The sequence below is a fragment of the Dermacentor variabilis genome, chromosome 1, assembly GCF_050947875.1.
Source record: "Dermacentor variabilis isolate Ectoservices chromosome 1, ASM5094787v1, whole genome shotgun sequence".
NCBI lineage: Eukaryota > Metazoa > Arthropoda > Arachnida > Ixodida > Ixodidae > Dermacentor > Dermacentor variabilis.
The window spans coordinates 9,230,914-9,369,905 of record NC_134568.1 but is presented as its reverse complement, the minus strand read 5'-3'; the positions used below and the strand labels follow the sequence as shown (position 1 = coordinate 9,369,905).

Sequence of the window (138,992 nt, the reverse complement as noted above, 5' to 3'; positions counted from 1 at the left end):
TCGATCATCCGTTTTGCACGAGGCGTTACACGCCAGTCAATCATAACAGCATCTCCGGCAGGGAGGAAGATCCCGACGCGTAGGGGCTAGCAGCCACTGGGTGAGGGATCGGCGTTTCAGCAGCAGAATTTACCTCCGGGGTAACGAACCCTTGGTTCGTAGCTTGCAGATTCCTGGGAGTCGTTCATCAGTCCTCGTGGCGCTCTTCTACACCTTTTCTCCCTGGTCCGGTGCGGTGAAATTGATCTTGCAAGTAGGTCTCGCAACTTTTCTTCTCCTGCGTGGGCAAGCAATCACTCCAGAACAGTGCCGGACCCACAACCACAAAGCAAGCGAGCACAAGGCCACCCTCCCCCCAAGACACACCAGGCTTTAAAAAAAACAAACCCGCCACTGCTTTCCCATCCCTTTCGCCCCGTCCTTTCCCCCCTAAAAACTAAAAACAGCCACTTCTTGAAAGTGTTAAGACGTGGTTACCAAATCAGCTAACAATCAACTACAACTTCGCGAAAATAAAAAAATACGTATGAAAAAAAAAGACAGCAACGTAAAAATGACACGGAAATCAGAATGAGCAAGAGGCTTTCGCTACTCTAGGGGCAACGACTCAGACCGTCGACACTGCCGTTAAGTTTACCATTCTTATAGCGAATATCGAAGGTGTACTGTTGAAGAGCCAAGCTCCAGCGCAAAATACGGAAGTTTTTTTGTAGACATGGACTGCAGCCATGTGAGGGGACAGTGGTCAGTCTCTATGGTGAACCTTGAACCAGCGATATAGCAAGCTAACTTCTGCGCCGCCCATACCACGCAGGCGCATTCCTTTTCTGATGCACTGTATGCTTCCTCACGAACTGGAAGCTTTCTACTGGCGTGCAGTACAGGGTGTTCATTTTCGTCACCTCTCTTTTGACAAAGCACCACTCCCATACCCCAGTCGCTGGCATCAACACTGAAGAATGAATGGCCTAGAGTAGTCGGGCGTGTTCCACACTGGCTGACTCGTTAGTTATTTCTTCAGCATACTAAAAGCTTTTTTTTCTTTTGTGTCATCCCACTTTACCGTTTGCGGTTCTGTTTTTATGAGAGCATCTGTTAAAGAACTTGCAATCTCGGAATAACGCGGGGATATATCTTTGGTACTAACCTGCCAAACCAAGGAATGACCTGAGGGCCCGCTTGGTGCGCGGTTGCGGCCAGTTTATTCTATATTATTCTATTTATTCAACCAGTTTAGCCTATTGCCGACGATGGCCTTGCCCTATTACACGACCTAGATAAGCTACCTCCGCGCGCCCCAATTGGCATTTGGGAGCCTTGACATTTGGCCTCTCGTAAACGACACAACGCGGTTCGCAAGTGTTGCATATGGTCCGCCCATGATGAAGAAAAGATTGCTATGTCATCGAGATACGGAAATGCAAAGTCCTCCATTCCCCGTAGCACCTGGTTCATAAGTCTAGAGAAACAATAGGGAGCATTTTTCAATCGAAAGCTCAGGACTTTCGGCCGACAGGTTCCCATCGGGGAAATAAACGCCGCAAGCCTGCTTGCCCTCTCGGTAAACAGAACCTACCAGTACCCTCTGACTAAATCTAGCATAGAAATGAAATTAGCACTGCGCACTCTCTCAAGTCTTTCCTAATATGCGGTATTGGGTAGGTCTGGTCCTTCGTGATTAAGTTGAACCTGCGGTAGTCGATACACGGTCGCGGCTCCTTTCCTGGGACTTCTACCAAGATAACAGGGGAGGTATAATCAATCTCTCCTGGCTCGATTACACCTAGCTCTAACATACTGTTTATTTCAGTGGTCATCACTTCAGGTTGATGAGGCGAAACGCGACAAGATTTCGAACGAACCGGGTCCGATGAGGTTAACTCGATATCGTGAACGATCGCAGCTGTTGGTCCTGCCTGGTGTGTCCGAAAATATGTATTTAAATTCAAACACGAGTTCCCTCAGTTCGGCCCTTCGATTGAGATTCAATTCCGCCGGCTCTAATAGCTTGCCAATGGTCTCGTGAATGTCTTTTGCCCCCGTTATTGATATTAACTCTGGGAAGTCGACAGGCATGTCCTCAAGTTGGTTAAGTGACATGTTCACAATGGCCTCCCTCTGCCGGTAGGGTTTAAGTAGATCGCTGTGGTACACTTGTGGTGTCCTTCGTTTTCCCGGTACCGTGATTACGTAGTTTGTGTAAGCTAATTTCTGAATTATGTCAACTGGTCCTTCCCATTGAACCTGTAGTTTGTTTTTCAATGAGGGTTTCAGAATCATTACGTTTTCCCCAACTTCAAAGCGTCGCCTTCGAGCCGTCCTGCCATAGTAATGCTTAGCATTGCTTTGGGCCTTGCGCATTTCCTGCCCTGCTAACTCTTCAGATGTGTGCAGTCGGTCTAGCAGCTCTAGTACGTATGCCCCAACCGAAGGGTCGTCCGCCCGGCCTTCCCAGGCTTCTCGAACAATGCGAAGAGGGGACCGAAGGCAGCGACCGTAAACGAGCTCTGAAGGTGAAAAAACAGTTGACTCGTGCGGTGAAGTTAGAAGCACGAACATTGCTGCAGGCAAGCAGGCAGGCAAACAAAGGGCTCACAAAAGCTGTTTCATGACTGAGTGGACTTTCTCTACCGCGTTTGACTGCGGTGGTACACTGAGCTATGAATAATTTTAATACCGCACGTTCCCAGAAACGTCGAGGTCAGTGCGCTCGTAAACACGGATCCTTGATCTGACTGGATCTGACTGGAGACAGACAAAAGCGCGTTGACTATCTCCAACGAGCTTAGTTCTTTGAGGGGCACCGCCTCTGGGAATTGTTGCGTACTCCAGGGGAGCGTACCGCACTGCTGCCGAGAAGTAGCGGCGCCTGCCTAACGAAGCTCGACCGACATTACTTATTGGGTAGCGTGGCGTTGTCGGCGGGCTGCAGGCATCCGGTAGATCATGGCGACCAAGCAGGGGCGAGACGATTTGCTAGTGCGAAACTTGCACGGTTTATTCAAAGGTAGTTGAAAGAAAATAAGAAAAGCATGAAGTATCAAGTAACAAGTAAGAAGTATATCAAAGTACATTTCGGAGCCCCTTAAATAGCTCTCTACAAGTGTGGGCGGGATCTTGCTTCCATCGATGACACGTGACAGGCACGGAGAGAGGGCCCCTCCTCCTGCAATACCAAACACGGAAAGGAGAGGTCGATCCTCTCAGCGACAAATCCGGTCGGGTGAACGACCCCTCGTGTGCCCGTGGGCTCCGTTGCAGGAAGGTCGGGTGAATGACCCCTCCGGTGCACGTGGGCTCCGGTGCAGGTAAGGTCGGGTGAATGACCCCTCCGGTGCACGTGGGCTCTTGTTCAGAGAAGGTCGGGTGAATGACTCCTCCGGTGCACGTGGGCTCCGGTTCAGGAAGGTCGGGTGAATGACCTGTCGCCACGTGGTGTCAGACGCCAACCCTAACAGAATTTTGTTGCGGGACATAGTACAGTGAGAATAAGCCGATAGCCAGACTGCGTTGCAGGAAGTGGTCCCACTGTGTCTATTATGAGCCTGCGAAACGGCTCCGTGATAATGGGAACAAGTTTCATTGGCGCTTTAGCCTTAATTATCTCCGGTCTTGCCTATGCGTTGACATGTTTCGCAGCTTCTCACGAATGCTTCCACTTCCCGAAAGCAGCCGAGCCAGTAAAATTCCTGCAGTAAGCGGTCCTTTGTTTTCCGAATGGCCAGATGCCCTGTCCAAAAGCCCCCGTGGACCAGATGCAGGAGCTGCTCACGATAGGGATGCGGCACCACGAGTTGGTCGAATTGCACTCCTTTCCGACTGGCGTACTTTCTATAGAGGACGCTTGCCCTCTTGAGGAACTTTACGTTCTGCTTGGCCACACCTTCTTTCGCGTCTGGCCTTAGGTTCCGCAGGGTGGAATTTTTTTCCTGTTCAGCAATCAATGTGGCAGGGCTTATATTCAATAACTTTCTTCTGCATTCTGCCTCTCGAGACATTTCAGGCTCCGGCGCTTTCCTGACCTCTTCATTAGCTAGTGCACTTTCCGCAGTATCCCCTATAGGGCTGTTCTGTTTGGTGCTGGTTTACGAATACTCCGTCAAACCTGCTTCCTCCACCACTGGACATTCATTCGTACACTGCCTTGGCCGCGAGCTCCCTTGTCTTGGAACGAGTTAGGGACTGTACTATTCCCTCACTAAACCCGATTCCCCTGGGTCGCAGCAAATCCTTGGATTTTTTAGAAAACAAGTAAGGATACTGCGGCGGGAGATGTGCCGAGACGGCGGCTTCAGTGTCCCGTACTCAAAAAGGCCTTCGATGCGAATCTTTGCGACAGGGAGACACACACTGGAAGCCTCTACGGCTTGCCTTATCCAAGCACATTCTCCCGTGAACTGGCCTTCCTCCACGTAAGACGAGTGCACCACGTCCATTGTGGCTGCCGAGTCGCGAAGCACCCGACACAGTTTGCCGTTTACAATGAGGTCTCGAATGTACGGTTCTAGCAGTTTCAGATTTTCCTCGTTACTATACTTAGTGACATCAACACTAGTTTGGGATCCTTGCACCCCACGGAGATATGCGCCGTTTGCTGGCAGTTGTAGCAAACTATCGGTTTCTTTGCCTCGAAAGCTTTTTTCTTTTGCCTTTCTGCCTCTGTTCGGGTGACTCCTCCTTTCCCTTGCTGTTCGCATCACTGTTTTTCACAGAATCTGACCTTTCGTTTGATTTATACTGACTCAACTTTGACCATCACTTGGCTTGTCGGGTCTGTATTTATTCATCTCCTTCTTAGGAGCTTCTTTGCTTTCGAACGCACGGCGAGTTACGTACTCCGCAGCAAGATCGACCGCTCTCGTGATAGTGTCCACGCCTTGCCTATCCTGAACCCAATACTTGATGTTTTCTGGCAGCTGGCGGTGGAACTGCTCTAAAGCAACGCACTACATTGTCTTTTCGGCGTCGCCGAGTGCACCTTCTTCTCTGAGCCATTCTTTCAGGTTTACCTCCAAGGTGTATGCAAAATCTGAGTATGACTCACTTTTGGTCTTCTCGACCTCCCTAAATTTTCGCCTGAATGCTTCTGCTGATAATCTATACTTTTTAAACAGACTCGCTTTGACTTTATCGAAGTCCTCTGCTTCTTCGTTCCCCATGCGTTCCCATGCGTTCCCTTCGTTCCCCATGGGCAATGTTATCAGCTAGCTCATGTGGCAGCAACGTAAGCAAGCGTTGCGGCCATGTGTTTCTCGCGAATTTTGCCTTCTCACACGAGCGCTCAAACTGCACCAGAAAAAGACCTATGTCCCCTCCTACTGCGTATACGATCCCATCAAGTCTGTCATTCTGTGCTCGCTTCCTCGTGCTTCTGTGCTAGCTCTTTCAGTAGTTTGAGCCTTGAGAAACTCAATATCTAGGCGCCTCATTTCGAGGTCGCGCTCTTCTTTGGCCTCGTCTGCTACCCGCTCGTGCTCTTCTCTTTCTTCTAGGCGCTTACGCTCTCCCTCCTTATGCGCAATGCTCTCTAGGCATTCCTTCAGTTCATCGTCTGCCCCGATCGCTTCGATCGCCTCAATGATCTCCGGCTTTCTCTTCGATTCGGCAATTCTACATACTCTAAATTTTCCCCGTATTACTCACCCCCTGAATTAATGCAGATTAACGGTGTCCAATGTCTTAAACCACGAAGAAAAAATTTACGTTTGCAATTTATTTTTTTGCTTTGGAATCAAGATCTAGCTATTAACCCTTCTCCATATCTGTCGCTTTCAACGTCGAGGCATACACGCCGTCATCATCCTAATTCCCTGACGCCTATTTTGCGCGAACAGATTTATTCACCAATGAGATGCGACGAGCGCGTCCACCGATACCATATATGGACACAAAGCGCTGCATTAGAGGAGGTGTGTCTTCGATGGGTGCTGTGAATCGCACCCAGGCGCTGCCTCTCGCGATCTCGCATTAGCGAGGCAGTCGCGCCACACTTCGCTCCATTTGCAGTGTGCCGCATGCGACACATTGGCCGCGCCAGCCAATATCGCGAAATGAAAACACGTATAGAGCTGTGCTCCAATTTCACATTAGGGAGTACCGTAATCATCGGTGAATTTTTTATTTCTAAAACGAACGATTCTATCAAACTTCGGCAGGCACCAGCCTATCGGCCAGTCAGTCTAGCAAACATAGCTTACAAAACAGTAATGAAAATAATGGCCAGAAGGTTGCAGAGCATATTCAAAGAAAAAAATTGACTCGCCATCCTGGCCCTGAGAAAGTGGATGTCCAGCGACTCAGCTGTTGAAAACCACCACTACAATTGCTGAGGGGGTATGCAATGATTTATTGCTTTGGAGTAATCGTAGTAATTGTAATTTAGAATAATGGTAGTAATGGGGGTAATGGTAATTATGACAGCACGCCGCCGCACATAGAGGTGCTGCCACAACATTGAAATCAGTTGCTAGGCTGGTTCTTTTATATACCAAAGGCTAGGGACGACACTCCCCACGTCGCAAGCGGCCGTCGGCGTGGCAGCTTGTGCAACAGTAATCTTTATCTGGGAACGTATGCGGGGAAGGCTACATGTTTCGCATTGTTATCAGGACCGCCTTATCATCAATTATGTGGTTCGGATAATTGTTTTGTGCTCGTTCTTTATTGAAACGTACGCTGTTCTCTATGTTGTATGGCGTGATTCCAAAGAATGTATGCACTGTTCGCTTCACTTTGCTGACTGCGTGATGCTTCTGCTTTACGGTGGTACGGGCCCCTGCTCCGGGCCCTGCACTGCTGCCGGGATCGGCCCACATTTTTGCTGACGGACGCGGACACGAAAAATGCCGACCGACTAGAGACTAACAACTTCGTTGTCATAGTGGACCCGCATCAAACATGCGGAATAAATGGCAGAAACATCTTTGACAACATTCACAAGGCGAGGTGTGTATTAGAGTGTTGCGATGCCATGAAGGGTGCAGTCGCGATGCTCCAGATTGATTCCGAGAAAGCCTTTGACCACGTTTCGCATGACTTGCTTACGAACAGGCTTTAGAACAGGCGAATATTGGTGCAGTCATGACTCATAACAGAAGTAGTTTTTATGGCATACGGCAGTTGGCTGATTGTTAACAAAGAGGTGGGAATCTTATCCAAGTGCGGCGCTCAGCTCACCGAGGATTTCATATTTCTTCTCTCCTTTTTCGCATGCTTATTGAAACCTTCTGCCTAAGTATTATAAAACTCAATATAATGCGTGGCGTCAGGCTTCATACATGTGAAGTACGCGTTCTGGACAATGCAGATAATGCAGCTGCTTTTGTTCAAATCGCGAAGGTATTGCGCAGGTTACTGACATAGTAAAACGCTTTTGTGAAGTAAGCGGTAGTGCAGTCACTTGGGGAAAATGTCTTAGTTTTTGGCATGGGGATTGAAATCTCACGCCACAGTGTTTTTCATTTATATGTTGTGGGTAACAACACCATTGAGTATTTAAGCGTACCCCTATAACATTGCACCGACAGTGATCCTTACTGACAGAAACAGACGGAAGAAATCATAGAAGAGACCGAAGCATAGTGGGGCAAATATTTATATATTTTTGCTCGCGCTGCAATTTGCAATTTGTTCTTTATTAGTGAACTGTGGTACGTGTTGCAAGTGCTCTACTGTTCCCGAACATATGGGCAAAGACTTTATCGGGTTCCTGCCGTGTTTATGTGGGGATCGACATGGGAACGAACAAGCCGGGCGAACCTTTTTTGGCGTTGCAGCGATGGGCGGCTTGAGTTTATCGCATTTATTTCTGAAACGGGTTGTAAAGCGTTTTATGCACTTTCGAGATGTTCAGGATCGTTTCCTGCAGCGAACAGTTTGCCAAGTACGTATAGCCACTGCTTTGCCCCAGTTTGTCGTCTCTGAATTCCAATAAAAGAGAAGGTCGACTACAGGGTTACCTTAAAGAGGTTGTTGGGTCGTATACATGTCACTTCCTGGCCGCACAATTTTCGTTTGAATATTTGATCGCAGTGCCCCGTAAAAAACTTATAAGGATTTATGCGATGTTTTTTTTCCAATTCCATTGCAATGGACTCAGTTTTCTGGGTGAACGTAGCGATAAGTGCTGAAACATGTAAAAAGCACGCCTGTGCTTCCGGGAGTGAAAACTTTCTTTTTTAAACTACATGCTGACATTTTGGGAAAACACGGGGATGGCGGGAGATGGAAATTCAAGACGATGAGCAAAACGAGAACAAGGTGAAAGTGGGAGTCAACGTTTCGACAAGTGGACTTGCCTTTTTCAAGGCGACATATGCTTTCCTCGGCACAGTACACGTATACTTATACATATATACAGTATCCATATACATACTTTCCTCGGCACAGTAGGTGGGGTTCTTCTAAAGGGAAGAGGGGAACCCCTCTCCCCTTTAGAAGAACCCCACTTATGTATACTGTGCCGAGGGAAGCATATATCGCCTTGAAAAAGACAAGTCCACTTGTCGAAATGTTGACTCCCGCTTTCACCTCGTTCTCGTTTTGCACAAGCTGGCATTTTGCCAGTTGAGACATGGCTGTCTGAAATGGGATTCTTCGATCCGTGGAGTTACCACCGTTACTTGTGACGCAAACCAGAAGCGATTGAGAATCTGTTCAGAAAGCACTATAAAAGAATTAAGTGTAACGAGCGGGCGGAGGGAGGTAATGAAATGCGAAGAAACAAAAGAAACGATCGTTTCCAGGAGGGATAAAAAATGTAACCTTTCTGTAATCAGTCGAACCGAATGCACTTCCAGATAGAGCCCGGTGTGGGAGCCCGAACGGAATTCCCGGTTGACAATTAAAAATTAGATTATGGGGTTTTACGTGCCATAATTTACATGCAGTTAATGATCTCAAATAACCTTCATACACTAGAAACCCGCAGAAATATTAATAGATTGATATTCTTGTTTAATAGTTTAACATAAAAAAATTAGCTCAAGCTTCCAGAGTGCATTAAGCGTCCTCTAGTGAGAAGGACTCGGAGCGTTCATGAGCATTCACTTGCTCCCCTTTTCGCCGAAACTAACAGTTTTAAATACAGTTTTTTCCCTAGAACCATGCAATATTGGAATTCATTACCGGCATGTGTTTTTTCCTCACAAAATTTTGCTGATGCGTTACATCGTCTACTTACCTGATAATATGCATGTTTCGTATCCGTATGCTGCTAATTGCATAATTTTATTCTTTTGGTTTATTCTTTTGGTATCCGTGTGCTGCTAATATTGTATAATATTGTATAATTTTATTCTTTTGTTTTATTCTTTTGATATCCGTGTGCTGCTAATATTGTATAAATTTTATTCTCTTGGTTATGTAACAATGTAAATTCATTCCTGATTGGGCCAAGCAATGGCCTGCAGTATTCTGAAATAAAAATACATAAATAAAATAAAAACCACGATCTGATGATGAGGTACGCCGTAGTGGGGAACTCCGGACGAATTTTGACCACCTGTCCTTCTTTAACGTGCATCTAAATCTAAGTACACGGGTGTTTTTGCATTTTCCCCCCCTCTAAATGCGGTCACCGTGGCCGGGATTTGATCCCACGACCTCTTGCTTAGCAGCGAAACACCAAAGCCATATAAGCAACCACGGCGGGCCCAGTTAGCACTCCCCCGAAGTATTGTGCTTGCTCATTAAAAGCGTCATCATCGCACCCTCCTCCCCCTTTTATCCTTTGCGTTTGAGTTTTGACCTTTTCACTTGCTGTTTCCGGACACTGTATATGCATTATCAGGGGCAAACACTGACTCATTTACTGTGCCTGCGCACAATATCTCGATAGGTATTTGGGATCCGTCAACACGCTCTAGATAACAGTCCTGCGCGTCTTGATGCTGCGGTTGAAAACTATCGCTTTGGATGAAAGGTGATGGCCGGGGGTGGTGGTGCTTAACGTTGTCCACGTACTTTACTGAAATGTGGTTTGTTGGCCTTCGCCCGTTATACGTCACTACCATCACTACTCTAAGTGCACGCAGGTCTTTTGTTATCTAGGCAGCGTTGGATCCTTGGGTAGTACTGCATTTTCTTTTTCAAGGACAATGTCTTTCTTAACGAGTTCCGTAATTTTTTCATATAGACTATGTGTGTTTCTAGCCATGGGCCCATTCAAGAGGTAATGCAGCCTACAAAATTACGGCGGAACCCATCTCAAGATGACTGTCCGCGGCAATACGATTAGCATTCAAGGAATGCAGCGACACAGCGTATTGCTGAAGTCACGTTTATTCAAAATCTGTAGCTGTCACTCTGAGACTTTCGTTGCTTCGGCTAAATGCGACATACACTATCACCGGCATCGGCCGACCTTGGTATGACACTCGCTTGAAAAGGTAGCCCATGATGAGCATGACGGCATGACGAAGACGCAGTGACAAAGATGGAATGACGTCGATGGGACAACAAATTCTGTATGACGACGATGACATGACGACATTGAGAAGACGATTCTGAAATGATGGCGATGGTATCACGACGACATTGGGACGACGGCATAAGGACAACGATGGTGTGACGGCGTGACGGCAACTGGATCACGACGACGGCGTGATGACGATGGCCTGACGACGACGGCGTGACGAGAGTTCGATGACGAAACTGAAGTGACGACGATAGAACAACCACGATGGCATCACGACGATGGTATGACAATGAATGCCTCGCAATGACAATGGCGGCCACGACGGCATGACGACGTTATGACAATGGATGCATGACAGCGGCTTTCTCACGACGACGCAGGCTGACGATGGCGTGGCAATGGGTGACGATCATGGTTTAATGAGGGCAGCATGATTACGCTAGCATGACGGAAAAAGAATGAAGTCGATGGAACGACGAAGGTAGCATGACGACGATGGCATGACGACACTGGGGTGCAGTTTCCGTAGTGATGACGATGGTAAAACTAAAGACTGACAGAGACGGCACTGATATGACGTTGACTGTGGGACGACGACGGCATGACGAGAGTGGGATGACGAATTTAAAATGACTATGAAACCACCACGACGACATCACGACGACTGTATGACGACGAAACAATAAAAGTACATTTGGATGATGAGTGTATGACGACGATATCGCGATCACAATGGCGTGACGATTATGGTGAAGTTTAAAAATTATGGGGTTTTCTGATTATGAAACAGGCCGTAGTGGGAAACTCGGGAAATTTGGACCACCTGGGGTTCTTTAACGTGCACCTAAATCGAAGTACACGGGTGTTTGCACGGTTCGCCCCCATCGAAATGCGGCCGCCGTGGCCGAGATTCGATCCCGTGACCTCGTGCTTAGCAGCCACAGCCACTAAGCAATCACGGCGGGTATTATGGTGAAGTGAGATGACGAAGCTGGAGCGACGGCGATGGAACGGTTATGACGGCATTATGAAGACGGTATGACGAGTGCCTGACGAGAGTAGGACGACAATATGTGATGACGACGGCATGACGATGGTCAGATGACAAGGTTGAAATGACAATGAAACGACCACGACGGCGTAACCACCTTGAACAGATGCCCAGTGACATAAGCTAGTAGACAACATGGGCCACTGGTTCGGCGTAAGAGAATAGATAGATAGATAGATAGATAGATAGATAGATAGATAGATAGATAGATAGATAGATAGATAGATAGATAGATAGATAGATAGATAGATAGATAGATAGATAGATAAAGTCCACTTGTCAAAGTCGAAACGTTGGCTCCCGCTTTTACCTTGTTCTCGTTTTGCTCACAAACTATATTGAGGGTGTTGCGTTTCGCCTGCGACACGTGGTTTTGCCGGCGCGACTGCGGCGGGGCGGCAGACATTTTGGCCCGATCGTCGTCGCCGCAACGCTCCCCGCCAGGTGTTTCCAGGCGCGGCTGCGGCGATGCGACCGCATAGGGATCATCCTCTCATTACAGTCATTGTGCTCGACCGGCAGCGCTACAACAGGGTGCTACGAGATCGTGCTCGACATGGTGCTACGGCAGCGCTACGACAGTGTGCGTCACCATTAGCCCATTGTACATTCACGTGCTCGTCTTTTGAGGGGTTCCTTCTTGCCCTCAACTGCGAGAGTATAAAAACAGCTGCCCCCCGACGCCAAAAGGAGGGCTCCGATTTCTTCTGTTGAGTAAAGTGCTCTCCCGTCTCTCTACTTCGGTCAACCTGACCGCCAACTCTTTGCGATGTTAAAATAAACAAGTTGTTTTGTTGTTACCAGTCGACTCATGCTTTGCCGGGACCTTCGGATGCTTCCAGTTGTACCCCAGGCCGCCAGGCCAACGCTACCCTTGGGGCTTGCGACCCAGGTACAACCACGGGCGTCAGCGCCGAGTTCCCAACAGATCGTACCAGCGGTGCGATCCAAACAAGGGTGTCGTCGATCTCTGCAACCGTGTAAGCTGAACTATGACCGAGGAAGATTAGATTAAGTAGATCCTCAAGGGCATTGAAGATGACGCTTTGCAGATGCTCCTGGCCAAGAATCCTACCACCGTCGCACCTGCAGTGACACCTATACTGCCGCAACTTTGACGAATTACGGAGGCAACGAGCGCTCTCCCGCCAAACTGTTCTTCCAGTGGCATCCTTTTCGAGCCTGGCGGAAGCTCGGACGCGACTTTACAATTGTGGGATACAAGTTAAGTCTGCAGTGAAGCCCCGCCCATGCCCTCATAACCGCCAGCCACTGTTCCTTCACGACGCTGCAAATAGTTCGTACTTCAAACTTCTGATGTTACCCAAATAAGGCGGTAACTGCAAAAATAAAATTATTAGCGCGTAATTTTATACGTTTTCCCTTGTCTATTATAGTGGAATGGTGAAAGCCTAATTCTTTATTGAACTGAAATAAAATGCTTGCTTCGTTGCAATTATTTATTGTCAAGTTTCACTTCAGTTGGCAGTGAAGTTTCATGAGTAAAACGCGCTCAGCAGTGAAATGAACTGTACCGCAGACTTTTTGAAGAGTGAAATGCTTAGACTCCATACACTTTGTCCATGTCAATTGCATACCTCAGTGTTTCCGCCGATGAAAAGACTTTGCAAGAACAGCAGGCGCTCTGGAGGTATCAAATACGACGCCATTTTGAAAAAATCGCATGACGACGATTTTGTTAGCTTCACTGATTGGCTGGCGGACTAACACAACCCCGCGCGGTTCGTGTGCCTCGGTTGCCAACTGCTGTTTGTTTTAGTTGTATTCTACTATAGTAAGTACAGCGGGGCGTGGTACTTGCGGAGGCGCCAGACGCTTGTGCGCAAGCGCGAGTCAGAGCGGATGGGAAAGAGAAAATGTGGGGGCTTTTGCTCCTGGAATATACGACTCTGCCTCGGCACTACGGAGAAGTTTTCTAGCGCGTGTTGCATGCGTTTGTCCCTTGGCGTGCCGGGATTGCGGAGTGGAGTCGAGTTTGTCTACGCTCGTACGCTGGCTGCCGGCGCGCTGAAATAGGTGAAGCAGCGGGCACTGACGCCCTATTTGGCGACCGCTGTGTCGGACAGACTGTCTCGCACCTGCGGCGCTCGTGCTAAGTCAGTCATGCCGGATAATAGCTTTCTCGCGCCTTAAGGCGATGTACCTTGAAAATAACATCACAGATGTTTTCGTGGGAGCAGTAGGGACCGTAGTAGAGGCCGGGGCGCATAGATTGAAAATGTAGAAGGCTGAGCGCCTTAGCAACCCCGACTGAACGCGAGTGGCTGAAAGGCCGCCGGTTAACGCTCGATGCCCTTGCAACCGCGATGAGAATACGTCGTGCTACCCTAACGCCTTCTGCGCTAACCTAACGTAACATAACCTAACGTTAACCTAACCTAACGTGGCCGAGACGCAAAGGCAAAAAGCCGCACGGCGTAACCGCTGTGAGAGTACGACGAGCCACCTTAAGTCATTTTGCGCTAACCTATAGGATTATTGGATTTGCGTCTCGCCCACATTAGGTTAGATTACCTTAGGTTTAGGTTAGCCTAGGTTAGGTTAGGTTATAACCTAACCTAAGGTAACCTAAACCTAAGCTAGGGAGTGCAAAAAAATTTGTGAATCGCACGAAGCTAAGCTGGAATCCCTGGTTAACGAGGTGGACGATCTCGAGAACCGGAACACAAGGAGCAACTTGCTTTTCTATAGGGTCCAAGATAACGACGAGCATGGAAAGTATCAAGTTTCTGAAAAACACGTTTTGGAAATCTGTCGGTTCACATTAGAATGTGGCGCTGTAAACACTGAAAGAGCCCACCGCCTTGGAAGGTTCCAGTCGGGAAAAAACCGACCGATAATCATCAAATTTACGACCTTCAAAGACAAGCAGGCTGTACTGGCAAATGCAAAAAAAGTTGAAGGCCACAGAAAATCCGAAGACTTTTCGGAGGGTGTGCGGAAAGAAAGGAAACAGCTATGGGAGTACGCGAAGGAGCACCGAAAAGAACGCGATAAGGTAAACCTAAAATACGACACACTATACTTAAACAAGACGAAGTATGTATATGATGAGTCGCTCAAACAGGTTGTACGACCTGCTTGACAGGAACGGCCACAATACTCCGCTTTCACAATACTCGTAGTAAACTGCAGAAGTATTCGCAACAAAACCGACGACTTTTTCAGTCTTCTGGAAATTACGAAGCCAACTGCAGGAATTGGAACTGAGTCGTAGCTGGACGGCGATATAGGTGATAACGAAGTATTACCCGAGGGCTACGTCTGTTATAGGAAGGATCGCAGTCGTTGTGGAGGAGGCGTTATTATTTTAATTCATGAAACAGTCGACTCCCGGAAGGTTGAAGTTGGTGTTGGTCAAAGTGAGTCAGTATGGGTTCAACTTAGGTTACAGAATGGGAAATCCCTTGCAATGTGTTCGTTTTATCGCCCACCTGGAAGCCCGGTTAAAGTGCTGAGTGACCTGTCTGATATCATGGAGACAATAGACGCCGATATCTTATTCGTAGGTGGTGACTTTAACTTACCTGAAATTGATTGGTCCCGACCAAGCATTACAGGTAACTTAGGAAATGCGTCAAGTAATGACAAGGATATGCCACTCCTTCGCATTATCTCAACTGGTGCTAGAACCCACTCGAGGAAATAATATATTAGATATGCTGTTCAGTAACCTTCCCATGGTAGTGCACTCTAAATGATAGTACCTGGAATAGGGGATCATAACGCTGTTGTTTGTAACATGAACCTCAAATATACGCTGAAATTTTTCATTGCGGCCAGCGACGCATATATGCTTACAAAAAAGCCCGTACACTTGTCATATGTCGAGCACTAGAAGCATATTACGATGTTTTTGAAACCTTATCAGAATCTAACGATGTGCATGAACTGTGGCGCATATTTAAAAGCAAAATCTTTGAATTGTGGGAACGATACGTTCCATCATGGTTGATGACGTCACTGCGTGGGAAAAGTAAGCCATGGTATACGAAGGAAGTACGCAAAATCCCCAAACGAAAGCAGTATGCTTACGCTAGCTACAGAATGAACCGGTCGGCCACAAGAAAAGATAAATTGCATCAACTTACAAAAGAAATGAAAACTGCAGTGAAACAGGCTAAGGAAAAATTTTTCGGCTCCTTCCCCTCGCGAATTAAAAACCAGCCTAAACTATCCTGGAAGCTTATCAAAATGAATAGAAAGGACGACTTATCCATTTCTGGCAGCATTGTTCATGAAAATCTGGTCAAAGCAAAATGCCTCAACTCATTCTTTGCTTCGGTGTTCTCTGCACGTGGAAACAGCAGAAAAATGAATACGAATTTTGGCAAAATGGGCGGTGAACGACTGGAAGACATTATAATTGATCAGAGAGGAATTGAACTGATACTAAAGTGGCTGTATGTTGGTAAGGCTTGCGGACCTGATGGCTTACCTGTTGCATTACTATGATCGTGTGCTCTCTCAGTTTCGAAATATCATCGCGTTATTTTTGATAAGTCATTACAAGAAAGTGCCTTACCTGATGATTGCAACACTGCAAATGTTGTCCCTGTGCACAAGTCGGGATCCCGTAACAGTGTATTCAATTATCAACCCATTGCTTTGACATGTATTGTTTGCAAAGTGTTTGAATTGTTGTGAAGGGGAATGCCCGGCGCTGCAGCCACATCGCCAGTCGTCCGGGAGTCGCGAGCTCGAGGTTGCCTGAGCTTCTCTGGTTGAGACACTCTGTCTGCTGCTCTCTTGTACTGTATTCATATTAGATTCTGGTGGAGGTGCTGCGGTTTTCCCCCAACCTGGAACTACGCACCCGAACTCTGCCATCCGTCATGCCTGACGACCCCAGCCCGACATCCCCACCGGTTACTCCAGCCATCGTATGTGCCGGTGCCCAGCGTCAGCGGGATCCTAACATCTTCAGCGGCACCGATGAGAAAGACGTTGAAGATTGGCTGGAACCACAGCTTGGTTTAAGCTTTTCAATTATAAATATCCTTTCTCTAGGAGCCTCCTCTCTTGGAAAGTGCCACAGGGATATTTGCTCAACCGTGGAGGAATTTATAATTGCTACAAAGAGATTGTCTCGAATTCTTAAACATATTATTTTTGTTCATTTCCTCCAGTTAGCTTTACCAATTTTAGTATTTAATAAAGATTGCCTAATTTCATCCAAATCTTGGCCAATCCCCAACACCAACAAATGAACAATGAAACGCAAACCAACAATGAAAGAACGGCAACGCGATCTTCTATTTATCGGGCGTCGCCTAGCCGTGGTTCAAAAACCACGAAGCCGATCTCCGCACGTGGGCTAGCTTCAAAACCAGCATCACAGAAGTTTTCGGTCGCCCTGGCGTGCGCATACTTCGCGCTGAACAACGCCTCCGAAGCCGATCCCAGCAAAGTACTGAAACGTTCACCAGCTACATAGAGGACATCGTCGACCTCTGCCGGAGTGTCAACCAGATGGTGGCGGAGGCGGACAAGGTGTACGTCACATCATGAAGGGCATTTCCGACTATGCCTTTCATATGCTACTGTCCAAAAACCCAGGCACTGTTTCTCAGGTCATTGAGCTTTGCCCGAGTTTCGACGAGCTCTGCAGACAGCGTCTTCTCACGCGGCGCCCCCCTGCGTCCGACGAAACCCTCGCGAGCATGACCGCGGCTCCTGAGATGGACTCCCTGCTTTGCCAGATAAAAGAGTTCGTCCGTGCTGAGGTCGCTCGTCAGCTTTCGCTGCTGTCCTCAGCCACGCCACCACCTTCGCCTGTGCCGGCCAACCTTCGCCAGGTCATTCACGAGCAAGTTTGCGCAGCTCTTCCTTCTGCCCGCGAGACTCCGCCGGTGCCAACTCCCGTTGCTTTTCCCGAGGTGACTGCACCTAGCTACGCCGACGCTCTCGCGTGGCCACCACCTTCGACCTTTGCGCCATTCCCATCAGTCATGTCACTGCGTCCAGCTCTTCGCTTCGTTCAGCCGCGGTACCCACAAAGCAGTGGACAATGGCGCACTCCTGACAACCGGCCAATATGTTTTGCCTGTGGTCTACCTGGCCACATTGCACGATTTTGTCGTCGCCGTGCAACATCCTACCGCCGTAGCTTCGACACCGAACCTTACGTTTCCCCATACCCGTAATCCTCCGCGTCTCAGAACCCCGGCCAGACGTCTTCCTACTCGGACCAAAACCCTCTTGTTGACCGCCCTTCGCCATCGCCTCGACGCCGCTCGCTTTCGCCGATGCGTCGTCGTCCTTCTACGCCGGAACGGGAAAACTAATCGTCGCAGTTCCAGAGGCAAGAACTGCGTCACCCACGAACAGACGAAGGTCTCTTCCTTCTCCGACTAATGTTATTGATGTATATGTGGACGGCGTCGCTGCGCTCGCCCTCGTTGACACTGGTGCCGCAGTTTCAGTTATTAGTGCCAAACCTTGCCGTTCGCTCAGAAAAGTTACGACGCCATGTCAAACGTGTCACTTCGTACTGCCAGCGCAGACCGCATCACGTCTTCAGCTGCGTGTACTGCTCGCGTTGCGATCAACGACCTCCTCTACATCGTCGAATTTTTGGTGCTGTGTCCTTGTTCCCACGATCTTATTTTGGGCTGGGACTTCCTTTCCGCTAATAAGGCCGTCATCGACTGTTCTCATGCTGAAGTGGAATTTCAAACGCTGTGTCATGCTCCACTCCTTGACGCTCGTGAACCTGAAGATAAAGTATTTGTTGCCGAAGACGTTACCATTCCACCGCACTCATCTGCCCTTGCCACAGTGTCATGCAACATTGTTGCTGATGCCAGTGCACTTTTTACGCCATCTGCAATTTTCGCTCGTCGCAAATGTTCCCCGCTGCCTTTCGCTGTTTTGGACGTTCATGCCGGCGACAGCAGACTGCTCGTCGCCAACCGATTGTCCTGTCCTCTCATTTTGCTTCATGGGTAGTGCGTTGGCCATGCACAGTGTGCCGACTCTGCTGCCATCATTGACATGCCAACTGGTTCCATCGCCACTCATGAGGTCGCCGGAGTGACCTGTAACCCCGCGCAGGAGCCGACTTCGCCCGATGCTTTACATAGCTCCATCGCCGACACGTTGACTGTTTCTCAACGCGCCCAGCTTCTACGCCTTCGCGACAAGTTACGTTAGTCTTTCGACTGCCAGCATGTTCCCTTGGACCGCACGTCAACTGTTTGTCATCGCATCGACACGGGTACCAGTGCGCCGCTGCTACAAAGACCATATCGTGTATCCGCGACAGAGCGCCGTGTTATCGACGACCAAGTAGCTAACATGCTCAAGCGCGGCATCATTCAGCCTTCGGATACCCCTGGGCATCTCTCGTTGTTATTGTTAAGAAGAAGGATGGATCGATTCGATTCTGTGTCGATTACCGTCGTCTTAACAAAATAACTCGTAAAGATGTTTACCCTCTTCCGAGAATTGACAACGCCCTTGACTGTCTCCAAGGCCCGAAGTTCTTCTCTTCTACCGACTTACGCAGCGGCTATAGGCAAGTCCCCATGGAACCCGAAGATCAACCTAAAACGGCCTTTGTAACACCAGATGCCCTATATGAATTTAGTGTCATGGCTTTCTGGCTTTGCAACGCCCCCGCAAAATTTGAGCGTATGATGGACAACCTTTTGCGTGGTCCCAAGTGGAAAATATGTCTGTGCTGCTTAGATGATGTGGTTATTTTTTCGCCCGATTTTCCCACCCATCTCTGTAGGCTGGAAGAAGTGTTACAGTGCCTAACTGCCGCAGGCCTTCAGCTCAACCTGAAGAAATGCCACTTTGACGCAAGTCAGCTCACCATCCTTGGCCATGTAGTATCTATACACGGTGTTCTTGCCAGGGCCAGATTAAGAAAAATGGGGGCCCTGGGCTAATGCGCATGCAGGCCCGCTTTCCCTATACTGACCCCCCGTCCCCTCCTGTCGCCTGCTACACTACTGGAAATATGCCATGCTTCATTTTAATTCCACCAAATTCAAAAGAACGAAGTGCGATCAACGGGATTGTTATTATTGTTATTATTATAAGGAAAACAAAACTTGCTTGAAACGCGTGCCGTTGTAAACGCCAACACATAGGTCCACTTTGTGATTAATCTGCATTCTGTTTTCCGCAAAAGCTAGGCTTTAAGGAAAAGTTTAGTGCATTCAAGACAAACAAGAACGTAGAAAAGACAACACAGCTCATATGTCGATACTTCTGAAGCTGGGCTTTGTTTGCATCACTAAGTTTGATCCCGTGAGGAGACGCATGGTTGTATCCCAAACATTCTTTATTAAAATTCAAGCATCAGACTGCAGTAATCGTTATACACGTCGCTCTATAAATATGCAATAGATTTGTTACTTAAGGCGATACAAACACAAAAATGCACTAGAATACAGATGAAAATTACCAACTGTAATTACAAAAATATTTTCGTTAAAGGTCAGACCAAGCAAGGACGACACCAAATAAACGTGGCACTATCAAAAACAACAAAAATACAGTTTTTATAAGCACGCTAAATATCACAAGAAGAACAAACAAGAGACGAACAACGAAGATTTGCATATCTTGAATTACACTGATCAGCGTTTCATTGGCAACGTGGAGGCTGGGAGGCGACACAACGAACTTATTTGAACCGTTCATGTATAGCGCAAACAGTCCTCTTTTAAAATGGCATCTTTCGCGCCTTTGCTTTGGCGAAATAAGATATAGTCTGTTCGAAGGATAGATCGCAGAGGAGGTCACTTTCAATGGATATGATAGCAGGCGAGTTCACCTTGTCGTCAAGGAGGATCGAACGAAGGCGATTTTTTATCAGCGACAACTTGGAAAACGATTGTTCGGGCTCACAGTTTGCCACGGGTATGCTGAAGTACATTCGCAAAGCAATAGAAAGGTTCAGAAACACACCAATAAGCTTTCTTTCGTGCAGCAACTTAATTATTCCCAGGGGACTCGTGTCCTGGCACATGGAGATGTGCAGAAAGTTCGAAAACTGAACGATTTCAGCGGAAAATGCTGGCTCGATATCATTTTTGTAGGTTTTCACCAATTTAGCCTGCTGTGCCAGAGAGGACTCGCTCCCAGCTTCTGTCAGCAATTTTAAGAATCGAACCTTTCGCAGAGTTCAGTGTAGGCAGCCTTTCGCACTCGCAAAGCAGGGCCTACACTGTCAAGTACAACATTGTAGTCTCTGCGATAAACTTTTTTCTACCTTGTAGCACACTATCGCTTTTTCCGTCCGGGTGCTTACTCAAAACGATGCGTTTGCCCTCATCCTGATAACATTGATTGGTACTTAGCGTGCGTGCTCTCTCTTCGAAGGTATCAAAGAGAGGTCGCAAAGAATTAACAAAGCCTTCTAGAGAGCTCAGCAGGTCTACAGCAGTTGAAATGTCTAGGCCTGGTTTCTGAAGTGCTACGCTCGTTTTGTCAAAGCAGTCCAAGATTTCACTCCAGAAAATCGCCATGAATGCAGTCTCTAGTTTTGTCATTTTCTTGAGAGGGTGTGCGCTTCGTTCCTAGTGTCACCGTTTTCTTTCTCGTTCTTTGATATAGCTTCAAGGCAACACAAGACTGCATCGAAATTTTTCAGAATGGCCTCACATGATTCAGCGTGTCTTGACCACCTGGTCGCAGAGAGACTTTTCAAAACAAGCTGCTGGCCAGTTCCGCCCATGCTGTCCAAAAGATACCTCCATCGCTTAGTTGAGGCAGCAAAGAACACATACAGTCTCTGAATTACGGTGAAAAAATTTGACTGCCTCAAGCAACTGTCAACGCTACATGCGCCAACTAAGCTCAGTGAAAGTCCACCACACGGGACGTAGACTGCAAATTCGATCATTCGGGTGTTTGATTTGAGCTTGCAGTCCTTTCTATTTTCCTGACATATTACTCGCATTATCATAAGCTTGGCTCCTACAATCATCAATTGAGATGCCATTGGTCGTCAAGAGGGGCATCACGGTATCGAAAAGATACAAGCCGGTATGCGATTCAGTTGGAACAAATCCAAGAAAGCATTCGTACACTTTCCAATTTAAATAGTATCGTAAAACAACGGACAGCTAATCAACGTGAGTAAGGTCTGGAGTCGAATCAACAATTAAAGAGAAATATTTTGCGCGTTTCACTTCGTCAACGAGACGTTCCTTGACAGCCTTTGCCGTATGCTCGATAAATTCATCAGAAATGGTTTTTGACAGATACGATGGGTGACCTTTTCCTTTGTTCCCGTTGCGTTTGATGTGCTCCTCTAGAAAGGGATCAAACTTGGCAATAGCCTCAAGCACTCCCATATAATTGCGATTTCTCGATGAACCAAAAATCTCCTCACTGCCCCTACGCGCTAGGTTGCGCTCAGCTAGAAGCTTAACTACAAAGACTACGCGCTTCACCACCTCTGTCCAGTAAGCGGTCTCAGTGACAAGATGCTTAACCAGCTCCTTGTCAGTTGTGCTTCTCGAGTTAGAGCGGGCGAGCCATGCTGCCACGTAGTTCCGGTGCTCGACGCTATTTTCATGTGCGCAAGCCTTTGCTTCTGCTCTTTTCCAATCATAAAAGTCTTGCGTGGTGAAAGCGCAGGGGTTGCTTGAAATCGAAAATTGTTTGCACATGAAACAGTAAACGGAACCGTTGGACTCCAAGTACATTAACCAGTGTCGCTCGTACGCCTCCCCATTTACAGCCTTTCGCACGAAAAGATGAGGTATATATAGCGTGTTTTGTATTGCCTTTCGGAAGACGAAAAATTTTCTGCCCGATTTTGAAAATACAATGACTCTTTCTCAAGGCATACACTCCGAAAGCTGTCAGTAATAACGTCCGGCCACTTAGCAGGGTCCCTTCGGATAATCTCGCAACGTACCTCTTGCTGCGGGTGTGTCTGTACTTCTCTGTTGCCGCAACGAGAAGCCGTCTCATTCGTCCTCTCGAGGCACACTTTGTGGGTGGGAACATGATTATTTGAAGCCAAACTAACAGGAAACAAGTGAGTCGGTTCTTGGAGTGTTGTTTCCTGGCGCTCGTCAGTAGAAGGAGGCTCATCGGGGAGGTTTGGCACCTGTTGATGAGCAGTAGTAGAAATCGGGCGTGGCGGACCGGACACCTGGAGCTCTGTGGCAGGGGCCCGGCCGAGTAGCGTAGACGTTGCTGACTCGGGGACAGGACAAGGCTCGGTTAGCGTGAGTTGCTCAGAAATGTGGACGACCGAGGTTGGCACCATTTTCACAGGATCCAGACAACCAAGATAAGTGAAACATTGCTTCTTGCCAGGAAACCGTGTTGATGGAGTTGGCAAGTCCTCCACAGAAGCACAGTCGGTAGTATTGGGAGTTTGACACAGACTCTGGACAGAGCGATCATACTGCTCCGCGGAAGCTGCATTCAGTGGGTACTTTGTCACCTTTGGTAGCTTCTTTTCACGCTCTTCTCTTTCTAACTTCACCTTTCGTTTAGACGCACCACTTTTATGCTTCCGGCCGAGCATTTTCGCATGAATGGATGCTAATTGTTCACCGGGCGCTTCGTCAGTCCGACGCGACCGCAGGTGTCCTACGGTGGCCGTCCCGATGACTGGCGCACGCTGCCTGGGTGGTCCGTGGCTGGCCGAGAGTGGTGCGTCCCCCGGGAGCTCCTCAGCGGGCGGGCTTATGCAAGTTTAACCGGCGGCTCGGGGCTGAATCGCAGCCCGCGATCAACTTTCTTTTATAGATGCACGCCGCGTCTGTCTGTTACTAGCGCCAAAACAGGCGTTCACATACGCATAGAGTTCCTTGTACAAATTCCCTCCTTCTCCGTACAAACTCTATCCTTCTCCCGTTCCGGTCTCGTCTTCCTATTGGCTAGGAACAATCGTCTGTTCTGGGAGGTTCTCGATTTTTCTTTTGTCCCGTCGACGCCGAGCGCGAGAACGAAGGGGAGAGGGCGACTCCTAGCGCGGGCGAAGTTACGCGCCCTCCGTCGCCTCTGAGTCATCTTTTCCTACTTCTTTCTGGAAAGTTCGGCGGCCAGTCTGGCCTACTTGTTCCGTCGAGCGCGCGAGGGTGAGCAGGCACTAGGCAGGAATAGGCCCTGGAGACAGGCCTTTGTGTCCAGCTCTCCAACTTCCCCCTTCACTCTTCCACAACACTAGCCCGAACAGTGGAAATTCCATGCCCCACGGCACGCGGACCGGCACCGTGTGAGGTCTTCTTTCCTTTCCTGCCTAGACTCTGCCATGAGACTCATCATCATCTGCTATCGGACTCATCCTCCCCCGCCCAAATTACCATCACGGTAAAGAAAAGTCGAATGGGAGGCACTGTTGGGTACTGCAGCACATCCTTTCTATGAGAAGGACAGTGGCGGAGCTATTTGAGAGGTGGAGGGTGGCGTGGTGGTGACGAGGGGCCAGGGAGATTTAGGTCCTCATCCCACATTACATGTTTTAGGTGCTTCCCCTTGCCCCTCCTCTCCAGACAGGACTGGACAGACGGACTGACAGGAAACCACGAAAACTCTTCCAAGCAAACGCACCTCGCTTCGTAAGAAAGAAGGCCCGGCTGGGGTGGCAGGGTCTGCCCCTTTGTGTATGTGTTACTGAAGTGTTTCACGGTACACTCTTCAAAAACGTTAACACCCTTTGGGTCGTATCTTGTCCCACAACGATAATCGTCATTTGTCTTGCCCACATTTCCTTTCTTCAGCGCTGCGAGCCCGGTACTTGCAAGTCACGAACTACTTGCGCGTTATGAGCGTGACATTGCATTCTCGACAGGAAAGTAGCCGGCGCCGAATTTTCAAGAATGGAAACGCAAGCAAGGCAGATGACGATTACACTCTTGAAACAGTTGCAGCCTTTGTACACTCTAAAAAAATTACACCCTTTGGGTTGTATCTTGCCCCACAACAATAAACGTCATCTGTTTTTGTCCGCATTTCCTTTCTTTAACGTGGCGAGCCCGTTCTTCCCAGTAACGAACGGCATGCGTTATGAGCATGACATAGCATTGCCGACAGGAAAGTAGCGGGCGCGGCGTTTTCAAGAAAGGAAATGCAAGCAAGGCAGAGGACAATTTTTGTTGTGTGGCAGATATATACCCCAAAGGGTGTACCTTTGTCTACAATCTTAGGCAAAGGTACACCCTTTGGGTTGTATCTCTGCCACACAACAATAATCGTCATCTGCCTTGCTTGCGTTTCCTTTCTTTTAAACGCCGCGCCCGCTACTTTCCTGTCGGGAATGCTATGTCATGCTCATAACGCACATGCCATTCGTTACTGGGAAGTACCGGGCTCGCCGCGTTAAAGAAAGGGAATGCGGAGAAGACAGATGACGATTATCGTTGTGTGGAAAAAGGGTGTTGTTTTGCTTAAGAGTGTATATTTGTCCCACAACAATAATTGTCACCTGCCTTGTTTGCGTTTCCTTTCTTCAAAAGGCTGCGCTCGCTACTTTCCTGTCGAAAATAGACAGTTTTAGTTACACGTACGTAGAGGCTCCACGTACGCAAACGTGAAAAGCCTACGTACCTTACGTGCACGCCATCTGAAACGCTTTTAGCTACACCCCAGGTAGCACACAAAGTCTTGAAAACGTCGTATTAAGGGATTCAACGTCTGAAACGGATTTTTGACCAAAATCGACGCATCAAAGACGTTCCAAACAAGATAGCTTAAAAACGAGGAGTGAATACGTTTTGATAATGTTGGAAGCCAGGCAGCTTAAAAACGAGGGGTGCATACGTTTTGAAAACGACTCACGGCGCCACCGCCACGCCACGGCGCGTCAGCCTCTTTAGCGGCAACAACCCATCCACGCGATCCAACCTTGCGCAAGGTGGCGATACCGTCGTCAAATCATGTGACCAAGGTGGCCACGTGATTCGTGATGCCGGGCAGCCGGGCGAGCCGGGCATAGTCGCGTCGACATGGCGTCGTCGCGTCACCGCACTCGCATTGCGCTGTGGTGTGTTTGCGGTTGTTCTGAATGTGCTGCCGCTGCCCTTCGCTATGTAAGTGTTGCAGTGTTTTGCTGTCAAGAAAACGATATTCTGTGATCAGTTTGGGTTGTGCGATATGTTTGTGTGGCTTTAATTTGGAAATCAGTAGTATTTTCAATTGTTATGTGACCAAGGCGGCCACGTTATTCGTGAAGCCGGGCATAGTTGCGTTATCGCACTCGCATGGCACTATGGTCTGTTTGCGACTGTTTGAATGTGCTGCCGCTGCCCTTTGTCATGTAAGTGTTGCAGTGCTTTGCTGTCAAGAAAACGACATTCTGTGATTAGTTTGGGTTGTGCGATCTGTTTGAGCCGGGCATAATAGCGTTATCACACTTGCATTGCGCTGTGGTATGATAGCGGCTGTTCTGAATGTGCTGCCGCTGCCCTTTGTCATGTAAGTGTTGCAGGGTTTCGCCGTCAAGAAAACGACGTCCTGTGATTAGTTTGGGTTGTGCGATCTGTTTGTGTAGTTTAATTTGAAAATCAGTAGTGTTTTCAATTGGAGGGCACTAATCAGCTCTTCAAGTTCATTATCATGTTATGTGAGGTGTTAAGGGCAGTATAAGGACGAAAGTTAGAGGGACGAAATCGTGCCTGTGTGTCCCTAGCGTCGGGATCGGCCGCTATGCGTGATCCTAACAAGAAAGCATTTTGCAGAATGCGAAGAAAGGCGGCAAAATTTCTGTCTGGGCGCACCTTGCCGATCTCCGCAATAGAGCCGTCATCGTGGTATTTTAGTCTCCCGTTTAGCAAGAGTGTTGCAGACAAGAGAACTGGTTCAAACAGGCTTTTTTTTTAATAATTCAGTACTAGTGCGGTATCCCAAAAGGTGAGGTCAAGTGCTCGCCCTATTTTCTTCCCTCGCGCTACAGCGCACTGACAGAATTTTGCGTGCACCATACCGTGCTTTTATCGTTTGCGCTTCAGGTTCTCGATTGTGTTTTCGCCCCCTTTACCCTCGTGATGGGTATTTCATGGTCTTACCGGGTACCCATATATTGTGTCCAATATATGAAACGGCCAAATTCGATTTTATTTGACGCCTCAAATGGTAGTAATGTATTGAGTCCCTTGTAGCTTTGTCCTTGTTATCAATTTTACAATTTGGCGAATGGATACAGCATGTACTCTGCATAACTCGCTTGTGGATACTGCATACGTGAGTCGAGTATGCCCTTGGTATAAAATAACTTGTATGTATTAGGTAGTACGATTGTTTGCAGTTTGGGACATGTGTCGGAATGTACGCTGTGCGCCCTTCGCGCTTTACTTAGTCGGCGGCCTGCCGAGTTCGTGCGGGTGCCATGTGTGCGCATGGAGTTCGCGAAGCGCTCTCGCAGTTTTTATATATATATATATATATATATATATATATATGTATGTGTGTGTGTGTGTGTGTGTGTGTGTGTGTGTGTGTGTGTGTGTGTGTGTGTTCTGTTCGCGCGCTTCGCACAACAGGGCATGTCGCAGTTCTTTGTCCTTGTGCAACACATTTTCCTAGCGTACGTCTGTGCATTATTTGATACCGGTTTCACACGGGGCTCTTTTAGCGGCTATCCAGTCCGTTACAAATCGAATTTCTCGGTCGTGATTGGCTCCTCTGCGCAAGCTACGAGAGTGAGCCAGTCGCATCGATAATTTCGATCCGGATCGGGCGTGATCGCGATCGAGAGTGGTCGTGTGACACCGGTTTTACACATGGCGCCCACATAGGGAACACTTTAAGTTCAATGCTACTGAGTGAAGAGCAAGTGCATATATATGCCAGTGGTGGTACGTGGGCAAGTCTTTCTGGTGAAGCCAATACTTGTGTATTCAAAACATTTCAATTACCAGCGTAGTGCATCAATGTGTCTACTTCGACAAAATGGAGCACCAGTGCAGATATCTGAGCATACCTGTCCAGGGCAGCAAGTGTGTCTACATTGAAACCACTACCAGCATGTGCGGCAGTTCTGTTTTCAGCAGCGGGACTGCACAATAATCAGTAGGGTGTTCTCAAGCTGTTTATCTATGAAGCTCTGTCTGGACTGTGTGCCAAATATTTTTGGACGTGAAAGTGGGGGTGAATTGGTAAACATCAGTGGAACTGTGCCTGGACTTTGTGGCAAATGTTTTTGGATGTGAAAGTGTGAGTGAACTGGCAAAGAATTTGCTCTGGGCTACATGTGTTAAACGTTTTTCTCATTCGGAGTGCTTTTTCTTTACTTTAGGAGACTGGAGATGTGCGCAAAGTGTGACATGTCAGTGTGCTAATTAATGTATTTGCTGGTTTGCAAATTATTCGTTGCAACTTTGTTTTTGCCAGAGAGGTACAACTTTGCCTCTTGTAAAGGGCTTTTTAGATAGAACACTTACTATTTATTATGACCATTGCTTCCTTTGTTACACAAATGCAGCTTCCAGTTCATTCCAGTTTATTTCCATGTTTATGTAAGTTTCTAATATGAGGCTTGCATATTCATTTCTCACGTTCTGGAGTGGCAAGATGCAGCATTACTGTCTCATCGTTCGCTGTACTACAGTAGTGTTCACTTGTTACACTGAATCCCCCGTTTAAGTATTCTGTACTAATTTCACTTTATTGCTTTTTTGTTGTATGGTTATTTTTTCTCGCCATTACCTTCTTTGATATATCCTAAAGGCAATATTTCCAATTTTACATTGTTCCCATTTCTTTTTCTGTCACAGGATTGTTTTATGATGGTATGCGGTGGTATTTCTTTTTGTGCTCTTTTCAAGCATCTAGCTGATTGGTAACATTGCTTGGAGGCAGTTACCATCCGATTCATACTCTTGCATTTTTCAGTCTACTTCTTCCATTCGCTCCGATGTCACTTCTGCATAACTCTAGTCCATCTAATAGCACGTGCACTTTACTATGATAAATTAGACACTTTAGTACACTCCAGGTTTTTCTGTTCATTTTTGTATGGGTACTTGGAATTTTGTTTATGTGCTAGTGAATGTTCACTTTCGAGTTCATTACGAATCCTTTCTGCGACTTTTGTCATTGCTGATGTACTTTTACTTCTATTTGCATTTCTCACACCGTTTGTTCGAACCTTGCATAAGCATTACATTTTAATAAAGTGTTTTTGCTTTGTCACAATGTTCTCATTTCATGCACTATTGACATGAAAGGCTTGGTCTGGCCACCTGCCAAGACGTGGCCATTTGTTCTTTGCAGGATGTCATTCCCATTGTTGTTGTAAGCATCGTAGCTTACTAAAGGCGGTATTAAGGATTTATTATTCCTAACAGGCTCATTTTCGTGCGAGTTGGTAGAGGATGCGCTGGCCATGCGGGGAGCAGTGCTTGGCACTGCGCCATGGCTCTTACAGTCAACACCGACGCTTCTACTCATCTGGGGCGCGATTGGAGATAGTTGTTCGAAACGCCCGATCAGTTTCACCTCACGCGATTGGCCTAGGCCGTGCCAACGGGTGCGGCTGACGACGTCTGCGCGGCATAGGCCAGTCGCGTGAGGCGAAACTAAACGCGTGTTTCGAACAACGATGTCTGATCGCGCCCGTCACCCACGAAAATTAGCTTCAGATGATCGTAAACCTTTCAAGACCGCTTCTAGACCAGCTTTTTGATAACGTCCTAAAAACGTTTAGAAATTGGTTACGAATAGTTTTGGCAAAGGGATTACTTGTGTCTTTCCCAATCCTATTTCTAGACCAGCTTTTCGAATACGTCTTGCAGACCTGTTCTAGATCGTCTTAAGAAAGTAATTAAGCCGGACATTAGCAGAGATATACGACGTTTTCCCGCCGAAGCTCTCTCATTCGTGTCTTCTTTAACCCGTTTTTATCATCTTGGATAAACGCTACGAAAACGTTACGTATCTCTTTTGTGCACTCATAGGCAAAGTTACACCCTTTGGTTGCCCCTTCTGCCACACAACGATAATCGTTATCTGCCTTGATGCGTTTCCTTTCTTTAACGCTGCGAGCCCGGAACTTTCCAGTAACGAATGGCACGCGCGTTATCAGTAGGGGCACTCCAAAGGGTGTAAACTCTTCTATGCTGATAACGCGCGTGCCGTTCGTTACTGGAAAATACCGGGCTCGCAGCGTTAAAGAAAGGAAACGCATCAAGGCAGATAACGATTATTGTTGTGTGGCAGAAGGGGCAAGCCAAAGGGTGTAACTTTGCCTAAGAGTGTACGCGACGGACGCCAAGAGGGACCCCGTAGCTACATCTATCGGGAAATGTGAACACGGCGGTAGCCAATTATATCCGGTCGCCGTGTTTCGATGCAATCCGTCTGCGCGTGCGCGGCCCGCTATCGCTTGTTCATGATCTCGCGGAACTCCCGCGCGAAGCTGTCTACGTGCGCAAGAAACGCACGCAAAGAATTGAATCTCACGTACGTCCGTGAGGCGGGCGCGCGCCCGCTTCGTTCCACGCATGCGTACTGCTGACACGTAGAAGCTGTACGTACGCAAAGCCTCTACGTACGTGTAACTAAAACTGTCTAATGCAGCTGATAACGCGCATGCAGTTCTTTACACGGAAGTACCGGGATCACAGAATTTAAAAAAAGGAAATGCGGGCAAGAAAGATGGCGATTGTCACTGTGGGACAAGACGTGCTCCAAGGGTGCAAACTTTTTAAAGAGTGTATCGTCGCGGGACAAGATCAGCCCCAAAGGGTGTAAGCTTATTTAAGAGTCTACACTCTTAGGCAAAGTTACACCCTTTGGAGTGCCCCTCCTGCCACACAACGATAATCGTCATCTGCCTTGATGCATTTCCTTTCTTTAACGCTGCGAGCCTGGTACTTTCCAGTAACGAACGGCATGCGCGTTATCAGCATGATAGCATTCCCGACAGGAAAGTAGCGGGCGCGGCGTTTTCAAGAAAGGAAACGCGTCAAGGCAGATAACGATTATCGTTGTGTGGCAGAAGGGGCACTCCAAAGGGGCGTAGCTTTGCCAAAGAGTGTACACTCTTCAACAGTTTGCACCCTTTGGGGCGTATCTTGTCCCACGCTCTTAAAATAGTTGCACCCTTTGGGGTGTATATTTGTCCTACAACGATAATCGTCATTTGCCTTGCTTGCGTTTCCTTTCTTGAAAACTCGGCGCTCGCTACTTTACTGTCGAGAATGCTGCGTCACGCTGATAACGCGCATGCCGTTCGTGACTGGGAAGTACCGGGCTCGCAGCGTTAAAGAAAGGAAACGCGGGCAAGACAAATGACGGTTATCGTTGTGGGACAAGATACGACCCAAAGGGTGTTAACGTTTTTGAAGAGGGTACCGTTAAACACTTCAGTAACACATACAAAAGGCAGTCTGTCGCTTATAACTATATTTTATCGAAGAGCGATGTGTTCTGTTGCACGTGGTGTTCAGACACCCGCAAAAGTTTACGGGGCACGGGTTTCACAACAAATGCGTATTTCTGCACTGTTAAGGCGTAGCACATCTAATTTAATGGGTCACATTGTAGTTCGCAAGAATTGCTTCGGATCAAAGCTTTTAATTAGAGGCTAGGTGCACAGGTTTCGCGGAAATCTGGCTCTTTCGCAAATCCCGCGTCTCCGAAACTTTTGCGGGTGACTGTACACTCTTAAAACGGTTACACCCTTTGGGGTGTATATTTGTCCCACAACGATAACCGTCATCTGCCTTGCTAGCGTTTGCTTTCTTGAAAACTCGGCGCTCGCTACTTTGCTATCGAGAATGCTGCGTCACACTGATAACGCGCATGTCGTTCGTGACTGGGAAGTACCGGGCTCGCAGCGTTAAAGAAAACGCGGGCAAGACAGATGACGATTATTCACTCTAAAAACAGTTGCACCCTTTGGGGTGTATATTTGCCACGCAAGAATAATCGTCATTTGTCTTGTCCGCATTTCCTTTCTTTAATGCGGCGAGCCCGGTACTTCCCAGTCACGAACGGCATGCGCGTTATCAGCGTGACGCAGCATTCTCGACAGTAAAGTAGCGAGCGCCGAGTTTTCAAGAAAGGAAACGCAAGCAAGGCAAATGACGATTATCGTTGTAGGACAAATATACACCCCAAAGGGTGCAACCATTTTAAGAGTGTGGGACAAGATACGCCCCAAAGGGTGCAAACTGTTTAAGAGTGTACACTCTTTGGCAAAGCTACGCCCTTTGGAGTGCCCCTTCTGCCACACAACAATAATCGTTATCTGCCTTGACGCGTTTCCTTTCTTGAAAACGCCGCGCCCGTTACTTTCCTGTCGGGAATGCTATCATGCTGATAACGCGCATGCCGTTCGTTACTGGAAAGTACCAGGCTCGCAGCGTTAAAGAAAGGAAATGCATCAAGGCAGATGACGATTATCGTTGTGTGGCAGGAGGGGCACTCCAAAGGGTGTAACTTTGCCTAAGAGTGTAGACTCTTAAAAATGCTTACACCCTTTGGGGCTGATCTTGTCCCGCGACGATAATCGTCATCTGTCTTGCTGGCGTTTCCTTTCTTGAAAACTCGGCTCTGGCTACTTTCCTGTCGAGAATGCTGCGTCACACTGATAACGCGCATGCCGGTTGTGGGACAATATAAGCCCCAAAGGGTGTAAATTTTTCTAAGAGTGCACTCTTAGAAATTTTTAACCCTTTGGGGCTTATCTTGTCCCACAACGATAATCGTCTTCAGTCTTGCCCGCGTTTCCTTTCTTTAACGCAGCCAGCCCGCTACTTCCCAGTCACGAACGGCATGCGCGTTATCAGTGTGACGCAGCATTCTCGACAGGAAAGTAGCGAGCGTCGAGTTTTCAAGAAAGGAAACGCAAGCTGGGCAGATGATTATTGTTGTGGGACAAATATACACCCCGAAGGGTGCAACCGTTTTAAGAGTGTACACTCTAAGAAAAGTTTGCACCCTTTGGGGTGTATATCTGCCACACAACAATAATCGTCATCTGCCTTGATGCATTTCCTTTCTTTAACGCTGCGAGCCTGGTACTTTCCAGTAACGAACGGCATGCGCGTTATCAGCATGACATAGCATTGCCGACAGGAAAGTAGCGGGCGCGGCGTTTTCAAGATAGGAAACGCATCAAGGCAGATGACGATTATTGTTGTGTGGCACATATACACCCCAAAGGGTACAAACGTTTTTTAGAGTGTAGAGTGCTGTTGTGGGACAAGATACGCCCCAAAGAGTGTAAAATTTTCTAAGAGTGTAGTGTTGGCGAAATTAGTCAGTGTAGATGCGGTCGTTGCTTTGTTAGGCGGGAAAACACAGACCATCAATTGTTAAAACAGTGTCGTAAACTCGGGCCCCTCATAGTAACTGATTTGGGGCCTACCTTACAATGGTGGCCAGGATTCGGAAACATGTACGCATTTTCTGTAACATTAATAATGCTGAGCGACGAGACAATTAACGTGTAGTGCAATGTTTTCGCCAACGTCCAGCATTTAGTAACAGAAAAGAGAACAGTGAGCATGTAGCTATTAATTTTTTATATACCGTACTTTGGCGATGTTACACAAATGCACATGAATGAACTTTGCAAGGGTTGAGTTTCGGTTTTGTTATTACGACATATTTTCTAGTTCTTATCGCAGAAACTTGTCTGGACGACAAGTTTAGATGACATTGAACCAAGGAGGTTGTACTAATAGTAGCATTAGTATAACCTACTTGCACTGAATAATGTCAACAAAGGACGTGATGGCATACTGAAGCACATGCAGTCACTCGCCTCTGTTAAATGATTGCGTTGTTGTGTACAGGCAGAAAGACAATATGATCAGGATAATAATCGAATCCGCAACAATAGATAAGCTTGACCAAGAGTGTGCTAGCGCTGCTTCGCTATCCTTATCGAGGAAATAAATATCGTTTCTCGCTGGCTCATAGCATAAGCATGCTATTTGTCTTGGGTATGTAAACCTTTGATCCATCTTCTAATAAAGCATTGTTGAAAGTAGCAATCACAAGCGCTACTTTCAAGAATTCTGTCCGTTTTACCTTGAGTTTCTGCGCTAAGAAATTAAAAACGCATGAATAAAAGCATGCACGGAAAACCGAAACCGAAGCTAATGTGGCGGCGCTGTGGCGTTTACGATGGGGGACGCTCGGGGCGAGGGCATAGCGAGCGTGTGAGTAGCCAGAAGCTGTGTACGGCCGTGTGGTTGTAGCCGATTGTTTTAGCTTCGTTTTTTTTTTCTCCGTGGTAGAATCACGCGGAGCTTTTGGTTGATCGCGCCAAATGAGCAGCGACGGCTATCAGCGGTTGTAAGTTTCGCCAGCGTAAAGAGGTGTGTTTTGAAGTTTCAGACAGCGCAAGACTCTTTGTGAGACAGTTGCGTTCGTGGAGTTGGCGGCAGCAGCTACTTCGCGGTAACTTTTGAGAACTCGGTGCGTAACAAGTGGCTTCACGGCTTCACACTATGGCCAACAAGAGCGGAGACAGTTTTCAGGTGAACGACAAAAATGGTACGTATGACAGATACCCTGCCGGCGGTCAAGACCTACTTGCTGTTTTGTTAGGCGACTGCTTTGCTTCGTTTTCAATCCGGCGTATGCGCGTGTGCCTTGCGTGTAATTAGATGTAGCTGACGCTAGCTGTTAAAGCGGTGCCGACTGCTTCGCGTGAACGTTTCTATTTTACGCCATCGTTAGAGCCGGCATTGCGGCGTATGCTGTAGTGGTGCAGGTTTTGTGAGCGTTGCACAATCACATTGCAGAGTGACGCAATAACGGATTTCCTGAGACTACTGGCATCAGGAATTGGACGATTTAGCAAAGACCGCGTTGATAATGTGTTGAATTGCGAGTGAGAGAGGATCGAAGTATCTGTAAAAAATAAGAACCTTTTATTATAGTCAAGGACACAGCAGTACCACACACTTGTTAACGCTGTGAAACGGCAGAAAAAAGTATATTCACTTTGCCACATTAAATTCTTTTTTCTGTTTCGATTACACAACCTTGTTCTTGTTTCTCTGTTAGTTCACTGGCAGAAAATTACACCTTCTGACGCTTTCTTGGTGGTCGTGTAAGAGCATGTGGGATTGTGATGGTTTTTGCATTTCATGCTCTTTTCAAAGCAATGTTATAGTTCGCATCACGGCCTCTTTTTGACATGTCATATGAGTGCAAGTACGAACAACGTGTTTTGACTCTGAGTATGCTGTGTTAAAGGTCACACGTTTGAAAAATACGTTTAATCAAATAAATTCGGAAGAGTGTTGTGCCTTAATTACTGAACATGCAGCACTCTCTGTAGTGGTGGTTGACGCTATCTGTTAGTAGCACCTGAAATTTTTTGATTAGTTGGGAAGTACAATGCTGTATGCTCACAGCTTTCATCCAGCACCATACAGACATTCATTTCCTCCTTGTGTCTATCACCTGTCTTGCAGCCAATATCTTTGTGTACTCTGTCTTATCACACTCACATATGCGTCTGAGTCACTTAGTTGCATGTCTGTAAGAGGGCTCAGCGAACATAAGTTTCATATGGCTGACTGTACACCACTTGCACTGATAACCAACTATGATAAGTAGTGTGTAATCTCTTTATTGGGCTTCAAACTGGGCAATGAAGGTAACATTTTTTGCGTGTAACTAATTTGTACTTAAGTGTAACGAGTTGTGAGCCTTTATGTGAGTGTAGCAAGCATTGTTGATTGGTTATTGAAACATAACTGTCTGTCAGGCGTGTAAAAAGAAATAAAATAAGGAAAGCTTGGTTGGGATGTACTAGTTGCATTCACACTGGCTGCTGCAGGGTTCCTTGCAGATGTACAGACTGCTATAAAGTGTCATGCAAATGTCTAATCTGTTGTTGCAGGGCATGCAGGTAGGGGGGGGGAGAATTATGCTCACACTGTTTTACGAACACACACGCTCAATTTTGCCCTTTCTGCGTCTTTCTTTTGCAGCTAATAGCAACAGTGAGACTGATGCAAGAAGCGTATTTGGGGGGTAAGTGATACTTCAAAAACTTTTCTTCTCGTCAAGTAATGTCCATTTTATTTCCCATGTCCAAAAAAAAGAATGCAGGCTAAGAGAATTAAGGGTCATTCTTCCTCCTATTAACAAACACCACATGTGAAGCTGGTTTCAGCTGGTGTCAGTGGTAGCCTTGCAAATGAGTGAGAAATCGAGGATAGTATTGTTCAGTGGGTGATCTTGGTCAGGAGTGACAAATTGGTAGCTTTCCAATGCTTAAGATTTCTTGATATTTTTAATTGGTGTTTACATTGATATTTGCTGGAAAAGATGTGCATTTAATAAAAAAAACTAGCTCTCACTCAGGGTTGTGGAAATGTAGAATTCTTAAAATATCAATATAAATATTGAGATCTTTGATTCACATTTAGAGGCAAAGAGGTGGTGCTGTTTGACTTTCCAATTAGTTATAAAATATGCTGTGATTATTATTCTAATATGTGAAGGCTGGAAGTTTGTCCTTTCAGCTAGTGACAGTATATGGCAGCACTTTTGAAATTGAGCAGCAAGTGGAATGAAGGTGAACAGCTGCTCTGAGGGAACATCTTCAGTGCATTGCCACATTTGAAGAATGATGAAGTGTAGTGTTGCCTGACACGTGAGATTTTACCGTGTGTGCAATCATCAACATGGCCTCATTTGGGCAGTCTCATACATTGGGGTCGGTTGCATGAGATAGACGCGTTGTAGCTTGACAGCACCTGCACAGTATATAGCAGATGAAAGACTAATCCTTGTTTGCTGAAATCCAGCATGCGGATCACAAGTTTTATTTTTTTTCAGAGATGTTGAACTTGTTTTATTACGCACAAATTCATTTAGACTATTTTGATAAAGTTCCAAGTGTCTCAGGAATAGGAATTTATTTAGAATTTTACTCAAAATTGAGAATTTCCTGTTAGTTTCCACAGTCACTCTCAATGCCATGGACTGTGCGGGTAAGTGCAATATATGTCTGTAGCCTTGTGCATATGCTTCATTAATTTGTAGGTAACAGAAAGAACAACCACTTGATATTCTTTAGACTGAGTATTTTTGCAAATTGATTGGGTGTTTGTTTTCAGTTAGGATGACATGTTTACTGATGCATATGATCTTTTTATTGAAAAATAAAGATAAACTTGTGGCTTTCCTTCCACTGTTTGCCACACTTGCATGCCTTTAACCATGCTGTATCAATGAAATGACATATGCTCTTGTCATTTGAAAGCCTATGACTACCATGCATGGGATACACCTGATGCTTTAGAAGTGAAAGAAAAAAAAAGGGGGAAAAAAGAGAGAGCTAATTATGAGTGATCATACTTGAGAATGGGATGTAAGATTGCTGTTTGAACATTACCTAGAGAGAAAGTAATATGCAAAAAAGCTTTCAGTTCAATTTGAGATACATGGTTATTAAATTTGCATATAGTAATTCAATTTAAAAAATCAGTACTTGCAGATCCCTGCTGCAGTCTATAGGAAGTATAATATTAACCGCCTATTTCATTTTAAGCGTTGCAGTATTCTTACCTCCCTTTGGTTTCACTGATGGTTGACTGTGCTGCTTTAATCTCTTTATTAGTATATTACTAATATAAAGCAGAACTAACACATTCTCAAAGTTGTAGAAACAATTCTTGCACATAAAAGGATCAAAACATATTGTTGTGATAGTTCATTTGTTATGGCTCACAAACGGCACCAGAGAACATGAAGGACAAATGGGAAGACATTGTCTTGATGTCTTCCTATTTGTCCTTCATGTTCTCTGGTGCCGTTTGTAAGCCATCAAAGGACAACACCTAGCAATTACTAAGGTTGGGAAACACTTACAAGCTGTTCTAACTTAAAGCCAAAGTTGGTCTCGAAATGCCGGACCTGGTGTCGACTTCATTAGATGTGGAGGTAAATTTGCTGATAGTGTGAGACCAGGTGTGATCAAACACGAGTGCTGCTGGTGTATCTTATGGATTTTCTCAAGTGTGGCAGCCACAGCGATCGTAGGAATGGAGCAAGCCAATATAGGTTAACGTGACGCATCTACCTCCTGGGTACCAATACTAATTTGCAGAGAAATTGTAGTTTAATAAATTATTTAGGCTGCTGTGATGCTTGCCAGTGTTTTTTTCTGATGGTTTATAGGTTTTTGATGTTCATTTAATGCAAAAAATGACAAGTTGAAAATGTCATGTCAGTGCTACTTGAACATCTTACTCATCTCAATCATTAGCTGTCCATTTCTAAAGCGTCATAATGCCATAATCTCTTACTTGGTAGTAACACTGTGCCTTTAACCACTAAGTTGCTCTTAGCTTGTACGCTAGCCTGCAGTATAGTTACAATGCCTGCCCCGTGTTGCCAAAATGCATGGCAGCCGGTGGTCCATAGTGGCAGTGCCACATTCCTGGACACTTTATACCTGCCATTGCTAGAATACAGACAACTTCTGGTGTCGTGCTCCTGCTCCTCCACCTTCACGTGCAACTATGTAAACAGCCGTGAGAAATGCCAAACTTTTGTTACTTGTAACTTGAGGCAAAGCACAAAAAAGCACATAGGACAACGGAAGGGAATGAAGAAAAGGCACATTGTCCTATGTGCTTTCTTGAGCTTCGTCTCAAGTTATGCAGTACCAACTAACCCACCAGTCTGTTCTTGTGTTACTCATCGATATCCCATAAACAGTGATCTATTTCTGGGAAAGTGGTAACGTCCTGACTCCTTGATGTTAGCATGACTTGGTGGGCATTGTAAAATACAGGCGGCTGTGCTTGGACGATGATCCACGTAGTAGCTGAGGTGTGATAATATACTGTTCCTTCATTTGACAATGTGGTCGGGAGCAGCGGTGCATGGCTAACACTCTAAAAGCTAGGTTATTTACTTTAAGTGAATGTGAAAGTAGTGGACAGGACAGCCACTGATGTAGCTCAATAATACGCTGCACATGACATGTAGCAGTTGTGTGGTCCCTTTGTGGCAGTGTGTTGTCTTTCCTGGTATTTTTTTTTTTTTTTGCAATTTAGGCAACTGTCTGAAATTTACAAATCTGGACCTTCCACTAGCATTTTCAGGCTCTAAACTTTCCTGGTGCCTTGTTTTGTTTCAATGTCTGTTGGCCTCTCTACATTTTCATCTGTAATTTGTTTAGGAATGTGGCACTCAAATGTATATGCGTAGAGGCATTGTGCAGGAGTAAGTGGTGTATGTGGAAAAAGATTGGGCCCTCAAGACGGTTGTTTTTGTGGGTCGCCTGCATGGCCAAGGCTGACACATTCACTATGGAAAACTGTGTGCAGAAAACAGGGGTAATGGAGGAGGAAACAAAAATGAGTATCTTTTATCCTCGTTTTTGCACTTTTTACCATGGTGAACACATGCCAACAGACCAAAATGTTTGCCCTTCTCTGTGTCACTGTGGGCTCTTGTAGTGATTCCAGAGATTACAAAAGGTGATTGTCATCGGCCAGAGTTTACTGTGTGAAATAGCGGCCCCTCTCTAAATTCTGTCTTTCACCACTCTGTTCCCTTCCTCGCACCCATAAATTTCCTGGCCTCATCTGTCCAGCTGATTCTCTGCTGCCCGAAACAGCGTTTCACTCTCCTTGGTCAAGCGCACATTGCTGTTTGCCTACCATATATCTTCTCCACACATTTTGTGGTGTGCTCAGTTTCAGCTGACCCTTTTAATGTCAAAAAAATCTGCGTTTAAAGCCTTTCTATGCAAGCAATGTGAATGCATATGATATTGCCCTTTAGGTCATGCGCTTCTGCATTAGCTTCTGTACAACCATTATGGCCTTAAGTTTAATGATTGCGTAAACCTGTGCATTCCATTGTGACTGGGCCAGTAGTGTCATGGTGTTAAGTTTTGCTAGTCACGCCTGGGAACTTTGCACAGAAAGTGAAACAAGTGTCACAGTACCAAATATTTGGTAATCGGTGGACACTTAACAGTCGCTATTGCAACAAGCCTTCTTTTCATGTAAATTTTGGCGATAAATCTGCCTGGAGCTTAAAGACAACTCATCCTGTCGTGCACTGCAAGTAGTTGAAAACAAAAAAATCCCACCTGCTTTGTAGGTTTCCTCGGTAACTGCTTCTCTTGCATTGGGACCAATTCCTCTTTAGTATGAATAAATTGCTTTACTTGGAACACAGGTAGCAGTGTAGTACCAGCTTAGTATTGTTGATTGTTGACTACAGTTAAGAGTTGAAGCAGCTAGCAGACTGCTGGTATCTTGCCTTGCTCTTTGCACCTTATGTGCTCCACTAATTTTAGTACAGTCTACTATACTTGGTTGTAAGTGAATGGTTGAAATTTTCTCACATCAAAAGTCTTCATATTACTTACCAAAAGCTGTTCAATTCATATTAAAGTTTGGAAATGCCCTGAAACAGCAGCTTGACAAGTGCACGGGGAAGTCTGAAACTCTATGGTTGAAAGGAGAGTTACAAAAAAAAAGTTGAAAATCGACATCCATAGAGATGCGTAGGGTAAGAAGCAGTTGATAACATTGTGAAGTTTACCAGCTATCCCAGAGTTGGAAACACTTGTTATTATGTATCGGGTTATGATTGAGTCCTTTTTCCACTGTTAATAACAAAAAGTTAATAAGTTACGCTGTATTACTGAATTAAGCTTTGGCAATGGCAAATAGCCACTCTTAGCACGATAGAAGGCTTGGTAAGCCAGAAAAGACAAAAACTGGGTGGCGACATTGCCCTAAAGCTCCTGCACTAGCTTGCCTTGACGTCGTAAACTTTCACAGCATCTGCTCAGGTCTGGTTAATTGTTTATTGGAAAAGGACTATTTTGCATTCTCAAGGAACCAAAGGGTCATCCTTCAACTGTCAAGCTTCGAGAACTTTCATGTGCCAAAACAGCCCAAACAAGAAAAAATACTCTGAAAATTCTGGTGTCATGCTGACTTACCGGCGCCAAGACTTTGGTGCGAAAATAAAAAAAAATGGAACTTTGGCTTTCATTTTCTCCCGTTTAAACCAACCTTTTGCCATTGAATGAACGAAAATGGGGTTTTAAAAGAATACTTTTGCCACTCTAAACTGTCCTAAACTCTTCAGTGTCCTTTCACCACTGCAGACATTTTCTGTGTTGTTTTCCTTGTGTCCTCCTCTCTTTGTGTTCATGGGGCACTGTTGAAGCACTCTCTCTCTGCATGGTTCTGTTGTTTGTTCCACGCCTTGTTGGATGTGTCGGTGGTGACGGTGCTTTGTGTGCTGCTTCTGTGTCGTGACATTCCCCCGTGCTGTCCTTCCCTGGGTGTTGCAATGGCGGTGTTGGCAGTCTGTCTTCGGGCTGCTGTGTACCCAGAATGTTCACCGGGCGGTCGGCCTCCAAGTACCCTGTGCTGCCCACATCACTCGAGGCTGAGGAGTACAACATGGCCCACCCCAACCGAGGCAAATGTGTCATCTTCAACAACAGGGTGAGTATGCGTTCAGTGGCCCTCAATGTTTTAAATATTATTTAACAATACTGTAACCCTTGACTAGGGGCCATAGCAGGAAGGGCAGGACAAAGTTTAAAGAACTAAATGATACCCATCAAAACCACAGAAGCCATGACACATCAATATGACGTCGAACATTCATGTAAATACACAACAGCAGCATGTCCACTGACATCGTTCAATGCAACAACATTGTTTAGTGGATCATTCGACATTTCATTCACAGCCGAAAAATGAGAGCAACAAAATCTGTCGCTGTGACGTCTGTATGACAGAATAACATAACTGTGGTTGGTTTGCAGATTTCTTTTACTTGGATCTTGTAGGTATTTATCCTTGTCAACCTTAATTTGGCCTTGAAGTATTTCGAAAAGCAGTTTTATCTGGTATTTTCTTCTACGTGTTTCTGAAAGGTCCATACTACTGGACTAACGATCTGCGTCCCTGAGTTCATCCTGTGCCTTGAACAAATGAAATTACGCAACAGAATTAACATTGCGCATCTATTCGCTCACTTTAAGTAACAAACTTTCCAGCTCATGTTGAGTTGCCAGCAATTTGTCGGTTGCGCATTAGTGCCCTGCACATGAGTGTTTTGCATAGCCTTAATGCCACTTCATCAGCCATGGTGGTTCAGTGGTTATGGTGTTGGGCGGCTGAGGAGGAGGTTGTGTGTTTGATTCCTAGCTCTGGCAGCTGCATTCTGATGGGAGCAGAATATAGAAATGGTCATTCACCGTTCTTAATGTGTGCGTTTGAAGAGAGCTACAGATGGTCAAAATTAATCCAGAGATCTCCACTATACAGCATCCCTCATAGCACACTGTGCAGCTTTGGAACATGAAACCCCTCAGTTGAACGAAAAGTCTCTAATTGAACGAAAAGTCTTTAATGCAACCTAAAGAAGAAAGAAATAAGAGGAGGGGAAGGGGGAGTTGTAAATGAATGAGACTGGTTAACCAGTATGTTGTGAGCAATTAACCTGAACTTTTTGGCTGATCTTCTTTTTGTCCCCCACATAATTAGGCAAGTTACACGAACCTTTATATATTTATGTAAAGGCACAAAATTTGAGAACGCCTAACATGTTTAGAAAGGCCTGATGTTTTTTTTTTTTGTTTTTTTTAGCAAGTCCCCTTGTGCATTCTCTCTTTTGTGGGCTTCACCCGCCGTGGTTGCTCAGTGGCTATGGTGTTGGGCTGCTGAGCACGAGGTCGCGGGATCGAATCCCGGCCACGGCGGCCGCATTTCGATGGAGGCGAAATGCGAAAACACCTGTGTACTTAGATTTAGGTGCACGTTAAAGAACCCCAGGTGGTCGAAATTTCCGGAGTTCTCCACTGCGGCGTGCCTCATAATCAGAAAGTGGTTTTGGCACATAAAACCCCATAATTTTTTTTTGTGGGCTTTGTGTAAAACCTACAGAGCGTGAAAAAAGAAATGTCGCCACATGCTTGTGCATGAATTGAAGCACCGTCAAGCGTGTCTTCAACAAGCCAAGCTGGTGTGCTAGTTGTAGAGAGTATACATACAGGCCACAGCATTTAATAATTGCTAGTGAGCCCAAGTCAACAAGCCCGGCCATTGCCTGTGGCTGCAGTTGCAGGTGGGCACCAAAAGCTTATTGCTACAGCGTTATACAACAGCGTCATTCCAAAGGCATCAGATAGCAACTGTTATATACACCAGCTTCATTCCAAAGGCATAGCAACTATGTTATTTAGCGGCTTCATTCCAAAGGCAGCAGATAGCAACTGTGTTATTCATCCTGTTGACGTCAACGTGCAAGGCCATATCATGGAAAACAAGAGTGAAAATGATTCACTCTGTGCAGTGGTGTAGCCAGAAATTGCGTTCAGGGGGGGGGGCTCATGACAGCTCAGCCTCCTCCTTATAGAATTTGTCGAGGGATCAAATACATGAATGGCTGCACTGCCATTGCCAAAGATGCTGCAGACGAATTCTTGAACGCTACTCACTGTCAAGACAGGTAAAATATGAATTTTTTTCATTAAAGAATATACTCGTATGTCCCAAAAATTGTGCCCAAAATAACTGATATCAATGGTTCCATGTTTTTTGTCTACTTAATAAGTAAAGAAAATATCACATGAACTCACTTTGAAACGAGCAAAGCAGTACATGCCGCTGCTATTAAAAATGTAAAGGCCATGAAATGAACAAGTTGAGGGCATATATTTTAATGAAACTTTGTCATTCAAGAACCTTGTTTACATTATTGTACATATGCAACGTCCAGGGAAAAATCTCAATGACACTGTCCTTTGTTCCAATGTATTGCGCAGAAGCAGCTGTCACCGGTCGTGTATTGTGAGTAATTGCACCGAAATTATAGGCGCAACAGAGAGCACATATAAAAAGCAGTAGTTTTGCAAAATATACAAGGTCAAGTCAAATGAAAGTGAACCAATGTGGCGTGATTCCTGTCTTGTAAAGCTTCTCGGGTTGCTGCTTCAAAAAATTGGGAACTGACTCTTTCACGTCATCTTCCAACACGAATCTGATGTCCTTGAGCAGTTTTTTTAATTGCCCCAAAATGTGGAAGTTGCAGGGCGACAGGTCTGGGCTGTATGACGGATGTTGCAGCGTTTTCCACTTGAAGTTTGCCAGTTTTGTGTTGACCACATCAGCGATGTGGGGATGGGCGTTGTTGTGGAGCAAGATGACCCCATTCATCTATGTTCCGCATCATTTGTTCTTGATTGTGACACGCAGCTGATCCGGCGTTTCACAGTATCGGAAACGATTGATAGTCTCTCCAGGTTTAGCTAATGACCTCTGATGATCTAATAAAAAAGTCAGCACCTTTCCGGCAGAAATGATGGCCTTTGCTTTCTTAGGGGGTGGTGAATTCGAATGTTTCCACTGTAAGCTTTGCCGTCGTGTTTCAGGCTCGTAGTGATGGCACCATGATTCGTCCCCGGTCGCAATTGCAGACAAGAAGTCGTCACCTTCATTATGATAACGGATTAGATGAGTCAAGGCAGCGCCGAACCTCTCCGTCTTCTGGTAGTACGTGTTTCCTATAATATTGACATCCATTGCGCACATAAGGGCTGACAACCAAGATGTTCATGAATTATAGTGTGAACCAAACCATGACTGATGTTCACACGTCCTGCCAGTTTATCGATACTTATCCTCTGTTCTTGTCTAATCAGCTCATCAACCTTTGCAACTGTGGCTCGGTAGCTTTGGCCCGATCTTGGATCGTCTTTGCAACTTCACGTCCTTCTCTGAACTGTTTGCTCCAACGCTTCACAGTGGCCAGTGAAATGCAATGTTCAATGTAGATGGCCGCCATACAGCTACTAATTTCTCTTTTGGAAACACCTTCAGCTGTCAAAATCCTCACGACACCCCTCTGTTCAACTTTTGTAGCGTCTATTATGTCATGCAACTACGTTCAACCCAGTGTATGAAAGCATTAAAGAACATTTATCCTCACGCCTGCAGGTCACTTTTGTAAATGAGAGATGCCTGTGTGCTGCTACGCACATGCCTCGAAGATAATGAACAGAACCATTATTGCGCGAGGTGGCTTAGCTCGCTTTCATTTGACTCGCCCGTGTACATTAGGAATGTGAAGATATAATATACAAATGCGAAGATACAGCTTGTTAAAGGCAAAAACGTGTCACTGGAAACAAAGTTCACTGCACGTATACACAAAACCTCGCAACAAGATATTTAAATATATGCATAAATCTCTGATAAAAATACATGTTTAAGAAAAAGTCACTGTATATAATGCGTCAAGCAAGGCAAATAAGCATGTGGTGCAATCACAGATCCACAGATCACAGAATCCTAAGGCTCACCCCCCCTCCATTCACTGCCCCTGATGTATCGCATGCTACGTAAGGCGGCGCGCTTCCTCCCCACTTTTCCCCCTTGCGCACACAAGACTGAGCCACCATCATCGGCTCAGCCATGCCCCCTCCCCCCCTTATGTTTTCACTGGCACATACAGCATGCAGACTGCGGTCACAATTTGATCCCCGTGGACTTTACATGGAAGGTGAGGGCGACAGCGACTGCAGGAATGCGCCTGTAGTGTCCATATACTTGCTATAGTAATAATAAAAGTATTCGGCAACAGAAGCGCCCCATGGCCCATTACTTTCCGCAAAAGAAGAAGTAACAAAATCAAACTTTCACAATGCGACAATTCGCTGCGGCGCGTCTTCTTTCATTTGTTGTGCAGGGCCACCGAAATGAAAAAAAAACTGAAAGGAAAGCATGTTGGCCGCAATCGAATGCCTACTTTGGGCACTTAAAAGGAAGCTTGAGCTCGGGCTGAACTCCGACGCAGCCTATTCAAATACAAGTAAAACACAAAAACTATTTTCTGAGATAACCATTGGACCAATTTTAATGAAATTTGCTGCATTTGAGAGAGAAAGGTAAATTCTAGTGACTGTTGGAAGCGGAATTTCGAGTTAGGGCCTAGATTTTGTTGAGACTTTTCAAAAATTTGAAAGTTCGAAAAATATAGAAGCATGAAGTTTACATATTAATAGCTCTCCGTCAAGAACATATATCGCAGTTCTTTAAATGGCATCCATTAGATCATTCAAAGTATACAAATTCTATATGTCAATTTATATGTAACATGAATTTGTTACGCCGTGTACAAGGGTTCTGCGAAAGCTGTATTTACACATTACTAATTTTTTTTGTATTCATGTGTAACATATCAGTTTTGTTTGCTTTAGACGTGCTGTGAGATGGGATTCACAGAATTGTGATATCATTTTTCATTGCCGAGTTACTGAGTTGTAAGCTTGATTGTTTCGTTTTCTGAAAATTCGCATTTTTTGCCAATCTTTAGTGAAAATTTGATGACCTAAATAAAAAATTCGAAACAAACAGTCACTAGATTTTAAGTTCTTATTTTCAATGCAAAAAACCTCATCAAGTGGTGCAGTGGTTGCCAAGAAAAACGCATTCTCCTTTTACATGTATTTAAATAGGAGCACCCGAGCTAAAGCTACCTCTTAATGTGGCTGCTGAAGAAATATAGAAGAAAACCTGAGATGCTCGGTCCACTGATAACCATACGCATACTGCTTGTTATCCTACACTGGCGAGGCAAGACTTTCCGGAGAGGTTGCGCTCAAGCGAACGTGTTGCGGTCCGTCGAGCCCCCACAGTGATGATGGCGAGCAACCATTGTTTCTTTTTCTCGTCTGCTAGCCAGAAAGAGTCCGAAACTCTGCCAGGGGAAACTCCACTCGGCCAGAGAAAAACTAACGCGCACCCAAGTGCGATGTTCGGGGTAACACAAGAAAAACGCATACAAGAAAAATGCAAGCTGGCTCTGGCAGCCCGCGGGTAGCAAGAAAAAGAAAATTGAAGAGGCTCAGTGTCTCCTCGTGAATAAAAGTCAAAGTAGGAAAATAAGATTGTAGTTACCTTTGCTGGTTTTAGCGTCTTGACATGGATGCCCTGGCACTGGTGAAAAATTTTTCTTCTTCTCTCTGATATGACGGCACAAATGAACCACCACAACTCTTATCGGACCTCGCTGCGTGCTTCGTCAACTTGTGTGATAGTGCGTTGATTTGGCTTGTCTCATTGTATGGTGCGATGTACGACTCTAGAAAAGTCAATGCACCTTTGGCATCAAATGTTTATAAGAACATTAAACCCACAAAGTTCCGGAATTGAACATCTAACGCACGACCTTGGAAATGTCAATGCACCTTTCATATCAAAAGTTAGTACTTTATCCCCATAAAGTTTTGGAATTGAAATCTATGCGCTCCTTAGATTCCGCAGATTCCGCGAGATGCCACAACGAGCTCTTTCACCATCAAAACGCCCTTGAAACACTTGAAACTTTGTGCTCTGATGGGGCTCCTTGTGTTATGTGACTCCAGGTGCATGGGCGTTGCCGCGAAATCCAGCCCGAGTTTGTAATGTTCGCGCCGAAATTTCTTTTCGAGCACGAAAAAAAAGTCATTCTAGACAAAATCCAGAAGGATTTCTGGCGCCGGGGGTTGCTTAGGTCGGTGGTGCATGACGGCACGAAAATATGTCAGTGGGGGGGGGGGGAGGGGGGGAGGGGGGGTTGATGCCCCATAAGCCCCCCTCCCTGGCCCTGACTCTGTGCGCACTAGCAGTTGGTGACATCCTCTTTTTTTTTTTTAAATACTATTATACTGGCATTTGTTGTAAGCCCAGATCAGAGAACCTTGTAACAGCTTACTTGTGGAAAACAACTGCAGACTTTATAGTTTGTGTTATTAGTATTGTTTAAATTAGAAATGTTCAAAGAAAAACAGTGACAGTGACTTGCTTAAAAGGTGATAGTAGGCTAAATAGGATACCTTGGTTTCACCATTCTCTAACAAGAACTACTGTATACATCAGTCCGAAAGCTTGTGTGCTGAATGAGAGATGCCCTGTAATGTTTTGGATTTCAATATATTTTTTCTCGAGCTATTGACAGCTGACCATTTAAATTGGCAGGTATATTCTGTATATTACTGTCTCAAATAAAATCTTAAATAAATTGGTTTGTTCTAGCACCACACAAAAGAAAATGATAACACTTCTTGTTATCTTTTATTATTGAAAAGAGCTTCATGATTAGAATTTTTTCGTGAATATGACATAAAGAATGTTGTAATATCTTGGGTTCTGATTGTTAGCAATATAATGTACTATATGTAAATGGTAGACGTTTCACTATAAACTGTTGAGTAGCTTTCTAGAAATGGTACATCAAAAATATTAAAAGTGAGAAAATTCCATTTGGTGGCATTTGTCACTCGTTTACTGCAAGGATTAAAATGGCTCCAGCTGAATGCACAAAATTTCTTTTCTTTCTTTCCATCATCCCCAAAGCCTTTCTTGACTTTGTTTTTCTTCATCATTCTTTGCGCACTGAGGAGTAGTAGAACTGCTTTTTGACTTGGCTGCAGTAATATTAGCTCCGTGTTTGGCTGGTTAAGCTGTGTACCACCAGGTGACTGCACCATGCAGACCGCTCATGTTTACACTAAAGCCCCTTCATCACAGTGGTAGTATAGTATAGAAGAGCTTTAGTCTACGCCTCCGCCCATCCGTCGAAACGCCCTGCTCACCTTCGTTTACCAGAATACCGGGCACGCTCGGTGCTGGGACAGAATGTTGGCAATACTCGCTGCTTGGATAGCTCTCACTGGGGATTGACGGCCAGGCGGCTAGCGGAGAGGTTAGAGAGGCTTCACGCGCTGGTTCCAAGACTGGAAGTAGACGACACGATGTCACATCATGACGCAAAGCCAGTGAAGGCAGAGCTTAGTTACGATTGCTTGGTGAATGAGTTGAGGAGAAAAACCATGGCTAGGAAGGAGGGTAACTTGTAATTGTCTGTAGCTTTCTTAACATCAGATGACGCTTCACTTAAATTGTGGCGTGAATGTTTTACTGTAACTGTACCCTACACGTCTGCAAAATTTATCCAAACCGTTTCAGGGACCCCTTAAAGCACCTCTTTATTGGTACCTATTCTTTGTGTTTATTTATTAGCTATTTATTCTTCATTAAATAAACAGCCAATTACTAGGACCTATTAATTTAGTATTTATTTGGTACCTTTTTGCTGACAGTGCAAGAAATCATGTCCCCTGGCCTATCATGGAAAACCTCGCATCGAGCTGCTCTCTTCCGAGAGTGAAAACGCTGCTTGCATGCATGATGACGTTCTTGATGCATTGTGATGCATCAAATTGTCTTTTTTAATTCTTCGTATGCATTTGTGGTCTGCTGTACTTTGCAGTATTTTGAACCCCATACAAAGCTGAGTGAACGGAGGGGGACAGATTTGGATGCCGAGAATCTCTACTATCGCTTCCATGAGTTGGGATTCGAGGCAGTCATCAAGCCCAACATGGCACGCAAGGAAATGCTGGATGAATTGGACAGATGTAAGCCTTCTTGCTGACCTGGATTTTGTTGTAGTGAACAAGTGGCTACCAGGCTATCAAAATGAAAGAAAGCATGTTGAATTCGTTGCCATGATTTTATATGCCTGGGACTGTTTACACACATCATTTTGTCTTTTGATAAATTTATACATGGTTGAAAAGTGTCGCACAAGACTGACAGTAAATTCTTGCACGGTAAGTTGTCAAGGGACAGAGGTGAATTTTTTCATGCAGGTGTAACTTGTTTGGTCACTTGATAACACACTCTGATTCTGCTTGTGCATGTGGTGCTGCAGCTGTTAAAGCAGTATTCGTATGGGGAGAACTCCCTGGGAGTGCATATCACGTGATGGTAATGTCACGCCTCTTCAGGGCCAAGCGATGTAGACATCTCCGGGGGATGGGAGCCATTGAGCTGTGCCAGTACAAAACGTCCTCTCTTGGTGGGGGAGATGGCGGGGATCTTGCCAGCTAGTTTAGCCACCTATTGCCGCGCTTGAAATTGCCACTGCTTTTGCGAATGCTTGGCGGTCTTGTTCGCTTCAGTGTTTTTCAGTGGCGCAAACACTTGCTGACCTCTTGAAGCTGAGGGATGAAGTGCCCCTGTTTTCACCTCACTCACCACAGCGTACCTGCGCCTGTGTTTTTGCTCGGTGTCGGGAGTATAGGGCACAAAACCATCTGCCACTACTGATATCCTTCGATCCCCACAATGTCTATATGAGCGGGGGAGCAACGTGAAGAGCATGATGGCTTGTGACGTCATGCTCCCCTCCGCGTTGAGAGCTTTCCCATAAGGATAGTGAACTAGTACTCGAGGGGTGCTCAGGTGTTGCCTCACTGTGAGAGTGCTTAAAAAAAAAAACCATAAATGTGAGATTCTAAAGCCCTTGCTGTCTAAAGTGTGAGCTATTGCAGAATGTTATAAGCCATTAGGTGGAGACACCTGGTGCCAGTGTGGTAGATGCTGGCATGATTTAATGCCCTTTGCTTGTTTGAGGTTTGCTGTTCTGGGCAGCTGTAACATGGATGGAGAGCCAGGTTATCAGTGATCATATTTGGAATTTGGGTAGAACATAAAAAGCAACATCTGAACATATAATCGGCAGTTGCTTCTGGTGTTATCAACATAAGTGTAGTGCTGCTGCATTATAGCCTAACTGCAATGAAAGTTTGGACTGTGTAAAAAGCCTAGTTTGAGATAGTGTAGATAACTAATAACCACCGCGCAAACTTGTGCATTTGAAATACAAGTGAATACGCCACAGAAACCCCACTTCTTTAATATTTTAAGTATTTTCACATCCCTAGTTTCCTATCCCCAACTGATTTTGTGGAAGTTAAATTTCATTGCAGTTGACCTAGCTTTTATAGTGAGCCCATACGGCTGTCCACTTAACAAACTAGTCAGAATTAACTGTCAAACAATAATTTGGTAAAACTTTTTTTAGTTGTCCGGTAAAGTAGAAATATTATTTAAAATTCATATATTTCAGCTGTTGCCCATTTACACTTACTAGAATGGGAAGGGTAGGAGCTAAAGCTCCTTGTTAACCCAGCTCCTCAGATGGAAGTAAACTATAAGTACTTTACCTTTTTTGCAGTGGGCAAACAAGACTACACAGATGATGACTGCTTTGTCTGCTGCATCCTGACACATGGTGACCGTGATGTTCTTTATGCAACTGATGGAAAGTTCCCTGTAGACAGCGTAATGGACCCTTTTCGTGGTGACGTTTGCCCCAGTCTGCTCGGCAAGCCCAAGCTGTTCTTCATTCAGGTTAGCAGCTTTCAATTTTCATACAAGTAATAGTTCATTAATCTGGCTCCAGTTAATGTTTCTTTTATTTAAACGGAGCTTAGTTAAAGGTCCCACCCGTGGCAGTCCGTATCTGAGTGGTTCGTCTTACATTTTATTTGGATTAAAAAAATATATATATGGTGCACAGTAGATAATTTTTTCTACGATAATGCCTTTGCATGTTACCTGCATATTGCCAGCTGTAAAGTCACATCGGAGTGATTACAAATGTGTGAAATGCTGCATTTTTAGGCAGGATGAGTATAATAATTAGAAAAATAAGTGGCCTAGTGGCATAGTGACCTGGTTTAAGCCTTCCGCTTAAACCAGGTCACTATGGCAAAAGCAAAGGTAGAACCATTTTTGTTTGTTAGCCTGGTGACCAAAGTCTGTTTGTCTGCTTGTGGCAGCTGCCACATTTTATATTTCTTCTCTTTTTAATTTTACGGTAGGCAGGCCCAGGTAAATGTGCAAAAGCTTTTTCCCATAAGGGGGGGGGGGAAGGCAGACAACTGTTTATTTATTTATTTATTCATTTATTTATTCAGTACCCTCAGGCACCAAAATTCATTACAGTGGGGGGAAGATCTTACAGACAGTTAGAAAGGTTCACAAAAGATTTTTTCTACACAATGCCTGAGGCAAAAAAGAAAAGTTCAACAAAAGTTACAGCAGTTTCAAAACATGTTAAGTATTTGCTCTGCCTTAGCGGTTGCATAGCCTGTTTCTGTCATGATAATTCTGGGGTGTGCCAAACACCTAGGTATTTAAACTGTCTATTACATTCAGGTCAAGAAGTGTTCTGATCCACTAGATCAATAACGCCGCACTGTGGTCGCGACGAGTGCAATTGTGCTCGGATTATTACTTTTGTTAATATATGTGAAAAAGCAGTGCCTTTATTATCATTATGTTCATTTTTGCGTGTATGATTCTTCATTGTATTGTAAATATTGACTGTATCTCCATTCCTTTGGGGGTTAACAGGATCAACAAACAAACAAACAAGCAAACATTGTTATTCAACGTGTAAGAGAAATTTAAAGAGTTCTTTCGAGTGAATGTCATGTTGACTGTTATGGTTAGGTTTAGCTGCATGCGCCACTTAGTACACCATTCACTTATTAGATTGAGGTCTTGCTGAATCAGGCTGGCATCATCCATGCTGCTAGTCACCCTATATAGCATGCAGTCATCTGCAAACAGCCCTAACTGTAATGTCAGACCTTTGCCTGTATCATTTATATGCGTACAATAAAGGCAGCAAAGGCCCCAGGACAGAGCCCTGAGGCACACTGGACGTAACATCTTGCAGGTGGGACTGAACCCCATTTATAACCATGAACTGCCGGCACAGGGGAAGATATTCTTTAACCCATGATGCAACCTGTGGGTGAATTTTATATTTAAGAACTTTTCCTATGAGCACTGTATGGGGTACCATGTCGAAAGTCTTCCTGAAATCGAGGAAGATAAATTCAACTGAAACCCCTTTATCCAAAGCAGGAGCAATATTGTTTGTGTATTATAACAACTTTGTAACACCAGAAAACCCTTATGAAATCCATGTTGGCAGGGCGTAATCACAGAATTAGTATTAAAATTAACTACAATGCTTGTGAATAGAATATGCTCTAGTATTTTACATGCAGTGGATGTCAGTGATATTGGACTGTAGTTTTAAATGTCGCTTCTAGGGCCATACTTGTGAACAGGGACCATAATACCCGTTTTCCAGTAATCAGGAAGGGAGAAACCTGTCGGAAACTTATGTTTGGGCACCAGGAGACAGTGATGTTGTTAGAGGTGTAACGCCCTGTTGAAAGCATTGATTTTTGACCTAGCATTAGCAGTGTTTCATAAAAAAAAATTACTTTAATACCTCTACTATATGCTAAATCTTCATTATGATGACGTTGCATCCGAAGCAAAAATGCATTTGTTATACAGTCAGACCTCATCAATTCGAACTTCCGGTTTATTTGAACTAACGCTGTGGTCCCGTCAAAGTTATGTGTATTCCAATGGGTGAAAACGCCTGGTAATTCGAATGCGGAAGCATTTGCACCAGTTAATTTGAACATACCGCGCTCCACCAGTGCTCTCAGCAGCACGCCAAATCATGCGGTGGCACCCCCGACCAGCATTGCTCCGACTCCGCCATAGAGGAAAAGCTTAGGAGAGCCCTGAACGCCACACCTGTGGTTCCGTATAAAGTCCAAGGGCGATAACACTGTCGCCGTGCGCCCTACACTGTATCTGCGAGTGCAAGCGTGCGAGGGGAGCAGACGACTGCGGCTCAATCTCGCCCGCGGAAAAGACGGAGCAGGAAGGAAGCGTGCTGTCTTCCGTCCTGTGCGAGGCACGCAACGTTGCGAGTCACCAAGGGGAGGGTGGAAGAGGGGGGTTCTACTCTGGCTGTAACTGCACATGTGGTGGCTGTGCGCGTTCATGCGGCCATATCTTGAGAGGGATTTGCATTGGGGGCAGAGTCTAGGTGCGTCAACAACTCGTAGCTTTGTGCATGCTGTGTGTCCTCCGTGCTCAATTTACGTTGAAGCGATAGACAGCACGAATGTCACTTAGCTCGCTGCTGCTGCTGCATTTTTTTTTTTAATTATGGGGGTTTAACGTGCCAAAACCGCTTTCTGATTATGAGGCACGCTGTAGTGGAACACTCCGGAAATTTCGACCACCTGGGGTTCTTTAACGTGCACCTAAATCTAAGTACACGGGTGTTTTCGCATTTTGCCCCCATCGAAATGCGGCCGCTGTGGCTGGGATTCGATCCTGCGACCTCGTGCTCAGCAACCCAACACCATAGCCACGGAGCTGCTGCATTTGCTCATGCCAGTGTTTTGACAGCGAGTTTCTGCGGTCATCGAGTGAGATGTGTTAATGTTTGCTTGTGTGTGCGTGACACCATGCTTGTTAATTTAGTTAGTATTCCTGTGTTTACAAGCTTATATGGCAGATAAAACCAAGAAAAAATCCGAAGCGTGCACACAACTTTGAATTTGGCGTAATCAGTTCCCTAAGAAAGGTACTAACAGAGGGGCCATACATATAAAGCTCAGTTTGCACATTAGTCTTTGTGCATGGCGTTGTGCCCACGATGTACACCCCCTATTTGTTTTAATAAACAATTAATAGATGCGCTTCGTACGTGCTGTTCTCATCTCTGTGTTCAACTTTGAAGCGCTGCTTTTTAAACACAACTACAGTCAACGACCGATTTTTCGGACCCTCTAGGGAACGTAAAAACGTCCGAAAATTCAGGCAGTCCGAAAAAATGAATGCATGCAAAAAAAAAACGCACCCTTTTTATTTTTTTCTCAGATCTAGAGGTAAAGGGCCAAGTAACAGGCTTCCGAAACCGTGCCACAGCATCAGTGAAGTGGCTATAAAAAGAGGCGTTCAAAAACTCTGTATGCAGCCGACTGCCGGTTTATTATGTACATGTGCATCGTCGGGCAGCCGGTGTTTTTGCTGCAGTGGCTTGAAGAACTTGTTGATTGTTGTTTTGACGGCGTTCCGGTTGCATGCGATCATATTCGCCTCGATCTGAGCAAGAGTCATGTCACCACAGTACACCAAGAGTCAACAGTGCTCGCGTCAACTCGGCGCCTGTAGGTGGCGCAGGCATTGGCTCCTCATTTTCAACATCGGAGTCTTCTGAATCCCCCACAACCCGACGGACTATTTCCTCGTCAGTCAGTTCTGCGCGGAAGTCGAGCTCGATGTCAGCGTCAACAAACTGTTCAAAAGTTATTTCCGTGGGTATGGAAACCCCAGCAGAGCGGAGGTCGTTGATCACCTCGTCCGACGGTACTGCTTTCCGCGCTTCGATGCCATCGGCGAGGACGACGAAGACGGAGTGGGCGCCATCGAAGGCAAGCGAAATCCTCAAGTTGTGAACAGTGGAGTTCGCTGACGAGCGTCGAAGTACCTAGGCCTAGCGTCGCAGAGCACACTTGACACAATAGACAACCACACACCACGCTAGCCAAAACGTGGCCTGCGCAAACAAACAAACAAAATGGCGCCGCTCCGGAAACTCCGCCGGAGGCGGAAGTGCAGCTATGGTGGCTAGAAGGAGAGGTGTCAGCATCGGTGCGCCGGAGAGGGAGCGAGAATTCATCCAGATGCGGCGGCGCTGCTGTCGGCTCCGAGGTGCACCCCGCGCGCGTGCGCGCGCGTAGCAGCCGCTTTTCGTAGCAGCTATTTCACGATACCGTGCGGATCACAACAACGGCTAGTTGGCATACTTTTCTGACGGCTCGCTGCAAAGCGTGTGTTGGGACTGATACAGATGTTTGAACTTGCTTCCATATGTAGTAGCTGCGTGCGCCGCTGGCACCTCGAAGTGCTGGAAGATAGTGAATCAAATAACTTGCCGTGAGCTTGTCACCGAAACAACGTCAGTGCAGTTTTCGCTTTGATGCCGCAGTGTTCTCCATGACGCCTCAATTCAGGTAGAAGCATCAGCAGTAATTCTTCAATGCTTTATTTTGATGACTTGCACATCGAAAAGCAAGTATTTCGTACAAGCTTTAATAAGCAAGACATTTATTTTGACTCTTACAACTGAACATCAAAGCACCATCAAAAGAAAATAAACAGGAAATATGCATAAATGTAGGGGAGAACTGCAAGTTATACAAAACTCAGCTAAAGGAAGTAAAAAGAACAGTCAATATGCAATGCCAAAATGGGCGTACACACATGGCATTGAGATTTTATTGACAAACACAGATGCAGTCATAAACCAGTTTATGAAAATTGATTTCTACCTATGTCAAACACGGCCAGATTGTGACATCAAATTTGCTAAGGGGACCTTTGTAACAATGTGAATAAGACATTACTAAAGAGTCACAACCTGCTGAGCACGAGGTCGCGGGATCGAGTCCCCGCCACGGCGGCCGCATATCGATGGGGGCGAAATGCGAAAACACCCGTGCACTTGGATTTAGGTGTACGTTAAAGAACCCCAGGTGGTCGAAATTTTCGGAGTCCTCCACTACGGCGTGCCTAATAATCAGAAAGTGGTTTTGGCATGTAAAACCCAATAATTTTTTTTAAAGAGTCACAACAGACGACATAATTTGCGTAATGTACAATAACATAAAAAAAAAAACCTTGTTGGTTGTGTTAATGTTGTGAAAGTTATGTAGTGCGTCTTAACTTCAAGAACTTCATCTTTTCTCTCTTTTTTTGGTTGGACGCATTTTCTCCAGCTACAAGAAAATGCATCCTTGTCAGTGTGAAGAAGCGAATGATTTGGTTCGTAACATCCAATTTGTGCTGCTCACAACCGACCATATTCAACCTCTTCACAGACAGGCAAGAGATGAGGTCCATGATGCTATCAGTTTTCAACTTGTTGAAACTGAAGCAATAGGTAAAAGCATCCTCCATAGCTTTCACCAGGTCTGCTAGGGACTCAGAGGGGTACAGGAGGCCACCTCTATCCATGTAGCGTGTGAGGCATGACTCTGCCGGAAATAAGCTCGAGTCCTCTGTGTTAAGCAACAGCCTGCTACATTCGTTGCACTTTGTCTTTTTCAACATCTTCCGGGCCACATAGCCACTGATGTAATAAGTGATCCGGGAGTCACTTTTTTGTCCAACAATTTCGGCGTGGTCAGGGAGTGCTTCACATGCCACAATCATTTCATGAACGTCATTGAGACGCCCCACATCTAGGAGCTCATCCAGCTTATTCTGTAGATTCATGGGATTAGTGCGAATGCCCGGACTTAGAAGGCTGCTCAGAACTGCTGGAGGAATGTTGCCACTGGAGGGTGACTGCGCTAAGCTGTAAAAACTGAGGCAATTTAGAGATATCAAAAATTGTGTCAGTGTAGGGTGATCATTGGAGCCAGACATTTGCCTCAGTATCCCGAAGAGGTTTTCAAGCGCGTCTTGGCACAAACGAGAAGTCATCAAGTACTTAAACCCCAGGCTTTTCGTGACATAGAGCAGGATGGAAAGTGTGCTGGTAAGAGTAACACGAAGTCCTTCGGCTGTTGATTCGCTCAGGAACCCACCCTGCTTAGGCACAGCTTTTTCCCAGGTCGCTAAAAACTCCAGAAAGCGTTTGATGCTTGCTACTTCTTTACTGTCTGGTCTTAAACCTCGCTTTGAGTATCTTGATCTCATGGCATCGATGAGGTCTCTCATCATAGAGACAAATGCAGAAGTAGCCTTGGTACAGCCAGTGCCATAGCAGTGTTCCACTTGTTTTAGACATACAGGCCCCTTAAAACTTCATCACTGAAGAAGGTGAACGCCAAGTTGACCCGCATTTTTTCGAAGCCATTAGGCTGGCAAACAGCCATGGTGACGTGCGGCATTGCCCTGAGTGTCACAGAACTGGAAGTGTCGCATTTGCAGGCCTCCTTTACATATTCGCTGCTAACTCGACCATCTGGCGTTAAGAGCCCTTTGCAGGTTACAGCATTACGCACACATTTCACCAGGTGGGGGAAATCTGACAAAAAATGCAAATACCGACTTGGATCCACTGGGTGCTTTACTTTGCACACTGTCTTTTCGAGCTTCCCACTTACACCAAAAATTTTCCACATGCTGCGGTTCCACACAGCCCCGTCGCATGTTACAAAATCCACGAAGAGCCCCGATTTCTCGGCACAAATCACAGCGTCAACAATGATCTTGGCCAGAACATCTGCCTTTACATTGCTTCGCGCACCAAATGCACCGAGAATTTGTTGCCATTTGCCTGTGAATGGCTGAAACAAAATTACAAGGCCATGGTCACATTTAGCATCTTCTTGCCCTGGTGAGCTGTACTTGCCGAGGTCAATGAAACCGTCAACTTGCCCTTTGCTGTTTACAGTCAAGTTTTCGGACAGTTTCATTTCATCCACGAGTATGCCGCCGTGCCGGTGATATGGATCAATAGTGCGTGCTTTCTCTGCAATAGCTGTGAGCACTTCTTCATTAAAGCCAAAACCACTTTTATATTTACGGACATAAGTACGCAGACACGAAGGGCTCGGTACAACCATGATCTTGAGCTTACGAATGTGCTCATAAAGACGGGGGCTTTTCATATGCATCACAATGCATTCAAGGATCCACTCTTGCTGAAATATCATCCCATTTGTTTTTCTCCTTTTCGATGCTTCGAAGCATTCACGTACCTGCACTTGTTGCTTTTTTGGCAGGCTTTTCAACTTCTCTTCAAAACTAGAGCTACTTATGGCTTCGTTGTCCTGTTTCATCTTTTCTATGGTCTCACTCAACTTTGCAATGCTGCGCTTTTGCCGTCGCAGCTGCGCATTCTTTCGTGTTAGCTTCTGTGTGAGGTTAGCTCTTGCCCGTCTCGCTTTTGTGCGCTTATAGTATGCCTGATTTATCAACAGCTTACGAAGGTACTTGCACTGCAAGCATAGGCTTCTATTTTGGACTGTCCCACAACACGTAAGACTGTGCAGTTTCCCTCCATGGAGTCTGTGCTTTGTTTTTATTTGCGCACTTTGAATTCCTGGTTCCATTTCAAACCCCTCGCAAGGAATCATGGCATCCATCTGGAACAGGAGGTCCTTAACATCACTAATGCTGTCGACATCCACTGTTTTTACAAGATTACCCTGTACATATGCCGTGCAATGAAAGGTTGAGGCATTACTTGAACACAAAAGTAACTTTTCAAAGCACAGAGTTCCACCACTTGACGCACACACAGAGAACGCCACAACGTCCCTGTCGTTTGGGATTAGGTGTTTCGCCCAGTACTTACTTGGAAGGTCGCCTTGCGTCACACCCTCCAAGATATTGTAGACGCCGTTACAGTTCGAATTTGATGAAACGTCGGTTTCAGCACTCTGCGGCTCCTCGTGAATGGAGTCAACCTTTCTTCGCTTGGAAGTCGCACCTCCATTGGACAACACTGTCTTTCTTTTTGGAGGCAGCTTCTTTGAGAGGTAAGCAGGCACATTTGGAAATATCGTGGGAATCGCGTCGTCTGTCAGTATAGGGCGATCACGGGGGATTTCCACAGGCTCGCCGTTGATAACATGCTTGAAGCTACGAATAATGAATCTCTCGTCGAAATGAGCCTCGCACACAACGCAGTTTTTCTCCAATGGCTTGTCAGCACGAGGAATCGCGCGCTCCCAGGCCTTGCGTCGTTCATCGTCAACAGGGACAGCGAAGAGAGACGCTTTCTTCCCTTGTTTGCGGGCCGAAACATACCCCGCTTTGCATCCAGGTGCAAAACGGTGTCTTTGCTGCTTAGACATCACTGTGGCATGGCCACGTCGGTACGTAGCCATCCCAAACAAATTCAAACAAGCACACCGCAGACGCTGCGAGAACACGTGTCCGTACCTGTCTATAGGCGACGAAACGTGCAGCGACGGCGGTCGGCGGGTGCTCTCGACGGATCTCGGTAGCGACATGCACACCGCCCCGCGGCGGCATGAAACACTAGCACGCCTCCGATCACGGCGCGACCGCGACGATGCAAACACCTCTCCTTCTAGATAGTGCGGCGATGAACATAGCCAGCGTGGCCAGACCAAATCGGTGTGTGACGACTAGATTCGGCTAGTTGTGGTTCAAAGCGGTGATATGCTTCGGCTGCAAGTGGATTTCCTTCTCAAGGGCGCTGCGCGAGGAGCCAAAAGACCTTCCGTCCGTCAAAAAGTCCGGAAAATCGGACGGCGGGGGGTTCGAGCGTCCGAAACTTCAGATGTCCTTATACATTGATTCTATGGGGCTCGTGGCGGTGCCGCGAAGGCGTCCGAAATATCAGGCATGTCCGAAAATTTGGGCGTCCGAAAATTCAGTCGTTGACTGTATGATATTCCCACTAGCCCTAATACAAGTCTTAATCAGTAAAACTACTATTGCTTCGTATAGCTGTCCACTAATTTGCTATCTTTTAAGAGATTCAATACATACAAGCATTTGTCTCGCAAACCGGATTTATTTCAAGGGAATTTTCCATGTCTCAATAATTTCTCTCATCGTATTCGAGTGCTGATTGCCGTGTTATAGTTTGTTAACGAAGCTTCCCCGCAAGCCTAAATATTGTAAGGCAGTTTGTCGTGTGCGTATCATGGACACGCATGCTTATATCGCCTTCCGTTTCTCTACCACGGTTGCGCTTTAAAACCACGGCGCTGCAAGTTTGCTTCACAGACTTTCCTTTCCTTCCCTCTTCTCCGCCCTTAAACTGGCTCTCTTAACTACTACACGCACAGACAAAGCAACAGCGCGCGCTTTAGATCCTATAGATGAGATTGTCGACTGTCGCGGACAACATCAGTAACTTTCCACATAAGTATGAGGCTCGGAGCAGGAGCTATGGCGCTTGAAAGTAACCATTGGCTTGACGAACCAACCGACTGAGCTACCTTTCCGGGCAACATTGAAGGATCACGAGTTCAAATCACATGTTATGTTCCTTTTTTTTCCCCCTTTTTTTTCTTTCTTTTTAATGTATTTTCCTTCATTTTATCACTGTACCGAAACCCTCCTAAAAAAAAAATTATATATCCTCAATTATGTGTGGCCACACATGTGCAGGTCATAAATACCAGGTTCTCTAGCCGAGTGCCATCCATGCGGTATAACCGAGCTCAGATTGGTCCAGCTTGACTGATCAAATAGGGCACCACTGTAGGTTAAATGAGGCGTACAACTCCTGCGGGACCCGCCGTGGTTGCTCAGTGGTTATGGTGTTAGACTGCTGAGCACGAGGTCGCGGGATCGGACCCCGGCCACGGCGGCTGCATTTCGATGGGGGCGAAATGCGAAAACACCCGTGTACTTAGAATTAGGTGCACGTTAAAGAACCCCAGGTGGTCGAAATTTTCGGAGTCCTCCACTACGGCGTGCATAATCAGAAAGTGGTTTTGTCACGCAAAACCCCATAATTCAATTTTTAATTTAACTCCTGCGGGGACGGTAGAGTATCCGTCTCCAGTGCAAGAGGACCGTGATTCAAATCCCGGTGCCGCGCAATTCTCCACCGGAAAATACAAAAAAAAAAAACCGTGTGTTGAGAAAATTGCACAAACAGGCCTGGAGTGCGGCCTGATCCTGGTGACCAGAACCGGTAACGCACTCTCTCACCAGAGCAGGATTGGCCACCCTGGTGCAGTACTTGGCCACAACCTCCTATATGAATACAACAATCAAACCCCGGCCCTCAGTCCCCAGCAGCCGCGAAGCAACTGACCACGGCGGCGGTCAGATCTGTGACGCTGCAGAGGGTGCTAAAAATACCTGGCTCCGGACAGGCCGCCATTGGAATCTGAACCTGGCAACGTTAGAACGCTATCTAGTGAGGCGAGTCTAGCAGTGTTATTGGAGGAATTAGAGGGTAGTAAATGGGATATAATAGGGCTCAGTGAGGTTAGGAGGACAAAAGAAGCATATACAGTGCTAAAAAGCGGGCATGTACTGTGTTACCGGGGCTTAGCGGAGAGACGAGAACTAGGAGTCGGATTCCTGATTAACAAGGAAATAGCTGGTAACATACAGGAATTCTATAGCATTAACGAGAGGGTGGCAGGTCTTGTGAAACTTAATAAGAGGTACAAATTGAAGGTGGTACAAGTCTATGCCCCTACATGCAGTCATGATGACCAGGAAGTCGAAAGTTTTTATGAAGACGTGGAATCGGCGATGGGTAAAGTCAAAACAAAATACACTATACTGATGGGCGATTTCAATGCCAGGGTAGGCAAGAAGCAGGCTGGGGACAAGTCAGTGGGGGAATATGGCATAGGCTCTAGGAATAGCAGAGGAGAATTATTAGTAGAGTTTGCAGAACAGAATAATATGCGGATAATGAACACCTTTTTCCGCAAGCGGGTTAGTCGAAAGTGGACGTGGAGGAGCCCGAATGGTGAGACTAGAAATGAAATCGACCTCATACTCTGCGCGAACCCTGGCATCATACAAGATGTAGACGTGCTCGGCAAGGTACTCTGCAGTGACCATAGGATGATAAGAACTCGAATTAGCCTAGACTTGAGGAGGGAACGGAAGAAACTGGTACACAAGAAGCCAATCAATGAGTTAGCGGTAAGAGGGAAACTAGAGGAATTCCGGATCAAGCTACAGAACAGGTATTCGGCTTTAACTCAGGAAGAGGACCTTAGTGTTGAAGCAATGAACGACTATCTCATGGGCATCATTAAGGAGTGCGCAATAGAAGTCGGTGGTAACGCCGTTAGACAGGAAACCAGTAAGCTATCGCAGGAGACGAAAGATCTGATCAAGAAACGCCAATGTATGAAAGCCTCTAACCCTACAGCTAGAATAGAACTGGCAGAACTTTCTAAGTTAATCAACAAGCGTAAGACAGCGGACATCAGGAACTATAATATGGATAGAATTGAACAGGCTCTCAGGAACGGAGGAAGCCTAAAAACAGTGAAGAAGAAACTAGGAATAGGCAAGAATCAGATGTGTGCGTTAAGAGACAAAGCCGGCAATATCGTTACTAATATGGATGAGATAGTTCAAGTGGCTGAGGAGTTCTATAGAGATTTATACAGTACCAGTGGCACCCACGACGATAGTGGAGGAGAGAATAGCCTAGAGGAATTCGAAATCCCACAGGTAACGCCAGAAGAAGTAAAGAAAGCCTTAGGAGCTATGCAAAGGGGGAAGGCAGCTGGGGAGGATCAGGTAACAGCAGATTTGTTGAAGGATGGTGGTCAGATTGTTCTAGAGAAACTGGCCACCCTGTATACGCAATGCCTCATAACCTCGAGCATACCGGAATCTTGGAAGAACGCTAACATAATCCTAATCCATAAGAAAGGGGACGCCAAAGACTTGAAAAATTATAGACCGATCAGCTTACTGTCCGTTGCCTACAAAGTATTTACTAAGGTAATCGCAAATAGAATCAGGAACACCTTAGACTTCTGTCAACCAAAGGACCAGGCAGGATTCCGTAAAGGCTACTCAACAATAGACCATATTCACACTATCAATCAAGTGATAGAGAAATGTGCAGAATATAACCAACCCTTATATATAGCTTTCATTGATTACGAGAAAGCGTTTGATTCAGTCGAAACCTCAGCAGTCATGGAGGCATTATGGAATCAGGGTGTAGATGAGCCATATGTAAAGATACTGGAAGATATCTATAACGGCTCCACAGCCACCGTAGTCCTCCACAAAGAAAGCAACAAAATCCTTATAAAGAAAGGCGTCAGGCAGGGAGATACGATATCTCCAATGCTATTCACAGCATGTTTACAGGAGGTATTCAGAAGCCTGGAGTGGGAAGAATTGGGGATAAAAGTTGATGGAGAATACCTTAGCAACTTGCGATTCGCTGATGATATTGCCTTGCTTAGTAACTCAGGAGACCAATTGCAATGCATGCTCACTGACCTGGAGAGGCAAAGCAGAAGGGTGGGTCTGAAAATTAATCTGCAGAAAACTAAAGTATTGTTTAACAGTCTCGGAAGAGAACAGCAGTTTACGATAGGTAGCGAAGCACTGGAAGTGGTAAGGGAATACATCTACTTAGGGCAGGTAGTGACCACGGATCCGGATCACGAGACTGAAATAACCAGAAGAATAAGAATGGGCTGGGGTGCGTTTGGCAGGCATTCTCAAATCATGAACAGCAGGTTGCCACTATCCCTCAAAAGGAAAGTGTATAACAGCTGTGTGTTACCAGTACTCACATATGGGGCAGAAACCTGGAGGCTTATGAAAAGGGTTCTGCTGAAATTGAGGACGACGCAACGAGCTATGGAAAGAAGAATGATGGGTGTGACGTTAAGGGATAAGAAAAGAGCAGATTGGGTGAGGCAACAAACGCGGGTAAACGACATCTTAGTTGAAATCAAGAAAAAGAAATGGGCATGGGCCGGACATGTAATGAGGAGGGAAGATAACCGATGGTCACTAAGGGTTACGGACTGGATTCCAAGGGAAGGGATGCGTAGCAGGGGGCGGCAGAAAGTTAGGTGGGCGGATGACATTAAGACGTTTGCAGGGACAACATGGCCACAATTAGTACATGACCGGGGTAGTTGGAGAAGTATGGGAGAGGCCTTTGCCCTGCAGTGGGCGTAACTAGGCTGATGATGATGATGATGAATTTGCTATCATAGTCAATGCTTTGCCTTTCGAGCAAAACTGCGACTTTTTTTTTACAATGACGAGTCTAAACCGAGGCGTCCCGATGAAAAGGTTGTCGGAGCCACATCCGATTCTGTACAAGACTGACCTTAAATACATGTACAAGGATGCGAAGGCCACACCCAGTGCCTTATTCTCCTTATCTTTTGCATACGGCCATGCTGCAACAGAAGGAAGCACACCAACATGATTATGATCAGTGGCAACAACTTCGTCACCTTCATAAGACATGATGTGTTAAGAATGCAGGATGCAGAACATAAAGACAGCACCGATCAATCAGCAGACAAAAGAAAGAGCACGCGATCACACCGAGGGAAGCAGCGGCGGAGGCCCAGTGTGGCCTCGGCAAATCCGCCATGGCAATCTTGAGTAGCAGTAAGGGGCTTAAGTGGCAGAGGTAATTAGCGCCATCCATCAAGCTGGCGGTAAAGCAAATTCGCTTCCCTCCTGCCCCCCCTTGAAACTGCGCTCACCTTCCTGCCTCTAAACTTCCTCGCAACTCCCTCACCTTCGGTGGTTTCTGCGTGTCCCCGCCTCCACATTGGCCCAGCGGCAGCTTAGCCTGCTTCATGAAGTTTCATTTTCTGCCATCATTGGGAAGTGAGTGTTGGCCAGCGTGGGCAGTTTCATGGTCCTTGCTTGCTGTGTGCTTGTGTGCTGTGATATTTCACCACTCGCACCGTACGGGCATAGCGCTATGGTGCACGACTACTTCAAGAACAAATCTTTTAATTCGAACAAATTTTCAGGCCCCTTCGAGTTCGAATTATTGAGATTCGGCTGTAACTAATATTCATTACTGCAATACACACTCAAATAGGTTCAAAGTCACTATTGGGCCCAGGTAAATTAGCACCAGTGTGAACACTTCTAACGTGGAGAGATGTAATGTTGAAAAATGTGAGCCCTATTGTAATGTTGGTCGGATGTATAGTTATACTGTGGATTCATGTGTGAAAAACAGGTGCATCAAAAGAGACTTTTAAAAGCAAGACTCATGATGGGAACATTTGCTCCTGTACACACGAAGTCATTGTAGGCACACAATCGACAAACATGTGAACTTTGTTCTTAAGCACAAAAACTACGGTGTACATTTCCGTTGGTGTCATGTGTTGAGCAACCTCATCCCCTTTGGCCGTGCCAGCTAGTTTTCTGTTGGCGAAGGCGATGCAGGACGCCACTGCGGCTATGGGAATGTATGTGTGCGGGGTGCACATGAAGATGGCGGTAGCGTCAAACACCTGCCAAATGCCGGGGAGCAGCTCCGAAAGCTTTTCTCCCAGTAGTCATTGCCGGGAAGGACATAGGCTGGCCAAGAAGTGCTGTAGGGCTGTTGAGTGGTCCCCACACATTGTATTTGGCTTGGCAATTTTTTTATTGAGATACCAGTGCTAGGTAGTGGCACAAAGATGAAGGTGGCATACAGTGCCATCTTGTGGCATCTCTGTCTCGTGTCTCTTCCCTTACCACTGGTATCGCATAATAAGTGGTCCTCATTGGCAGTGTGAGTCCGCCATACCACAGTGTTTGGCGACGATTGCAGAGTGTTGCTTCGGTCAAAGTTTGATTTTTCTGGCTTCCTAGGGGCTGCGAAAATGTAGGAAAACTCTGGCAGTCCGAAAAAATTTATGCATACCTTTTACTGCCCCTAAGGGCTCAAATTGCCGTAGGCACTTTCGAAATAGCTCTGAAGGCCTGCCAGTACACTAGATGCATCGGCGCTCGTACTGTGAAAGGAGGCGGCAGCTGCATGCGTACTACATCCTGTGGCAGTGGCCCCCTTCCACTCTTAGTATACTTCACGGCCATACATCGCGTAGGCTTCACAACGTAAAAGCCGAGCTACATGGAGTGAAAAACCGGCATCGAAGCGATGAACTTCGCCTGGACACTCAGTGTCAAAAAATTTGATACCCGCCACTGACCTGGCTCGGACAGAAAAATGTTGCTCGGCGAACTTCACCGCCAAAAGCGGCATATGTGCTCGCCAGACATCGTGAGTAGTGACCTCGCTCTGACTTCTGGCGGTGCAAAAAGAGTGCAGTAAATCATGTCTAAAAGTGTATAGAAAGCTTGTATTCTGATTACTTGGAAATTGACAATGAATAATAGAATGAAAGCCCTTCTTATAATTTTTTTTTGTCTTGCAAGAACACATTCATCGTGTCTGACAAGACTGACGCTACGTGGCGAGTATGCTGCGGCATCCACCTGTTTTTAGCTCCATGTATTCCAAGCCATCGAACAATCAGCACCGTGCCACCGCTTCTATTTCTGTCACGTGAAGTTCGGCGTGAAAGTTCGTTCCATGTGGGCTGGCCCCCCTATAGTGTAGCAAAGCTTACTTTTAGGAACTGGCACTATGCAACAGTTGACCCTTGCCATGCTTTCAGCGCTTTGAAGCCATCAGCAAGAATGACAAAGAGCGGAGCCAGTGCCATTGCTGACAGCTGCGAATTTATTTATTTATTTATTTGAATACCCTCAAGGCCACAGGGCATTACAGAGGGGGTGGGTTAAATTGCAATGAGAAAGTATAACAAACAAAACAGACACACAAAAAATATTGCATCCTGATATATATCATGATCTACACGAAATAGTAGAACATATAGTGAGATAGTAGAATAAACAAAACAACAAAGACAAAAGCATCTAATTACATCTATACATAATACAGAAGTGCCGGAAGACAAAAAAAGTTAAGTACAGCTAATTAGAAAAGAGAAGCGTGATTGTAGTCTTGAAGGACTTGCTATCCTTTGTAGCAGCAGTGGAGGTGGGAAGCTTATTCTAGCTCTTGATGATTTTTGGTAACAATGACTGTAAGAAAAAGCTAGTGTGACAAAAAGGAAGGGCTACTTCATTAGGATTGGTGCTGAGACGAATTCAGCCTGAAGAGTTGGATTGTGAAAATAAATCATGAAAGAGAGAAAGGCAAAAAACTTTTTGTTGTATTATCAGGTTAGGAAGGCCAAGAGAAGATTTCATTTAGGTGACACCTGAAGTTCGGTTATAATCCGATAAGGTAAATCTTGCCACTCTTTTTTGGCTCAGTTCTAATGAGTGACAACTAGGGTATTTTGATGAACCCATATCGCTGCTGTATATTCTAGCTTAGGCCGAATTATTGTTTCATATATAAGATTTGCTGGGGCTTGGTTAAAGTTTCTACGAAGGTATCCCAGTGAACAATTAGCTTTGTTAGTAAATAATGTGGGTTATGCCATGACACCACGAAAGAATACTGGTTATTTGTACTCCGAGGTACTTGTAAGAGGACCCATGATCTAATTTAGTTTCGTTAATAATGTGAGAAAAAGTCGTGATTTTACATTTAGGTGCATTGAGTATAATAAGCCATTGCTTACACCACTCAGATACAGTGTCAAGATCAGATTGAAGAACAGAAAAATCGCTTTTATTAGTTATCGGACGAAAGATCATGCGGTCATCAGCGAGCAACTTTATAGAGGAGTTAAGGCTTTTAGGAAGGTCGTTCATATAAATTAGAAACAGCAGAGGAGCAAGCACAGAATTCTGATGAACTCCAGATTTAACAGCACAGGGGGAATAGGAACTATTAATATTAGCCATCACAGATTGAGTGCAATTAGTCAGAAAACATGCAGTCCATTTGAAGATGTTAGGGTCAATATTTAATTTTTATTTAATATTTAACTCATTTTAATGATTAGTAATTGATTAGACACCTTGTCAAATGCTTTGGTGAAAATGAAAAAGGGGCAATCGACCTCCAAACCATTATCTCAAGTTGAAATTACTTTATGGGTGAAAGGTAAAAGCGGCATTTCACAGGAGTAGTTCTTGTGAAAGCCATGCCGAAAGTCACTAAAATATGAGTTGGATTCCAAAAATTTTGTTAGATTAGGGTAGTGAAAATTACATGCTTGAGCAACTTACAGGGAATACCGTATTTACTCAATTCTAACATGCCCTCGATTGTAACATGCACCCGTTTTGCGTAACCAAAAGAAAGAAAAAAGAAAACCACTCTCAATTGTAATGCGCACCCATCTGCTGTGACCTAAAAAGGAAAAGTCCTTCACAGTACCGCGCACCTCATTCTTTCATACAGAAATGCAACATTCTCTCATTTGAAAAAACAAAGATTTACTCCAAATACACTAAAGTTGCGATAAAAAAAAAGTTGCGATTTCGCCCAAAAATCCAAGCATCGATTTTGATAGCAATTTAGTAGATAGGTATACAAAAAGTATGGATAGTAGTTTTGTCAGCCGTATAAATTTTAAACATTCGCTTGCTAACTAAATTAACAAGCGCGGTGTCACACGCACCTAAGCAAACATGAACATGTCTCACTTGATGACCGTGGAAAATATTTATCAAAATGCTGGAGTGATAAAGTGCGGCAGCAGGAGCGAGCGAATTGACCTTTGTGCGACCTCTCGCTTCAATGTGAACTAAGCGACGAGAACACAGCACGATGTGCTTAGATGTATTGACTGTCTCCATCGCAGATCGCTTTCACGAAAGGGGCCGCACAGCCGCCGCTGTAGAACGTCTCTCCTGTTTGCGCCAGTCCCGCATGCAAGTTTTGGGCACTCTGAACGTCCGTGATGCGGCCTGATTTCCGTTTGTCTCTACACACGTGATCACTTTCCTTTTAATTGCGGCATCGTGATGAGCTCGGCGTGTCTTCGCAGTCACCACTTCGATGCTGATAGAGCAACCACAGAAAACGGGAAGACGGACGGTGGACTAAACTAAGCACAGATACTACAGCACATGGAGGAAGCTATGGCAGCTAGGCGTGAAGCGGGTATGAGGCTGCCATTTGTAAATGCTGATAATGATATGGTAACGCAGATTTAGGGTCGTACTCGATTCTAACATACCCGCCGTGTTTGCTCAGTGGCTATGGTGTTGGGCTGCTGAGCACGAGGTCGCGGGATCGAATCCCGGCCACGGCGGCCGCATTTCGATGGGGGCGAAATGCGAAAACACCCGTGTGCTTAGATTTAGGTGCACGTTAAAGAACCCCAGGTGGTCAAAATTTCCGGAGTCCTCCACTACGGCGTGCCTCATAATCAGAAAGTGGTTTTGGAACGTAAAACCCCAAATATTATATTATTATATCGATTCTAACACGCATGCAATTTTTGTACCCATTTTATCGGAAAAAAAGTGCACATTATATTCAAGTAAATATGGTACGTGTTATTGATATTGGTCTGTAATTCAGGGAGGAATGCATGTTACCGGATATAAATATAGGAATTGCCTTCCAATTGTTAGGTAGCGTGGAACACTGGAGCGACGTGAAAATTTGAGATAAAATTTTGAAGAATACATTGTAGTATTTTTGATAAATTTTGCGTTGATTTTGTTGACGCCGCAGCTAAAGGACAATTTAAGTTTCTGGATTAGACTTGAATACCTGCAGAATCGATAGCAATAAAATTCATCGGACAAAAATATGTGTTCTGTAGCTGTGGCACTAAAGCTGCATAAGAAGAAAAAAAGCATTGCAAAAGCGTCATTTAGCACAAAACAACAATCTTCATTGCGCAGAATCTAGCCACTGGAATTAGTATGAACGATAACATTTTGTTTTACAAGTTTCATTATATTCCAAAACTTGGACAGATTTGTAGTCAGCATTGAAGGCAGCGTTATGTTAAGGTAATTGTGCTTGGTCTCCCTGATAGCAGTGCGATACTTAAAAATGGCATGACAGTAAGCGCATATGCAAACATTATTGTTCAAAATTTTAACTTGTCTATAGCACCACTTTTGTTTGTTTGTTAAGAAGCCTTTTCAATGCTACTGAAGTGCTAAAGTGCCAAACAGATGACACAAGAAGAGACACGTACGAGCGCTTACTAACAACTGATGCTTTATTGACGGAAACGCACAATATATATACGCAAATCTGGCGGCGCAACTCACACGTTGCTGAAAATCACATAGTAACCAGGCAAAAGGTGATAAAACGATTGTAAAGGTGACGTTCGTGACAATGACACATGCTGTATAGGGCCAAATGACCATAAATGATAAAGGTTACGCAATACACAAAACACCGCCGTAAGGGAGTACCCCATTAAAAACTAAAAGATTAAGATTTTTCACCAAGCGCAGGCGGTGCAGCAACATGCTCAGTTCTAACTAAGGGCTTCTAAAAAAGGACATTTCACTTTTATACAGAATTTTTGATGGTTTGCTGACGCATTCAAGGCCCTTCCTTTTAATGTGGAAGGCTTCCTTCAGCTCACGGGCAACACTGTCTCGACTTCTGTCCAGAACAATGGTATCTCTTAGGTGAGGCTTGCACCCGCACTCTTTGCAATGGATGGCCATATTGGAACCAGTTCCTTTTTCCTGTGAGCGTTCGTGTTCTTTTAGCCTTTCATTTAAACACCGCCCCGTTTGTCCAATGTGAACCTTTTTGCATGAGAGCGTAATTTGATAAACATTTAGTTTTTAATGGGGTACTCCCTTACGGCGGTGTTTTGTGTATCGCGTAACCTTTATCATTTATGGTCATTTGACCCTATACACCACGTGTCATTGTCACGAACGTCACCTTTACAATCATTTTATCGCCTTTTGCCTGGTTACCATGTGATTTTCGACGTGTGAGTTGCGCTGCCAGATTTGCGTATATATATTGTGTATTTCCGTCAATAAAGCATCAGTTGTTAGTAAGCGTTCGTCCATGTCTCTTCTTGTGTCGTCTGTTTGGCGCTTTAGCACTTCAGTAACATGCACCAACTAGCCCAACAAAAAGTTATGCTGGAATATCTTTTCAATGCTGCTGTAAACCACGGTGAATGTCTCTTTATTTGATACAACTGGAAGAAGGATGTACTTCTCAATCAAGCATGGGACTTTGTTTTTAAAAAAGTTCTAATTCTTTTCGACTGTTCTGTCAAAAAAGCCAGGCATATACTCATCTATAAACATTTCAAGTTCTCTATTGCTGTATAAGCTTTCCCGTAATTCCTTACTGTTTTTCATGTAGCAGTTTGACGTGGGACTCCCGATTTTTTTTACTCTGGCAGTCTGCACAGAGTCCAAATTATCATTCGGCAACTGTGATTCACTGTGCAGATGGTACTGCTTTATCTGTGACAGCAGTCCTTTTTGCAGATTCTTGGACATTGGAAAAAATAAAAAGGGAGAGTTCTCGTAACAGACTGCAGCTAAGTAGCAGCGGATGTGTTGAGTTGCCAGAGCCATAGTGCATATTGCTATATTGCCTTGCAGGCTTGCCGTGGTGATAGGCTGGATGCAGGCACTCCAGCAGTCTTGGACACATCTGATTCACCGGGCCAGATATACCGCATCCCAACACATGCTGACTTCCTGGCTGCCTACTCGACAGTGCCAGGTTAGTAAGATTGGAAGCTTTGTGTAGCGATGGTGTTAACGAAGCAGTGCCACTCTATGTTGGTATTGAGTCTCAATTCCTTTTTGTACCAGCAAACTGCGGGACATGTTACAGGGACGTGTCTCTCCCACTGGGCCATCACACCCATTGTGGTGGCCCAGTGGGAGTGGCCATGGAATTCCGCTTCCTTGCACCTTACTGTAAACTTTAACTCCCATTTGCAGGATCCAGAGTCAGGTGGATTCTGCCCATGTGCTGATATTACATTGGGCATCAAAAAAAGAAAGACACATCAGGTGGTCAGAATTAACCTGCATCTTTTTGCTACTGCCTCTCATAGCCCACCAAATGCAGCTTTACTGACATAGAACTAATTTTGGTCACTAATCTATGGTTTAAGGGGGTTTCAAACTTGGTTTACAAGGGTTGCAATGCTTTACAAGGATTTGGCTGGCTTATCGGAGTGTTTCCACAGGGGCATCTGCGTCGGAAGGCGTTTGGTGTGTTGCGACACTACGTACCCGAGCACATGAGGGTTGGACCCTCCCGCGTGTCGCTGTGTGTGGCTTAGCCATGTCTGGGGAAAGGGGGATCCTGGGGGTTGAGCCGATGCTGGTTGTTCAGACCTTTAAGGCCCCCTGGCAGAGGCAACACACCTCTTTGGCCTCTGCTTAACATAGTTGGCACCTCCAGACTGACCCACCTGGAGAAAATCGGCAGTTGCCTTTTCCTGTCCTTCTCTCCGGTCTTCGTCTTTCTCTCGTGCCTTATCATCTTTCCTGTCTTCCTTTCACTTCATTTTACTTCCAATTCTCCAAGCAGCAAGGGTTAACCTGGTGTAGTTTATCCAACCTTGGGTCTGTTATATTAGGTTATAGTAGCTATGTACAGCTGGCCTCTGCGTTTCCTTTGGGTCTGGTAGTGTCCCCTTGTTGGGCTCGTGGTGGGTGGCTGGCATAGCCGCCGAATATCCAGGAAACTCTGTGGCAGAATCTTTACCCCCCTTACCAGATCGCCCTCAGAAAAGAGGGCACACCGATGCAACATTTCAATTTACTTTCCGAAGCAGTGCCACAACATATGTGAAGTACCATGTCATACATAGTGTCGGAAACACTTCTGTGAGGAAGCTTTCCCCATTTTGGTGCCAAAGTGCCTCACGCAAAAACTCGGACCAGCCTACGAGGCTCCAGGCTGCAAAGATGTCTAGTGCAGTTCTACTCCTAGAATTGAAAGAGAAAGAGCTGGTTGAGAAGTTTTCAGGCGTCACCAGTATAGGTAATATAGCAGTCACGATTTCACCCCACCGCTCGTTAAACATGAGCAGGAGCGTCATCTCTGAGGAAGACTTCATAAATTTGAGTGATGAGGAACAGAAATGCCTTGAGTATTTCCAGGAGCAAGGCTTCACAGTCCAAAGACTCGTTCTTTGACAAAATGATCAAGAAATTCCCCCAAAGCATGTTATTCTCATATTTGCCACCAATGCATTGCCCAGTTCCCTTGAGGCTGGCTATGTCAAGGTCAATGTCAGGCTGTATGTTCCAAATCCGAGACGATATTTTAAATGTCAAAGGTTTAGCCATGCTTCTCCTTCGTGCAGAGGCAAAGCGACATGTGCAAAATGCAGCAGCAACGATCATGACTCCGAAAAGTGTAATTCTCCTCCACATTGCGTAAACTGCAAAGGTGATCACCCTGCCTACTCACGGTCATGTCCCATTTGGAAAAAGGAAAAGGAAATCATGGCAATCACAGTAAAAGAAACTATATCATTCTGTGACGCCAGGAAACTTATATCGCACCTACCTAAACTCAGCTATGCCAATGTGGTGCATCAGGGGGCAGCACCACATAGGCCCTGCGAGCCTACAGGGTCTACTAGCAGTAGCCCTGTGGTGGCTCCTCCTGCCCCCTTAGTGGTGGCAGCCAGTGCTGCCACCACCAAGGCTGGCCACTTTTCACAGAAACAGCTAAACTTGAAGAGCATTTTTCAGCACATCTAGGTGTCGATGAGATTAATGAAGCATTTACTAATTGCATAATCACAGCAGCTGAAAGAACTATACCCCAATCTACTGGAGAACATCGAAAGAAACTAAACCCATGGTGGACAGAGGAATGTACTTTAGCAAAAAAAGAACAGAATAAGGTCTGGGGCAATCTCCGTAGATACCCAACTTACAACCTTCTTGACTTTAAACAGAGAAAAGACCATGCACGATACATTCGTAGACAAGCCGAAAAACGCTCTTGGCAGAAATATGTCTCCTCAATTAATAGATCAGTCACCTCCAAACACATGTGGGAACAGGTAAAGAAATTCAGAGGGGATTGCTCATCCTACACAGTTCCCTTACTCTCAAGTCCTGGTACACAAACAACGCTCGAAGAACAAGCAAACATTCTGGGGGAACACTTACAGAGTATCAAGTGCAGCAAACTACACGGACACATCTTTAACATAGAAAAACTCTGCTGAAAAACAAAAATTACGAACAACAGGTGCATCTGATCTACCGTACAGTGCTCCCCTCATACTCCCCGAATTAAAGAATTTACTTTTGGCTGGGAAGAAAGCTGCAGTTGGCATGGACCACATCCACTATACCATGCTTTCCCATCTGTCAGAAAACTCAATAAAAGCGTTACTAAAATTCTTTGACAAGGTCTGGGAAACTGGTGAAATGCCTAGAAAATAAAAAAAATGCCGTAAATGGAAAATACCTTTTCTAAAATCAGGAAAACGCTCAACATCACCCTGCAGCTACCGCTCCATCGTCCTCACCAGTTGTTTGGCAAAGTCGTATGAATCTGTTGTGAACACCAGACTAACTTTTACCCTCGAAACAGAAAAGTCCTTAAACATACATCAATGTGGTTATAAAAAAGGGTTGTTCTACAACTGATCACTTGGTCAGATTAGAACATGAAATACACAATGCCTTTTTATACAAGCAACACTGCCTAGCTATCTTTTTTCGACTTGGAGGAGGCATATGACACCACTGGAGATTCGCCATATTGAGAGACTTGGCCGACTTTGGGATTCGGGGCAAAATGCTGAAGTGCCTTTCTGACTTTATGTCCGATCGAACATTTCAGGTGCATCTTGGCAGAGTGCTGTCACATGTAATCACCCAAGAAAACGGTGTGCCTCAGGGCTGTGTTTTAAGTACAACACTGTTTGTGGTTAAAATGAATTCTGTGAGCAAGGTCATACCATCTACCCTCATGCATGCTCTTTATGTTGATGATCTCCAAATAGCTTTCTGCATGTCTAACATAACATGTGAACGGCAGATCCAAATCACTCCAATAAATTGACACAATGGGCTAATACAAATGGCTTCCTTTTTATTTGGAAAAAACTTGTCTTGATGTTCTCTCAGAGGAGGCGCTTGCAACCAGACCCCTTCCTGAAACTAAATGAAATGGTACTGCCAGTTAAGCAAGAACACAAATTTTTAGGGGTCATGCTCGATAAAAAGCTAAATTTTCCTAAACACATCAGTAACCTAAAGGTTCAAACAAATAAGGCACTCAATCTCCTAAAAGTCCTGTCGTGGAAGCACTGAGGTTCTGACTGTAAATGCCTCCTACATATTTATTGTTCTTTGGTACATAGCAAACTGGACTATAAATGCATAGCATATGGTTCAGCCAGACAATCGTACCTTCAGCGGTTAGATCCCATGCATAATAAAGGACTATGCTTAGCAACCGGTGCCTATAGGACCTCACCCATTACCAGTTTGTATTCCAAGAGTAATGAGCCATCTTTAGATCAAAGAAGAGCGCAACTCATGTTGAAATACATTCTAAAAGTTCACTCATGACCAGACCATATTTGCCGTAACGTCATCATGCACTGTGATAAATGACTATACACAAACAAGCCAAATAGTACAAGACCACTTATACTTAAATTTGAAGAAAAATGCCATGACTACAATATTCCCGCTGAAGCACTTTTTGTCATGCAAAGGCCAACTAGATTAGCTCCTTGGAACAATTTCAAAAAATTTCTAGATTTTTCATTGACACACCTAAAAAAAAAAACAAGATATGCCTCGTGAACACATACTAAAGGAATTTCGCACAGTACAAGACACTTACGACACACAGAATTTTACATTGATGGCTCGAAGATGCCCATTTATGTAGGAGGCAGTGTAATTGAAGGTACATGGGAACACACAGTCAGACTACCACGGTTTGTATCAGTTTTCACTGCTGAGTGTTATGCCTTATGGATGGCAGTACAAATGATTATAAACGCCAAACACAAAAAATGTATAACTTATACAGACTCTTTAAGTGCATTTAAGGCCCTGAATAAACAATCACAGTACGAACCCATCATAGGCAAAATCCTGCATATACTAACAAACCTAAGTAAAGACCAGACCATTTGTTTCTGCTGAGTCCCAAGCCACGTTGAGATCCCCAGAAATGAAAAAACAGATGAATGTGCAGGAAGGGCAAGAAATCTAAATGTTTCAAAAGTTTATATGCTGGTTAGGGATGGGATTCAAGCTGTTTGCAAGGCACTGCTCTCTAACTGGCAGCACGAATGGCAGTCGAAAGACAACAATAAACTTCAACTCATTAAACCTGTCCTTGGGCAGTGGAAGACATGCTACCATCAGGAACGCTTCAACGAAGTAATTCTTTGTCGACTTCAGCTAAGCCACACATGAATCAACTACTTATTGAGAGAGGAGGAACAACCAACATGTGACAAATGCCATGAGCCATTAACAGTAATACACATTCTAACCAGGTGTCCACATCTCGAAACGCGTAGACAAAAGTACTTCCGTGTATTGTACAAGTCACACACCCCATTTAACCAGATGTTGATGCTAGGAGATGATGCACTGATACCTCTAACTGTGATCGGCTTTTTAGACGAAACAGATTTTTTTAAGTAAGCTTTAATTAATGCAGGATAAGCTGTATTTACTAACGAAATTTTATCACCCTGTGTCTGGCACAGCATAGCCTTAGTCGCTTGTGCCACTAAACCCTATTTAACTAACTAATTTAACCAACTTATTGAAGCGTTTTGTTTGTCGTTGAGCAGCATGAGCTTTTGATGTCTTACACCGCTAAAACCATATGCTGAGGGCACATTGGGTAAATGGGGGAATGTGGGGCTATTTTTGTTTTAGGGCAGCACTTCCTTGCATACAAGGGAGCCATTGTGTGATGATGCAACCAAAGTAGGTTGCACCGGCATTAAAATGGCCATGACAATTTGTGTGGCAGCAGGACGACAAGTCTTTTAGGTTACCTGTACGATGCGGGTGTCAAGGCCAAATGATCATGAAAACAAAAATAGATAACCCTGTAAGTGCTATAACGTTGACCATTTGAATTGCGCTCAACTGCTTGATCTATTGAGACAGCAAATATCTTTGGATTGAGTGGCTAGATGTGCCAATTCGAGAAACTATGACTTGGCAGCTTATATGCAGTCGACTTCCATTAATTTAACCTCGACAAGACCAACGAAATTGATGGTAGGTCGACGTAAACAAACTGAAAAAAAAAAACACCCAAATGCATCATTTTGTTTGCACGTTTTTCAATATTTGCTTGAGTCTATCATGTACCTGAATCTAATCACATACCCAGTTTTTTATAGGTTCAAAGTTAGAAACTAATGTAAAAATGGCATTAGATTTCTGAGATAAAGTAAGAATCTAATGTGTACCGGATTTTTAATGAGAAAAACGTAGCATGCTACCGATTCAAGCATCACAGAGAGATGAAACCAGTGTTTACTTTCACACAATAGAAATTTATTTACGCCTAAGGTCCGTCATCACTCTTGGAGAGCACTCGTAAGCAATAGAGTTTGATACATTAATTACTAGAGGGAACTCTGGCCCTTATGTCTATGGGAGCTGCAATGGGGGTGGTTGAGCCAGCATGGGAAGTACATTGATTTGCCTAAACTTCATCCTTCTGGCTTCAAACGGCTTCGTGACTTTGTAAACTTGTAATTTTCAATGAAGTAGTGCGCAAAGAATAATTAAATAGACATTATTAAAATCGTCCAACTGCAGGATTCGAACACAGGACCTCTAGCACAAAAGCCCTATATTGAAACCATTACGCCACAGATGCATGCATCGACAAGCGATTTGAAACGCCCGTCTGAATTTATCGCAGGCAAACCAGTGCCTTCAGACGCTTGGCACGTTTAGATTTGGCCACCTGGACAAACTGAGTTGTTGCTATTAGTAGCAATTCAGCCCGTTTGCAGCGTCTTCCACACTTCGAAGAGTATAGATTGCTCTGAAATTTACGACAGTGAAGGCATATAAAGTGCAATAAATAAAGTCGCAAGAACGTCTGAATCCACAGGCACAAAGATCAGATAAATCCATGTACTTCCCATCATTCCCGTGGTGGCTCAGCGATTGCAGCACCAGAGATCCCTCAAGTATACTGTAGGAAACTATGTTTGGCACCACTGTGCGTTTGATGTTCCACATTTACCAGATCACTTGGCAACAAATGGGATGGTGGCTTGCTCCTAGGCTGACCACTTTGTTAGTTTTCCCTACTAGGCATTCAGTGGCTATGGTGTTGGGCTGCTGAGCACGAGGTCGCGGGATCGAATCCCGGCCACGGCGGCCGCATTTCGATGGGGGCTGTTGGAACCTCAGCGCTGACGCCCGTTGTTGCACCTGGGTCGCAAGCCCCAAGGGTAGCGTTGGCCTGGCGGCCTGGGGCACAACTGGAAGCATCCGAAGGTCCCAGCAAAGCATGAGTCGACTCGTAACAGAACAACTTGTTTATTCTAGCATCGCAAAGAGTGGGCGGTCAGGTCGACCAAAGTAAAGAGACGGGAGTGCACGTTCCTCAACAGAAGAAATCGGAGCTTCTCTCTTGGCGTCCGGGGGCAGTTGCTTTTATACTCTCGCAGTTGAGGGCAAGAAGGAACGCCTCTATAGACGCGCACGTGACTGTGCCGCTCGGGCACGTTGGGATGAGTAGGTGGCGCATCCGCCGGGCCGGCGCCGCTCGGGCACGTTGGGAAGAGTAGGTGACGCATCCGCCGGGCCGGCGCCGGTCAGACCTCCTCGCCTCACAGATGGGGGAGCTCCTCTCCCCGGCTGCAGCGCTTCGACAAGCGTGGGCACCAACATGCACACACACACACACACGCACATGAAGACACATGGCATTGGAACATGCCTGGACGCGCTTGGCGGGGAGGCGTAGCGGCGGCGCTGAACGGGCCAAAATGTCTGCCGCTTTGAACGAAGCCCCGGCGTCCGTTGCATCCGCGCCGGCTATACCGCGCGTCGTAGGCGAAACGTAACAGACCGCCCCGCCGGGGGAAGGAGATCCCGATGGTCAGGGGACTGCATCCGCTGTCCGGAGGGATGTCGCTCGATGATGCTCATAACCGAAGTCGGCCTCGACGTTTCTTGAGCGCAGCGCACAGAGAAGGCCTCGTTCTCTCGTTCAGGTTCACACAGGACACTGCAAAGTGACTTCGGGAGAGTTGACATTTTTGTTCTCGTTCCCGGCAAGCGGTAGAACTAAGCCGAAACTCAACCGCTCAGTCAGCAAGCACGGCACAACCCTCACTAAGCCCTGCCAGCCTCTTTCCCCTTTTATACCACTGCCTAGTTCCTTACAGTAGTCTAGCAGCACTCAGAACGCGTCCACAAATTGGAAAATTGCACTAGAAAGCACATCATCACTTTGAAACACTACACAAAAGCAATATGTTAAAAATCCTGCCTCAGGAAGAAAAACATCAGTAACAAACAATTTTGAGGCTGATTCCTACGTTAGGGGCTTCGACTTAAGCCATCGGCGTTACCGTTGAGACTCCCCTTTTTGTAACGCACCTCAAAGGAATATTGTTGCAAAGCGAGGCTCCAGCGCAGGAGGCGGCCATTTTTGGGAGAGATGGTCTGCAGCCATTGGAGAGGGCAGTGATCCGTCTCAATGATAAACCTCGAGCCGGCTAGATAGCATGACAATTTCTGAACGGCCCACACGAGACACGCACACTCTTTCTCGGTGGCGCTGTACGCCTGCTCACGACTGGTCAGCTTACGACTAGCATACAGGACGGGGTGTTCCACTTCTCCATTTTCCCGTTGGCACAGTACAACGCCCATGCCTCGCTCACTAGCATCGCACTGAACAACGAACCCTTTTGTATAGTCTGGCGATCGTAGCACAGGCTGGCTTGTTAGGGCACTCTTTAGGGCGCTACAAGCTCTTTCCTTTGTCTCGTCCCAGACGACTGTTTGCGGCTCTGTCTTTCTTAGAGCATCCGTCAGGGGAGCCGCGATATCAGAGTACCTGGGGATGTACCTCTGATAGTAGCCGGCGACACCTAAGAACGACCGAATATCGGTCTTCGTGCGCGGTTGCGGGAAGTCTCGCACAGCGGCCACCTTTATTTCAGAGGGGCGGCGACGACCCCGACCAATCACGTGACCGAGGTAGACAACCTCGGCCTGTGCTAACTGGCACTTGGGAGCCTTGACTGTCAAGCCCGCTTCGCGCAGGTGGGTTAATACTGCCCGCAAGTGTGCCATACGCTCAGACCAGGATGCGGAGAATATCGCTACGTCGTCTAAATACGGTAAAGTGAATTCTTGCTGTCCCCGCAACACTTTATCCATGAGGCTTGAAAAACAGTATGGCGCGTTCTTCAAACCAAAACTCAACACTTTAGGACGGAATGTTCCCATTGGTGAAATGAACGCCGCATACCTACTAGCCTCTTCTGTAAGTGGAACCTGCCAATAACCCCTGACAAGATCTAGGGTGGAAATAAACTGAGCGCTACTAACTTTCTCAAGGCGCTCCTCGATGTTAGGGATCGGATAAATTTGATCCTTAGTGATGGAATTAAGCCTGCGGTAGTCGACGCAAGGACGAGGTTCCTTGCCCGGTACCTCAACTAAAATCAAAGGGGAGGTATAATCACTCTCACCCGCCTCAATGACACCGAGCTGTAGCATTTTCTTTACCTCAGCCTCCATAATATCGCTCTGGCGGGGTGACACCCGGTACGCCTTGGATTGTACTGGCTCTGGGGAGGTAAGTTCTATATCATGAGTAAGGACAGAAGTCCTACCAGGCCTCTCAGAGAACAGACCTTGAAACTCTTGTAAGAGCTGGTGTAGTTCGGTTTTCTGCTCAGGCGACAGCGATGCTCCACTGACTAAGTCACTAATGACTTGATCAGCGTCTTTCCTGTTCGTCACTGAGTCTAGTCCCGGAAGCTCGACCGGAAGCTCTTCAGGAACGTTTACCATCATGCACACCACTGCTTCCCGTTGTTTATAGGGTTTGAGCAGATTACAGTGGTAAACTTGCTGTGCTTTCCGCTTTCCTGGCAGACTCACCACGTAGTTGACGTCCGACAGTTTGAACAATTCGTGCTGGGCCCTCCCACTGCACGTCTAGTTTGTTTTTTAGCGATGTGCGCAATATCATGACCTCATCGCCCACTTCAAAACGACGGGCCCTGGCTGTCCGATCATAATAAACCTTGGCCCTCTGCTGGGCCTTTGCCATTGCTTCACCTGACAACTCCTGTGCCCTTCTTAAGCGTTCGAGGAGCTTAAGCACGTACTCCACCACGACTGGGTCGTCGCCCCTGCCTTCCCACGATTCTCGAAGCATGCGAAGCGGAGATCGCAGCGAGCGACCGTACACCAGCTCAGCTGGCGAAAACCCCGTAGCCGCATGCGGCGCGGTCCTTAATGCAAACATCACCCCAGGCAGACACAGCTCCCAGTCAGCTTGATGTTCAAAACATAATGCTCTCAACACGCGCTTCATGACGGAGTGGAGCTTCTCAACGGAATTCGACTGTGGGTGGTACACCGAGCTGTGTAACAGCTTTACCCCACACCTTTCGAGAAAAGTTGTCGTCAAAGCGCTAGTAAACACTGTGCCCTGATCTGATTGGATTTCCGCAGGAAAACCAACTCGCGCAAATATGGACAGTAGTGCATTGACTATCTCAACTGAGCTGAGTTCTTTAAGCGGCACTGCTTCAGGGAACTTTGTCGCTGGGCAGATCACAGTCAAAATGTGTCTGTACCCCGTGGTTGTTACCGGCAGAGGTCCCACTGTATCAATAACGAGCCGTCTAAAAGGCTCCGTAATGATAGGTACCAATTTCAACGGCGCCCTCGATTTGTCCCCTGGTTTGCCCACCCGCTGACAGGTGTCACATGTCCTCACGAAATGGTCTGCGTCCCGAAAACACCCTGGCCAATAGTACTCTTGCAAGAGACGGTCCTTAGTTTTCTTAACTCCTAGGTGTCCGGACCACGAACCCCCGTGCGACAAGCGCAACAGATCCTGACGATTGCACTGAGGCACGATCAGCTGATCGAACTCCACTCCCCTGCGGTCTAGATACTTCCGGTACAGGACTCCACCTCTTTCCACAAAACGCGCATTTTTCCTGGCGATACCTTCCTTGACATTGCAGCGCACGTTTTCTAGGCTGCCATCCTTCTTTTGCTCTGCTATCAAAGCCGACCGGCTAACTTTTAGCAACCTATTAAGTCCGTCTGACGTAGGCGCGATGAGCAAATCTGCAGATAGCTCTTCTAACTTTCCCGCATCGGGAATTTCCTCTCCAGTATCTGGTGCCTTTAACGTTACAGGCTCAATTTTATTCAGTTCGGGCGTGCTCGGAATATCAGCTTGCTGCGCCTCTGACCCTTTTTCATTGTTTGACAACGTCGGCCCCGCAACTGCCGCCTTTGCAGCGAGCTCCCGAACCTTCGATCTGGTTAAGGCCTGAACGCTAGCCTCACCAAACAAAAGCCCCTTCTCGCGCAAGAGGTGATCGGACCTGTTCGAAAATAGGTACGGGTACTGGGGGGGCAGCATAGATGACACTGCGGCCTCCGTCTCAAGTGCTCCAAAAGGTCCTTCAATAAGCACTTTTGCTACGGGCAGACACACGCTATGAGCTTCCACGGCTTGCTTGATCCATGCACACTCGCCCGTGAACATATGGGGTTCTATGTAAGACGGGTGAACTACATCCATCGTAGCTGCGGAAACGCGAAGCACTCGGCACTCTTTCCCGTTCACGAGGAGGTCTCGCATGTAAGGCTCGAGAAGCTTCATGTTCTCGTCAGTGCTGCATAATGACAAAAACACGACTTTTGTTTTTGTTTCCGGACACTGCGCCGAAAAGTGACCCGGCTTCTGGCACGTATAACACACGCGCGCTTGCCTCCTCTCGAACCGCTTTCTGCGTTCGGCTTCGGTTGCCGCCGTCTCCTTACGTTCTGTCGGACTGCTTTCACTCGCATCCGCACTACGTGTGTTCCCCTTTGCTCTCATGGGTGTGAACTTTGGCCTCTCAAACTTGGAGCCAAATTCACCCTTTTGACCGTCCTTAGCTCCGCGAGCCCGACGCGTCACAAACTCCTCGGCTAGCTCAGCGGCTTTAGCCACTGTACTAACGTCTGGCCTATCCAAGACCCAGTACCGCACGTTCTCAGGTAACCGACTATAAAACTGTTCCAGCCCGAAGCACTGCAGAACTTTATCGTGGTCACCAAACGCTTTCTCTTCTTTGAGCCACTCCTGCATGTTTGACATAAGCCTGTACGCAAACTCCGTATATGACTCACTTCCGCCTTTCTCATTTTCCCGAAACTTCCGACGGAACGCCTCCGCTGACAGCCTGTACTTCTTTAGCAGATTCGATTTCACTTTGTCGAAATCCTCTGCCTCCTCTCTATTCAAGCGAGCGACTACGTCGGCCGCCTCGCCGGGTAACAAAGTGAGCAAGCGCTGTGGCCACGTTTCCCGAGAGAACCCCTGCTTCTCGCACGTTCGCTCAAAGTTAACCAGGAACAAACCAATGTCCTCTCCAAGCTTAAACGGCCGCATCAGGTCAGTCATTTTGAACCATACGCGTTCTCCTGCACCGTGTGCCTGACTTCCATTACGAGCGCGTTCGATCTCTATCTCGAGACGCTTCATTTCCAGAGCGTGTTGACGGTCACGCTCTTGTTGCTCTCGCTCTTTCTGTTCTTTACGTTCACGCTCTTCTTTTTCTTTCTGTTCTTTAATTTCGCGCTCCTGTCTTTTTGCCGTCTCCCTCTCCTCAATGGTCTCAAGGCATTCCGACAGCTCGTCATCCTCAGCTTCTAACTCAAGAATAGCCCTTAGCAGTTCTGGTTTTCTGAGTTTGTCCGAGACATCCAGACCCAACTCTCTTGCAAGCTCCAGCAATTTCGGTTTGCGCAACGACTTCAAATCCATGGCTGCTCTGAATGCTGCTTTCTCTACTGCCTACTATTGTCTTGCCGCAAACTAACCCGGCAGCAACGACAACCACAATTACCAGCTCTGTTTCTGACACTAACAAAAGCCTGGCAAAACTCAGAAGAAGAAAGTCCCGCACTCACCAAACCTCGTAGCCAAGAATTCAGCGCAGTCGTTCCGCTGCAGGCAACCAGTCATCACACAGGGCTCGTTGCACTGCTCCCGGATGGTCGTTGTGCTGCTCAGCATACAGTCAACTGCATATCTTCGCTGCTGGCCTCCGTTGTCGCGATCTCACCGCTGGCAGACAGTTGTTGGGAACCTCAGCGCTGACGCCCGTTGTTGCACCTGGGTCGCAAGCCCCAAGGGTAGCGTTGGCCTGGCGGCCTGGGGCACAACTGGAAGCATCCGAAGGTCCCAGCAAAGCATGAGTCGACTCGTAACAGAACAACTTGTTTATTCTAGCATCGCAAAGAGTGGGCGGTCAGGTCGACCGAAGTAAAGAGACGGGAGTGCACGTTACTCAACAGAAGAAATCGGAGCCTCTCTCTTGGCGTCCGGGGGCAGTTGCTTTTATACTCTCGCAGTTGAGGGCAAGAAGGAACGCCTCTATAGACGCGCACGTGACTGTGCCGCTCGGGCACGTTGGGATGAGTAGGTGGCGCATCCGCCGGGCCGGCGCCGCTCGGGCACGTTGGGATGAGTAGGTGGCGCATCCGCCGGGCCGGCGCCGCTCGGGCACGTTGGGAAGAGTAGGTGACGCATCCGCCGGGCCGGCGCCGGTCAGACCTCCTCGCCTCACAGATGGGGGAGCTCCTCTCCCCGGCTGCCGCGCTTCGACAAGCGTGGGCACCAACATGCACACACACACACACACGCACATGAAGACACGTGGCATTGGAACATGCCTGGACGCGCTTGGCGGGGAGGCGTAGCGGCGGCGCCGAACGGGCCAAAATGTCTGCCGCTTTGAACGAAGCCCCGGCGTCCGTTGCATCCGCGCCGGCTATACCGCGCGTCGTAGGCGAAACGTAACAGGGCGAAATGCGAAAACACCCGTGTGCTTAGATTTAGGTGCACGTTAAAGAACCTCAGGTGGTCAAAATTTCCGGAGTCCTCCACTACGCCGTGCCTCATAATCAGAAAGTGATTTTGGCACGTAAAACCCTAAATATTATTATTATTACTACTAGGCATTCAGTTTGCTGGAATGCCTTACACAGCTGCCACAACTTTGTCGTCGCTAGTGTCGCATGTAAAGTAACTTACCATTAGAATGAGCTTTTGTAAGCAAAGACTGTAAGTGGCACGCCATCATTGCAGTCCTATGCGAGAACTGGTTCTTGTCCCAATTTTCTGAACTAATGACATTTTACTCTATATGCATACCTGCCGACTCGGCCAAATTTTTTAAAAATTTTACAAATGTAGACTCATTTTACAAATGGGATGAGAAGCTTTATGAAAACTAAATTGATCGCAAACAAATTTTGCTCGTTGAGGGGTACTTTCTTTGAGTAAATTTATATAATTAAGTTCCTGCAGCAGACGAAAACAGCAACAACAGTGTCGCTCAATAATTCATTGTGATCTCTAAACAAGGTGTTGCTGGTGAGTGCTGTTCCATGTTTGCTGCTAGTGTGTCACATCTGAAGGTAAACCAAGTAAATTGCTTCTGTATCCTTCAAAAAGCTTGTGCTCATGGCAAGCTTAAAAAAATATGCGTGCTACTCCCCCCATCATTGCCACTTGCGTTCGAGGGATTTTGTGGAATTTGCAGTTCATAGGTTGAATGCACCATATGTACACGGTCATCCACTTGTAGTCAGAATGCCGCTCCGTGCTGCCGGCGCTCCGCGGGGCGCCTCTGTCGGGCGCCGGAGAAACTATTGCGCAGGTGCAGTGAGAGCCGCAGGCGAGGCTTCGCGCGTCGTCTGCTACAGTGCGCCCTGTACTGCGTTGAAGTGGGCTTCAAATTTGCACTGCCTCCGCAGAACGCCAATCGGAGAAACGTTTCTGAATAAACAAAAGACTGCTGAGAAGCCTATCAGCTGCTTTTATCCCGTTGCAGCAACCGTAGCAAAGTTTCCTACGTGCCTGGTGAAGTTGAAACACACAAATAAGCATACTGGGGAGAAAATGCGCGCCGCGTAATATTCGAAGCTTTATACTACTGCTGCAGCACTACGATCCGCCAATATTTTAAATTTTTGGCGTCTTGCTGAGTAGCTGCCAATAAGTGTTAGCAGACGACTGCTGTTGTCTGCTGAAATCTCGGTGCAACGAAAATTAATCGGAGCGGAAAAGTAATAGTGGAGGTGGAGCTACATTTTCAGTCTCCTATTTTACCTTCCCACAGATAGAGGCAGACGGCCAGGTAGACTCATCAGCGTTTGAAAACAATCCCTAAGGTTTACTAGGCCCTCAGTATTGTCCACATTCTCCACATACCCAATTCAAGATGTCCTGCTTCAATACGCCAGCCACATACTTTGCACTTAGTGAGAACACAGTACGGCATATTTTCCTGCGGCCACCTGTGAACTGTAAAATTCGTTGGAGGCACATAGATGTTTATTAACTGCGGGAAGGCGAAAGCCGTTTGCGACTCATTCCACTGAGTTGAATTTGCCGCGCTTGAATTCATTTCGTGACAGATGAGAAGAGCAGCTGGCGCAAGCGTGGCAGAGGGATCATGTGACACCACGACCCGCTGCACCGTGATGTCACGTGATATTAAGGTCACGTGACCTAAAATGTAATGGACGGATGCTAGTAGGAACAATTAAACGCTATTGCCTTAATAAATATCCTCTCAGCAACTACTTAAAGCCATGCAAAGCTGAAGACTGAGGTCCTGGTAAACCTTAGGGATTGTTTTCATACGCTGATGAGTCTACCTGGCCGTCTACCTCTATCTGTGGGAAGGTAAAATAGGAGACTGAAAATGTAGCTCCACCTCCACTATTACTATTCCGCTCCGATTAATTTTCGTTGCACTGAGATTTTAGCAGACATAAGCAGTTGTCTGCTAACACTTATTACCAGCTACTCAGCAAGACGCCAAAAATTAAATATATTGGCGGATCGTAGTGCCGCAGCAGTAGTATAAAGCTTCGAATATTACGCGGCGCGCATTTTCTCCCCGGGATGCTTATTTGTGTGTTTCAACTTCACCAGGCACGCAGGAAACTTTGCTACGGTTGCTGCAACGGGATAAAAGCAGCTGATAGGCTTCTCAGCAGTCTTTTGTTTATTCAGAAACGTTTCTCCGATTGGCTTTCTGTGGAGGCAGTGCAAATTTCAAGTCCACTTCAACGCAATACAGGGCGCACTGTAGCAGACGACGCGCGAAGCCTCGCCTGCGGCTCTCACTGCACCTGCGCAATAGTTTCTCCAGCGCCCGACAGAGGCGCCCCGCGGAGCGCCGGCAGCACGGAGCGGCATTCTGACTAAGAGTGGACGACCGTGTACTTCCATTGCACACATGTCACTCATGCTTCGTGTGGACTGTGTGTGAACATTACACTAATGGCATGTGACCACACGCAGGCTGCAAGTCCTGCAGTGTCAATTGAAAGTGGGTGTTATCATGAAGATGGAATAAGTTCGCTGTTGTTCCAAACATCTAACTCTAGCCTAGCTTAAGTTAGCATGCCATTACTGGAAATTGGGTTATGTGTACGCTGCCATTATTTGAAATTGGATTGCGTGCCTGCTTCACTCTTCTGATTTATTGCAGTCAGTTCAGAGTAGTGCTGTTCGCCACTTTTAACGAGAAAATTATCATCATCATCATATTTGTTGTTCGACATTTACAAAATGTTGGTGGCCGCCTTGGCAAGAAAACTCTACAAAACAGCTTGATAGGACCAAGGCACCACTGGCAGGTGACAAACACAGCAACACATAGAAACTGTAGTATAAAATCTAGCTGTCAGGTAAAGAAAACAGGTGATTTTACATTACAAAAACATTTGCGACGCTATACAAAAAGATAGGTGCACTGATACAGTCACGCAGCACAATGCAACCAAAGGAACCGAGTATAGTACAATCAACACAATGCATTGTATACATTGAATGAACAAACATGTAAAAAAAAGGAAGTGTAACACAAACCAATGTTTTTGGCCAGCGGAGAACAATATACTGTACAGTAGACCTCCAGTAATTCGACCGTGACAGGACCGACAAAATTAATTCAGTTATCCGGCAGGTCGAGTTAATATGCAGAAAAAACATCAAAACTGATTCGAAGCTGATTCATTTGACACACTCCCCCGAACCAACGTGCACCTGCTTTATCTATGTGTCTGAAGCAGAAAACTAACATAGAGGTAACATTAAAGCCCTTAAACAAACTATATAACTAATGTGCACCCAAATATGTGTTGCACAATGGCGGCTGGTTTCCTAAAGTCAGCTCCGCCGCAATACAGACGTGTTATGGGGTAAAGCATATTAACGCCGTGAACGCGGTTTTTGATTCAATTTTCTTGGGGGAGAAAAGAAGGCCACGCTTGATATTTGGTAAATACTTTAATCAAACATTTTCAGGTACTGTTATTGCTTGAAAATCTTCCTAGCTAGTGCTAGCTGAGAATAGGCTTTTTTGATGGGAGGTGACGTGTTCAACGTATTCACTGTTCCCTAAGCTTTGCCGAGATGCTGCCAGTAAAGGGGTCGTTATTAGTGTCACTATAGGGGGTTGGGTGTGTGCATGTTGACTGGTCAAGTTTGTATTATCCAGCGAAAGCTAGTTTTAGGAACGAAGTCATGAAAGTTTGGGCCCATAGAAATGCATGGGTGCCGGCTGGGACCTTCAATCAGAATTGAATTAACCGGAGTTCAATTTATGAAAATCCACTGTAGAACCTCATATATACAGTCGGTAACTGATTGTTCGGATCCCAAAAATTTGGACATGCTCGATTATTCGGTCTGCTTCGTGGCACCGCCATTCTCCCCATAGACCATAATGTATAACAACTGCCGAAAGGTCGAACACCTTGCAACCTCTCGTCGGATTTTTCGGACACTCCTTGAGCCAACTCGATCGAGAGCACCATGCACAAACTCTGACCGGTGCACGGTTCGACTTGCTGAACGCCATTTTTGTTTTGAATGGAGCCTCCTTGCTGCCCCACGAAGTGGCGCTACTGCAAATCCCCACTCATCATCATCGTTTCTGCCTGGTTCATGGCTACAGCAGTTCCGGTCTCAGCTTAGTAAACATGTCAAGACAATCCAGCGGTGCGATCGGAGATATTTTGTTCGATACGCGTTCTGTTCAGTTGCTGCAACATCACAAAGTTGCAGTATGCAAAATTTGTGACAGTGGGGCAGAGAGAGCAGCCAATCAGGAAGCGGTGACCTCCCCGGAAGTTTACTTCTGTCGTTTGTCGTCTGCTTGCAAACAGTATACTACAAAACCAAATGTTTCTCGTCTTCCAAATGAATTAAATCTTTATCTAAAAAAATGTATTTTTTCTTCTCAAGCCCAAACACGTTTTCAAATAGTAGTATGTGTGACTACTGCAATTTATAACTATTACGTTCTTTGCGTCGTCCCTAGGTGGTGTCGCGCACAGCGAGAAAAAAAAAAGAAAAAAAAAACGACGGGAAGAGTGGCGCACTTTTCAAGACGCAGCGACAACATTCCAGTTGCTCGCTGGCACCGATGATGTTGTCGATTTCTCTGTACAACCACCGAATTATTTGTTTCGAGAAACAAAAACGACGCCGGAATTCACTTTCTGCCATTTCTTCAAACGCGTTTCGCACCGCCACCCGCTCTCCTCCTTCCTCTAGAAACGCCAGCGCAACAACCTAAGTTTCCAACGGAAGCGCCATTTTCTCAAATTAAACTATGCATTGGATTCAAACGTGCCATTCCGCAGCCGAAAAGGCCGCTTGTTGGATCCAAACCAATCCACGAGACGTGCCATGCAAAGCCGTATGATCGCTCCAAACTTCCCAGCTCCCGTCGGGTTCGGCGCCTAGCAGACGAAATGCTCGGTGGAAGGATGATTGACAGGAGCGTGTCGTCAATTTGACATCACCCAAAACGTGGCCGCGCCCCGCGGCTGGTGACGTCAGCGCGGAGTAAGCCAATCGCACGCGCCGGTAGCCGTACGAACGCGCCGAACAACCATCTCCGATCGCACCCCAGCAGGTGATTTGCTTCTTTCTTCGTGCACGACGCTGCGAGTAGCCCACATTTTTTATTTGTGCGACTGGTGTCAGCGTGATGGCGTGGGGGGTGTTTGCTTTGTGTGCTGTGTTGAGATTGCAGTGATCTGACGTGGCATACGGAAACATAGCGTCAAGTGTCTAATGGCACCGACAGTGCCCGCACAGGCTGCGCTGGGGAATGCCGGCAAGCGGGTGCCGGGAGGCCTAGGATTTGTCGCCTTCTGATGTGCTCTCTACTGACGCCAAAATTGTTCTGCCGAGATCTGCGCAGTGGTTGCATTGCGATTCCGGACACCATCTCATTTGACAGTTTCACAGGTGCTGACACTGTTGTACTGACATGCGCAGAACTTGACGATGGCGAGATCATTCGTCAGGTTTCTGCTGCACCGCCGGACGATGACTCCAAGTCGGAAGATGACGCACCATGTGCTACGCCGCCGTCGTATGCGGAGCGTGTACAAGCAGTGACTGTGCTTTCAGCCACCTATAGTGACTGTACAACCCTCTCCGAGATTCAGGCTTATCTGATTGCGTGTAAACGGAACAGCCTGCAACAGCGCATTCACGATTTCTTCAAGCCTACTGCCGAGTCCGAATAAGTGCGTGGAAATAAAGGATTTTTTTTTTTAATTGTTTTTTTCGGACATTTCTGCAGTCCCCGTGAGGTCCGAATAAACGGTCGGCGACTGTACGATTACGTTTTTGTACATTTTCCTAGCGGCAATGTTCGTGATTGAAAAAGCAAGAAATGACCCAATAAAGTTACGCCTCTTTTTTACTAGTTCATACACTCTTGTAAGCCTGGTCTTTTGGAAACAACGTTCAGTATATCGCTGAGCTGCGATCGTATGATACGTTTTTCGGCCACTGGGTCCCATGTGAACCAGAAAAAAAGCGTGAGGTACATGCAATTGAGTGCAGTAAGCACCTGCAATGGCAGCATTCCTGCAATACTCGCCCTCTTTTGTCACGTAAAAATGCTGCCACGCACTCGGTTTCCTATTCTGTTACTAGCAAATCTCCTCGCAGGTCGTCATATGTCGCCATTCACAGCTATTGCCGCCAGCCCTTTTGTGATAAACATTTTCACCTATATGTTTTACAGGGTATGTGGTGTAGGAAGCGTACTGCATGCTTTTAATAGATGATAACCTAAACACATCACTGTTCTCTGCTGCAGGTAGAATAAAGTGAGTGTCACATTTCGCTCTGGTGGAATCGTGGCATCATATTCCGATGTAACGCATTAGCTCGATTTCGTTATGGTTTCCCATCGAGGTCTTGTCAAATTGACAACACATGTCTCGGGCCCCCAGGACTCCACCAGCTCGAGTTCTCAGCAAGTGGGCAGGTCAAAACTTCCTGCCAAAATGCTCCGCCCAAAGGAGCTGCTCACCAAGGCTGAATTCGAGCAGTGTGAAAGTAAGCTTGCCAAAGCTGCAAAAACAGTAAATGCATGTCTCGGGGGCCCCACAAGATTGGTGCGTGTCAGCGTCTCATGCTGTAATATTTGTGCAATGGTTTGCATTACTTAGATGTCCACTACAGCTGAGTCTGCTGAATTCTTTAGTGAAGTCAGATCATACATTTTTCTGGTTAGTATGTTTTTATCTTGCATTTTTTTCTGAAGAATTATGAAAGAGGTTCTACTTTATACACTCTGGAAGCGCAAGTGCTTTCATAATGTATAATACTGTTCCCATACTGTTTCCAGCATGAAACATGGGACATAGTGCATGCAGCTGAAGCAAAATAACTGGGAACTTAGAAAGAGAATGTAAGATGGGCATTCAGGATGTGCAGTGTGTCGCCGTATGACAGTAGCGGCAGCAGCGCAATGACACCAACCGCCCGCGATTACCTCCACAAGTGAAATAGTATGCATTCTCAAGGGAGGTAACTCCAGATGTCCATCACCTCTTGTGGGAATGTGAAGGACGGAAGACATTCCGGGATATGCACCGGCCTAAGGAAGTGACATCATTTGAGGACTGGGTCTAACCATGGGCTAACGTGAAAGAGACACTCAACTCTCCATGGAGTTTCGCATGCGAAGCTTCCATAGTGAGCCATACTTAGCTACCTTATCCACATCCCCAAAGAGGCCTAGAGCCATCATTTAAATGAATTATTCTCTCTCTCTCTCCTGTGACCTAACTAGCATCAAGGTACCCACCTATCTCCTTGTCGAAGTGATATGGTAACACTTATCTATATTCCATGTTTTGTGACATGTGTCATCAAGTGTTGTAATGCTTTAAGTTTTGTGTACATTGGCAGGTTAAAATGTGTAGGCCCAGGTTGCAGAAGGCAAGTGAGCAACCTCAGTTCCATCAGTCAGAAGCTGTAGTTGGTACTATATTTCCTACGAATCTTGAAAGTTCACACCACACACAGGCAAGCAGGACAGTTGATTTGTCAATTGTGCAATTGTGTCAATGTCAATTTGTGCAAAAGACACAAAGGACAAGGCAGTGAAGATGCAGGAAGCGCAGTGTCTGTCTCGGCAGAGCTTAAGAGGAAACTTTAGCTCGCGCCCAACTCTGAGGCTGCCTGTTCAAATACAGGTAAAACGCAGAAATACTTTTCTGAGATCATAACTGTGCCAACTTTAATGAAATTTGTTGCATTTGAGAGAGAAAGGTAAATTCGAGTGACCGTTTCAAGTGAAATTTCGATTGAGGGCCTTAATTATTTAAAAGGAATTTTCAAAAATTCGTAAGGTTGCAAAAAAATAGAAGCATGAAGTTTACAAATTTGTAGTTCTGCATCAAGAGCAAATATCCCAGTTCTGAAACCGCATCCATTAGCGCATCCGAAGCAGACAAATTTGATATCTCAATTTATATATTGCGTGAATTCGTTATGTTGTTTACAAGGGTCTTGCAAAAGTCCTACTCATACATATTAGTGGTCTAATTGAAAACCATGTATAACACATCAATTTTGTCTTCTTTAGATGTACTATTAGATGCAATTTGCAGAATTGGTGATATCTTTTTTCATTCCGGTGTTAAAGCTTTAAACGTGATAGTTTCATTTCCTGATAATTTGCTGTTTTTCACAATTTCTAATGAAAAATTGACGACGTGAATAAAAAATTTGCTATCGACAGTCGCTAGATTGTAACTTTTTCCTTTGAGTGCAACAAACCTCATCAAATTTGGTGCAGTGGCTGCCGGGAAAAACAATGTCTCCTTTGACATGTAATTAGATAGGAGACCCCGAGCTGAAGCTTCCTCTTAAGGAACAGCGAGTGTGTTAAACACACGTCATTTCCCATCAAAAACGCCTTTTTTTCTGCCTGCCCAAGGAAAATTTTCAGGCAATAATAGTAGCTCGTAATGTTTAATTAGGGTATTTACCCAAACGCATGCCCCCCTCCCCCGTTTTTGCTAGGGTATAAAGCCGAAAGCTGGATTTGAGGCGTTTGTATGCTTTGTTGCATAACACCGCTGTATTGTGGCAAAGCTGACTTTGACAATTATGCGGAGAAGTTGACTTTAGAAAACTGGCTGCCACCGTGCAACAGATATTGGACATTTGCCAGTTTTTTTTTTGGTTAGAAAATCGTGTGTGCGTTAGTTTTATATTTTATTTAGGAGCTTTAGTGCCATTTATACGTTGGTATTCTACTTCGGACCCATTGAATTTCAGTGCGTGTTTGATTTGGGGGTGCGTTAGAATCTGGCAACCACAGCCAAATGAATTAGTGGTGTGTTTTGGTGTTTTTTCTGCATCTTGTTTCATTTGACCAATTTTGTTGGTCCCATCAGGGACAAATTAACGGAATTGACTGTGTTTATTATGGAATGTCAGTGTTGTATAAGCTAGAAGCTACTGCGCTGTACAGTACTCACTTTATTATCACTGTTTGTCAGCTTCAGTAGCACCTTGAGAGGTCCAGGCAGTGACTGACAATGCTCCCATGTTTTGGCCATCCTTTTCCTCCAGGATTCTACTCGTGGCGCAATACATCACAAGGCTCGTGGTTCGTACAAGGCCTGTGCTCGGTGCTCCAGGAGCGAGCACGGTCTACGGACCTGTTGTCCATGATGACGGTGGTGTGCCGCCGTGTTGCACTTTACTACGAGTCGTGTGTGCCAGGTGACCCCGGCATGGACCGCAAGAAGCAGGTTCCGTCCATCACCTCCACGCTCACCCGGCTAGTTTACTTTGGACGGCGTCCTTAGGTGTGCCTTTTCTTTTGTTTGTGCTTTGCCATGTGCCCTCACCTGTCCTCCCTTGTTTTGCCTCAAAGGACCAAAGCTGCATGTGAGAGAACATCATTGGGTGTTTATTTGATTTGGCCAGTTGCGCTGGCTGAACTAGTCCCTTTCACAAGGATTTTTATCAGGGCAAGTTGATACCCACTTGTAAGAGTGTCAAACCAGCATGAAAAAGGGGACATAGTAGAAATGGAATCTGACATGTAGCTGCCGTGCTTATGTCGATGCATTTCTTTTATGTCCCAGTTTTTGCATTGTTATGGCCCTTAGTTCCTAGTTTGTTTGTTTATTGACATGGTGTAACAGTGTGGAATATATGACTGCCGTCAAAAAGTTTGGGAACTTTCTGTAGTAATAAGTTGCTGTGTAGATTATTCACCAGGGACAAAATGAGCTTGCCTCATGGCAGCTAAGGATAAGTACAATGATGCATTGCAGTGTAAGGTCGTAAATGATAAACGGCAGGGAGGGCCATGGGATGCGTTGAGCGACGCTTGGAAATCGTGTTTTATGAAAACGTAGCAAAATATGAAAGTTTACAGCTGATTTAGTAAATTCATATTAACAAGATGTTTTAGTGCCACCCTTATTGGTTCAACCATGTGGCATTTGTGTGTACACTTTTTACAAAACATTTCACACAATGTGGTGGCACTGGAATTGGGGTGTACCATATTGTATAAGACACTCTGAGCATTGCCACCTGTCTGTCAAGTGCATTGGCTAATAGCATACACGGCTATATATTACTGTGTCCAGCGCTCAAACTCTTTTGAGGGTGATAATGTGGGTGGTTTTATGCATCACTAAGTTTGTGTTGTAAATGTGAGTTATAAAGTTGCCTACATGAAAAAAAAAGTGCCTACAGTTGCACATACTATCGGCATAAAAAGTTTAGGTTGAGCAGGATATCTGGAAAAGAAGCCTGGGCAGAGGGCCTGGAATTGAGGGTTCGGTCATCAGCAGTGCTTCTAAAACAATGCTACACATTTAAAGCATGTAACTTGCACCTTTTAAATTTCGAACACTAACTCTACTATCTGTTACAAATGTTCCTGGGCCAGAGAGCTGAGGGCTGGCCAGGATGTAGATTGATGCGACAGCATTATGCCCACTGGAGCTGATCTCTTTCTTTGTTTTTCTTTTAGTGTTGAGGTCTAAGAAGCCTAGGTGTCACTTTAGTCGGCTCAATTCCAGGGACTGCAGCACGGCCATGTAGAGCTTACAGATTGACTGGCCACTAGCACTTTGGCTTTAAAACTTTCGTAACAGTGGAGGGAATTATATCGACATAAATGGACAGACCCACCTTGGGCATATCATTAACATGGAGTGACCTGGAGCATAGAATTGCAGGTTTGTATCTCGGGCATGAAAATGAAGTGGCATTTAAATTAGAATTAACAATTTGAGAATTTGCCCCACTCATTGGTCTGCATTCATGACAGACAAGAAAATATTTTATTTCTGTTTTGCCAGTGTAAACTAGGAAAGCACTTCGATCATCGAAATAATCGTACCTTTTGCCATTCTCGTTAATTTAAATACCTTGGATCCCAGAGTTTTTTTCCAGCTGGAGTGTTCTACATATTAAAAAATTCTTGATGCTCTTTTATCATGGTTTGCAAGCTTCTAGAGATTATAGCCATTGCTCTACTGATGTGCCTTTTGAGTGGCTTTTTCTAGCCAGGCTCCATGTATGCAGAAGTTTGTGAGGGCATGTTTTCTACCATGCCTTTTCTTGATGATGGAATTAGGTTTAGGCTGTGTGTGACGGTCTGTGTTGATTTAGTTCGTTCAGACAAAATGTGTGTTTAGAACTTCTGTAAACCTTTGCACTACAGAATTATTTTAGTGCAGGCCTAGCTTTGGGGGTGGGAAAGCCGAATTGTCAATTAGCCCGTTTTCTCTCGTGATATTGTTTTTCTTTTATTATTGAGAAATGATGCTTTTGCCATGATAAGTTGTGGCAGTGGTGTCAATTCTTGACCACAGTGCAGCATGTGTACAGTACTGTTAGTACTTCTTGCTGCACCAAGTGTGTACGAACTTTTCTTGCATAGAGAAAGTACTATAAGGTGTAAGTGTTGTATTGAAGTCCCTTTTGACCAAAGCCAAATTTAGCCAGGTATTTTAGTGTCAACCAACACTTTTGCTATGTATAGCTGGTCCATCTCAAACACATACAGGTATGCAAGAGTGAGCTGAGCTGTTAGCTTTCTTTTTGATCCTAAAAGGATGTGGGTTGTAAGTGTCCCGCATTGTGTTTATTTCTCTCCAAAAATTTTTTTCTTGCTATGTGTTTGAGCCAAAGCCATGTCTTGAAATGATTCACGTCATCTATGAGAACCTTCTGTTGGAACATCAGCTTTCCAAAGGGCTGTCGAACATTGCATTTGTGTGGTGGTAACATGACCAGTGTAAGGTTATTTTGATAATTTAGTGAATGGTAACAGGGTTCCCGTGACGAGAGAAGGAGAAATGGAAAAAAAGGCAATACATTAGGTTGTAATGAAACTCGCTTTGATTTACTTAATTTATTTACATGGTAATGTACTGCCCTATCTTGTCCTGTTCCTTTCAGGATCTGACATGATTGGGATGCCATTCAATATCAGATTAATGTGCAACTGTTCTTGAAAGTGAAAGAAAAGCAGCCTAGCACAAGCACTCAAAGGCGCAAGTAGATGAAATAGTATGCGGAGTTGTGTTTAAAACGGTGAACAATGATGAAGTGAGCGTGCAAGTGCCATACGCACACTGTTTGCCATACCTATCTCACCAGCTGCCTTTTTTTACTATGTACTTGGAACATTTTAAAAGGCTGTATTTTAGGGGCCCCTCTCCAGGCGTCGTCATATATTTTGGTTATACACTAGAGAGTTGTAAAAGGCTGCTCAAGGAGCATTGTACTGCAATAGTAAAGGTTTAGTAGTTGTGGTCAAGATAGAAGCATGTGGGGGGTGGGGGTGAGCTGCCCTCCCTATGCTGCAACTCTCTCCAATTGCCTCAGCCAGTGCTTGCAGGCAACATTCCTCTTCTGCCTTCTGCCATGTTGTAGTTGTGGCTACTTTCATCATATACATAGCGTAGTTCTACATGCTCTGCATTTCACGGGAATCTCCCAAATTTTTCATACTAGTGCTGTTTAATTGTGCTCTGCAGGCTAATTGTGTGCTGCAGGCGTAAGCATGTGGTGAAGAAGCACCATGCTCATGGACAGAGTGGCTCCTTCGAGGAGAAAACCATGCAGGCTTTTGTTCAAATTTTTTAGCTGTTTTGGGGCGTATGTCAGTGAAACACTTTGTAGACACGATTGTCTCCTCGTGATCTGTGCGCTGCAGTTACCCATTTGCAATGCCCAGACCTGGTGAGGAGCCCTTTATAAATAGGTTCAGTGCAACATAATGATCTCATATTTAGCAGGCACCCTGGTATGGTATAGCAGACATTCAAGTTGCGTGTTGGGTAAGCATTGCAGCACATCTCTGGCACGTGTTGATGATTGACTGAAATTGCAGCCTTTAACTTCGATGCAAGGGAAGGAGGCACTCGCTATTTTGAAGCAATATTAAGGGTGCATGAGTATTAAGAATTTCAATTGCTTCTGCCTCGAAGCAAAGTGTTCAACTCAAAATTTGATATTCAGCTTCCTCAGATATTTGAGAATGCCCAAATATGCAGGGTTACTGCAATTATTAAAGCCTGCCTGCCATGTAACAGGGCCCATGCGTATAGTCTTCCAACAATTTCAACTCTATAATAAGTCAACCAGTAGCCATGATGTTAAAAGCCTTCCTGAATGGATTTCTAAATAATAGTTTGAAAAGTCATTTTAAATGAGATTAATTTTAACCTTATTTCACCGGAATGTTTGCTTTTCTGCTTTAACGAAGTGCACAACCGCTTGGTATTCGATTTGACCTTCATAGCCTGCATTCTTCAAGCACTTTTAATCATATTGATTTGAACATTTGAGTATTCAAGCTTCTGTAAGAGTTAGCAAAACTAGAAGGGATTACAAAAATGTGGACAACATGTTGCCATCTCTGGTGCTGAAGCTTAGGAACCATGTGAAAATCCTGTACTTAAGAGAGTGATGGCGTTAAGCATTTAAAATCTCCATATACAATAGTGTCTACTTTACCACTTTACTTCCATGGAGGCCTTAGCTCTAAGAGGTGCCTTGTTATACACAAATGCTTCTCTTAAGGTTCAAATGTTTCTGCCACTTGTCCAATGCAATAACAGACAGCTCATGAAAAATTTGTGAGACAAGGATTGCATGCCTGGGAAGGACAGTCAGCTCTTTAAGTGTACTGTCGGGGATTGGTTCTACAGCAGTAAACTGGCAAGCAAGCACTGAATGTCACAGGCACCGTATACTGGTCTGGAATGAAGTAGATTGTAAACACTTTTTATGTGTTGTAGCTTGGATTTCAGTAACAATGCCTTGATTTGGGCGAGTTGGTTCATCTTGACAGTTTTCATAAAAAAGCGGCAGTCCTGTCGTATGTGTTCCTTTGACTTTGTCTTTAGCACTTTTTTATGAAAACTATAGGATTTCAAGATGCGGCAGTTATGCATAATCATTCGGCAGACATGCAGTGGCGACGAGTTTTCATGTTGAAGCATGAATCGGGCCAGTGAATCCTATTGGGCAGTGTGAAAATGCAGAAGAATGAGTTTTCTTTTTTGTGTCAATTATCCGTCTTCATTACGGCCTGACAGTACTTAGGATGTGGTGTGCTAGAACTGATCCTGTGTACTTGGTATAAGTTAGTACAAATTTTTTTTAAATATGGCATTAAAATTATACTGGTGCACCCTATTGCATTATCTGTCGTATCCCAGTGAGAGTTTTACACGGAAGTTTTTTTTCTAGCAGTAATACAATTTTAGGGAGGATATTCTTGGTTACATTCTGAAACATTTGGGTGCATGAGAAGTGCCATGAAATGTTTTTATTATTTTGGCCAAGAAGCTGCTCTATTGCGCAGTTTATTTTGATTTTGTTTAGCTTGCTTCTTCTGTGCTCTTGCTATGTTAAGCATCATTGCAGCATGAATCAACTTATTAAGCTGGAGTTTGTGAGTCTAGGTACACAGGTAGCTTTAATAAGTAGCTGCCTTTGATATACTATTCACTGATAATTGCATTTTGTTTTTTCTTGATTGTATGTGTGCTTTTATGCCATTTTACTATGTACCATGAGATTTGTAAGGATTCCTCGCTAGTTGCGATTTCTCTCTTTTATTATGTGCTTTCGATTTTATATTTTTCTCATTCTTTTGCTAGTGCACAGTCTTGTTTGCTTGGATGGCAATATATAATTTATCTTTCTTTTTTTAGGCTCGTGAAATTCACATGCTGCATTGTACTGGGCAAGTCACAATGTTTAGAACACGACTTGTGAGCTTTGGCTTGTAGTATTTTATCCTCATAAGATGAGCTGACAGGGCTGTGCATGTGAAGGGCATACAGGGCACTTTTATGTGTCAATTATTATGTGTAGTATTATAAAAGCTGCATATTTGAAAAGCTGCAGTTTCTTGAACATTCAGTAAATGTGCCTTATGATGACTTTCTTTCTTTTTGCTCCAAACTGAGCTATCTGGAATATGAAAAAAATATCTTGGAACCATCCTGAGTAGTGAAAACTAGGCATAGGCTCAAGGAAGGATTGTGTGCGGCAGTAATAGTGATACAGAGATCAAATTTGTCTCCTCCCCCTTTTTGGTTTGGTCGGCATTTAAGGTGCTGTAGCAAGGTGTGTTTTCTTGCTATCGTGTCTCCAAAGACAACACAACACACATTTGTTCCCTTGAACATAAAGGTTAGATTCCAACTGCGCAGTGCTTATGCTTTGTGCCGTGTTTGTGCCATGTGTGATGCTTATGTTTCGTTAAAGGGACACCATAGAGGAACATTGAGCTGAATTGGTAAACAACCCTTCAGGAATGTCAAGGGCACCATCAGTGGAGCCCTTGTGAGCCATGAAAGACACAAAAATGATAGATGGGTTTGAACTTCCTGTGCTAGCTCCTTGCGACATCATGAGATTTGGACAGCGTCTGTTTGGGACTATCTAATAGTCTTAAGCAGAAAACGCAACCTCAATACAATCCGTGTTCATTGGTCAACATGGATTGCATTGCATTCTGAAAGAGCTAAAGACTCAATATATTGAGTTTTAAGAACTTTTTCTCAATAGAATAGCTCAAACATGCTAAAGTATTTCAAAATCTTTGACGTCCTCTTAGCACACTGGTTCTTCCAAATTGGGCGTGAAAGTCGGAAAGGGAAACTTTGCCCTTCATTTTCTTTGCCTAATAAGCAATCTTTCTCTTCAAAATAAAGGTAATTAGAGTCCTGAAAAAAGAAACTTAACCAAACTAAACTAAGTGTTGCTCTTTAGTGTCCTTTTAAATGTTCAGGTCATTAAGAACTCTTGTGTGCATTTGTAGAAGTGTGGCTTGGTTCTCGTGCCTGTGAATTTCATGATTGCCCAGAAGAGCTTATACTGTATGCAACCTCAAATCACAGAGCACTACACCTTACCCCTGTCATGTTTACTGTGCTCTCACTGCATTACAATTTTGAGGACACCTCTAAAGCCAAAAACAGAATTGTTGAGTGCTAGTGATTTAAGGCTAAACTCATACTTGTGATGTTGTAGTTTTGATGTGAATCTGTCAGTTGTGGATTGTTTATACATTTGCAATGTGTTTGGTATACCTGGTGTCGGCGACTGAGGTTGGCTAAGCTACACCGGCAACATTAGAAGTTTTGTACTGTCCATCACACATGCGGGCCCACACTGTTGGTGTCTTGATGATGATGCTGATGCGGTCTGGTGCACTAGGGTATACACTTAATCCAACTTTGGCTGCTGGTTCTGAATTCACTATGCATGTTAGAGTATAAACGAGCCTTCGAAATTTCACAGTTGCTTCCTGCCGGAGACATCCAAGCAATTGGAATGAGCATGGAACAAAGTGGCAGACTTAGTGTTTGGATGTTCTCACATTCTTCAATGCACCTTTAATAGAGCTCCTCTCAACTATTGTGTCAGTTGTCGGGCTCGGTGCTGCAAGAAGAATAATTCATCTATGCTGCACAGTAGGTATGTGCACTGGTTGGTGCAAGTAAGCGTAATGCAAGCTTGATCAAATCTGTGTTGTTACTTCGTCTGCCACTTTTTCTCTCTCCGTACCTGTGATTTTGCATCAGGAGATTTTGTATGACAAATAAAATGGCTGACGGGTAGCATTGTGGCCCATTCTGGTGTCTGCGTGCCTGGTCTGAACCCATCCAAGGAGCACACAACACCCAAAAATTAAAAGAGATTACATGACAGCTGTGCTGACAGTGGTATGGGTGTAGCACCTAGCAAGCGTGGTACCATTGGCTGTTGCCTGCCGGCAGCTGCCCTTTTTATTTTAGAAACAAGTTTTCATGCATGCAATGCTCTGCCTATCCAGAGTGTTTCCATAGCCAAAGTACTTCTCAGTATTTTCAAGTTTGCTCAATCTATTGTAGCTCGAAGTGCCATTTAAATCCACAAGTCTTTTCATCACTGGGCAGTAGCTACTATTTATGGCCATTGGTTTATGTAGTTGAATTAAGGAGATGAGCTAGGAAGGAGGGATAATGCTGAATACTGACCGATTGGCATCAGAACACCAGGGGGGGAAACAGGAGTTGCCAGATTTGGCTACATTGTGCCAAGCTGGCTACTCTGGGGGCCTCTTAGGTATTAAAATTTTGGCAACCCTACTGCTTGGCTGCTCTTGAAATCAATATCGGATAGTATCTTACTAGTGCCATAAAATTTTGTGATGATCGGATTTTGCACAAACAGTCATGTTTTGATTACTATTACAATTTGCATGCACTAAGTAGCAATTGGTATTTTTGTCTTCAGTGATGTTAAAATGTCTGATTCTAGCTGTTGAAAGCATATCCACATTGAGTAACATAGAGTGTGGGTTCCTTTGGTGATCTTAGTTGCAGCTTGGCTACTTTCTGGGCTACCTCCTTTCTTAACTGCAGCCTAGGTTGGCTAGTTTTTGGGTGCTTTAGGGGATTTCATAGGAATTTTTATTCCGGTATCTGGCAGCCCTGGGTAAAGTAAGCAACTGCACAAGTCATCTGCAGTGATTTGAGCATACTGTTCAAACAAAGATTTGCTGTGTTGCGATTCAACAGGGAATCTTCCTGTTGCGATTCTCCATCTTCCCTCTTGCGATTCAACAGGGAAGATGTCGGCTGTATTAGTGTCGTGTGTATGCCAATTTTTTACATGCTCATATGTTTGTGTAATTCTTTGGGCATATCTCACCATTTTGTTCTGTGGGGCATTTTGCAGTAATACATGAAAACGGGAAGCCTTGCATGTCACGAGTTCATCTCTCATTTACAGGTGTCCAACATGTTATTGGTGCTTGCCAAAATGTCCATGTGCATCAGTGTTGTCAAACATCGGTATACTGTGTATCAATACTTGTATTGTGCCTTTATGCATGTGTGCTTTAAATTTTGGGCGTGATATTGAATATTTAAAGGAGGTTTTATCATTTTATATCTAACGCTGAGACAGACCTAATTTCATTTTTTGCTGTAATACCTAAAGCCACGGGAGCTACTTCTGCTGGTTCTCTGGGGACTAATTGAGCCAATGATATCTATTGTATTGTGGGCAGATGCTGTGCTCTTTGAGCTTGTCTGTTGCTGACACAACCTGGGAACCATGAATAGACAGTGCCAACACAATACTATGATGTCACTAAATTTGAGTTGTGCAGTTGTAAGAGGTATTAAGTGCTGAAATTGATGGGAATGAAAAGAAAAGCTATGAGACAAGCGCTCGTCTCACGTCATCTTTTGTTCTCATTTTCCACACTTAATACCTGTTAATATGTTGTAGTACCTACAAGGCCCAACGTCAACCCTTCTACAGTTGACTGTCATTAATTTGACATTTGGTTAAGAGTGTGTAGCATAAATATAAAACTAATCTTTTGGGAAACCTTTTGGTTAAAATTTCAGATGCAGCTGCTGATGCATAACTATTTCGTGAGTCTATATGGTAATTTAAACTTGAGCAATTCGAGCCAATCTTGCATGTCCCACTGCGGTCAAATGAAAGAAAGCCAACCGTGGCATGTTGTGCTCATTACAAAGTGGAGCTAGGTAAACTTCCCCGATAGAGGAGTGAAACGCGAGTGCGACATGCTTGTTCTTGTGCCTTGCCATGTCGTGTCTTGTCTTTTTGTTTGGTTGGACTTTTAAGTGGTAGAAAGTGTTCGCCTTTGTCATACGCAAGATGGGTACTCGCTTTTTTGCTTTAGCAAGTGGTCCCCATTTCTCTTTTGTTTAATGAAATTGCAAATAAACTATGAACAATTTTGCCGTGTTCTGCATTTACATCTATTTTTCGCTGTCAGGCTGCTTGAGCGGATAAGGAAGGGTCAGAGAAGGACGTTCTCTCTTTTTTTTTTTTAGGAAACGTTGTAGCACAGACGATTTATCCAGCCAATAACTGCACACATGCACTTTCTTCCATCCCACTGAATCCCAGGTTTTACTGCTGGAACGAGCAGATTGCTGTGGCTGTGCTTTCTCAGCTTGCTTGATGAAGACAGCTTGGATGTGCAAGCTATAAAACTTGTATTAAGTTTGTTCTCCCCTGCATCGCGTGGATGTAGTCAGATGATGATGCAAGCCCCACATACTGCAACTCTTCGTAGCTCTCTCATTTTCGCAGATTTCACAGAACCTAAGGGGGGACACGGCTGCAGATGGGATTGCAGTAAAGAGCACGCCAAGCCATACATAAAATAAAATTCGCCTCCGGAGTCATGTATGAGTTCCTGACGTTGAGATCTCATGCAGCAAGAGATATGTCGGCCTGAGATCCTGCGATTTTACGGCAAGACGTATGTTGGCCAGACTGGGCGATGTGTAAATGAGTGTACGCGGGAACATGGGTTATCACTAAAAGGTAGAGACAGAACACATTTGCCTACAAGCTGCAGTTCACATCAGTAAAAAAAAAAAACTACTGGACAAGATAAGGATTCTTGGAAAAAGCAGGGACACCATGGTACGTGAATCGTTGGAGGCTTTTCACACTGAAGAACGAGGTTCATCGTGTGTTAGCGATACACCAGTTTTACTTTTGTGTGCAGAAAGAGTGTTTTTGATAGCCAGCTGTGATTAGGGTGTGGTGTGTTCGAAGCTTTTTGGTATGTTGCGCGTTTGCTTGTGTATATACAGGGTGTCCCAACTATCAAGCACCAAGATTTAAAAATATTGACCCATGTACTTGTTTATCTTTTTTTGGGCAATCACTTTTCACCGTCTAACAAATGTTATCGAGGGTTGTGTTGTCACTGAAGCTTGTGTAATCTGATTGCATGTGCGACGCGAATTGTGTAGGAAGTTTCTGGAAGACACGTGGGCACCAGTGATTACTCTGGAACCTTCAATGACCCATGTATAAAAGCTAACGCACTTAACAGGCAAATCAGATTTCGACGATCGCTGACTGTGTTTGCCGCTGTCATTGTTCTTTGAGTGTAGCTTGTTTTAAGGGTACAGGTGCACCCAATAAAACGGGGTCAGGCGCGGCCAGTAATACTTCTCTTGTATCCTCGATAGCATACGGGAGAATCCGAGGTACCCAGCAGGGAAAACAAGATAGTTCGCGTGGACTGGCGAGTTCTTTCCGAGGACATTGTTTTGCTTGAAAAACGAAGACATTGCTTGTCTAAATGCCCTAGGAACAACATCGGTGTTGCCTTCCAAGTACTCGACAATGTTTTTATAGTGAAGCTGTTAAGGGCTAGTTCCCCCAGAATCGTGTTTGTGTGTGTTCATATGTAGACACAAAACTCCCCATACATGGGCCGATCCCAGAGATAGTAGAATGCCGACCCGACCTGCAACAGAGGTGAAGCAGGCATTAAACACTCCCCATATGTGGGCTGATCGCGAAGATGGTGCAATGCCGGGCCGACCCGCGGCGGAGGTGCAGTTCGCCATTAAAGGGCCCACATACACAATTTCGCTGGTCATCCTTTTTCACAGAGTGGAAGGGCACTGAGTTTTTTAACTCCGGGTCTGCGCGTTGCTGTTTAGCGAAATATTCCGCGCTTATTGTTCCCGGTAAGGCGTCGTCATCCTCGTCTCCTTGCGGTGGCGAGTCAGTGGGGCGCATGATAGGCAGTCGGCATCAGCGTGTTTCCGTCCCGACTTGTAGACGATGAGGATGTCAAATTCCTGGAGTCTGAGACTCTGTCGTGCGAGGCGTTCTGAAGGGTCCTTTAAATTTGTCAGCTCACACAAGGCATGGTAGTGTCAGAGTTCTCGGACGATCTCGCCACTGCCACCATTTGTAAGGGTTGAAGGTCGTAGAAAGGAACTTTGGAGGACAGGACTAGGCGTACAGGGTTTATTTACATATTAACATTAGAACAAGAGATACATCGACAGTCAAGCGTGGCTCTCAAATGGAGCACACAAGATGAGCATACAGCACACAGCTTACGAGCATGATGACGAGCACATTGACGAGCATGAGCACCTTCTAGCAGCCGACAAACAGCTGCTTATAAACACTCCGTGTTCCCTAGATCCCTAGGTGAGGGAAAAACGGCAGTTCACCGCCAATTCGCAGCGTCCAACGTAAACGCAATCGACCCGCCGGTTCTCCATTATCTTGCATCTTGAAAGGCGCGCGCGACGTTGCCGCCAGATACATTTCTTCGGGAACTCCCTTGCTCACAGCAGACCAGGTCGGCGGTGGCGGGTTCAGTAACAATAGTTGGTCCGCCGATCGCATTTAGCCATAACGGCGCCGAGGGGGTGTTGAAGTGGCACCTCGAGGTCCCTACGAAATGAATCACCGCAGCATTGTGGTAGGCTTCCATGGTTCTTTTCGGGGAAGCTCGCAACGCTCGCAGCTGCAGCTGGCTGAGAAAACTTGCATGTTGCCACCTCAGCAGGCCATTCCTAACAGTGGTTGGTTACGGCTTTGAAGGGCCTGTCGTATAGACCGTTTCATCGGGCGAGGAGGATAGGGCACGCGGAGAGCCTTTCCTCCTCTCTGGCTTGGGCGATCCGGCGCGGCGCAGCTTGAAAGTATTGCTGTCGCGTGCTCTGGAACGATTTCTTGATGTTTTAGATCGTACTCTATGAAATTTACGACGTGTCCGTTCATATAAGGTCGTCAGGGAAGCCTTTCGGTGCATCGGTAACTACAATAGGCGGAAATATCTTTTGGGAGCGCGAAAATGTGACACGTTTTATCAGCCGCGGTGTACGCACATTATCAGTAGCGGTGTGTGTATGTGTTGTGAACTATTTTGCTTATATCGGTTTTAACTCAGCAAAGAAAACCGGTGTCTCTTTATTAGCAGCATGAAATGGTAAATCTGCTCAATATCTGATCGCTTGGCGTAGGGAGTAAAATATAAAGCATAAGAGCGCATGCTCGTGCACGGCCAACCTAAGGCAACCACGAAACATCTAAGCGGCAGGCGCAATCAAATATTTGTCATGCACCGGCATCGTTCTCGCGCATTTAAAGTCTAGTAGGCTTGAAATTACCATATGTCTACGCTAGCCTTCCTGCATGAGGCCGATGGCGCTGCTCAACACAGCGATCACTGCGGTTGGTGATCCAGCACGGTACATATGTAAGCTGTGCGCTTCGGCATTGCCTTTTTGGCCTGCATACAGCCATAATATATGAGGGATCGCATAAAAAGAATGTGATGCCTATTTTTGAGGACAAAATTTCCGTAATACGTGTGAGTGCGTCGTAGAGAACGGAACGAACACAACCGAAAAAGAAATTCGGTTATCATCCTCTTTCTAGAAAACGCAAGAGAAAACGGGCTAACACCGCAACAGGGCCTCGCATAGTCACGCCGCACAGCGTTTATAAATATATAACCGCTGATGCGGTATGCTTGGACCAAGCGGTATATAGAACAAAGATATATGTAATCCAGCACCTACCACTGCTTAGGACACTCGCGCAGTTCGTAAACAGTCCCTTTGCTGGACAAGCGTAATTCAGACTGTAAGGTATGCTGCTATCACTTGCCAAAACTATTTTATTCAGGGGCGGAAACCTCATCCATCGAACCAAGTAGTCACGCAATGTAACCTGCAGCGAACAGTTTGAACGCTTGTCAAAGTATAACATCACAGCTCCTATCGTAGCAGAATGGTACCCATGCTCACGCTGTTATGATGGTCGCGTATATTTCATGGCTCCTAAACCGCAGCTTTGAAATAGAGGATAATACTGCAATAAGGTCACATTAGTGACTGGAACATTCAGAAATACACAATTCATCTCCGAGGCTGATTGTAGACTCGAATGTGCGCGCACACATCGCGCTGCGTGTTCCGTTCACCTCAACGCCAGCAGAAATTCCGGCCATGACGCCTTAAACCACTTCAGCACGTCTCTCAGAACCGTTTACCACGTAGAAGACACACGTAATGCTAAACAGGCCGCACGACGGCGAAAACAAACGCCAGAACCTGCCGCCGAGCGTATACCTGCCATGCAAAAGACCGCTTTCACCCAAGCCAGTATGGCGCTGCTCATAGGCGGCGCCACTGCGCTCACAATATGGCGGCGCCTACGAAAAAACGGTCTATAGGTAAGGGCGGAATTTCATGGTAGCTCAAATGACAGCGAGGCATTCTTTTTCTGTTGTCGAATAATTGGCTTCTGCTTTCAAAAGCGACCGGCCAGCGTAACCAATGACCCTTTCAAATCCGTATTTCCTCTGAACTATAGGATGGCGCCGAGGCCTAGGCTACTTGCGTCAGTGTGGATTTGGGTGTCGGCATCTTGATTGAAATGGGCAAGTACTGGTGGTGACTGCAGGCGTCATTTAAGCACTTCGAATGTTTCGATTTGCTGTGTTTCACACTTCAACTCGACATCGGACTAGGCCACCTTCGCACGCATACTTGTGCCAAAGCCGACTAGCTCGTGCATGCTCACGTGCCATTTTCTCGCGTTCTTTCCTTGTGACAGCTCCCGCTATGAGACGCTGTGTTAGACTGCACCGTCTCTGCAATTGGCCCATATTCCCAAGTACTTTCCTCGTAGCAGCTAACGCCATGTAGCAACAGTGCCACCTTCGTGGTCAGCCCAGGCCAACAGGTTTTCTCGTTTCATAGGCGGAGTGCAGATGCCATCGTCGCTTTAACATACACCACATTACATAGCCGTAGGTACATACATACGATTGTATAGCACTATAGTCGCTAATGATGTCACAATTGGTTTCTCTGGCTTACGCTCATCCGGTATCTATGTAGAACCTAACAATATGCATGTCGTAAGCTCGCCTCGAACGGCTGGACTAGAAATGCTGTCGGCGTGTCACATGTTCATCGTCGCTGTCGTCTTGCTGCTGTCGTGACACGTGCTCGTGTCAGTTAGTCTTACGCAAACACGTTGGTCCACCTGGTCGCGCTTTGCGTTATCCTAACCGATGCTGACTAGCTAGCTACCAGCAAAATGCTTCGCCTAACATAGATTTCCACAGTGCGTGATCCGCTTCACTTTTACTTAATATATTCAAAAAAGAAACAATGTCTTTGGGTAAACAATGCTCTCTCTATGTAGGCACTAAACATTCTAACACCTTTATGGGTGCATAAAGGTTGCTTGGTTGTACCATGGCTTACACGTACCCTCACATTTAAGTAGTAAGATCAAATCGTTAGTGGGGACAAATGAAGTTTTCTTGCTTGCCGGCTTTTTGTGGCGAGGAAGAAGGACAGTAGCGGCGGCAGATGACATGAAAAATACATTAAATAAGGTTTCATCCCTAAAGCTTTCAAATTCTCGAGTCAGATATTTCTGCGTGCACCAGATGGTCAGAATTAATGCACAGTTTTCAAACACATCTTTTCTCATTGCACGTATAGAGCTTGCTGTTGTGTGCAATCAATTTTTTATAGCAGTAAAAGTAAGGGTGTTACCCATGGAATAAACGAACACCATTAAGGCGGTAAACATTTTTGTAGTTTGTATCGCTCATTTATGCCATTGTACAGTGATTAAACCATTTGGAATCCCCTAAAATCAAATCTGTGTGCTCTCTGTAGCACTCAGTACATAAATCTTATACACAACTATTTAATTAATTTAATGATCACAGATCTACATGCTCAAGAAAGAATAACTGATACTGGCAACTATCGCTAACATACCTATAAATTAAATAGCGCTGTTAAGTGAATGATAAAATAACTATAGAAACAGTTGTTCACGTGCTTACGTCAGCTTACCTAACATACAAGCTGCATTTCTGTTAACCTTTTATCAAGCGCTTCTCCCAGCACTAAAAATACTTGAGCAGACACTAATAAGGCAGTATAAGTGAAACGTTCCACACATCTTGCATGTGACCTGCATCCATCGGCGTGCAGGTTGAACCTTGCCGGAGTGCTGCGTTGAATCTTGCTTACGGGTGAAGTGACAGGAAAGCGCGTTGGGAATATCCCACAAATGATGAACAATACAATAAATTGATATTCCTGATTATTCATTAAGTATTGTTAATAGCAATTTCAACATAATGAATACTCCTTGGAACTGCTTGCACAATTTGAGATAACTGAGCGTGTAGGTGTTGCGAGTTTCGTAGAGCAAGACCACAAAGAAAATAGAGGGCATGTTCTGCTGCCACGTCCTTTGAAATTTAAGTGTTCAAAGCGAGACAAACTCTATGTTCAGCCAATCTGAAGGGTCCATGACTGGGAGGTGTAGCTTCGACCATTCCCATTTGGAAATTGTCAATGTACTAACTGCCTTATTGCCGTTCAGTAATCAGAGTAAACAGTTGAAATATGATATTGAGCTTGAGAACACGTTTTGAAATAAAAATTTAATTATGGGGGATTTTACGAGCCAAACCCACGATCTGATTATTAGGCACGCCGTAGTGGGTGACTCTGGATTAATTTTGATTACCTGGGGTTCTTTAACGCACACCGAAATCGAAGTACACAGTCGTTTTTTGCATTTCGGCCTCATCGAAATTTTGAAATAGACACAATTTTGCGTATGAGTGCTGTAGCACAGCACGACGCCTATTCAATTCATATGTGTGCATTCTGTTTGCACTGCTGGAAGATGGTTACTTATTCTAACGGCCATTGTTTATGAACTTATCTCTCTCCTCATTGCAAATGCCGTAGCCACCAGATGAGATGCATTAATAAACTTTCTCTTACAAGCAGCAATTGTAAATTAACATAAGATATATTGTACGTGTGCACGTGCATGTGAGTGTGTGTCTCAAGGGCCCCACCCACTGCGTGAATATGGTCTCGTAGGCTACCCCTCAGCGAAAAAGAGTGCACGCTGCAGTGGCACGCACATTTATCCCCTTCCCCCCATCGCTTTTGCTTTTCTCTGAACTCTCCTCTTGCGGCTGATGTCGGTGCGCTTATTTAACATAGTTTTGCGCCATGACAATTGTACTTCTGTAATTTTGTTTAATAAATAAGAATTTGAATGTCTATGCAGAATTTGAATGTGTATCGCAGAACTCTCTCGTGCGTCGAGAGGAAATTCTAAGCTGTGTGAGAGGGCCTCCTATCCTACCCCCAGTACAACGGTACTCTCGAAAGTGAGGGCAAATATTTAAGCGACTCAAACGCGTCTCGTATTGATATTTTATCGCACATCAAGTGGATTGTCAGTCTGCTCTTGAAGATGACTTGGTCGCAAACTGGACGAGGGAAAGAGAATTCCTACACTTACCTCGCACGCTTTCCAAGGTAGCACAGACGTGCTTCCATTTCCATGTTTAGTTGAATTAAAGATAATCCGTGGTCCGCTAGAAAAAAAATAGGTCGTTTTTCTCACGGTTATCGGTTGTTAAAGCAATCCAAGCGTGCATAAAAACCTCATTTCAGTACAGAGCTGTGAGTTACATGCGAGAGAGCCTGATGCTTACACACTACACTTCTTGGCATGCATTCAGTAACGGCAGTAGTATATCACGATATTTTCCATGTTCCACGCCGATGTTAGCAGAAGCGTAATATCAGGTCGGACGCATTAAGCAATTAAGGGTGTTGTGAGGCACTTGTCGGTAGTATGGCGATATGGGGACATCATGTGCCGAGGTTTCGATGGTTCAGAGGAAGTGCTTTTTATTCCTTGGTTTTAGTGCAACAGAAAGATGGTATTGGGCCTAAAAGAATAAAAGTAAATGCCCTGCAGCAGTAGAAAACAGGCCCTGCTGCAGATGCTCCTTCCATTCCACTCTGCGGTATCAGTGTCACGCCTATAGTTTGGTCAACGTCGCAGCAAGTTCGTAGCCAGCTGCATTTAATTTTGGCTCTTTTCTACATAGGTTGTCTACAGGGGTACAACAATACTCACCATAACTTTTCTAGTATTATTAAGCTTTTAAACGGTTTTTATGTAAGCTGCACTGCAAAATCTGCAAGGAGGCACTTGAGCTTAAACGCTAACGTTATCTGCACATGAGGTTCTGGTGTTTCACTGCCACAGCTTAGTGCGAGACTAGAACGTGCAGCGGCTGTCTGCCAAGTCTGCAACAAGTGACTGCGAACTGTGCTACCGTTTACATGCGCAGCAATGTGTTGTTATCTGGTTAGAATTGATGGCACACCAATACCATACGTAGAGTTTCTCAGATTCTTAAGAGCAAGCATTGACCGAAAGCATTTTACAGAGCTAGAGTCTAAGCTTTCCAGCTTCGTATACGCGCTTAGATGTGTATGTCATCAATTCTTTCATCACAAAGCCAACTGTACTTCCTAAAAGGATATGTTTGAACTTTCAAGTTGCTTTTTGAAGACATTTGTTGCATACCTAGTAGGCAATGTGTAAATGAACGTTATAGTGACAATGAAAAAAAGATGACAACTGCACACTGCTGCTGAGATTTTGAACACTTGTTATATGTATGCCGTTTTCGTAACAAACTTACTTGGAATTTCTCGCTTGTAATGTACATCTTGCGTGTCTTTAGGTATATCCTCGCCTTTCTTTTTCCACCGTTGCATTTATTGTAGTAAAGTATCAACTAGCCTCAGTACTATTACAGAGGCGGGCACTCAGCCATGGAATCTCTGTTTTCCCACTTGCTTTTACGTTCGCGCAGCGCCGTGATCATCGCAACGTCCGCCATGTACACATGAACAGCTGCGCCGCCTGTAAGCCGTGAAAGTGGCGGATAGTCATGCTCTTTCCGTGGAATGAATAAAAATAATGCTTCGATTTGATTCCTTTACTAGTACAATGTCATTTAGTGTGTTAGCGTTGCTCTGGCAACGGTAGCTTTGCGGACAGATGTGCCGCGACGGCCGAAGCGGCACCTCGCGCTCCGTCTGTAGTTCATGTGCGTGCGCGATTGATCTGAGTGAACGGGCCTGCTGGTAGATAAAAAAAGTCGCAGTTTCGCCCAAAAGGCGAGTCATCGATTGTGATAGCAAATTCGTATGCGACTATACGAATTAAGGGTAGTAGTTTTGTCGACCGTATAAATTTGCAAACATTCGCTTACTAACTAAATTAACAAGCACGGTGTCACGCACCACATGTAAATATGAGCGCATCTCAATCGATGACCACGGAAACTCCCTGCCAAAACGCTGAAGTGAGGAAGCGCGGCTGCATCAGCGAGTGAATTGACCTTTGTGCTGCCTCTCGCTTCAACGCGAACTAAGCGTCGAAGGCACAGCACGTACGAAGCCACCAGCACTCGGCGCACTTTGGTCACATCGCAGATCGTTTTCGAGATATGGTGGCCGCGCCGTACGCCGCAGCAGCCGGAGGAACTCCCCCGCTTTACCCCGCCCCCGTCCCTACTCTCCCCCCCATGTGCCTCGTGCGCGACAGAAGACGGTGCGCTTCCTCCCTGATTTCCTCCCTTGCGCGCGAGATTTTGAGCCACGATCGTCGGGTGACCCTCGCAAGTTTCTCTCGCACATGCAGTATACGGCGCGCGGCGACGATGTTATCGCGCTTGGACTATACGGAACATCACGGCGACGGCCGAAGTGCGCTTGGAGTGTCCACATAACTGCTATCGCAATAAAAAAAAAACGAGCATGCGCAGTACGCGGGTCTCGAACGGCGGCGCGCCGTGTCGGGGAGCGCAATCGGCGCAACGATGCATGCAGTTGCGCCGAGTGGGGGACGTCTGTTTGGCCGCCGCTCCCGTGGTCTCTAGGCTTTGGCTCTCCACAGTATGTAGGGACGCGCTTTGAAGCGGTCTTAAAGTGAAGCTATTTTTGCGAACCCTCCCGGACTTTCCTGACCGTGGCTGCTGTCATGCTGAATATATTTGTAGATATTATACACAAAGGCTGTATGAAGGTATCTACAAGGTGGCTGATATAAATCTTTTATGCCGACCAGATATTTCCAGCTGCGTTCTGCATGCAAAAACTTCCTCCACAAAAACTTGCACATATACTGTTGGATCACAGGTACAGTGACCTGCTGACGGAATGGTGAATTATATTCAACGGGTTGTTTGATTAATTTTACTCTCTTTGATGTAGCCGTTCGGTATGTGCCACTGGGACTGTGGCTGCTCTTTACCTTTGCTCCAGGAATGGGTATGTCCTACTGTGACTCAAGGGATACAGAATCCCTAAACATAGCCCGATACTTTTCGTACTTTTCTGTGAATACACCTGTCATTAACCAAGTTATACGCATCGCCATTAGTTGTAAATCATTTAATTAACCGCTTAAGCTTCGCATCGCATATAGATTCCATGTGATCTGCGTGAGTTTTTCTTTGAAGTCGAAACTTCCGTCGTGAGGATCGCAAAGCAGCGCCGTCGCAGTCACACTGGTGCATTGCCGCAATAACTTACGCCAACCGTAAGTTACGCCGAAATGACAACCTGCAGCTGTACAGCGAGCGAGGGCGTTGATCGGCGAAATTCCCGCGGAGTGGCTTTCTCACTCGGTGATGGCCAGGAGGAAGCTAATGGTACTTAGCGCGTCAGCAGGCTTGGTCAGATCGTTTTGGACGCCATCTTGCTACGAAGGAAGAATGATAATAGCACGCACGGAGGAAGGAAACTCAGGAGAGGCCCTGACGTCATTCTTTGTGAAGCTAAAGTTAAGCCGGAAGTTGGCGTTGCTCATGGCGTTGCTCCGCCTATCGGGCCAGCTCTCCTCTCTTGTTTACATTTCTCGCGAAACCACGCCGCGCAAAGTGCAACCGTGCTGCTCGGACCCGCGCGCTCCGCAGCAATACTAAACAATCGTTAGCACGTTAGCATGATTCCGCCAAAGAGGGCAAAATTTCCCGCGGATATTCCTTGGTCCGTTGCCATTGCCGTGGCGCGATACATTGCGTACAGCGTTGCATGCGTGTCCATTTCACGAACTTTAGTTCCTCCTGTCCCACCTGGCCACAGCAACATCCGGTAGAGCACGGTCCAGATAACGCAGCGCAACAAAACACGGAGACCAACGCAAACCTGCCCGCACGGCGCCTTTGCCATGGTACGAAACCTACGGAGCAACACGTGTGAGCGCACAGAACAATGACAAAGCCGCCATTGTGGCCCGAAAGGCGGGGCCACTACAGCAAAGAAATAAAAAAAACAGCAAAACAAAGGAGAACCTACTACGTCATTTCCTCCACACTCTTCTCCTAGTGCGCGGAGGGGGTAGGGCCTCTCCTCAGTTTCCTTCCTCCATGATAGCACGGCTGGTGTAAAAATAACTTGGCCAGATTTGTCTGACTGTAAGGTCGTTCATTGTCAACTTGCGGCATTTCAGATAATAATAATAATAATAATAATAATAATAATAATAATAATAATAATAATAATAATAATAATAATAATAATAAAGCACGTTCACCTGAAGCCACGAATGTGGCTTCAGTATTGTCCAGCAACAAAACCGGCAAGAGATCGGTCATTTTTAACCACCACGATTTCTAACCGCCAGGATGGTTCACCGGCTACAGTGTTCTGCTGCCGAGCGCGAGGTTGTGGGTTCGTTTCCCGGCCGTGGCGACCACATTCAGATTGGGCGGTCTTCGAAAAACGCTTCCCCCACCGACCAATGGGTGCAGGCACAGATAAAGAACACCAGCTGAACGAAACTAATTCGGAGCCTCGCACCACTGCATCTGTCAAAACCCCTGTTTTGCTTTTGCACGTTAAACGTACGATACTAGTGGTCAGACCAATGGATCCTGGCAATCGTGTTCTTCGCGGTTTCCTACCGAGCCGTTCGAAGCTGTGACTTGGCGGCGACTGTCCTCCAGTCCATTTTCTTGGGTGCCCTACAGATGTAGCCCTGCAGGAACGTTAGCCAGCGCCACTCACGGCCATATATCGGATGATGCGGAACTTCTTTTCAGCCGCACTCGTCACTTAGTGTGTGATCTTTTAGCAGCAACTGACCAGTGAACCCGCGCACGTTGCCTGCATCGCATCACGGCTGCCTAATTGGAGCCCCCTCGCTGTGCAACAGGAAATCCTAATAGTTAAATTCGTAGTTTCATCGTGCCATAACCACGGTCTGATTACGAGGCATGCCGTAGTGGAGGGACTCCGGATTGATTTTGGTCACGTGGACTTCTTTTACGTGCGGCGCCGCTGCGGTCAATACTGAAACCACGACCTGGAGCTCAGATCCCCGTAGCCACTGAACTGTCGCGGGGAATGTCAAGAAGAACACGGGGCACCGAAGGGCTCGATTTTTTGTTAATTACAACGCCGTGCAGCCGACACGCAATGAAGCCAAAGAAAGCCTGCGGGAAGTTAACCATTACGTTTTTACATATTGGCATGTACAAAAATGATACGGAAAAAGTGAAATGAAAGTAGAGACGTGTTCCACATCCGCTTCCACGGCCAGGGGAGGCGTTACGCTAAAAATTACTAATACGTCTTATCGAGTTGACGAGCCACATATGCCGCCACATAGCAGAACACGTATCATGCTGAAATTGGCGGTCCACTCCCCGTATTTTTTTGCGTGCTGCGTTTCACTAATGCGGAGATTTCTTCGCGAAATTTCCCGGAGTTTGCTGACCGTGTCTTGGCGAATGACTCGCAAACAGAAATCAAAAATAAATAACCTGTCCGAAGCTTCATTTGCACCTCGTACTCCTGACAAGTAGTAAATCAGGCCGAGGCGCTAATTACTCGGCCGCGATATCTCTTTTTTCCTTCATGCGTGGTATATATTGCTGCGAGTGTAACATCGTATGCGAGTATGACACAGTTAATATGCAATACATCACATTTCAAAGGCTTTAGACAGACCCGCAACACATTAATACTTATAAATATAGCAACACACAAATTAAACAGTCGTATTCGCCCCTTAAACGGAGGTAACAGCAGACATGATATAAATAAACGGTACCAGTCTGGTTTTTAACTGTGTTTAATCAAACATGTCCTTTAGGTGAACAATCATTCGACCGAACTCTCTACTCCTGAAGAAACAATGGGCTCAGCATTTCGGCCATACATTTGTGTCCTCCATAATGTGTGTAGTCTAACCATGAAGATAAAACTAACGGGCACACCATCTTGAATGGCGGCGCAATCACATATGGAACAGCTGGCGGTGGCACGACCAAAGTGTGCGTGAGATCTGAGCCTAATCCTTTGACTTAAATCTACAATTAGGCCACAATCGTGCGCATACTTCACTCGTACCAACGATTGGTGAGTGCGTCACGTCGCGTAGCGTGTGCGTACGCGCTGTTCCCATCGTTGGCCAATGACGCAGCATCGAAACGGTCACATGATAGCGAACCCTACACTGCTTTATTTCGCGTCGCACTTATCTCAGCCCCCGTGCCTCGCCATTTTTCCCTCGACAAACGTCTTTGTCCTGTGACATCATAGCAGTGACGTCGGTCGACCGGTTGCAGTCGGTGTTGGCCTCTGGCAGCCTAGACCGGCAATTGCTCCGTCTATTCGTATCTATTCCGGTTCAGGAATCGGCTACCACATGTCTATGAGTTCAGTGTCACGTAGATGTGCGAGCAGGAGGCGTGAGATATAGCTATCCTCGGCCCCTTCGGGCAACATTATTTGTTCCACGCAGGTATACGTTTGTAAGTCCTCTTGTTTGCAGGTTTTCAAGTACGAGCCCTCTTTTCGATACTGAAGCGCCTCAGAGACTGCATTTGCATAAACTACTCCTGTTAACAGCCCATGGCATTATTCTTTTGACCTGTGAGGTGCATAAACATACAAGTTTGCACGAGATTAAACGTTGCATGGGATGACGAATAAACGCACCTGTGCGCGTACCATTGAGCTTAATTTATAGCAATAAATTACGCGATTCGTGCGAAGGCTTCGATTCACGAACACGTCCGTTGTGGTATGTCTCAATTTCTCGTTCCCTTCGTCTGATCTCCCGCTTAAAAATAATTACGACATTAACGCATGGCTACAATTCAGAGGGGCTCTCTCTAAGTTCAGTGCACGTCGTTGGCTTTCACATGCGGTCTCGTCACTTAACGGGCCCCTAATTTCCCCTGCTACACTTCTCTGTTCGACGTGAGAGAGGTGCGAATGGGCCTCTTTGGGAAGCGAAAACCGTGCCGGTACACGCGCACGCGCCAAAAAACATCGCTCGAAAGCAGATTTTTCTTGGAGCTTCGACGTCAGTGAATGGCGAAAAACTACTTCACTGGAGTGCTGTTTCAAAAGCCTAATTTTGAACTTGTTCTTTCGTTTCTCTAAATTGAATCAAATTATGGCGTTAGACCTTCCGAATCAATTAACACCGCAGCTATACGGGACGGCGTAATGGGGGCTCCGTCCGCATCAATTTCGATCACTTACAGCTGTTCATCGTGTACGTAAGTCTAAATACATAGGCGTTTATTACATTTCACCCCAATCAAAATACGAACGGTGCGAATGAAACCCGCTACCTCGTAACCACTGGAACGACATGACGGGCAAAAATGAAAAGTATTATATGAATGCGCGTGACGCGGCAGTCTAGCGAGTGCTGATACAGGATTTATACTAAAGTGACTGCGGTGTTACGTGTGGCGTTGTGAGCTTGACGAAAGATGGTGGTCACCCCCCCCCCCCCCCCCCCGCATTGCTATAGCTATGTAAATAAACACAGAATAGCAATGCCTGCTAATTTTGGCATGCGAGATAAATAAAAGAAATACAAGAGGAAAGAAAAATACTTTTACTACCGAATGAGCGCATAACCGTGCAATATCTGCTTTGTGCTAGACATTTGTCGCATGCTTGTACGCTTGACGCCGAAATAAACGTCACATTTCAGAAAGAAAAAAATTGAGGGAATATTAACACGTTTTGGCACAGAGTGACGTATCTTACTTAAATGAATTGAGCTATACAATGTTTTCGGACATTTTGCAGCGCCACCGACACTCATCGCGTTATTGTGTGAATTTTTATCACTTAATTTTTTTCTTTGTTTCTTCTATGACATTCTTTTCCTTTACCCTTTTCCCCTGCACAAGGTGGGCGGCTGATACTTACACTGGCTAACCTTCCTATTTTCCCTTCCGTATATTTTTCCCTGTCTTCGCAGCACTACGGAAAAAGGGGGATGTGTATGCTAGAAGCAAAGCAGAGCGGTTACAGACTTGTATAGGGGTTATTGGTGCAGGGTGATTTGCTGCTTTACCTTAAATATAGAGGAATGTAGGTTTTTGTTAGCAGTGGAAGATTAGCTGCAAATGCGGCATTAGGTGCGTGTGGGTGATGCTGCATCAATGTAAAATTTTTCGGCAGTAAGAAATCCCACCGCCGTCCAGAAAGCACCCAGAAACTGTCAAAACAGAGATTGTGTGGCCGTGTAGACCCCTGCTGTATCACATTTCACTCTTCTTTCACTCAGAGTCGGAAAATTCTGTGCTTTTCTTGCAAATATGTGACGTCAGAGGAGGGCATATATTACCAGTTGCCTGCTACCAGACTGTTTCGTTACCAGAAAATCGGCAGAAATTGCTCACAGCGGAGCGCTTCCGTGGCACATTTACTGTGACACATTCACCGCACATTTACGCTAGCGCAGCGACGATGCTGGTTAATCTCACGGCTAATAGCGTCGGCACGTGGCCTCTGAGAATGCAACGGCGCACATTGTGATCTCGGAGGCCATATTCGGCCACGTTAGCCCACTGATCTTTGAGTCTTTACGTCTTTCACTCTGTAACGAAATAAGTGGTCCTTTATGCGTCACCATCCACATATCTTACACCGCGTGTTAGTCGACAATACACAGCACGCTGTTTTAAGGATTTCTTCAGCGCTATGCCGTTCATTTTAACCTTAGCGCACCTGGCGTCAGCCTGTATCTCTGCGTGCTCGCCATGGCGTCGAGTTTTCGAGGTATACATTGAAGAGGCCGGATCTTGACATTTCGAACGCAAGGTGTCATAGTGGCATGAGCATATTAGCACGAATATTTTTTGTCTCACGCGGAAAAATTGTTCTGTAGGAATATAGCAAGCGTGCAGCACGCGAATTCGTGGAGTGTGACGATCTGCTTTGTAATACAACTCAGCTTGGGCAAGGGATGAGCCGCTGTTCAGGAAAAAAAAAAAAGAAAAAAAGAAAAAAAGAAATGCAACTTCAGCTCGCAGGGCGGCTGTTTCAACGATCGTTGGTGTAGCGCGACGGTCTACATGCGAAATAAGTGACAAGAAGGAGCGCTCGTAAAAAAAAAAGCGAGAATAAAAATAAAAAAAATTTTGCACATTGTAATAAAAGAGACCGCCGCCGCCCCCGGGAGGGCTCGAACCTCCAACCTTTCGGTTAACAGCCGAACGCGCTAGCCGATTGCGCCACGGAGGCAGACACTCTGGGCAGGATATGAACAATAGCGGAGCTAAACACCATGCCGACATTTTGCGAGCGAGCTACGCGCTAAATTTTTCCAGCTGCGCATCCGTTCTTCTGTTCACTTTCCCGCGAGATATTTTCGCTCTCTCCTCCCTCGCTATGCAACGCCTCCTAGCAACGTTCTCTAGAGGGTGTTGCTCCTAGGGAGGTTTCGGGCTTGCGCGTCACGTGAGATGACGTAGGCTACGTCACGCCGCGCCGGCCGGATCGCTCCTGCTCGATCGCGGTACGTTGCGGCTCATGTGTTGAGTTCGTGATAACGCCAAATTTCATAAGGATTATTATTTTTTTCTCCTTACAAGTAATTCAGTCTCTCCGTTGTGTTCCGCACTGGCATTCGATAAAAAAAAAAAAACAGTTCACAAGCTTGCACGGACGGTGCCTGAGTGGCGCTGGGATATTCAATCATGAAAGCTGGAGAGGCTGTTCGCAGCATTATGGCGTCGTGCGCTACTTGAATGGAACCGGGTGGCGTTCACGGAGGTATTTTTTAAACAATGACATTGTTAACTAGCGGAAGAATCAACCCATCCGTTGAATTACACTCATATCACAAGCGCGTTGCGTTGCGTTTATTACGATTAGTCACTATGCTTTAGTGACAATAACGTAAACACAGTGCAACAAGAGTATTCAAAATTGCACAATTTGCAAATTCTTATCTAATGTTCTAATCTAATGTTTCTGTATATCAGATTCAATTCGAATTAATTCATTGTTTAAGTCATACATACAAGGCTGTTCAGATAGGGGATGAAGATCTGAACATCTCCAGAAGATTCACAAAAGATTCACAAACGCAATGTAAATTGGATACACAATGATTCTCTAATGCACGATTTTCAGTTATCGGTTTTTCAGAGTAAAATTGAAATGCGTTCAATTTTTTTAAACATTATACCCCAGCATAGTAGGGTTCAGGCAGTGCGCATCAATTACGAGAGCAGAGAAGAAGGACAGTCTGTATACATTTAAAATCTGAGGGCACTCGACTGCACACAATAAGCAGAGCTTTTATTTGCCGTCAGGAGCACGCAATACAGATAACACAAGCAAACAAGTCAGAAAAAAGCAGTAAGTACATCAAACTCACACTGATTCTTTTTCAACAACCAAAATGCATCAAATATGCAATTTAGCCTTGCAAGACAGTGAATTGCCATTATTCATTTCTCAGTAAAGATACGAACTTTCCTTTTCTTATTTTTGTCTGCGTGCGCTCTCTTGAAAGACGTGCAAGGTGTTTCATCCTCTGCTTTGCAAAAGATGCTCAAAAGTATGTTAGCCGCACAGTTTGCTAACAAACTGGGTAACTGCTACACAAATACCTACACAGATAACTACACAAAGCCTACACAGGCTAACTGCCGCACGATACCTGCATAGATACCTGCAAAGTTCACTACGCATGTAGAATAGGAGGTGAGGGCTCGATATACGCTCAATGATGTCAGCGCTGAAGTGCCATCATGTCTCGGGAGGTGGGGGGGGGGGGGGGGGGCGAGCCCTACCCTTTCTCGACCCGCAGGACGTATACCGTGGCGACACCTAGAGCAACCGCCTGCCTGCATGACACGGCAAGTAACGAGTCTATTATTTTTCCAGTGACCTTAGTCAATGGCGCGAACAGTGTTATTCTTCCATGTTCGCGGTCGTTATCACCGAGACCGCAGTCAGTTGGCACGATGAAAGAAATATAATCCAGGGAAAAGAAAAAGAGGTACGAAATAACATGCGCTTGGATAAGGTGCCGTAGTATCTGCTTCCTATTACCGCAGAAAGAAACGTCGCGTGTGCACGCCAGAGCTGGTAGTCGGTTAGGGTTCGACATGTACAGTACAGGCCACCGTTAAATGGAACACCCCATTCGAACGGAACTTTACATTCTTTAAACTCTTTCGGGAAACAAAGTACGCATTTGCGTTGTCATGCGATAAAAGCCGCATGCCGAGATACCTACCAGTGCCTCCTCTACACTTCTATACTCCTCTATAACGCATAGAGGAGGCACTGTACCTACATAAGGCACAACGCCTTGTCGCGGGCCTGTCTAGCTGCAGCCGACCTTGTTCATCGATCGCACGTTTGAGAGAAGCACAATAACAATGCGCAATCGCCCCGACACGTGGTATTTTTTTCATATTTCGCGTGCTTTCTTTGGAACGCGGAAGAAAGGACCGCGTTATATATCGTGTTTGAAACAATTTATTGAGAGGTTTCTCAAGGTGCTCTACAACTTTGCGAATCACACGTGGGGTCTGCAGCCAATAGTTAAAAAAATGATTACTTAAAGATAACTAATCCGGTAGTTAAGTGGAAAAATTGCCTGAGTAACTCTATAGCCAGTGCCAACATTATGCATTCGGTTCAACTCGCGTTCGGAGTGCCTTTCATTATTTATCCGCCGTGCGAGAGTGGAGGCGTTTTTTTCTTCTTCACTTTCGGCATTAAAAACATCAATATTTTGCGAGCTCTTTGTGGCGATTGTATTTCAAGCGTAAGATTTCGCACAGAGGCTATTGCATGTCTAAACTATCTGAAACTGGACTTTTTACGCGGTCGAAAATTTCGTTGCAATCGGCCTATAATTTTTGCTGCGAACACGAGTTACGAGCCATTGAGGAGTGAGCTGAAGGAGTACATTCTGATTTCAAATGACAATTCTCATCAAAAAAGAAAGAACTGCGCGGAGTTGTGGAAGTCGGACTAACGCTTATTCGACTTCATGAGGACATGACATAATAATAATTATGGGGTTTTACGTGCCAAAACCACTTTCTGATTATGAGGCACGCCGTAGTGGAGGACTCCGGAAATTTTGACCACCTGGGGTTCTTTAACGTGCACCTAAATCTAAGTACACGGGTGTTTTCGCATTTCGCCCCCATCGAAATGCGGCCGCCGTGGCCGGGATTCGATCCCGCGACCTCGTGGAGGACATGACATGACATGCACTACTCGTCGACGGCCTTCTCCCGCGGCAAACCCTTATACGTGCAAGTTATGAAACGGGCTCCACCTGTCAGCGCGGAACGGTGCTGACAGAGGTAAAAAAAAGATAATGAGAAAGAAAAACAGAAATTCTTTTGTGGCAGTTATTGAAATGGCGCTTAATAAATGATGACGAGTAAGCGCTGAAACACGTCGGACCTGCCCCGTGCAGCCGCCCTATGTAGAAACATAAGTGCGATATTTTGTGCGAAAACATTTATCGAAAGCACCGAAACCGGTGCGAGCGCGAAAGTTCCCATACTACCTGCTAAATCGCTAAATGACCTCGATGTGTTCGCGGGGCCCTCGTTGCGCCAATGAGTCGGGTTGTACGTATTCGCTCGTCTCGGCCAGCGCTTTTACCTGCAAACATATTTAACTGACTTTAGCTGAAATTCAGAGTTTAGCAGACGAAATGCGCTTGGCTAGAACTTCTTATTCATTTATTTATTGCTTCTTTTTTGATGCCTCGCTGTATGGTTTAGGTGGGTTGAATGGGTACTAGGGCGCCTCGGTGCCAGCACACCTCTTCCCACTAAAGTATACGTCCTTCTTTATCAAGGCAGCCGTGGAGTGGAACAATCTCCTCACGCGTGCCATGTTTCATTGTAAAATATTTAGCGCGCACAATTGACAAGGACACAGTGAAGGGGGACACACTGTGTCCTTGTCAATTGTGCGCGTTAAATATTTTACTACGAATTCGTACCAACTCGCCCGACTATCAGTTCTGCTGCAGTCCATCTTTCATGTCGACGCTTCCCGGCCGCCATTGAGCCACATTTAATGGGAAGGATTCCCTGCCTCATCCGAGGCGCTTCCCGGTAGGTGGGGAGGTTCCCGTACTGCCTCTTTCCATAAAAAGAAAATTCAACTGTCCGATGGTGGGATAGAACCTCTGACGCCGAGCACAGCAGCCCCATGCTCTAACCGTTAGGTTACAATATCGCACGCATGTTCATCACGTGACAACGCCGACTAGCTCTTTGGGACGGCTGGCACGTGCGTCACGTCACATAGCATGTGCTGTAGTGCGTGCGCTATAGTTGCCATTCGGCCACAGACTTACCACTGTCTCTACACAGCGTCACGAGCGGGGCCGGGCCTGTCAGCCTCTCGCATTCTTGCCTCGTGGCAGCTATTACGATAGCTGCGGGATTGGCCCGGGTTGCAAAGGGACAGCTCGTAACGTCTCTTCCAAAAGTAAACAGAAAAAAAAGTGCCGTAACGCCGTTGCTGTTATGTTATAGCGGTCATCGTCGTCTGGCTTTTGTCGTCACATATTGGCTCGCGTCAAACTGCTTGCTTTACCCTACACGTTGGTACATCTGGTAACCCTTAGAAGGCTCCCGACACATTGAGTGGTCCCCGCCAACCACCGACAGCACGCTGACGCCTCTATCTCACTGATCCATTCCGGCTGCGTCGAAGGCCCCCGAAGGGCGCTAGATAGCCAGCTACCTACAAAATGCTTCGCATAACATCGATTCTCACAATGAGTGCGATCCACACAACTTTTCGTTAACGTCGTCATTATTCTGTTTTCACCCACCTCTCACGTAAAATCTTGTCTACCGGATCCTTGATGAAGTGTAAATAAATAAATAAATAAATAAATAAATAAATAAATAAATAAATAAATAAATAAATGTTGCAAACCCCACGGATGCACGGATGGGTTTAAGCGAAGTTCTCATTGGTGTTTGCGAGCGACGCTGTTCTTGTTTTACAAACATTTGCAAGTGGAGCTCACGACTAAGTTCGACATATTTTCAGAGGAAAATGCCTAGCTCAAATAATTTTGTGGCATTTGAATATGCGGATATGCACGAATATGCATGACAACAAAGGAGTGACGGATATATAATGCGAAGATGTAATCACGACGATGGAGCTGCCATGGTGGCCTGACGACGACTATATAACGACGATGGCACGACGACGACGGCATGATGACAGCGGAGTAACTATGACAGAATTGCGAAGATTGAATGACCACAAGGGCACGACGAAGACCGTATGACGACGCAATGAGACGGCGGAATGACGAATGAATGACGACGATGGAACAACGACAACGGTATGACGTCGACGGCTTGACGAAAATGGGGTGGCGATGACTGAATGGGGACGTTGGCGTGACGACAAGGGCACGATGACAATCGGATGACAAAGCTGAAGATGAAGGAATTACGACGAACAAGGCTGCTTCACGACGACGATATAACCATGAATGCATGACGAAGACACAATAATGACGATCGCATGGCGATGCTGCAATGGCTACGACAAAATGACGACCTATTAACAATCATGACCGCATGACGACGATGAAATGACGAAGGAATGATGACGGTATGACAACGACAGTGTGAAGACAACGACATGACGGCAATGAGATGACGATTGTATGACGATGACGGCGTGATAAGCACCGGATGGCAAAGCTGAAATGACTATGATGGAGCGACCCTGACGGCATCATGACGATGGTTTATCACTACGAATACGTGACGACGACACAATGACGACGGAAGCATGACAATGGCGGCATGGCAACGGCGGATTGACGACAACATGATTACGGTGACGGAATGGTGATGACGTGACGACGACGGCGTGATGACAATGTCCAGAGCAGGTGTCAAACGCTGAGCGCCGCTTCCTTGTCGCACATGGTGACGACATTTGACGGTGGCTGAATTAATTTGGGGTGGTAGTTACTGCCGTAGTATCTGGCTCGTTGTCCTACGCTAATTCATCGGTTTACTTACGTACGCGTGCCAGTTCTAGAGTATATCTTGAGGTTTTTCATCGTCCATCTTTCTTCACCTGAGTAACGAATGCCAGAGCCTGTCAGCTCTTGCCCTTGCACCTGCTATCAGCTGCGCCTGGGGATCTGCAAGTGAAACGCTACAACGTACGCGTTATAAGTGCCCCGCACTTGCGTCCCTGGCGGACATTCGCCGTCTTTTATGGTTGTGCACTGGTGCTAAGGATATTAGGCACAAGATGCTCAAGGAGGTCAAGCTCAAGCCAAATGTAGCAGAACCTTGTACCCGTTTCTGACAGACTACAAGCTCTATATTTCACTGCTGCATTGCCTGCACCTAACCGGGCTGCACGCATGTATTTGATGCCCTTTGATTTGATTTGATGCATAAACCTCGTGGACAAAGATTTCCTGAGCGAGTCCGGCGTCAGATATGGGCGGAGTCACTGCGCACCCTACTCAATCACTTCACCCCTCGTATGACGGAAGTAACAGGAGCGTCGCAATCAAAAATGTTTTCACAGTATGTTCGGGATTGCCGTACATTTTTAGATTGTACTATTTTTGTAATCGGCCATAATTAATTTTGAACTAGTTGCTGGGCTTTATATGCCAAAACAACGATGCGTTTATGAGGCACGCCATTGGAGAGGGGGTGGGGAAGGAAGCGTCAATGGCGTAATTTTTTCAAAATCGGGCTTCTTTGCTAGAGAGGATCTCTGTTCGAATCCGGCTACTGAACAATTTTATTGATTGATGTATTAAAAAAAAATCACACTCTACATTAGATGTTGGCCATTCCGATCCGAAATGAGTTAGCATTGGTGAAGGCCACGCCAAGTCACAAGCGGCAGAGAAGCGTCTCCTCAGATCTAGATAGTCCTGACGGAAGACGTAGCCGTAGATTCGGATCCAAATTGTGGACACGAGCGTTGGTAACTTCCGTCGACTTCCACTGTGAAAGTGTAAGCTCACGTGTGAGCGAACGAAGCCACGTAGCTGTGTCTGTTCTGGATAACGGTATAGCTACACAGTGGAGGCCATCATGAGCAGATAGGGCGGCCCCATCTGCACGGTCGTTTCCGTAGATACCACAATGACCTGGTGTCCACTGATAGACTATGTTGTGTTTTAGCGTGGCAATGAAGAAGTCTTATGTCAGCGACTAATTGTTCATTCGGTCCATGACGAAATGGCGACACAATGCACCGAATAGCGGCCTTGGAGAGGGAGAAGATTGACCATGTCGGTGACGGTTCTTCAATTACGAATTCTAGAGCAGCGTGGAGGGCGGTGAGTTCTGCAGCCGTCGATGATGTAAAATGCGATGTCTTGTATTTCGTGGTGACGGACTTCGCGGGAATAACCACTGATGCTGCTAAGCTTGCAGAGGAAACGGAACCATCCGTTTAAATGTGAAGACGTCCGCTATGTTTCTCATGCAGGAGCAGTAGTGTGGCTTGTTGTGGGACAAAAAATGACGATTGTGTTTTCTTTTGGATTCCAGGGATGGTTAGGAGGGCTTCGAAGGTATGTAGGTGCCACAACGGTAATGGTGGTCTAGCTGCAGGCGTGGAGTTCGAGGGAAGCGCTGAACTATGCGAAGCAATAAAATCGCGGAACTCAGAATGTGGCCTAGAAGCAGGAAGTGAGGCGAGGTGGTGTGATGGAATTCGGGCGAAATGCCTGATGTGCATTCTTAAGGCATCGACGGGAAGAGATGTTGTGATTGGGTGATCACGCGCTATGACGACAGTCGCTGCAGAATATGCACATCTCAGAAGGCCAAGGCATATTCTGAGTGCTTGAGCTTGAATCGATTAGAGAGCGTGTACGTTTGTTCTTCGGATCCTGCCAGCACAGGTAAGCTGTAGCACATGAACCCGAGGAAAAGTACAGTATAAAGTAGAAGCATCACTCGTACAGATGCACCCCCCCCCCCGTCCCCGAATTTCCCGCAAGAAATCTTAGCACGTTTTAGAAAAAAAAGTTTATTTCAACAGAAGACGATACGAACACTGAGCCGCAGTGACGGCACAATTCCACCAGGACGATAACATATACAAAGTACGAAGCAGTGTATACATGGCACGTTTTGAAAGAAGTGTCCGAGTCCACGCTCACTAACATATTAGCACGTAAGTGATCATGCTGATTACATGAGGCGCGCCGCAGTGGGCGACTCCAGATTAATTTTGTACACCTGGGATTCTTTAACTTGCACCCAATGCACGGTAGACGGGCGTTTTTGCAGTTCGACCCCATCGAAATGCGGCTGCCGCGGCCGGGTTTTGATCCCGCCAACTCGTGCTTAGCAGCGCAACGCCAAAGCCACTAAGCAACCGCGGAGGACAGGTACTATTCTAGCTCCCCTACCACGGCTACTACGTGTGGGAAAACGATGGCACAAGCTGGCCGGGTATGCATAGTCTGCATAGGCTGTGTTACAATTCGTTCCATCAAGCAAAGCTATCGAACCTGAGGTCTTAGAATAGAGCTTCTGCTAAGGACCGTGTCTCTGCCATCGGAACACGAAAACACCTAGACGCCTTTTGCCACCTGGCGTTTCAATTCTGACGCAAAGGGAAATCGTACAGTTAATGCGAGTAATCTTATTCAGAAAACATAATAAAACAATGTTTATGTGTCGTTTCTGATGACTGCAAAAACTTGCTTGGAGTGTTCACTCAATTGATATTGTGATGAACCGGGGCAAGAATCTGAATGTGCTGGCTTGCATGTGGGAAATTCTTAAGGTTCTTTAGCGAGAACACGAGAGTTCGCTCACTCTGCAGCGAGCCCCATGCTGCAGCCTCCTGTGCAGCCATGGTTTTCAAATGCACCCTGGGTCCCATGATGCTTCCTCGAAGGACTGGGACAGCATGAAGAAGGAAAAGACGATCTTGAAGCAGATGGGGAGAGACCATTCGTCTCGTCGGGAAGCTGTTGCGGCCGTTATAAAGCGACGCTCCCGACGCCGTCGGACTTCAAAGAACGCTGATGCGTCTGTGAAGAGTACGCCCCACCCGACAACACCTCCTCCTCTGCCCCCTAGGCTTGGCGCAATTAAATCTAAATCTGACAAGGTCATGGGGGAGAAAAAGACAACTTGGCCCGCACTAGTAAAGCAACAGCCAAAGCCAGAACAACAGCGGAAGTCACAACCAACGCCGCAGCCGATGCCGCAGCCGATGCCACAGCCGGAGCCGGAGCCACGTCAAGTGATACAGCTGCGCACGGCTGTAGAGTGCGCAGCGCGGGTTCCTGACAGATTGCCAGAAGAAGACCGGCAAGTGTTTATGATGCTTCAGTCTCTGACGAATACTTTTCGAATGCTCTTGAATAACCTGCACACTCCATCAGCGCCCCGAAGTACAAAGCAAGTGCTCAATTCAGTACTTGCAACTCTTGAGTAAGCATGATGGCTCACCCGCATCATTCTATTCGTACTGAAATGAAAAAGGCTGAGGTTTAGCTTAACTATATATTGCCATGCACTGCAACGTACTGCTAACGCCCACCGGCTCCTTGGTGTTCACTGGGGACTTCAACGTGCATCACCAGCTATGGGGAAGCACCAATATTAGCTTCAGACAGCAGAATGACAGCAGCTTAACGTATCGGCGGAGCACTTGCTTGGACTTGACTGATTTCCAGGCGCTTTGCTGCATGCACACACAGTGCTCCCTCTATCCCCACTTTCCTCTTTCTGTTCCCCCTTTTCCTTCCCTCAGTGTAGGGTAGCGAACCGGACGCTCGTCTGGTTGACCTCCCTACCTTTCCTCTCTTTGCTATCTCTCTTTCTTTAGAGAAGAAGAAGGCGCCGACTAGTGCGGACGTGGAAAGATCGGCTCCCGCTTTCGTAAATATTTTCGGTCTGCTTTTTGTGTCACCTACCGCGGAAATGCACGCCATTCGACACGGTTTCTTCTGAGGACTTCCTTCGGTGAGTGGCCTTTGCGCGGAAACCGTGGAACTTTTTGTGTAGACCACGCCGCGGCGACGCTAGGCGCGGGTAGGCTTAGGCCTAACCCGACGAAGAGGGGCATTATGCCTGAAGTAGAAATGGTGGTAGGAGAGGAAATCTCCTCCGAAGAAGCCAACAGCCCAGGCTGGACGACAGCGTTGGGCAAGAACAAGAAAGCCCGGCAAGAAACACCAGTTTCAACGAGCAAGAGAGCTCACGTGGGCTCGAAGGGTGGCTGCCGCACGGCTGCCCCGCAAGGCGTGTTGCAACGTCTCGCAGCCTCGTCGAGGCTCCCCAGACTACCTAGGGAGCACATACGAATTATTGTCCGCCCAAGGGGCGGGCTTGACGTCAAGAAGATAAGCCAAATCAAGCTGGCTCAAGCCTTGGCCATGGCGGCTGCACTAGCCCCCACAGAAACTGAGGGCGACGTAATCTGCCCTAATTTCACTCAAAACGTTCTCGTCGTATCCACCCCGGAGAAGAAGAACGCCGCCGCTTATGCAGGAATCCAGCAAATCCGCATAAGCGAAGGACTGTACAAAGTGGCCGCATACATAGCGGCCCCAGACAACACCTGCAGAGGGGTCATACGAGGGGTCGACGCAGACATCAGCGAGGCCCAACTCCAGCGCATGATCGTCAACTATCGTAACCCGAAGGCTCTGGAAGTCAAACGAATTAAGAACACCACCACAGTGGTTGTCCTCTTCGACGGCATGAAAGTGCCTAACTATGTCATGTGCGGCGTCAGCCTTCTGCGCTGCACGCTCTACAAACGCCAAACCGAGGTGTGCTACGCGTGTGGCGGCTTGGGACATCGCGCGGACGTCTGCCCCAACCCCACCAATGAGGATTGCCGGGCCTGCGGACTAAGCTCACCACCCGATGACCACCAGTGTTCGCCGAAGTGCGCCCTTTGCGGAGGCCCGCATCTTACGGCGGACAGCGCTTTCAAGTCCCATACGTCGTACGCAGACGCCGACGGCGCCGTAAGCGCACCAACAACATGCACCAGCAGCAACAGCTGGCCAAGGAGAACAGGCCACGTGGCTCCAGCGCGGCGGGAGCCCCCAGGAGGGAGCGCTGGATCCGTCACGCCCTCTGGTCGACAACGCAGCCTCTCCAGAGGGCGCTCTCGTTCCCGAGGGCGCTCTAACTCCCGGGTTCGGATCCAGGAAACGCCAACCTGGGCCGATCGTGTCAAGTCGAAGCAGACGACGCCGGCTTCAAAGGTAACGCAGGTAGCATTGCCGGAGCATAAAGTTGATACCAGAGTCGCTCAACTCATGCAAGAGAACGCTCGATTCAAAGCAGAAATGCAGCAGATGAGGGCCGACTTTGAGTCTTTCCGTAAGTCGTACCCCTCGCAAGTCGAGAAGCAACAGGTGCCCCCTCAGGGGAGCCAAAGGCGCGCTCGGGTAAACGTAGGGCCGCGCCCCCAGAGGGGGACGCTAACTCTATGGATACCGAGTCCAATAACAAAGACTTAGAAAGCATGCAGCGGGCAATTCAGCAGCTCGCTGAAAGCGTGACTGTCCCCCTTAAAAGGATGGCGTCCCTGGAAAGTGCACAGGCCGCGTTAGCTACGGCTAGACAGCCTTCGAGGGAGCCCCGTCTGGCACCTTTACCCGCAAGCGCCGTCCCCGTCAACAAGACGGTGGAATGGCCAATCCAAGGCAATCACCATGGCGGTCAATCCCAATAAGTTGGTTGTGTGGCAGTGGAACTGTGCCAGTTTCCAACGGCGCAAAGCTCCGCTGCAGCAATTCGTTTCGGCACAGGCGGTCAAACCGCACGTAATTCTTTTACAAGAAACTCTCGATGACGCGCCCACCTTTCCGGGATACCGGGTTGTATCGATACGGGAGGAAGGAAAGCGGGGTTTAGCAACCTTGGTCGCACGGAAGTGCTCCTTTCAAGTACACAAATTACCAATTGGGAAAACTGGGGCGGAAATCATTATGGTCGAAATTATCCCTAACAATTGGCTTAAGAGTAGTGTCATCCTTTTAAACATATACAGCTCGCCGTCGGATCAACGGCAGGCATTCGCCACGATCATGACAAAGGCGGTGGCCCTGAGCAAGGGAGCCCCCATAGTGATAGCGGGTGACTTCACTGCCCCCCACAATGCCTGGGGATACCCCCGCCAATCCACCAAGGGCAATCTCCTTGTCCAGGCAGTTGCTGACTGCTCACTGGAATTGATTACGGATGCTCAATGCCCGACGCGAACCGGCACGTCGGTAATCCGAGACACCACTCCGGACCTGGCGTTCGCCAAGAACGCCCCCGGAGCAGGACGGCAAAATTTGCAAGAGAACCTGGGCAGCGACCACTTCATTGTGGAGATTACACTAACGATTAGCACAGCCCCTACCAGGGAATTTAAAGTGACGGATTGGGATGCCTTCCGGAAAATACGGAAGGCGGACCAGACCGACTACGATAATCTCGATAGTCTGTTCACAAGACTACAGAAGGACGTACAAGCTGCGACCAAGGTGGTTAAGACCGACCTAAAGGTAGATCGTATGGACGCGCGCCTTGCGCACCTCCTAGAAGCCAAAAACTCCATCCTGCGCCGCTGGAGAACGCACAGACTCCACCGCGGGCTTCGTAAGAAAATTGCGGAGCTCAATCGTACAATTGAAACTCATTCCATCGAACTGTCCAAACAACAATGGAATGAAGTGTGCTCCTCGGTTGATGGGCAGATGAGAACGGGGGGCAAATGGAACCTGCTCAAACACTTACTCGACGATTCGCAAGCCAAAAGCAATCAGAGACTAGCCATCGATCGCATAGTTCATAATCAAAAGGCGGCGGGCGTATTTGAACACGTCCTCTTGCAAGAGTTGGCCGAAAAGTATCTTCCGCTGGGCCACTCCTGTGACGGGGATTATCCTTGTTATCAGGGGGGAGCGGTGGGGGAGCTCGACGCCCCCTTCACGGAATCCGAAATCTGGGAGGTGCTGCAAACGCTCAACGGTCGCTCTGCACCGGGCCCGGATGGCATCTCCAATAAGCTCCTCCGGAACTTGGACGAACAATCAGTTGCGCTGCTCACCGGGGAGGTCAATAAAATTTGGGAAACGGGCCTAGTGCCCGACTCCTGGAAGACAGCCTCAGTGGTGCTCATCCCGAAACCAGGCAAACCTCTTGCGCCGGAGAACATGCGGTCCATCTCGCTCACGTCCTGCATGGGTAAGGTGGCCGAACATGTCATTTACAACCGTATATCTAGGCATATAAAAATAGTGAGTTATTCCCTCACAACATGGTCGGCTTTCGGCCGGCACTCTCCACACAGGACGTCATGTTACTTATAAAGAGGCAAATCATTGATGTTGACACTAGAGACACTCGGGGCATCCTTGCTCTAGACTTGTCCAAGGCTTCTGATAACATCTCGCACCGGTTCGTACTAGACGCCATCTCAGATCTGGGCCTCGGGCCAAGATTCCATGCGTACGTTAGCTCCTTCCTCAGGGATCGCAAGGCCACTGTCAAAATAGGGCAAATCAAATCGAAGGAATTTACATTGGGAGCGAGAGGCACCCCGCAAGGGGCGGTCACCTCTCCCCTACTGTTTAACATCGCCATGAAGGGCCTCTCGGACAGACTGGCCACAGTAAGAGGAACGGGTCACGCCCTCTACGCGGATGATATTACCGTGTGGTGCATGGGAGGGTCTGACGCTGCAGTTGAGAGTCCGCTCCAAGAGGCGCTCGACATCAGAGAACACTTCCTACTAGACACGGGCCTGAGTCTGTCACCAACCAAGTCCGAACTTCTATTGTATAGGCCCACCCGACGGGGGGTTAGGTGCTCCACACCCTTAGATCAAGTTCCCATAGCCCTCTATACGAGGGACGGACAACAAATTCAGAATGGATACCATCAGGGTCCTCGGACTCTTGCTGGAATCTCGCGGGGGCAACTCACAGACTATAGCCCGCATTACTTCGAAGACGGAGAATATGCTTCGGCTTATCCTCAGGGTCTCGAACCGCAGAGGGGGTTTAAGCGAGAGCAATCTACTCAGACTCTACCACGCGTTTCTGATTAGCCACGTTAACTATGTAGCCTCCGCGTTGCGCTGGTCTAAACGGGATGAGGCCAAAATCGACGCCCTCATGCGCAAAAGCATCAAGCGCGTGCTGGGTTTACCACTCACTACCAGCACCGCGCGTCTCATGCAACTAGGCATGCACAACACCCTATCAGAGGTGATCGAGGCCCAACGAGTGGCTCAAATAATTCGACTATCATCATCGCGAGCGGGGAGACGCATCCTCGAATCCGTTGGATGCGGTCACCAGGAAATCACGGAGCGCAACGTGACCCTATCACCCATGGTCCGAGATACGTTCAATGTAGATCCCATGCCACGTAACGTCCACCCTCAATACAATGTAGGGCGCCGGATAGCCAGGGCTCGTTCCCTGTTAAAAGCGGCTGCTGCCACTCCGAATCTGGCATGTTTCGTTGACGCCGCCCAGTACGAGTGCTCTGATCACTATGCCGTAGTTTCGGTTGACTCCAATGGCAATCTGATTAATTCAGCATCCGTGCGGAAGGTTTCTTCAACAGTAGCCGAGCAGGTTGCTATAGCTATAGCGCTGAAGGACCCTCTACGTTCCAATATCTTTACAGACTCCAGATCGGCAGCCCGAGCTTTCGCCTCCGGCTCGATCTCAAAGGAGGCGGCGGCCATCCTCGGCAGCGAGGGGGCTGCTGGTTTTCATAGCATCAAATGGTTCCCGGCCCATATGGGAATCAATGTATACTCTGAGCTTGTTAACGCCAATGAGTTGGCCCATGACTGTGCGCGAGGTCTTACACACCGCGGCGGTTCAGGTGGACTCACGGGCGGCGACTTAGGGCTGTACAGGGATTCGCTTCTCACCTTCCATGAAATCTTGACACATTATCAACTTGCTCGGCGGGCCTTTCCGCTACCACACCCTAAACTTAATAGACCACAATTGTCGGCGTTTCGCATGCTTCAAACGGGGTCATTTCCCTCCAGGGGCAGATTCAGTCACTTCGCGCCTAATGTAGAACCCCACTGTCCAGACTGTGGGGAGGCGTACTGCTCCTTGTCCCATATGCTCTGGCAATGCCCTGCGTTACGCAGCTCATCGCTAACCACTCTAACCGACTGGGAGGCAGCCCTTAAGAGCGGCGACCTCTCAGAGCAACTACGGGCTGTCCAGAGGGCCTGCGACAGGGCGGAGGACCACAATCTTCCGACCCCGACGTGGGTGCGGCCCGCGACGGCTACGGGGACTCCCTGAAAAGGGAGGTACCCTAACGCCGGTTCCTCAGTACCATTAATAAAGTTCTTTGTCTGTCTGTCTGTCTCTCTCTTTATTCCGCGTACTAAGGCATGCGCCCATAGCCGAAGAGTTGGAGCATTGGGATGCTGTTTTAGGAATGGGGTATTCGAATCCTGACCTCGGCTAATTTTGTTCGTTTACTATATGCAGGGTTTCACGTAACTTGAACCAAGGATAAAAAAAAAAGTGCTTAACCGCAATAGAATAAAACCAACGACATATGACTTGCCGTCATGTTTTTATATTTTTTATATTGCGCTTAATTAGTCAATTAACTAAGATCAATTATGCAATTATTTAATAATCCCTTTAGGGCCAACTGCGTTTCCTTACATTGTAGAGGGCATTTCAAAACGGCCGATTTAATTTTTGTATCAACGTAAATGCTGCGTTGCGATTTTTTCCTGCGTTTAAAGAAAGCCGCGAAATATGAAATAAAACCACGTGACTGCGCTCGTGCGCAATCGTATTGCAGCGTGCTCAACCGTGCGTCGAGCCTATCGCTTATCAAGAACGACGGTGCTTCCTTTCCGTGTGGTTAGTCACGTTGTTTTATTTCATTTTTCGCGGGCTTTCTTTAAATGCCGGAAAATGTCACAACGCAGCCTGTACGTTGCCACCGAAAACTGGATCGGTTGTTTTCGAATGCCCTCTACAACGTAACGAAACACACTTTACCCTAAAGTGAATATTTAAAGAAAAGTTGCATATCTAATCTTAATTAATTATTCAATGAAGCGCAATTAAAAAAATACTCTAAGGAGCGCCACATGACGGCAAACCATATGTCGTTGGTTTCATTCAGTTGCGGTTCACCACTTTTTAGAAATCCTTGGTTCAAGTTACGTGAGACACCCTGTATATCATTGTATACTTATATGAGGAACGTCACAGTGCTATCAGTAGTCCCTACGGTATATATCTGCCTACTTTCTTAGGCTGCACTATTTCCGGAATCAACCCACGAAAGAGGCTAGAAAACATGCTCGATAAGGAAAAGGGGTGGTAACTCGCTGAGAAAGGCTTTGTCTTTAAAAGGGAATGGTATCTGTTCGCTTAGGCGGGGTAGCGGAGCGCGTGTTTTGGGAACGCGCTGGCTGACCGAGATGCTGCCAGCACGCGGCAAAGCGCGTGGTCTGGCAACCATCGGCAGCGCCGCACACCATCGGTTTCGCTGCGTGAGCGGGCAGCCAAAGGCGCGCGTAGTGTGCCTCGGTGGCCGAGAAGAAGCCTGCGCAGCGGTGGACGAGTTCAACTGCCGCTGCTGCCGCCGTCTGTGCTTCAGCCTACGTGCCCACAGGCGGCGGCAAAATTTCCAAAGCAAAAAATAGGAGCATAATGAAAGCGCGCAACGGCCTGGTGGGCCTAGTGACCGCGAAATCAAAGGGATGGATGGATGGATGCTATGAGCGTCGGTTATTATGTTGCCTACCCATGTTAAGAAAAGAAAAACGAAAAAAAAAAAGAAACCCCGAAGAAGTTCCATCAACCTAATTTTCTGAACTCACATGGGGAACTGTACGCTTCCGTTGCAATCCTCTAGTCACTTCTTACTAATCTGTATTGCGGACTGCCTTCCCCCTGCTCTCGCTGAACCCAAGGGCTTCAAGGAAGCCAGATCGGCCTAAATCGACCGCTCGGCAGATATCTTAAAATTCTAACAAAACATGTTCCATCGTTTCCCTAGCTTTACCGGCGCATGCTTCTTCCTTGTCGCATCTCCCTTCATAAGTGTGTGTTCTAAGGGATCCTGACCTAGCTTCGAATATTAATGAGCTTCCCTTTGAGTAATCAGAAATAGTTTCTTTCCTGATTTCGTTTTTTCCTCTTAAGTAGTTACTCATGGCAGGTTTCTTTTCCATTGCCGCCACCCACGAGATTATCTCATCCTCTCTGACTTCCCACTTGACCTTCTTTCTTGCCACGTTGCTCACCATACCGGTCGCATACTTGCTGGTAAGCTTCCTAGTTCTTTTCCTCCACTGTGAATCAATGTTATTCCTGTACAAATACCCGAACACCCACCCGGCCCATTCACTTTCTTTCATATTCCTCAGTCAGTCTTCATAATCAATTTTACCCTGAGCTTCCTTCACTTCAATATTTGTCCAGAGCATATCACCATGCACAACTTCATTTGTAGTATTCCCGTGAGCGCCCAATATGAGACGTCCCATTGACCTTTGGTTGCCATTGAGTCCTGATCGTACCCTTGACTTCAAGGAAACAACCGCATTTCTAGATTTGAGTCCTGGGACCATCACACCTTTCCACATACCCTGGAGCACCTCGTACCTATTGTATCCCCATAGCGCTCTGTGTTTCAATATGACCGCATTTCTCTTACCCTTTACTGTTATTGTTTTTTCCTGTGTTTCCTTATATCTATTGCCTTCGTTTATCCATATACAAAGGTATTTATAATCTATTACGCGAGGTATTTCCTGGCCTGTACTGACACTGTCTGTTCACTGTTTTCATTGAATACCACAACACCTGATTTTTTGACGCTAAATTTCAGACCTAAACTCCCGCCTTCCTGTCTACAGATACCAGCCAGACGTCACATATCAGTTTGCTTGTAAGCTAGCAACACCATGTCGTCCGCATAGAAAGAACGTGGAAGTATGAGAGATTAAACCCGATATTACTTCCTTCTAGCGCCCTCTCCATCCTCACCATGTACATCATAAACAGCAGTGCGGATAAAGAAAACCCCTGTCTCAGTCCCTTGTTGATCTCAACTTTCTCCTTACTCCTCATCCCTTCCCATTCAACGCAAACTGTATTTTCTATGTAAACATCTCTCAAAAGATGTATACAGTCGTTGCCTATGCCTTCCCCTTCCCAAATATCCCACAATATGTTGTTTTTTACGTTGTCATACGCTCCGATAATGTTTAAAAAAGCCACACATAGCTGTCTTCTTTGTTCTCTGGATATTTCAATACACTGAGTAAGGACGAATAAGTTGTCATCCAGACGTCTAGCTATTCTGAATCAATTGTGAAGTTCTCTCAAGGTGTCATTATTCTCTGCCCATGCTTGCAGCTTTAATTCAACAGCCTGCATTGCTAACCTGTATATTACCTATGTAATGGTCAACGGTCTATACCTCCTTACCTTTATCAATTAAATTCATTCTACTTTGCCGCCAACTGTCTGGTATTCGCCTGTCTTGTAAGTTTTCTTCGACGGCGTTCAACAGGTATTCCTCACTTTTTGGTGCTAGTTCATTAATCAGCCTAATGGGAACCTCGTCTAGTCCTGTGGCTATGCGCTTAAGAATTTTCTCTTCGGCTTTCTTGCAGTTGCAATTTGTCAGCACCAGCTCCTTTTCCATCTGGTTCTCTTTCATGCTCTTTTTTTCTTAAAATACAACCTCGTCATCGCCTTGGAAAGATTCGGCTGTTATTTTTCGGATGTTATTTAATGTCGCTTCCCCTTCCACTTTGTTTCCGTCTTCGTGAAGGATATATTGTTGTGTTGTTCCAGGCTTCCTGCCCAATAAGTTTATGTGGTTCCAAAGTATTAGAGGGGCGGCCTTCCTTTTCTCACGTATTTCTGACAACCAGCGTTCACTTTGACCTTTTATCTTTGCTTGCACCAGTATTTGAACCATAGATTTTTTTCTCCCGGTATATTTCCCATATTCTGGCCACCTCATCTTGCGACAACTGCACCTTTTTGCCTGCTGCGCTCTCGTGATGCTTTTTGCCGTGCGGAAATCGCTTCTCTTATCTCTAGGTTCCACAAGCTTCTCAGTGCATTGAGCATGTTGCTTCTCTTTCTGTATTTCTGTCGTAATTACACTTAGAATCTCACCAAATTCCCCCTCTTTGCTTCGCCATTTTCCAAGCTCTTCCTCGACTCTTGTGACTATATGTGTTATATGTTGGGCGTTCAAACTTGGACTGGTCATTCTTCGCTCCTTCCTCTCTTCCCAACTACATATCCCATATTCAAAATAAGGTGTTTATGATCAATTCCTATGCTGCTATACCCTCCTCGTCAACGAAGACTTCTCTCAACTTATCATGAATTCCTTATGCCATTATAAAGTAAGCA

At 46.1% G+C, this 138,992-nt stretch overlaps 1 protein-coding gene and 1 non-coding gene across 4 annotated transcripts; one reads left to right on the top strand and one right to left on the bottom strand.

Annotated features, from left to right (window-relative positions):
- Positions 1 to 33,571: 33,571 nt before the first annotated feature.
- Positions 33,572 to 103,348, top strand: LOC142575276 (caspase-1-like). 3 transcript variants are annotated; one of them, XR_012826619.1, is made up of 8 exons: positions 33,572 to 33,920; positions 35,372 to 35,414; positions 40,762 to 40,876; positions 48,693 to 48,840; positions 50,445 to 50,620; positions 71,060 to 71,183; positions 93,639 to 98,559; positions 98,591 to 103,348. XR_012826619.1 is itself a non-coding variant. In XM_075684509.1 (7 exons), exons 1-7 carry the CDS (start codon positions 33,875 to 33,877, stop codon positions 93,875 to 93,877), a joined length of 918 nt encoding a protein of 305 aa, XP_075540624.1. In that variant the 5' UTR covers positions 33,572 to 33,874; the 3' UTR covers positions 93,878 to 103,348. The 3 variants fall into 3 exon arrangements, 1 of the variants encoding a protein (XP_075540624.1); XR_012826618.1 differs by having other exon boundaries at positions 40,735 to 40,876; XM_075684509.1 differs by having other exon boundaries at positions 40,735 to 40,876; positions 93,639 to 103,348.
- Positions 103,349 to 119,723: 16,375 nt separating this feature from the next.
- On the bottom strand, positions 119,724 to 119,797 carry TRNAN-GUU (transfer RNA asparagine (anticodon GUU)). The gene has a single exon. It is a non-coding gene; the product is annotated as a tRNA-Asn (tRNA).
- Positions 119,798 to 138,992: the final 19,195 nt, after the last annotated feature.

Coding starts and splice junctions, on each gene's coding strand:
- LOC142575276 (XM_075684509.1), top strand. CDS start 33,875: ATGGCCAACAAGAGCGGAGACAGTTTTCAGGTGAACGACAAAAATG. Junction 48,841..50,444: donor GCTGGATGAATTGGACAGAT/GTAAGCCTTCTT, acceptor CCTTTTTTGCAG/TGGGCAAACAAGACTACACA. Junction 71,184..93,638: donor TGCCTACTCGACAGTGCCAG/GTTAGTAAGATT, acceptor CTTTTCCTCCAG/GATTCTACTCGTGGCGCAAT.